Source organism: Sciurus carolinensis, unplaced genomic scaffold, assembly GCF_902686445.1.
Source record: "Sciurus carolinensis unplaced genomic scaffold, mSciCar1.2, whole genome shotgun sequence".
NCBI lineage: Eukaryota > Metazoa > Chordata > Mammalia > Rodentia > Sciuridae > Sciurus > Sciurus carolinensis.
Genome location: NW_025920177.1, coordinates 375,774 through 519,952, shown reverse-complemented (window position 1 = coordinate 519,952; position 144,179 = coordinate 375,774). Strand labels below are relative to the sequence as shown.

The window sequence follows — 144,179 nt, the reverse complement described above, 5'->3', positions numbered from 1 at the left end:
GTTCTTACTTAGAACTTTCAGAGTTCCTAGTAGAGAGCATATATAGGAATTGTATAGTCACTAATTTGTAAAAACTAATTAATTAAATACTTATCATGAGTGCAGTCTTATGCAAAGGATGTAGCATATATGATCACGTTTTAATCTTTACAGTAATCCTTAGAGGTGAGTGTTATTTTGCCCATTTTTAACTACATAAAGTGAGGTTTAGGAAAAATAACTCATTTTACATCACAGAATTATTGTGACACAACTAATGGCTGTAATTGGGAACCAGTGTGTTCACAGTTAATTGGTGTGCTCTGCTCTTAACAGAACCTTAAAGCTTCTCTCAGCACTGGGAGGTTAGTTTACACATCAATAACAGGGGCATGCAAAAGGATATGTTGCATATTTAACTTGATTGGAGAAGAAAATTTGATAATAATATTGCTAAGAGAGAAGAGGTAATTAAAATTTTTATCTGTTGATGGGGTGTTACTCAGTGATTGAGTACTTGTGTATCATGTTTTACTTATGTTCTACCTCTAGCACTACAAAACAAACAAGATTTGATCTCTGAAAAAGAAAAAATCATTCAACTTAATGAAAGGGTTTTGAATAATAGCATAGTTTTATGAGATTTTAGAAACTGAAAAAATATTATAGTCATCTATTCAGTCATTCAATGGGCATATATTTTGAGCACCTTTTGAACACTGTCACTGAAAGAAACATTGAAGTATGCAGAAGGATATGTTTAGGACCAAGGTTTGTTCAGTGAAAGTTATGCAGAAATCATATTAGGCAACACATGTATTCCAAGTGTAAGAATTGATGAAAATACCTCATTAAAGTTTTCATTGTGATTTTACACATTATTATGAAATTATATATTGCTAGTGAGGGATAACACATTAAATGTGGCATATAATGTCACTGAACTCATTGTGACTTGTGATGCAGTATCAACAAATGAATTGTTCCATCTCCTTGTGTATTTTCAGATTCTATGTCCTGACTGCTAAATTCACTTACTAATTCTAATAATTCATAGATCTATCTGAACTGAATTTTAAAGTAGGTACTCAAATTGTCTAAAATAGCAACAGTTTTCAGTCTTGCATTCAAATTTTCATATATTTTGTTCTTTATCATATGCCTCCACAGTGAATAAGGCATCCAGTACTGTGTTCAATAGAAGAGACAAGAGCAGACATTCTTGTCCCATCCTGATCTCAGAAGTAGAACTTTCTATAATTCACCTTTAACTAAAATGTTTACTGTAGGACATTGTATTTTGGTTCTCTCTTCTCTCTCTCTCTCTCTCTCTCTCTCTGTGTGTGTGTGTGTGTGTGTGTGTGTGTGTGTGTGTGTGGTTCTGGGATCAAACCCAAAGTCTCATGAATGGTAAGCAAGTTCTGTCACCAAGCTATATTCCTGGTAGAATATTTGAAGACAACACTTACAAAATCAAGAGAATTCTCCTCTACTCCCTGTTTGCTGAGTATTAACAATGAACCATTTTGTTATTCTATCAAATCATTCTTTTTATCTAATGCATTGATTGCATTTTTGTCTTCTATTTTGTCAATGTGATGATGACCAGCAATCAGTTTTACATACTAAATAAGCTGAACTTGCTTGTGATTTAGTGTCTTATTTATTTTTAAGGATTTAATTTGCTAATAATCAATTTAGAGTTATTGTGTCTATGTTATGACAGCTTCTAATGTAAATTTCCTAGGTACTTTTTCATATCAAGAGTATTATGATTTCATGGAAAGTGTAGGGAAGATTTTCCACTTTTTTCTTTTTTGTAATAGAGTGTCCAAGGTTGGTTTTGTTTTTATTTATTATTTAAATATTTTCAGTAATTCTCTTAAAGTGATCATCTGGCCCTGGAGACTTGTGTTTGTTTGATACGGTGGTAAGGTACAAATGAAATACTTCAGTAGTTATATGAGTACTCATTGGCAAAAAGTTGTGCAGAAAAACTTTTTATTCATTTTTATATTTTCACACCTGTATTTATATTTGCACCTGTTTTTATATTCTTATTAAATGCCAATAAATGTAACATACACTGTTTCTCTTTTCTTGATCTATAAAAATTATTAGTTTTCACAAAGCAAAAAAATTTAAATTGGTACATATTCTCTTTGATATTCATTTTGTATTCATTAATTTCTGCTCTTATTTTTAGAATTCTGACTTTGTAATTCAGTCTTTTTCTAGTCTCTTGAGATGGATGCTTAGATCTGAGATTTTCTCTTTCTTCTCTTTTAATTTGTACATAAAAAGCTATATAGTTTACGTGCAGCATTGTTCTTTTTGCTCAGGATTAGTTGGATTTTCTGGGTCTTTTGTTTTTCCTTATGAATTTTAGGATACTTTTTCATTTCTGTAAAACACATTCATAGGTATTTTGATGGGAAATGCATTGAATCTACTGATAACTTTTTGCAATATGGACATGCTAATAATATAAATTCTGCTTATCCATATATCTGGGAGTTCTTTCCATTTTATAGTGTATTCTTCAATTTCTTTCTTCAGTGTTCTGTAATTTTCATTATAATGGACATTCACCTCCTTGGTTAGGTTCATTGTTAGGCATCATTTTTTTAAGCAACTGTGCATAGAATTGATTTCCAGATTTCTTCCTCAGTCCATTAATCATTGGTACATAGAAACTTATTGTTTTTTGCATGTTGCTTTTGTATCTTGCTACTTGGTTGAATTTGTTTATCAATACTAGAAAGCTTCTGAGGGAAGCTTTAGGGTCTTCTAATATAGGATCATATCATCTGCAAATAGGGATAATTTGACTTTTTCCTTTCTTGTTTCCATTTCTTTTATTTTCTCTTCTCTTGCTTAATTGCTCTGGTCAAAATTTTAAGTACTGTATTGTATAGGAGTGATGAGACTGAACATCTTTGTTTTGATTCTGATTGTAGAATACATGTTTCCAGATTTTTCTCCATCAGTATAATGCCAGCTTGAGGTTTGTCATACATAGTTTTTATGATATTGAGGTAAGTTCCTTCTATCCCTAGATTCTTCAAAGTTTTTATCGTGAAGAGGTATCAACTTTTTTCAATTTTTTTTCTGTATTTATTGAGATGACCATGTGATGTTTGTTTTTATATTTATGTGGTATATTACAATTTTATTGATTTGAAGATTTTGAAATACTCATGCATCTCTGAGAAGAAATCAACTTGATAATGGCATGTGGTCTTTATAATGCAATTTTAATTCAATTTGCTAATATTTTATTAAGGATTTTTGCATCTATGGTTCATTGATGATATTTTTCTGTAGTTTTTTTTTCTTTGAACTAGTCATATTCAGTTTTGGTATTAGGGTGATACGGGCTTCATAGAATGAGATTGGAAACATTTCCTTTCTTTAAATTTAATGGAATAATTTTAGAAATATTTGTATTAGCTCTTTTGTAAAGATTAGGTAAAATTCAGCTGTGAAGCATCTAGTCTGCTTTTCTTTGTTGGGAAGCTTTATTATTGCTTCAATCTCATTTATTTTTGATGTGTTTATGTTTTTTTATATATTTTTAGTTTAGTTTTGGTAGGTAACATGTGCCTAGACATTTCAATTTATTGGAATATATTTTTTCAAAATTGTCCCCAGTGTTCCCCTGGATTTCAATTTCATCTGTTGTGATAGCCCTTCTGTCTCTCTCTACATATATTAATTTGGGCTTATCAATCTCATTAATATGTCCAAGAGTCATATCTTTTTTTACTGATCCTTTTATTCTTTTAATTTCTATTTCATTAACTTAAATTTCTATCTATATTTTTTCCTTCCTTCTACTAGTTTTAATATTGTTTTGTTCTTTTTTCTAAAACCATGTAATGCATCATTAGTCATTTTAGATCTTTTTTTATAATACAGACATTCATAACTATAAATTTTGCTTCTAGACTTTGTCATATCCAGAGATTATATTATGTTTTATTTCTAATTTTTGATTAATTCTGAGTTTTAAATTTCCCTCTAATTTCTTCAATGACTCCTCATCATTCAATAGTCTATTGTTCAATCTCCATGTGTTCCCATAATTTCTGTAGTTTTTCTTGTTTCTGATTTCTAATTTCATACCATCAATATCAAAAAAACATTTATGAGATTATTTTAATATTTTTGCATTTGCTTATCATTTTGTACTTGTTTTATGGCTTAATATGTGATCAATTTGGGGAAATATTTCATTAGTGACTGAATTGTTGAATAAAATATTCTATAGATGTGTGTTGAATTCAACTGATCTTTATGAATCTGATCATCCTTTCTCAATTCAATCTGATAATCCTTTCTAAATTTAATCTGATCTATATCTGACAAAATCTGATGTATCTTTGCAGATTTTCTATCTGGAAGTCCTGTGTGTTAGTGAGAATGGTATGTTGAAATCTCCTACTTTTGTCTTATTATATTGTTTCCCTCATTTCTTTTACCCTGTATCTATAACTTCCCATACTCCAACAGGTTGAGAATCTGATCTGGGACCTATTATTAGCCAAGAATAAACCTTCCTTTACTCCTCAATCAGAAGGGTAGAAGGAATTGATAGAGGAAAGCATCTCAGAAGGTCCCAAAAATTCTGAGGGAGAAAAAGGACTGAGTTTATTTTCAAAAATAGCAAACAGTTACATCCTTTACATGCTTGGGAAAGTATTTGTGGAATTTTCAATCTTAAATTTGTTCACTCATTTCCTATTGATTATGGTGGTGGTTGTCAAATTTTTAAAAAAGACTTCAAATCTTTTTACAAAGGAATTACTTCATGGGGGTATATTAGGTACAAAAAGAGAAATATTGATAACTTCTACTTGCAGTAGGAAGTAGGGGTAAGAATATGCCCAGTCTCCCCAAATTTATCCTCCTCCTTCTCTTATACTGGCCTTGAGGCCTTATTATCTTTTTACCAGCTGATCCCCATCTGTATCCTAACTACTCCCCTTTTGTCAAGTACTTTCATTTGTGGTATTATAGGGTCATAGTTTATGCAATGTAAATTTTACTCACATTCTACTATTATGACTTGTACATGATGCCTTCTGGTAATGTTGTTATACAGATCACTTAAGAAAATACATTGAGTTTACCTTTTTTGTTTCTTAAAACCTCTAACATACAATTATTATACAATAGATGCTTAAAAATGTATGAACAATGGATCAGCTATGCTTCCTATTATGTCCTCACGTAGGCCAAGAGCCATGCTGTCTTTTGATAATGCTTCATACTTTTCCTTGTGCTTACTGACTTTATAATACCTTCCAGGAGTGAATCTCACCTGGTCTCCTCTTATTATTGGAGACCAGGAACATCTGTAGTACAATATCAAAAACCTCAATGCCTGTCATATTTGTTTTCTATGGTTACAGTGACAAACTACCACAGACACAGTGACTGAAAACACAAATGTGTCATACTAATATTCTATAGGTTATAATTTCAACATATGTTTCACTGAATTAAAATAAAAATATCAGAAAGATTACATTCCTTCATAGGGGGTCCTAGGGTAAAATCTGCTCCTCTCCTTTCCAGCCTCTAAAAGTCAGCATCATTCCTTGGTTTGTAGCCCTTTTTCTCCATCTTGAAAGCCAGGAGTGGTGGATCAATTCTTCTTACATCTCATGACTCTGATCTCCTCTCTGACCTTCCTCTTCTACTAAGCAAGTCACTTGCAATTATTTTTGACCATACGGATAATCTAAGTTAATCATTCCAACCCAAATTTCTTAGTAATTTCTGTCATGTTGGTAACATACTCACAGATTACAGGGATTAGGATGTAATGGCTTTAGATTCATTTAGCTTCCTGTATTACTGGAACTAACAATTAGGATGATGTTGAGAATAATACATCCCAATTATATATGTACACTTTTCAAGTTTCTTTCTTTATTTCATTTCTTTATTTCATTTAACCCAAACAGTAATTAGCAAGGGTAGTTCTCACATCATTTTCCTTACTATAGTCTTACAAACTTTAATTTATTTATCTATTATCATATGGGTAGTTCTAATTACATATCTGAATCTTCACTAGAGAATAACTTGAAGATATAGACTAAAATTTTGTTAATTTCTGAATAAACCACAACTCACATTTTGTTCTGTTTAGTCAAATTACTGACTAAAGAAGTTATTATTCAAAGGGAGTTATGTGACTCATCTAAACCAGTGTTTAATATTATAGGAATTACAACCATAATTCAGATATTTAACCAAAGCTTAGTTTTTGAACCAAAATTATTTTCAACACACCTCAGTGCTGACAATGCACTAGTTCTTCATACTGTCTTCATAGAAATCATAAGTAAAAGATGTGTTGACACTGGAAAAAAATGTAGTATAGTGTAGTATAGAGGTTTTGTACCAGTGTTATTTTAATGTAAATTTTTCTGGTTGAAAAGTTTTCTAGAAAGAAATTATGATGCTTTATGTGAAAAATTATAGCAAAAATTTTAGTACAAAAATCATTTGTAGATTGTGTTAGAGTGTTTTCTGTTTTTGTCAGCACCAAATCCACTACTATTCATTTAGGCATGCATCTGATATAAGAACTAGAAATTATGAATATTGAGGATTAAGGTTTTTTTCTTCTCCTAAATAAGTTGATAATGTTGAAGAACAAATAAGTTAGTGTTAGGAAATTTGAGATCTTAAGAGAGTGTAAATTTAGCAAAACTGAGAATGTGACGGTCTCAATATTCTTAATTAAGTTGACAATGAAAAGCGGGAACTTTCATCATATTAGAGGAGGCAGCTTTACATGTAATCTTTGCAGGTACACATCCATGAATTCTAGCTAGAGAAAGCATAATTTGAGTTGGAAATCTGGAGATGGTCTAGATTAGCGTCTCAAGAACTTGGTTATTGGCAACTTGAATGTTGTTTGATGGACCCATTGGTAATCCCCTGTTCTGTATTAATTTTGATTTAAAAAAAAAAACAGTCACACAAAGCAGAGGTGTGTGCTTTTCCTGTAGACAAATAAGACTAGCCCTCATTATAGAAAAATTTCAGTCCCTAGAGTTATATTTAACTTTGTGTTTCTTATTAGGATGCTATGAAGACCTATTAGAGCCTGAGCTAATACAAATAGGGTGTAATCACCTTAAGCCCTATTGCTCACAGCAAGGACATATTTCTCCCTCTTAGCTTGTTGAGAAGGATAAATGTCTGTGGGATTCACATGAGTAGGAAAAAAAAACTACTCTATTTTACATAATGTATCACCAAGACAAAGTGAGCAGAATATCTACAATCTTCTAAACATGTGCTCTTTGCCTGACTTTTATTGACACTTTACCTTCAAGAGTATAATTTAAGTTCAACTTGCCACCAATTTTGTCAGTGCACAAGTGTTTATTCTCAAGGAAGTATGGAATAAAGTTTTCTGAGACTCCTAATCTCTTGAGGAATTATATCTATTATGCAAGAATATCTGTTTAAAAGGTTTAATGAAAGACCATAGGTAAATACAATACATAAAACACAATTTTATTTTCCTCCTTGGGAATGAGCCAAGATTGACACAAAGTAGTTCAGGGTTAATCTTCAGGACAGTTCTGAGAGACTAACAGAAGTCTCCTCCACAACAATATGTGGTAAGTATAAATCTTTAGTAGAATAAACATAATTGAAATGCCATATTCTTAATAGGTTTAGAACAGAACAAAATATTACAAGCTTCTTTCTGTTTTTCCACTAGTGCCTGGAGATGATACATAAAGATGTGCAGGCCTCTGAAGACCATTTTCAAGTGAAATTTAACATGGACAGATGAGTATCAAGCATAATTTAAGAGCAGGAATGCGATTTTTATGAACTTAATAATGTCATCATTTCTTTCAAACCAAGCTGCTCATTTTCTGCTGCATAGATTTCATTCTGACCTTAATAAGAAAATAGCAATTCCTGTGTGTGTGTTTTTCTTCTCTGAAGCTATAATATAAAATAGCATAAATCAAAGCTGTTTTGACAGATGAACAACACAATTTTGTAACAGGATGAAAATTAAAGAAAAGACTGAATAGCTGATAAAAGATGAGTTGAACTGGGAGGATTGATCTCAGAGCTGAAGGCAGCGTTAAAGATTGGATGCTCATTGGATTTTCAGCAAGCTTGATGACCCATTCTACATAAATGAAGTTTGTGATATGTAATGAAAGCTTTCTATCTTCACTGAAAGCAAATAAGCAGGTATTTTGTGGCAGGAATGTTAATGTTATCTCACATTTGTTTCTGAGCAAAAGCACATTAACAGAGCAGGTTTGAAAAGAATTTCACTTTTATAACATCACGTGCTAAAGGTATTAGAACAAGGTCACCTCTGTAAAATAATGAGGGAAAATTAGGTTACAAACGTGCGGTGCCTAAAATATATATTCAGTCTGCTCTGCAGGGTGAATGCAATATAGGGATCACCTCAAATTACTAAGTTTCATTTACTCCAAATGATACTCAGACCCCCAAGCCAAATTCGAAAAGTTAAATAATAAAGGCAAACAGGGTGAGGGAGGATTAGTGAGACTCATAATAGATAACTAACCAAAATTAATAGAGTCAAAATACCTGTATGTAAACACAATTTGCTTCATAATTTATAAATCAGCAAGTTTGGATTACTTTATACAAAAAAGTCTCAGAGGTCCATATTAACTGTTTGGGAGAAATATCATAGCAGAGAAAGGCAAATGAGAGAAAAAGGTAACACATTTCTTGTTTATATGACATTAAAATATGAGAAGGTCAAGTGATTTTTGGGAGTATTATCAAAAATGAGATGGGCTAGAACATAAAATGTCAAAATTCTTGAAATGTGGGTTAATGCAAGTGAGAATTGTTCTATTCCTTTTACAAGTATCTATGAGTAGACAGGATGGTTAGCATGTAGGCAGAAAGCCCACCATATCTGGGCTATCAGATCTTGGGAAGTGTATCATTTTCCATAACGGATCACTAGGTACTGATTACCTGGCTTTAAGGATTTGGGTAATCATTCCTACAGCCTTCCTTGCACCAGAAACAAACTCATGTAGCCTCTATTCTTGACCTAAATATCATTGGCCCACTTGCCTGACCCTCTGTCTCCTGGGTCATGGTTTCTGCCTCATTATTCATTCCTGCAACTAAATTAAAACTTGTTGTGATTCCCTTCATCCTACCCAAATACAACAAGACTAAATGGAGATTAAATTATGAGAAACCAATTTTGACCTCCATCTATAAAAATCCTTCAAAGCAATATAACAATTTAATTTCCTGATTAAGCAATTAATTAGAAAAGTATAAGAATTAGTAGAAAAGTAAAATAAAAAGGTGTTCAAAATAACAATAAATCTTTTGCTGAATTAGAAATTTGTTTTAGCAAGAATTCAATACCATTTAATAGGTATAAAAGCTACTTCTTAGAAATCCTTTGACCAATGCTATTGATAGGTTTATACTGGCTGTATCACAACCTGAAATTTAGTGTGCCTAGAACTTAGTAAATTATAAAAGCAGATTAGTCTAATAAATGATTAAGTCATCTCATCCAAACTTTTTATTTTAGAGCTGAAAAAGCTGAGTCTTAGAGAGAGAGAATAGCTTGCCCAAAATCACAAGGTAATTACTAACAAAAGTCATAAAACTTTAGAATCTAGGTATTCAGGTTCTTGTTTTGCTACAAATAAAACAAAATATTTATTTTACTGACTGGAATAGTTATTCTCAAATCTGGTGATTATTAGTATAACCAACACTTGGGCACTACTGAAGGAAATTAAATTCAGAATCTCTGGGGGTAATGTGATCACACATATGTTTTAAACTTCTTCTCAAGTGATGCAATGTAGCGCGATATGACTGAATTACATTGGACCATTAGAAAATTCCATTATAAAATATTGCAATTCCTTTATCCCAGGACTAGAGCACTGTTTTACCCAAGGTAATTTTAAGAAAAAAATTATTATGATCAATTTAATGATTAGCATAGAAATACCACATATATATTTTCAAAGCTCCTGACAAGTACTCAGTTAATACTGTAGGACATGTATCAAGGAAACAGCCAGTGTTAAGGTAACATGGATCTCATTTTTGAAGAAACTCAGAAAATAAATCAATGCTTGTCTAAAGGTTATAGAGTAATGTGGGAACTATTTGAGCTCTAGTGATTACAAAATCAGAATATCAAAAAATAATCCTGAGGGTGTATTTTAGGAACAATTTCCTCCAAAGATATATGGGAGATTGATGAGTGAGTTGAAATCATTTTTGATCAGAAATAACTTCAACCCAGAAAAAATATTAGGGCAGAGCAGAAATGGTGGTAGGGACATTGTCAGAGAGAATATGTTCTTTATTCACATTTTAAAGACTGTTTACCACTGAAAGAATAAGAACTATCTAGAAAATTAATACAACTAACAGGAAGCCTGGAAATCAACCAATCAATGTTGTGTGAGGAATAAAATTAGACTCCTAAAACCAAGGTAATCCTGGAACTCAGTACATACATATCACCCAAATATAGCAAATGCTTGAAAAACAAATAGTAGAATGAGAGACTACAATTCAATGCTATAATACATAGTCAATGCTAAGGAATTTGTGTGGCTAAATGAATGTTTAGAAAACAAGCCCATTCCCAAAACCAAAGGTTGAATGCTTTCTCTGAAATGCGGATGCTAATCCACCATCAGTGGGGGCAGGGAAGAATAGAAGTTCAGTGGATTAGACAAAAAGGAATAAAGGAAAGGGAGGGGGTAGGAAAAGGAAAGACAGTGAAATGAATTTGACATTACATTCCTATGTACTTATATGAATATACTACAGTGAATCTCATCATCACAACAAATTAATTTACAACAAATAAACTATTTACAATGAAAATGGTAAATGGCAGAAAGATCAATAGAAAGAAGGGAACAGGGGGTGGGATAAAGGGAGGGAGGAGGGGAAGGAGAGGAATGGGGTCCTAAATAGAATAAGATATATTTCATGCTGTATAGTTATATCAAAATGGATTCAACTGTCATGTACAACTAAAAAGAACCAATAAAATAAAAAATAAAACAAGAAAAAAGAAAATAAGTACTTTGGGGACTTCAGAGACAAGGAGAACAAAAGCTCCCAAATGATGGTCAAGGCAAAATCTAAATACCTGAATTTGTAGAAAATAAACAATATTACTTCTCCTAATTTAGTTATTTCTTCAGTGCTTGCTTCTTCAGTCTATTGTCTTGTTACTTCCCACTTCATGTAGCTTTTATCCTGGAGGTCAAGAGGAAGGAAGCATTAAGAATTGAAAGTGACCTTTCTGATCAAGCCTTCTGCAGATTCGCACAAAAGATGCATGTGGTGGTCTCTTTATTCACCCCAGAAGAAGACGTTTGTAGACATCATTCCTTGCCATCTTCTACTTAAAAACATCCACTGAAATGGGAATGAATTATTGTGAATAATTATAATTCTGATTGTATATTAAAAGGTATTTATTATTAAACAGCCTCGGAATTTAGTCTTCTAAAGAAACTTGTTAGAGAAGACAATGGTGAGTAGAATGGAATAAAGTGTGATAGTATCATTATGGATGCTGTAATGCATGGCTCCTTATTTTCTTATTCATTTATTTAGTCTACAAAAGTAGATTGAGAGGAGTTTTCAAGATGGCGGACTAGAGGGCGGCTGCATTTCATGTTGCTCCAGGACACAGGATTCAAAAGAGGAGATAGTGAGAGACTTGGGATCAACTCAAAGCCGCCAGGTGAGTCTCTCCAGTTGGGGAGGTGTCCCAGATGGGGTGGTAGCCCCGGAACGCAGGGAACTTTGTGAAGTAGAGTTGCTCAGCGAGACGCCCCTCCCTGCACTGGAGCGGTAAACACGGACAACTGGGATCATTGTAGAGGAGGCGACTCAGCACAGCGCTTGGATTTGGAGTAACCACTGGGGCTCCGGGCGGCTGCCTGAGGAGGAGTTGCATGGCCAGCTGTATGGACTCAGAACGACTGCTTCTGAACACCGGGGGGGTTGCCCAGAGGAACAGGAGGAGCACGGCGGGTCGCTTGGTTAGGAGTGACTTCATCAGAGCCACAGGCAGTTGCCAGAGGAGGAGCTGCGTGGCGAGCTGTTTGAACTCAGAACGACTGCTCCAGAACACCGGTGGCCTGCCTGGAGGAGGAGAGCGGTGGGTCACTTGGTCTAGGAGTGACTGCATCAGAGCTATAGGCGGTTGCCAGAGGAGGAGGCGAGTGGTGAATTGATTGGACTAAAAGCGACCACTCCTGAATACCGGTGGCCTGCCTGGAGGAGGAGCGAGGTGGGTCACTTGGTCTCGGAGCCACCACTCCTGAACACCCGGGGGGCTACCCCGAGGAGGAGGAGGAGGAACAGGGCGTGTCACTTGGACTTGGAGTGTCTGCCTAGGGCTACGGGCGGTTGGTGGGAGGAGGAGACGTGAACTGAGTTGCTTGGACTCCTAGTGACTGCGTCGGAAACCAGGCGGCTATCCAGAGGAGGAGGTGTGTGGCGGGTCTCTGGGTATCGGAGCTATTGTACGGGGCTCCAGGTGACGGCTCAGAGGAGGGGCTGCATAGCCAGGCGATTAGGTGCAGAGTAGGGTCCCAGGAGCTAGGTGGCTTCTTGCTGGAAGAGTCGCACAGAGACACGCCTAGGGGCGGAGCAAAGTTTCCAGGGCTGTGGGCAGATTCTCTGGGAGAGGCAGCCTAAGGAGACTCGCCTGCTAAGGGTGAGGCTCCCAGGCCCAGGATGTAGGTCCGGGCCCCTGGGAACGTTGCAGAGGAAGACAGCCCAGCCCAGGCGGTAGTTATAGATTGAGAGGAACCTCTATGAGGGGAACTGATCAGCAAGACGTCCCCACCAAGTGAGTCTTCCCTGCCGGGTGAGGTTTTCCCACAGGGACGGTAAAACCAGAGACACAGGCACAAACAGGACTTGCCTCAGCCCGCAGCCTAGTTCCCCATTGGATGACCACTGGTCAACAAGTGGAGGCACCTCTGCCCACTAGCAGGGAATATACGCCACCTGAGGGTCACCACCCCTAGACAGGCAGCTTCTTCCTGGAACTCCGCATTATCAACTTCCTCCAAGACTTCAGGCTACTGAAGGATAAGAGGGGATATACTAGCAATCTTCAGGGACATTATAAGTCGATAGAGGGAATCTGCAATATCTTAATGACCCACTGATTCCTGAACAATATGAGAAAACAAGGGAAGAAAATGCCCCAAACAAATCTAGATGTTACATCAATAAAATCCAACGACAGCATGGCAGAAGAAATGACAGAAAGGGAGTTCAGAATGTACATAATTAAAATGATTAGGGAAGCAAACGATGAGATGAAAGAGCAAATGCAGGCATTGAATGATGAGATGAAAGAGCAAATGCAGGCATTGAATGATAGAACCAATCGACAGTTAAAAGAGCAAATACAGGAAGCAAAAGATCATTTCAATAAAGAGTTAGAGATATTGAAAAAAAACCAAACAGAAATCCTTGAAATGAAGGAAACAATAAACCAAATTAAGAACTCCATAGAAAGCATAACCAATAGGAAAGAACACCTGGAAGACAGAACTTCAGATATTGAAGACAAAATATTTAACCTCAAAAGAAAAGTTGAACAAACAGAGAAGATGGTAAGAAATCATGAACAGAATCTCCAAGAACTATGGGATATCATGAAAAGGCCAAATCTGAGAATTATTGGGATTGAGGAAGCCTTAGAGAAACAAACCAAAGGAATGAACAATCTATTTGAAGAAATAACATCAGAAAATTTCCTAAATCTGAAGAATGAAATGGAAAATCAAGTCCAACAGGCTTATAGGACTCCAAATACACAAAATTACAACAGATCCTCACCAAGGCACATTATAATGAAAATACCTAACATACAAAATAAAGACAGAATTTTAAAGGCTGTGAGAGAAAAGAACCAAATTACATTCAGGGGGAAACCAATACGGATATCAGCAGATTTTTCAATCCAGACCCTAAAAGCTAGAAGGGCCTGGAACAACATTTTTCAAACTCTGAAAGAAAATGGATGCCAACCAAGAATCTTATACCCAGGGAAACTTACCTTCAAATTTGATGATGAAATAAAATCATTCCATGATAAACAAAAGCTAAAAGAATTGACAAAAAGAAAGCCAGCATTACAGAACATTCTCAGCAAAATATTTCTGGAGGAAGAGATAAAAAACAAAGAAGCATATCAGCAAAGGGAGGAATTACCCTAAAGGAACTGTCAAATAAAGGAGGAACCAAGATGTGTCAAAAAATAAATAAATAAAATTTTAAATATGAACCTTATGACCGGGAATACAAATCATATCTCAATAATAACCCTGAATGTTAATGGCCTGAATTCATCAATCAAAAGACATAGACTGGCAGATTGGATTAAAAAGAAAGATCCGACAATATGTTGCCTACCAGAGACTCACCTCATAGAAAGAGATACCCATAGACTAAAGGTGAAAGGATGGGGAAAAACATGCCATGCACATGGACTCAGCAAAAAAGCTGAAGTGTCCATCCTCATTTCAGATAATGTGAACTTCAAGCCAATGTTAGTCAGAAGGGATAAAGAAGGACATTTCATACTGCTTAAGTGAAGCATAAATCAGCAAGATATAGCAATCATAAACATCTATGTCCCAAACAGTGCTTCATCCATGTATGTCAAACAAATCCTTCTCAATTTTAGAAACCAAATAGACCATAACACAATAATACTGGGTGATTTTAACACGCCTCTCTCACCACTGGACAGATGGTCCAAACAAAAATTGAACAAAGAAACCATCGATCTCAATAACACAATCAATAATTTAGACTTAACAGACATTTATAGAATATACCATCCAACGAAGAGTGAATACACTTTCTTCTCAGCAGCACATGGATCCTTCTCTAAAACAGACCATATATTATGCCACAAAGCTAATGTCAGCAAATACAAGAAGATAGAGACACTACCTTGTATTCTATCAGATCATAATGGATTGAAGTTAGAAATAAATGAAAGAGTAAAAAACAGAAACTACTCCAACACCTGGAGATTAAACAATATGCTATTATATGATGAATGGATAACAGAATATATTAGGAAGGAAATTAAAAAATTCTTAGAGGTAAATGAGAACAAAGAAACATCATATCAAAATCTCTGGGACACTATGAAAGCTGTACTTAGAGGAAGATTTATTTCATGGAGCGCATTTAATAAAAGAAGTAAAACTCAACAAATAAACGACCTAACACTACAGCTCAAAGCCCTAGAAAAAGAACAGACCAACACCAAAAGTAGTAGAAGACAGGAAATAAACTCAGAGCTGAAATCAACGAAATTGAAACAAAAGAAACAATACAAAAAATTGAAAAAATAAATAGTTGGTTCTTCGAAAAAATAAACAAAATTGATAAACCTTTAGCCACACTAACAGAGAGAAGACGAGAGAAAACCCAAATCACTAAAATTCAGAATGAACAAGGAAATATCACAACAGACACGACCGAAATACAAAACATAATTAGAAGCTATTTTGAAAATCTATACTCCAACAAAATAGAAAATTTTGAAGACATCAACAGGTTTCTAGAGACATATAAATTGCCTAAACTGAACAAGGAGGACATACACAATTTAAATAGACCAGTTTCAAGTAATGAAATAGAAGAAGTCATCAATAGCTTACCAAGAAAGAAAAGTCCAGGACCAGATGGGTTCTCAGCTGAGTTCTACAAAACCTTTAAAGAAGAGCTCATTCCAATACTTCTCAAAGTATTCCAGAAAATAGAAGAGGAGGGAACCCTCCCAAACTCATTTTATGAAGCCAATATTACCCTGATACCTAAACCAGACAGAGACACATCGAGGAAAGAAAATTTCAGACCAATATCCTTAATGAACATCAATGAAAAAATTCTCAGCAAAATTTTAGCAAATCGCATACAAAAATATATTAAAAAGATAGTGCACCATGATCAAGTGGGTTTCATCCCAGGGATGCAAGGTTGGTTCAACATCAGGAAATCAATAAATGTCATTCACCATATCAATAGACTTAAAAGTCAAGAATCACATGATTATTTCAATAGATGCAGAAAAAGCATTTGATAAAATACAGCACCCCTTCATGCTCAAAACACTAGAAAAAATAGGGATAGTGGGAACGTTCCGTAACATTGTAAAGGCCATCTACACTACGCCCATGGCTAATATCATTCTAAATGGTGAAAAACTGAAAGCATTCCCTCTAAAAACTGCAACAAGGCAGGGATGCCCTCTTTCACCACTTCTGTTCAATATTGTCCTTGAAACTCTAGCCAGAGCAATTAGACAGACCAAAGAAATTAAAGGTATACGAATAGGAAAAGAAGAACTCAAACTATCCCTATTTGCTGATGATATGATTGTATACTTAGAGGAACCAGGAAATTCCACCAGAAAACTTTTAGATCTCATAAGTGAATTCAGTAAAGTAGCGGGATATAAGATCAATGCACATAAATCTAAGGCATTTTTATATATAAGCGATGAATCTTCAGAAAGAGAAATCAGGAAAACTACCCCATTCACAATAGCTTCGAAAAAAATAAAATACTTGGGAATCAATCTCACAAAAGAGGTGAAAGACCTCTACAATGAGAACTACAGAACACTAAAGAAAGAAATTCAAGAAAACCTTAGAAGATGGAAAGATCTCCCATGTTCTTGGATAGGAAGAATTAATATTGTCAAATTGGCCATACTACCAAAAGTGCTATACAGATTCAATGCAATTCCAATTAAAATCCCAATGATGTACCTTACAGAAATAGAGCAAGCAATTATGAAATTCATCTGGAAGAATAAAAAACCCAGAATAGCTAAAGCAATCCTTGGCAGAAAGAGTGAAGCAGGGGGTATCGCAATACCAGATCTTCAATGCTACTACAAAGCAATAGTAACAAAAACGGCATGGTATTGGTACCAAAATAGAAAGGTGGATCAATGGTACAGAATAGAGGACACGGACACAAACCCAAATAAATACAATTTTCTCATACTAGACAAAGGGGCCAAAAATATGCAATGGAGAAAAGATAGCCTCTTCAACAAATGGTGCTGGGAGAATTGGAAATCCATATGCAACAGAATGAAACGAAACCCATATCTCTCACCATGCACGAAACTAAACTCAAAATGGATTAAGGATCTCGGAATCGGACCAGAGACCTTGCATCTTATAGAAGAAAAAGTAGGTCCAGAGCTTCAACATGTCAGCTTAGGACCAGACTTCCTCAACAGGACTCCCATAGCACAAGAAATAAAAGCAAGAATTAATAACTGGGATAGATTCAAACTAAAAAGCTTTCTCTCAGCAAAGGAAACCATCAGCAGTGTGAAGAAAGAGCCTACAGAGTGGGAGAAAATCTTTGCCAATCATACTTCAGATAGAGCACTAATCTCCAGAATCTATAAAGAACTCAAAAAACTCTACACCAAGAATGCGAATAATCCAATTGACAAATGGGCTAAGGAAATGAATAGACACTTCACAGAAGAAGATCTACAAGCAATCAACAAACATATGGAAAAATGTTCAACATCTCTAGTAATAAGAGAAATGCAAATCAAAACCACCCTAAGATTCCATCTCACCCCAATTAGAATGGAGATTATCAAGAATACAAGCAACAACAGGTGTTGGCGAGGATGTGGGGAGAAAGGTACACTCTTACATTGCTGGTGGGGCTGCAAATTAGTGTAGCCACTCTGGAAAGCAGTGTGGAGATTCCTTAGAAAACTTGGAATGGAACCACAATTTGACCCAGCTATCCCACTCCTTGGCCTATACCCAAAGGACTTAAAATCAGCATATTACAGAGATACAGCCACATTAATGTTCATAGCTGCTCAGTTCACAATAGCCAGATTGTGGAACCAACCTAGATGTCCTTCAATTGATGAATGGATAAAGAAAATGTGGTATATATATACAATGGAATATTACTCAGTCATAAAGAATTATAAAATTATGGCATTTGCAGGCAAATGGATGAAACTGGAGAATATCATGCTAAGTGAGATAAGCCAATCTCAAAAAACCAATGGACGAATGATATCACTAATAATGGATGATGACACATAATGGGGGGTGGGAGGGGTTAGTGTTAGGGTTAGAGTTAAGGTTAGGGAGGGGGGCAAGAATGGAGGAAGGAAGGACTGTATAGAGGGAAAAGAGGGGTGGGAGGGGTCGGGGGAAGGGGAAAAAATAACAGAATGAATCAAACAACATTACTCTATGTAAATTTATGATTACACAAATGGTATGCCTTTATGCCATGTACAAACAGAGAAACAACATGTATCCCATTTGTTTACAATAATAATAATAAAAAAAAATAAAAAACTCAATGGAAAGCATGACCAAAAGACTAGACCACTTGGAAGACAGAACCTCAGACAATGAAGACAAAACATTTAATCTTGATAATAAGGTTGCCCAAACAGAGGAGATGGTAAGAAATCATGAACAGAATCTCCAAGAACTATGGGACATCATGAATAGACCAAATTTAAGAATTATTGGGATTGAGAAAGGCACAGAGATACAAACCAAAGGAATAAACAACCTATGCAATGGAATAATATCGAAAAATTTCCCAAACATAAAGAATGAAATGGAAAATCAAATTCAAGACGTGTACAGAACACCGAATGCACAAAATCGCAACAGATACACAGCAAGGCACATTATAATGAAAATGCCTAACATTCAAAATAAAGATAGGATTTTGAAGGCCGTGAGAGAAAAGCATCAGATTACATATAGGGGGAAATCAATACGGATAGCAGCAGACTTCTCAACCCAGACTCTAAAAGCTAGAATGGCCTGGAAAAACATATGTGAAGCTCTGAAAGAACATGGTTGCCAACCAAGAATCCTATACCCAGCAAATCTGTCCTTCAGATTTGAAGATGAAATAAAAACATTCCATAATAAACAAAAGTAAAAAGAATTTACAAGTAGAAAGCCTGTGCTACAGAATGTTCTCAAGAAAATATTCCATGAGGAGGAAATGAAAAACAACAAAGTAGGTCAGCAAAGGGAGGAACTACCTTAGAGAAAAACCACTCAAAGGAGAAACCAAGCCAACTTAAAAACCAAAAATAAGCCAAATGACTGGGAATACAAATCATATCTCAATAATAACCCTGAATGTTACTGGCCTAAACTCATCAATCAAAAGACATAGACTGGCAGAAGGATTAAAAAGAAAGACCCAACATTATGCTGCCTGCAAGAGACTCATCTCATAGAAAAAGACACCCACAGACTAAAGGTGAAAGGATGAAAAAAAACGTACCACACACATGAACTCAGCAAAATAGTGGGGGTTTCCATTCTTATGTCAGATAAAGTGGACTTCAAGCCAAAGTTATTCAGAAGGGATAAAAAAGGACATTTCATACTTTTTAAGGGAACCATAAATCAGGAAGACATAATGATAGCAATATTTATGCCCCAAACAATGGTGCATCCCTGTACATCAAACAAAACCTTCTCAATTTCAGGAATCACATAGACCACAACACAATAATTCTGGGTGACTTTAATGCACCGCTGTCACCACTAGATAGATCTTCCAAACAAAAACCAACCAAAGAAACCATAGAACTCAATAACACAATCAATAACCTAGACTTAATAGACATAATAGAATATTCCATCCATCAACGAGCGAATTCACTTTCTTCTCAGCAGGATGTGGAACCTTCTCAAAAATAAACCATATGTTATGCCACAAAGCAGCCCTTAGGAAATGCAAAAAAATAGAGATACTGCATTGTGTACTATCAGATCATAATAGACTGAGAGTAGAAATCATTGATAAAATAAAAAACAGAAATTACTCCAACACCTGGAGACTAAATGAATGAAACATGGATAACAGAAAACATCAGGGAGGAAATAAAAAAATTCTTAGAGGTCAATGAGAATGATGATACAACATATTAAAATCTCTGGGACTCTATGAAAGCAGTACTTAGCGGAAAATTAATTGCATGGAGTGCATTCAAAGAAAAGAATGAAAAGTCAGCAACTAAATGACCTAACATTACAGCTCAAAGTCCTACAAAAAGAAGAACAGAATAACAGCAAAAGTAGTAGAAGACAGGAAAAATTAAATCAGAGCTGAAATCAATGAAATTGAAACAAAAGAAACAATTCAAAAAATTTTCAAAACAAAAAGTTGATTCTTTGAAAAAGTAAACAAAATAGACAAACTCTTAGCCACACTAACAAAGAGGAGAGATAAAACTCAAATTACTAAAATTCGTGATGAAAAAGGAAAGATCATAATAAACACCACTGACATAACATAATGAGAAGCTACTTTGAAAATCTGTATTCCAACAAAATAGAAACTAATGAAGACATTGACAAATTTCTAGAGACATATGCTCCTCCCAAACTGAACCAGGAGGACACACACAATTTAAACCGCTCAATATCAAACAATGAAATAGAAGAAGCCATTAAAAACCTACCATCCAAGCAAAGCCTAGGACCAGATGGATTCTCAGCCAAGTTCTACCAGACCTTCAAAGAAGAACTCATTCCAATACTTCTCAAAGTATTCCAGGAAATAGAAAAGGAGGGTACCCTACCAAAATCATTCTATGAAGCTACTATCACCCTCATACCCAAACCAGGAAAAGACACATCAAGGAAAGAAAATTTTAGACCAATATCCTTGATGAATATAGATGCAAAATATTGGCAGAGCGTATCCAAAATCATATTAAGAAAATCGTGCAAAATGATCAAGTGGGGCTCATCCCTGGGATGCAAGGATGGTTTAACATCTGTAAATCAGTAAACGTAATCCATCAAGTCAATAGACTAAAGGATAAGAATCGTATAGTTATTTCAATTGACACAGAAAAAGTGTTCGACAAAATACAACACCCCTTCATACTCAAAACACTAGAAAAAATAGGGATAGTAGGAACATACCTTAACATTGTAAAGGCTATTTATGCTAAGCCCATGGCCAACATCATTCTTATTAGAGAAAAACTGAAACCATTCCCTTTAAAAATGGGAACAACAAGACAGGGATGTCCTGTTTCACCACTTCTATTCAAAACTGTCCTCGAAACTCTAGCCAGAACAATTAGACAGACTAAAGAAATTAAAGAGATATGAATAGGAAAAGAGGAACTTAAGCTGTCACTATTTGCTGATGACATGATTCTATATTTAGAGGATCCAGAAAACTTCTAGAACTCATCAATGAATTCAGCAAAATAGCAGGCTATAAAATGAACACACATAAATCTAAAGCATTTTTATATGAAAGCGATGAAACATCTGAAAGGGAAATGAGGAAAAAAACTCCATTTGCAATAGCCTCAAAAAAAATAAAATACTTGGGAATCAATCTAACCATAGAGGTAAAAGATCTCTACAATGAAAACTAGAAAACATTGAAGAAAGAAATTGAGGAAGACCTTAGATAATGGAAAGATCTCCCATGTTCTTGGATAGGCAGAATTAAAATTGTCAAAATGGTCATACTACCAAAAGTGCTATACAGATTCAATGAAATTCCAATTAAAATCCCAATGATGTACCTTACAGAAATAGAGCAAGTCATCATGAAATTCATCTGGAAGAATAAGAAACCCAGAAGAGCTAAAGCAATCCTTAGCAGGAATAGTGAAGCAGCGGGTATCGCAATACCAGAACTTCAACTATACTACAAAGCAATAGTAACAAAAATGGCATGGTACTGTCACCAAAATAAACAGGTAGATCAATGGTACAGAATAGCAGACATGGACACAAACCCAAATAAATACAATTTTCTTATACTAGACAAAGGGGCCAAAAATATGCAATGGAGAAAAGATAGCCTCTTCAACAAATTGTGCTGGGAAAACTGGAAATCCATATGCAGCAGAATGAAACTAAAACCCTATATCTCACCCTTTATAAAACTCAACTCAAAATGGACCATGGACCTCAGAATCAGATGAGAGACTCTGCATGTTATAGAAGAAAAAGTAGGCCCAAATCTTCAACATGTCAGCTTAGGATCAGACTTCCTTAACAGGACTCCCATAGCACAAGAAATAAAAGCAAGAATCAATAACTGAGATAGATTCAAACTAAAATGCTTTCTCTTAGCAAAGGAAACTATTAGCATTGTGAAAAGAGAACCTACAGAGTGGGAGAAAATCTTTGCCAATCATACTTCAAATAGAGCACTAATTTCCAGAATATAAAATTAACTCAAAAAACTCTACACCAAGAATACAAATAACCCAATCAACAACTGGGCTAAGGAAATGAACAGACACTTCACAGAAGAAGATCTACAAGCAATCAACAGATATATGAAACAATATTCCACATCTGTAGTAATAAGAGAAATGCAAATCAAAACTACACTAAGATTCCATCTCACCCCAAATAGAATGGCAATTATCAAGAATACAAGCAACAATAGGTGTTGGCGAGGATGTGGGGAAAAAGTAACACTCATACATTGCTGGTGGGGTTGCAAATTAGTGCACCCACTCTGGAAATCAGTGTGGAGATTCCTTAGAAAACTTGGAATGGACCCACCATTTGACCCAGCTATCCCACACCTTGGCCTATACCCGAAGGACTTAAAATCAGCATACTACAGAGATACAGCCACATCAATGTTCATAGCTGCTCAATTCACAATAGCTAGATTGTGGAACCAACCTAGATGCCCCTCAATTGATGAATGGATAAAGAAACTGTGGTATATATATACCATGGAATATTCCTCAGCCATAAAGAATAATGAAATTATGGCATTTGCAGGCAATTGGATGCAGTTGGAGAAAATCATGCTAAGTGAAATAAGTCAATCTCAAAAAACCAAAGGATGAATGATCTCACTGATAAGTGGATGATGACACATGTAGGGGGTGGGAAGGGGGCAGGAATGGAGGAAGGAGGGACTCTATAGAGGTACAAGAGGGGTGGGAGGGGTGGGAGGGGTGGGGGGGAGAAAAAATATAACAGAATGAATCAAAAACTATTATCCTAGGTAAATGTATGATTACATATGCCTCTACTTCATGGTATGCCTCTAGATATGGTATGCCTCTACTTCATATACAGAGAAACAAGATGTATCCCATTTTTTTACAATAAAAATGAATTTTAAAAATTATGGTATTTGCAGGCAAATGGATGAAATTGGAGAATATCATGCTAAGTGAGATAAGCCAGTCTGAAAAAACCAAAGGACGAATGATCTCGCTGATAAGTGGATGATGACACATAATGGGGGGTGGGAGGAAGGCAAGAATGGAGGAAGGAGGAACTGTATAGATGGAAAAGAGGGGTGGGAGGGGTGGGGGAAGGAAAAAATAACAGAATAAATCAAACACCTTTACCCAATGTAAATGTATGATTACATAAATGGTTTGCCGTTACTACATGTACAAACAGAAAAAAACAAATATCCAATTTGTTTACAATAAAAATAAATTAAAAAAAAAAGAGGTGAACCTTTTGAAGGTAATTCAGTCATGAGGGATCCAACCACATGAATGGGATTAGTGCCTCTACAAAGTATTTTAAGCAAACCTGTTCAGTTATTTTTTCCCATCTATGAGGCCAAAGGGTTCAACCTCTTTAGACAGATTGTGTCTTTACTATAGTCCACAACTGCTAGCATGTTGATATTGGTCCTTGATCTTTAACCCAGCCTCCAAAACTTTGAGAAATAAATTTGTTATTTATAAATTATCCAGTCTATGGTGTTTTGTTACAGCAGCAGGAAGGGACTAAGACAAGCACTATCTCTAAAAGGAGCTCTTTTCCCTCACAAACATTGCCATACTGTTTTATGGTATATGTTATTTTCCTTTCTAAAGATTGAGAGTTACTGTATTAGAAGCACATTTTATATGATGATCCTGGGGATTTTTTAGAAAATTTGATGTCCAAAATAAATACACTGGAAAGAATATAAGAATGTGACTTAATAGTTATTTTGTTCCTTGTTAGTGCTATGAAAATATTGTTTTTAACTAGAGCTCCAATAAGGTATGGTCTTTGGAGTTCATTTATATAAGACTGGTTAAGAATTGTGATCTCTATGGAGCAGAAAATACACACCTACCTGATTCTTCTTTTAGATGTGTTTGATTTTTAAGTTAGATTCTTGTATTACAATTAAGGCACTTTCTGTTTCCATTTGAGAAGAGTTCACATCCTATGCTATAGAATTCCAATATTTCTAAATCAATCCCAAATTTTTCACTGGCTTTATATACTACATAAGAATGAAAGTACATTTCTTGGTACATAGCCCTCCAGCCTCCTGAACACATTTTCTAATCAAATCCTCAGGTTCTCCTCAATGATGTGATTTATATCTGGATGGGGACAATCTATCCAAAGTTCAAGTCTGAGGTTACAGGTCTCTGTTTAAACCAAAGGGACAGAGGGCATGGAAGGAGTTGGGGAATGAACGAAGTGAGCCACAGGCATTTAGGGAAGTAGACAGAAGATGTTTCTGGTTAATTTGTATGTGCACAATGTAATCACAAGAGTCTTTTTTTAAATTTTTTTAGCTGTTGATGGACCTTTATTTTATTCATTTATTTATATGACGTGCTGAGAATCAAACCCAGTGCCTCACACATGTGTGAGACAAGTGCTCTACCACTGAGCCACAACTTCAGCCCCACAAGAGTCATATGAGAGAAAAAAGGAGGTAGGAAGAATCAAAATCAGAAAAGGAGATGCAATGACAGGAGCAGAAGTCATGTGCTATGCAATGTGAGCAGCTTCTAGAAGGTAAAAAACACCCAAGGAATTCTTCCCTAGAACCTCTAACCTTGCCAACACAGACTTCTGACCTCCAGAACCATAAAGTAATATATTTATACTATTTTGTTGTAATTTTCTATAGCAGCAATGGGAAACCAATACGCTTGTCTCTGACAATATCATCAATATCAGGCCTGGAGGTATATGCCTCCTATTTGTAGAGTCTAGTTGTTCTTGGTGCTTAAGATAAAGTCCTGGTTTGGAAAAACTGTTAATTGTCACAGAAAAGAAATGATTTTTTTTTCCTTATGGACACAAAGCTCCAGAACCAACCAATAGAAGCTGCAGTTTGTTCGATGACTGGTACTCAATACAGGTAAAGAAAACACAGAAATATATAAATATTTCACTAAAACTTTGAAACCTGAATTTCAACATTGTGTATCAATAGTAACTTCGATTGCATGTATTCTGTGTGTGCATGTATGAAAGTACTCTTTGACAAGCTTTTATTTTGGAGGAGGGTGTACCAAGGATTGAACCCAGGGATGCTCGACCACTGAGTCACACCCTCAGGCCTCTTTATTTTTTTTAATTTGAGACAGGGTTGTGCTAAGTTGCTTAGGGTTTCATTTTGTTGCTCAGGCTAGCCTTGACCTTGAGATTTCCCTACCTCATTCTCCTGAGTTGCTGGGATTACAGGCATGTGCCACCATGCCCAGTTTGACATGCTTTTTTAGGGGAAGTCTTAAAAAGGATACAAAGTTGAGACAGGACAGGCAATTTGGAATGGGAACTTTTATTTAAGGTTTGAGAGTAGATAAAAAATATAATAACTGTCCCAGAGTAAAGAAGCATCAGGTAGGCAGTAATGGAAAAAGATTTTCTTCTAAGATACAACTGGTAAGACTGGAGTGATGATACAGAAAGAAAAGACAGTAAGACACAGAATATTAGACACCATTAAGATCAAGTCACTACCTTGAGCCCCAATTTTCATATTTTGTTAGTATGGATTTGATATTTAGCCTAATACACAAAGAGCCTCCAAATTTTCCTAACATGCTTTTTCCAATGTAGAGTTCCTACAACTGAGCTATGAGTTATAATTCGGTAAGAAAACCTGAGGTTTCCAAAAACTGAAATATCCTTATTGTTCACACTTACTGTTCTTTCTTTCCATTATTTAAGTAGATGTATAACATTATCATTACCAATGTTATATAGTTTCTACCCTCTACCTGCCAGGTTAAGTGTTCATAAAGAAATCTCTACTTACAACTGTACAGTACAGCACTTTTGAAGGAATTCCATCTTCCTCTGTTGTCTCATTAGGTCCAGGTCCCTCTTTCCTCCTCTTCCTTGAATTGACTTTGGTCAAATTCTGTGCATCCATCTTCTTTGACTGGTCACAGAAAGTGGAAAAAAGTCTGTCACCAATATTTCATAGATGATAATAAACACAGCAAAACACTGCACACATTTCACCACGATGAGCCAAGAACATCTGGCAAAAACAAAGTCTCACAGAACAGACTCTAAGGGAAACACTGAATGCTCCTCTGCAAAGTAATTAATCTCCTGACCTCAGTAGTTGTACCTGCTACCAATGCAGCCTCTACACTTCTAATTTCATATCTTGACTGTATGCAAAAGATGAGCATAACTTGGCTGAAAAGACAGCTATCTAGGTTGCTTATCTGGCATCTAAATGCTTGGGACCAGAAGTAGTAGATTTCAGACTTTTAAGATTTAGAATATTTGCATAGGGTTAAACATTCCTAATGTAAAAATCTGAAATCCAAAATGCTTGGGAATCTGAAACTTTTAAGCAGATTAAGAATATTCAAGCTATATAGACTGAATACCCCTTTTATAATTTCTGGGTCAACTGGAGGCATGGCAGGTGCAAGGTGATGTCTAAATAAAATATAAAAAGAGATCGGGGGATCAGCAGAGTGCTTAAGTGTCCCTGGGGTTCAATCCCCAGTACCAAAAAGAAAAAAAAGATAAATTGGAGGAAATGATGTATCTATCAAACATCCAACAGGAGAAAGTTGGGGTATTAACTGTATTATCAGACATAATATATTTTCAATACAAGATTTTGAAGAAAATAATATATTGACTTTTTTTAAGTCTTACTTAAATGAACAGATAAATGTTTTATGAGGATTTCACATGCTGGTTCTAAAAGTTTTATGAAGTGTTTCTTAAGTTACGAATGTGCTAACGACAAGAGAGATTTATAAATAGAACTAAATAATTTATTTTTGCACACAAAATAAAAATCAAGCCATAAATTGTTAAAAGACATTCGCAATACATATGAAACACTAAATGTTTAATATCAAAAAGTGAAAAAAATAACTGAGAAACAGGAAGAAAACGATGCCCCAGCACAAAAAGTGTGTGGTATTTCTTTCACTTATTTCATTCCTAATAGGAAAGGAAAAATCAATTGCCAATAAATAAATGAAACAATGTTCAAACTCATTAACAATCAGAGAAATGAAAATTATGATTTTTGTGATATATATTATCCTTAGATTAGCAAAAAATGAGAAATCTGAAGATAACCTATATTGACAGGATACAAATTGGTGCTTATATTCTACTGAAAATGATGTAAATTGGTACGACCACTTTTGAAAATAATTTGCTGTATCGTACAGAGTTTAATACAGGATGAGTATTCTTTAACCAAAATGCTTAGAACCACAATGTTCCAGATTTCAAAAGTTTTCAGATTTTGGAATATTTGCACAGAATTTACTAATTAATAATTTCTGACTCAAAATCCAAATACTAAAAGCCTTCAAAGTTTGAAATCTTATGAATGTCATGTAGGCACTCAAAGTTTCAGATTTGGGAGCATTTTGAAAGATGGATGCTCAACCTGCACACAAAGTAACATTGCAATTCTAATGACAGGGAATATACCCTATCTCTTACAGCAAGGTTCATAACTACAACAACAACAACAACAATAATGACAGCAAACTAGAATTAACCCACATACCCACTAATAGAATACAGATATATAAAATGTGGATGAAATATTTTATATTAGTGAAAATGCAAAAACTATGGCTACGAATCTTAAAAAGAATCAAAAGCAAATTATTTCTTGTTTAGAAACATAAACATATGTAATATTACTATTTTTCAAAAGATGGAAAGAATTGATAATTGTAACATTCATGGCATTAGCCACCTCTAGGACAAAAGCAGAGAAATCAAATAAGGATTGAGCACAGGGTATATAATAGTACCAAGCAAATTCTAACTATTAAATCTGGTGATGGATTTATGGCTAACCGTTATATTATTTTGTTTTAAATTGGTATGTAGGTTATTATGCTTCTCATAGACCAAATAATACATAATAAAACACTTTAAATTATGTATATCAAATTCCTTCAGCAGTTATCTTTAGTAACTGGCAATTAGTAGTACTTGTTATTCCATAAATTACAGAGGCAGAATTAAATAACAGTGATAAGTATAATAATTTATTAATACAACTAATCATGACTGAAATTTCAAATAAAAGGAAAACAACCCAAATATCATTTTAACTTACTAAACAATTATATAAGCTAAGTTTAACTTCTAAAACTTACCTAATGTGTCACATTTCTCTCTAGCTCTACAAATGTCTTCCCTTAAAATAAAACATACATTTTAAAATATTTTCAGAAAATACTTTCACAACTAACCAAAACAAACATAAAACTATTACCACAGTTAACAACAAAAATACCCCAAAAAATTGAATGCACCATTTGTAAATATCAAAAAGCATGCTCTATAAAAACATATTGAAAAACAGTTGAAAGCTTTAACCAATTTCAACGAAAAACTTTCTGACTAGACAGTTCACATTTCTGCCTTTACACAGTATACATAACATTGCTGACCCTCTTCTAAAGAATTCAATCTTTTAAGTGCTTCAGGTATGCAAAATAATGATGCTCAAATGTTACCATGTTGCTTAAAATGTTTTTCTTATGCATTATTTAGTCCCTGACCATTCAATTTGAAAGTTCTCTTGTCTCATTATTGTGTTCTTTTCTCATGGCCATTTCTTTCTCCCCTTAAATCTGTAATCTCCAATCTCTGCAGCTTGATATCATATAGAGCACTGTGTGTAATTTAAGTCAATTCTGTTTTAGTTTAAAAGAAATAAAGTACACGGGCTACTTGTCAGCTATTTTACATTAGGTAAAGGTTTTCCCTTCAAGACTCTAGAAAAGTAGATATTTCCTTGAGGCTGACTCCAAGGTGAAGGGTTTCACTGGTAAACCAACCAACCAGCCAAATAACAAACCTAGGATCTGTATGGTTTGGTAGTATTAGTATTGCTGAGACAAAATTTGATTTAGCACTGCACATTCATGCTCATAAAATGGAACCAATTTTATAATAGCAGAACCTATTTTTATTATCTATAAATAGGATTAGGAACAACCCTAGTAAATGTAGTCTGGTAATTATGATATGCAGTGAACATCAAAATGAGGAACAGATGGATGGATTCACGAATAATGAACAGATAGAAAGATAGAAAGAAAGGGTACAGATAGTCCAAAAAGGGGACAATCAAATAAATTCAGACACTTTCCCCCCCAAGCAAATGAAACATCAATACAGGAACAAATAAAACCTACTCTGGTTCCACAATTGTTAACTTCCAGATAGTATTCCTAATTCTCTCATTTTCTCATTGATGTAAGAAGGCTTGTTTTGTTTAGACCAAATTATTATTCAGTAACCTGACATTGCTCATTTTCTAAGGAACTACCTAGTATTCTAGTCTGAAAGAAAAGATGAATGATTGCACTATATCCCCAGGGAACAATTACTGATAAAGATTTAAGGTAATGAGAAGTACCAGTCATCATGCAGGAAAGAGAGTAAAGAATTGCAGTTGGAAGACTTATTTCCCAGACTGTACCTGGTGATAAGGACAGCGGTATCATGGAGGAAAGGGTGAGAACATTCTGAGTTTGCTGCCATTAAAAAAAAAGGTGCATAATGTGGTAGCAGCATTAAAACTGATGACCGGTCCTTCCTGTACAAGATAGTAGTGATTCAATATGATGTCAAAACATTTATGTTCTCCCTCTCCTCTTCCTGAGTTTATTGGCACCCATACAATTTATCAAACAGGGTTTTCAAATGAAGGGTGGCATTATTTCTCCTTTGCAGTTTTGCTTAAATATATTTTAGCAACATCTAAAACATTGTGATCAAAATGGAATCTAACTAATTAGACAAAATAACTTTAAATATCAACATATTTAAAATCCTTCAACATTACAATTGTTAAATGAATTGTTTAATGATTTTGGTTACTTCCTTAGCTCAAACACTGGTGTTATCACATTTTATTTCCATTAATAACTATAGAAATAGTTAATATCACTCGTCTTCAAATTGTGTTTAAAGTAAACTTTTAGACATTTCCAATTTCTAATAAGTATTTTATGATCTACATATAACCCTAATAAAGACTACCACAAATAAAATTTTAGATCTATCCCTTACCTGTTCATTGTGAATTACGATTAATTTTACAATTACTATTTATAAGATTTCCAAAACTTGAGTCCTTGTAGATTGCTGCAACCTGCAAGTAAAAAAAATGTAGGATTAGACATCTAAAAAGAATATTTCTTCTCAAAACAAATAGAAACCAGTCTTAGAGCACCTATTCTCCAATTCAGCTGCACAGTAGAATCTCTTAGAGAATTTTACAGATTCTCATGCTCAGGCCACATTCTATATCAATTAAATTAGAATCTCTATGACTGTGAAATAGGCTTCAGCATCTTCTAAAGTCCCCAATATATTAATGATTCCATTGTGGAGCAAAGTTTGAGAATCAGTATGCTAAACCTTGCTACTGAGATTGGTCCATGTACTGGCAGCATCCATATCATCTAGACCTGCTAAGAAATGCAAACTCTCAGAACGCTTTTAAACAAATTCCTAAGTAATCTGAATGTGTATTAGAGTTTGGAAACTACTGTTAGGAATGATTCACTAAGAAATTCACTTTATTCTGGGTCATATCTACAGTTTACATGATCACGATATTCCATAAAATTTTAAATTTGGCATATCCTTTTTTGGTAGTTTTAATATTTTTTCCATAGTTGCATATTTTCAATTCCAATTATTTTTAACATTTAACACTACTGAAATACTAATCTACTGAGGTAGATTTATCTAGAATTACATATATAGCTGTAGAAGAGGTCATATATAAGTTCGAATTTAATCTTCAATTCTTAAAGACTGACAGATGCAGATCAAGCAAGCATTCTGGATGGGCTCAGTTTATGATTTATATTAAGATGTTTTCCAGTTCCCAAATTCATATTCATTTCTTATATTCCTCAAAGAAAGAGGCTACCACTAACCAACCTAAGTGTCCTTCAACAGATGAACACACACACACAATGAAATATTACTCCACCATAAAGAAGAATGAAATGAAATTTTATTGCCAATAAAAGTGGAAACTATCATGCTAAGTGAAATAATCCAATCCCCAAAAATCAAAGGCCAAATGTTCTCTCTGATATGTGAATTCTAACACACAATAAGCAGGGAGGGGAGAATAGAATTTCATTGTATCAGACAAAGGAGAATGAAAGAAAGGGAGGGTTGATAAGGAATAAAGAAGACAGTAAAATGAATGAGACATAACTTTCTAACCTTGATCACCTTCTCACGGGCTACTGCCCAAGCAATGACAGCTAACTGTTTCAGGGAATGCTACTTATTTCTCTCATTTATTTAATAAATAAATGTTCAGCATATACTTCTTGCAATGTTTGGAAGAGTTAAGAAAGAAGACATGGTCCCTGACTTTGTAGAACATGCAGTTTGCTAGAAGCAGGATCCTCACTCCATCAGCCAAAACTTCTACACAATTGCGGGCAGTACCTCTTGTGCCAAAGATGCCACTATCAGAACCAGGGCCAAACGCATCTCTGGAGCTGCTGAAACTTCAGGGTCAGCATGGGCATAAATACACATTCCAAACCTTTATTATTGTAATGGTGCAGCCACAAATACTTACAGGCTTGTAATCTTTACCTGCAGTAATGCCTTTGGCTCTAGTGAGAATGCATGAGAATGAAAGGCAGGGCTTTTAGTAATAACTCTAAAGTAATGATCTAAACTGAAGAATGTCTCAGGAAGTATGACAAGTTTGTGTTTCTGTGTGTACATACGCATACATATATGCCATCAGGATCTGCCACTCACAGAGAACCGGTGCTCTTCACTACCACTAGAACTTCAATCTGTGAACAATGGCACCGATACTGCTCCACAAAGAAATTAACATCAGATCAAAGACTCTTACTGCTATTGTGATCCTTATTTCAAGTTTGTTAAGATAGCTCTACTGGCAATAATCTATCCCTTCATCCCTGCAAAAATATTTATAACTTAAAATATCATATGTCCAAATTTCTGATTTAGGGAATGTAGCAGCAGTGAAAATAACACACTCTCCCCTCTGTACTTAAATAAGGTGAAGTTTTAAAATTCAGATTCAAAGATCAATGTGACAAGGCTATTCCCAGTCACCAGAGGGCAGAAACAATGCCTGTGATGCAGTAAAGAACAATTAAAGCATTTTCTATAAATGGTTTCACACATTTTCAAATGTTTTAAAAAGTGTGCAAGTAACAGAATAGTATTCCCAGTATACATCTATCTAAACTAAACTTCAGTGAAGTCTAATTTCTAGATACAATTTCTTTACATGCAGAGTTTGGAAAAAACTTTTTTTAATTATGTAAAAAATAAGTTAAGCATTTTAGGCAATATAAAAGTAAAGTGAAGTTACTTACAATTGACATTAGGGTTAGTACATAGTGCTGCAAATTCTGTCCATGATGATGAACCATTTTAGCATCAGCTGTAACTCTGACTTCCACATATCTTGGGTATGATAAAAAGTGTTTATTTCTGGAATGTAACTGACTTCTTTCATCTTCTAATGATTTTTTTTGAAGGGTATCTGAAAACTCTTTCCTTCCTTATACTAAGATCTTCATTAAAGTTGTTGCAGTTAAAAAAAAAGTTGTTGCAGTTATGAAAGCATAAAGCAGTTTTCTTTATTTGATTTTTCTGGGAGAAAAAAAGAATACAAAGCAGAGTCATTAAAAGTTGGATATGACTAAAGATACTGCACAAAATTCAATAGCCAAAATATTTAATACTTACACATCTGCCTCCAATATGAAAAACAAATTATTTAAAGCAGTGTTGAACCACATGATTATGAGCATTAACATAAACAGTAACAAAATGTTTACAAAATGCTCACATTTTTTATAGACTGTACTAATGAAACTGTATACATGTCTTATTTTTTAAATTTTAAGTATTCAAAAATATCTATTAATCACTGGTGGAAAATAAAAAGGGCCTTATATTTTAAAAAACTGAGACTACATTAAAAACTATAGAAATTAATACTTCTCAACATAAAATTGGTGAATACTGGATTATGAGGCAACCATTAAAGGAATGAATTAGGTATATGTGTTTTGATAATGGAAAGATGTCCATGACATATTTATAAATTAAAAATGTAAGTAGCATGTAAAGCTGGATTCCATTCTTATAAAAATATTTCTCAAAATATATAAGTAAATATTTTTAAAATTTATATAATGAACCAAAAGTCTGAAAGCACACGCCCCAAACTTTCAACATTGGGTAGGTAGAAGGGGCAGAAAAACTATTAAATAATTTCCTTAACATCTCAGTGCCCTTTAAATGATATTGTATTGTTATTACAATTTTAAGAAATAAAATGTTATTTATAAAAAGCATCAATTAATATTTTGTACACTAAATAATTATATTACTTTTCATTGGTATTTATACAAAAGCAGTATAATAAATTGCAAAGTGACCTTTGCAAATACCCTATATAAATGGTCATTACTCAAAGCATACTTAACATTTCTACTCAATTACATTACTTATTTGTGGGGGGAAGCTGGGGATTGTGCCTGGAGATACTTTACTACTGAGCTGCGTCCCCCAGTACCTTTTATTATATTTTATTTTGAGACAGAGTCTCACTAGTTGCTGAGGCTGGCCTTGAACTTACAATTCTCCTGCCTCCGCCTCCCAAGTTGCTCAATTACATCACTTCTATGTAATGTTTTCCTTTCTATTTCTGTTTCATTAAGTCAAATGTTCAAACAATGTCTCCTCCTTTATTAATAACCAGTGTATTATAACCCCAAACTAATTTAGATCAACCCAAAATACAAGATCATGCATATCATAGAACAATGATAATCTGTCTCCTCGAACATAAAATCCTTAAAAATTACCTCAGTGATTATACAGTACAGACTTATAATGCAAGGAGAATGTTAGAAAAAAGTAAGAATATAAACTACTAAAAATTGTTAGATGATAATATGAATATAAGTCCATATTCCTATTTGAATGTCCTACTGCCACTTAAGAGTCAACACATATGTAACTAAACTCATCACTTTCTACTACCATTACCAGTTCTCCTATATCTATTAATGTGAGTGAAGCCTCCCAATGCCCACAATTCACACTCAAACCTGTGCATCATTGTGGACTCTTTCTACCCTCCCCTCACTCTTAAGTTCTAGTTGCCATGTTTTGCCATTTCTCCTTCAAAATTTTCCTTGAATTGCTCCTCTTAAAATGATCTTTCCTTTAAACACATTCAGTTTTTTTCTCAGAATCAAGAATGTAAAATTTAACACAAAGGGCCTCCCAAATGGTTCAGGCGTTATTAATTTATAATTGCCCCTCCCACTCATATTTTATTTGTGTAAAAAAGTTCACTTTTATACGCATTCTTTTTTCTCTCATCCTTAATAAGATAAGATAAATTGATTCTCATTAGAAGATACCCATAAGATAAAGTCTGAGTCCTACTCCTCATCAATTCACCATTAAACATAGTCATTACCAGTCACCACCACCAAACTGGAAATTTCCTAATGACTGAGAACATATTGGGCAATCTGTTCTAAGTGCTCAATAAATGTTCGTGGGAAATTAAGTAAAAAAGGGTTGGGATAAAGAAAGAAAAAAGTAGGATTAAGTTAGAAACCAGAAAGAGAGGGAAGGAGATGCAAGAAATGAATAGACAGAACAAGACAACAAAAGAGTTTATCGGGCCAGAATTCAAGGTAGGGAAAATATTAATGTGATGTAGAATAGAAGCCGATCGAAGACAGATTAATTACCTTCGAGTTTCCTAATATCAAGTATGTTTATTGTGCTATCTATATATAGACTTAAATTGACCTGTATTTGACCAGATGGAGAAAAAAATTATTTTCCACTACTCCAATAGCACATAACCATTCATTTTTTAAAAAATTAAGTCATAAAATGGTTTTGAAAATGGTCGCCTTCCTCCTAACACCATTCGACCAAAACTGGCCAAAGAACCACAGGATAAAGAGCAACCGTGGAGCCTCCTCCAAACACGGGCTTTTCTTTAAATCGGGCACAGAAGTTGCCCTGTTTATGAACAGTGAGTCACACTGCCGCTCAACGTGTTTCCTCCTCCCTATGAATAAGGTAATCCCCTTCCATACCGAATAATTGCAGGGCTGTGGCTAACGCCCCCCGGGAAGCCAGGGGTTGCCTGGCCAATTGCGATGCTAAATTTTCCCCTTGAGTAACCACCAGACGCAGGGGCGTCGCTGGGAAGCAACCGGGAGCCCTGGCCCAGCGGAGCCCCCGAAATCCCTCTGAGTGCTGTGCGTGGCTGGCAGGCGCTCAGGGGACCAGGGCGGCGGGGCGCCACCCCAGGAGCAGGGGCCCTTGGAGGCCAGTCCTCGGGGTCGCCGCCCGCCCCGCCGGCGGCCTGACCTTGGTGCTGCTACTCGCGCCATTTCCTATGGGCAACAGGTGTCCGCCCTCCTCCCTGCCCAGCTCTCACCGGCACAGGCCGTCCACGAACACGCGCGGGTCCAGGTGGCAGGCGATGGTGGCTCTGGGCAGGTCCTGCAGGTCCACCTCCTATTTCTCGCAGCAGATGTAGCTCCAGTCGCCCCCGCCACAGAGAAGGGCGCAAAGGCCCGCAGCGTCACCTCAGGTCGCCCCCGCACCTTAGCCGCTTCCGCCGCAGCTCTGAGCCTGGCGGCCACGCCGTCCTCCATCCGCGCGCTCACGCCTGCGCCCTGTGCACCAGGGGGCTGCGCCCATTCCAGAGCCCGAGCCTAGCGCTCTCCCCTCCTCCTCGCCGGCGCCATGAGCCCGGGTTGACCACCTCGGAATTTCGAGGCTGTCCGCTGCCCGCGGTCACCATGGTTCCCAGACAAGCGGACTCCGAACACCCGCCCCGCACGCCCGCGTCCAGCGCAGGAGGGGCAGAAAGCCTGCGCGGCGCCCTCCCAGCCCCGAGGGTGGAGCTCCGGGGGGTTCTGCCTCTACTGCCTCTTTTGCCCATTTCCTAATTGGATAGTTTTGCTTCTACATACTGTTGAGTGTTGAGTGATCTTAATATATTCTAATATATTCTTGATCAAATGTGTTGTTTGTAAATGTTTTCTCGAAGTCTGTAGCTGTCTTTCTATTTTCTCATGGGCGTTTTGCAGAGCAAATGTGGTAAATTTGGATTTGGTACAATTTACCAGTTTTTTAAATTGAATTATATTTTGGTGTTAAGTCCAAGAATTATCTATTGCTAGATCCCAGAGATTTTCTCCTATATTTATTCTAAACACTTTATGATTTGTTGTTTATATATTTTAACTGTAATTATTTGGGGTTAATTTTTTATAGGCATGCAGTTTAGATCAAGCTTTTATATTTTTTGCCCATGAAGGTCCCATTGCGCTAACACCATTTGTTGTAAAGGCTTCCTTCCTCAATTTAGGGACCCCTTTGTCAAAAATCAAGTGGGTGTATTCATGTGTATCTGTTTCTGAGTTCTCTACTCTGTTCAATGGGTCTATGTATCTGTCCCCACTAGCCCCAAAATGTTTTGATTTCTATAGCTACAGAGTAAGTTTTAAAATCAGTTTAAACAATCCTTGATATCTATTCTTCATTTTCAAAATTGTCTAGACATTCTATTTCTTTTGTCTTTTCATTTAAATTTTAAAATAAGCTTGCCTATATGTAGAAACATCTTTACTAGGATTTGGATAGAAATTGCTTTAGAACTATAGATCAATTTTGTTAGAATTTACAGCTCTTCTGTGTTGAGGCTTTCGATCTGTGAATATGTTAGCTCTTCATTTTCTTGGCTTAATTTATTTCATCAACATTTTCTAATTATCAGCATGCATATTACGTATTTGATTTGCATTTGTGTTTTCTTGTTTTGCTGCAAATTGAACCTAGGGCCTTGAGCAAGCAAGGCCTAGACTCTGCTGCTGAGATTTACTCCCAACCCCTGTGTACATGTTTGTTAAGTTTATAACTAATTATTTAAATTTCTTTGAGGTAATTATAGATGGCATCAACAAAATTTTTGCACACTTATTTTTAGTATATAAAAATGCATTTTTATCCTGTGACCTTGTTCAACCCACCTATTAATTCCAGTGTTTTCATAGATCTTTTCCATGTTCTATGAGGTAGTTATTTGCAAATAGGGACTGTTTCATTTATAGCTTTATAATCAGCATGCTTTTTCTTTCTTCTATTTTTAGTTTTCACTTTTTTTTTTTTTGCCTAATTGCCTTAGCTAAAACTTCCCACACAATGTTGAATACAAGTGTCAAGAGTGGACATGCTTGTCCTGTTCCTGCTCTTAGGTGGAAAGCATACAAATTTCCACAATGAAATACCATGATTGTGATAGTAAAGCTAATGTTTGTTATTTTTTGTAGGTGCTCTTTATCAAGTTGAAGTCATTGTCTTCTGTTGTTTACTTCCTAAGAGTTTATGTGTGAGTTTTTGTGTGGATGTTCTGCATCAGTTGAAGGGATCATAGGAGTTTTCATATTTTAGCCTATAGATGAGTTAGACTCATTGATTTTGAAGTGTCAAACCACTCTTACATGCTTTAAATAAATTCCTCTCCTTTACGGTTTCTAATTTTTCTAGAGTGTTGGATTGAATTTGCTGATATTTTGTTGAAATTTTTTGCTTTTGTTTTTAGGTTTTTGCAGTGCTGGAACCAAACCCAGGGCCTCACACAAGCCAGGCAAGTGCTTTACTACTGAGCTATACCCCTAGAAAAATATTTGCTGAAGATTTTTGAGTCTAAGTTTTCTTTCTTTCTTCTCCACCCTGACCCCCTTTCTTTGTTTAGTTTGGGTTTCATGGTGATATCTCATGAATTGAGTTGGAAAGGGTTCCGTCCTATTTTCTGAAAGAGATTGTGCAAATCTAATATACATTCTTAAAATATTTGGTAAAATTTTCTAGTGAAGACAAGTAGGCTGGAGATTCTGCTTTCAGGAGACTTTTCATTACAAACTTCATTTGTTTCATGGTTATAGGCTTATCAAGGTATCTATTTTATGTTGCTGGATTTGTTATCTTAGTGATTTTTCAGTTGTCATATCTGTGAACTAAATTATCAAATTTGTCAAAGTTGTTCATAGTATTCCCTTATTGTCCTTCAAATTGGTATAGGAGGTGTAATATTTCCTGTCTTATTTCTGATATTAGTGATTTATTTGTTCTATTTTCTCTTACTTTATTTTACTATGACAAGAACTCTTAGCATGAGATCTTTCAACTCTCCATTTCTTCCTCTCCTCTTCCTACCTCTGGCAAACTTTTCTTCTATGAGTTTGAATATTTTGTTGCATCTGCACTTTTGATCTTTTCAGATGCCTCATATAGGGGAATTACATAGTATTTAAAGTTCTGTGCTGGGCTCACTTAGTGTAATGTCCTTGAAGTTCATACACCATGTCACAAGCTCATGGATGCCATTCATTGTTAGAAATGTCTTAATTTCTAAATGTTTGTAGAGTTCCCTCTTGTCTTTATTTCCAGTTTAATTTCATTATGATTAGAAAACACATTCTTTATGATTTTGAATTGGTTTACATCTGTTGAAGTTTGTTATTGTCTGAGGTTATGGTTTATCTCAGTAAATGTTCCGTGACAGATGATAAGAGCCTGTGTTCTGCTGTTGTTGGGAAGAAGATTCTATAAATGTTAACTAGATCCTCTTGGTGGATAGTATTGTTTAATCCTTTTATCTTTGCTAACTTTTTTTTCCTCTCTTTTTTTAAAATAATTCATTTATTTTGATTCATTGTAAACAAATGGGTTACAACTTTTTTCTCTGTTTGTACATGAAATAGAGTCATACCATTTGTGTTATCATACATGTACATAGGGTAATGGTATTTGTCTTATTCTGTTGTTTTCCTTCCCCCTGCTCCCTACCCCTGTTTTTCCTCTATACAATCCATCCTTCCTCCATTTTTGCCTCCTTTCCACCCCTGATTATGTATCCTCATTGGCTTAACAGAGAGATCATTCGTCCCTAGGTTTTTTGGGATTGGTTTATCTCACTTAGCATTATTTTCTCCCACTTCATCCATTTGCCTGCAAATGCCATAGTTTTATTATTATTTATGGCTGAGTAATATTCTATTGTGTATATATACCACAGTTTCTTTATCCATTTATCAATTGAAGGGCATCTAGGTTGGTTCCACAATCTGGCTATTGTGAATTGAGCAGCTATGAACATTGTTGTGGCTGCACCACTGTAGTATGCTGATTTCAAGTCCTTTGTGTATAGGCCGAGGAGTGGGATAGCTGGGTCAAATGGTGGTTCCATTCCAAGTTTTCTAAGGAATCTCCACACTGCTTTCCAGAGTGTCTGCACTAATTCGCAACCCCACCAGCAATGTATGAGTGTACCTTTTTCCCCACATTCTTGCCAACACTTATGGCTATCCCACTCCTTGGCCTATACCCAAAGCACTTAAAATCAGCTACTACAGTGATGCAACCACATCAATGTTCATAGCAGCTCAATTCATAATAGCTAGATTGTGGAACCAACCTAGATGCCCCTCAATTGATGAGTGAATTATTTTTTTCCTAGAGGGAAATGAAGATAAAGATATATGAAAAAAATTTGTAAAGATCCAGGTCACCTGCAGTCACATCCTATCAAAAATGCTTCCAAGAATGAGTAGATTTGGTGACTCACTCTGGGGGGCCATTCAGCAGGGTTTCAAGACCAGAATGACAGGGCCTGGGAGGCCAACTCCAGGGAGACTCCAAGTGTCAGTATAGAGCTGGAGTCCAAGGCTGAGTGACCTTTGTTCTGGCAGGTGGAGGTTCGCTTTTATTTATTTTGATGATCAAGGGAAATGAACATAACATAAAAAGAACCCTTTTATTTTATTTATTTTTTTGGGGGGTGCTGGGGATCGAACCCAGGGCCTTGTGCTTGCAAGGCAAGCACTCTACCAACTGAGCTATCTCCCCAGCCCCAAAAGAACCCTTTTAATGTGGATGATTCAGTAGTGCTGAACACACTCCAGGGTTGTGGGAACACCATTGACCTTGGAGTGTCTTTTGCATCAACCGAGAAGGAAACCTGCCCATGCAAGTAATTTTTCTGATTTCTCTCCCCTCTGGTCCCTGGGAATCAAGAATCTGCTGTGTCACCATGGATTGCCTGTGGAGGTGATTTCATGGAATTGCACAACCTGTAGTATCATGTGTCCAGGTTTTTCACTGGGTATAATGATTTTGAGGTTCACCCATGTTATAGTATGCATGGCTAATCTAACATTCAGGTTCAGGTACTTGTTGGAGAATCCATTTTCAATTCTTTTGGGTATGTGCCTTGGAGTTAAATTGCTGGCTGAATGGTGGTTGCCCATTTAACTTTTGGAGGTCCAACTTGTTTTCCTTGGTGACTGCCCCACTGTCCTTCCTGACCCCCATGTACCAAGCTTCCGGTTTTTCCATGTCCTCACCAACCCTGAGTGTTCTTTGTTTTCCTGGCTATGCCCGTCTCCTGAGGTGTGAAGTAGTGCCTTTCTGCCCCTGGACTAAAGGATGCTGAGCATCTTCTGTGCTGATTGACCAGTGTTTACCTTTTTGGGAGAAGGTCAATCATGACCCATTGTTAATGGAGTTGTACGTCTTTGGGCTGTTTCTGGTTCCAGGCTGCTCAGCCCCCATAGTTGTTTGTGAGTTTTGTGGTGAAGAAGCCACATGCTAAGAACTGTCCAGATCATTTTTGGACAAAACAGAGTCAGGAGATGAAAGGGGGATGTTCAAGTGAGTCTAGGGAAGGTCTTTTCTTGTTTTTCTTTAGGTGCCAGGGATTGAACCCAAAGGTGCTTTGCCACTGAGCCACATCCCCAGACCCCCCTTTTTTAATTTTGATACTCTGTGTCACTAAGTTTCAGAGGGCCTCACTTAGTTACTGACACTGGCTTTGAACTTGCAATCCTCCTGCCTCAGTCTCCTGCATCACTGGGATTACAGGCTGCACCACTGTGCCCTGCGTGTCTATGCAGTCACAAGGAAGTTCAGAAGACTTCCCTCTCTCAGCACACTGGAAAGACATGTGCTGTACTCCTTTGAGAAAACTCTTATTCTAGGATGCAAGCAGTCTCTGTGATGAGCACATTCCTTACCCTCAGCCCTTTTAATCACTTACAACACTATCTCTCATGTGGAAACGTGTGTTGGTCTTCCTGTGCTGTAATTACCCCTTTGATAAAACCATGTGTGAAGTTGTTCATGACCTGCTGGGTGTCATCTACCTGGTTAATTTACGTACCGTGTGCTACATTTTTGTTTCATTTTCATTTTAGACTTTGCTTCATCTCTTTTTACAGTCATATGACACAGCACCAGTCGGAGAGACAGTGAATGGGAACAGAAGCAGGATTCCAAATTCCTCTCCTTCTTTCACCTTCTCTGTCATCCCATGAGCCAGTCACACAAGGAGACCAAGAACTTTGACACCGGGGACACACCTCCACACCTCCATGCAGGCTGTGTGCTCATTCTGTCCTTGGCACCAGAAAGCCCCCCAGGGAACCTGGAGAAGGGCCCCTCCTAGCTGCCCTCAAGCCACCCACATGGGTTGGAGGGAGGCCCCCAGTTCCAACATTTTTGGGAGGACAATTCCAGGACTCTAGATTTCTGTGGAGAACCTTTGGGGGAAGTGGCAGTGTGTAGTGAAAGGGCCTTTGTCTAGGGAACCACCAGCTTGAAGTGAAGATTGAGGGTCTGCTGCTCTGTCTCTGGATCCTTCCTGGGCTCAGTTTTTGGACTTTAAAGGGGGATGACAGAAACCCCCACCCAAAGGGTTTCTGTACCATATTGATCACCACTGGGCAGTGGAGGAGAGAGCTAGATGTGCCTTTGCCCTAATTTCCATATGGGCCCACCAAGGCCAAGGGATATGACATTACTAACATGGCCAGGTTCACCAAACTAGCTGCTTCTGGGGGTATGGAGCTACAACTTGCAGCCTGCTTTGCTATTGCTCTTCTCTGTGTCCCCATCTCCCATGACACAAATGGTCATCATGCATGTCTCCTCATGCAAACAGTAGCTGTGGCAATTGGGGAAGGGGTCCTGGCACATAGAAAACCCGTGCTTACCCCCTCTCCTTTCTTGCCCAGGATGCATCCTGGGTAGGAACCTCCCCTGGAAACTGCAGTTCAGGAGGGCAAGATGGAATTCCATGAGGATCTGCCTGGCCTTGCCAATGGCTTTTTTTTGTTTTTGTTTTGTTTTGTTTCTTTTGTTTTGTTTTCTTTGGGGATCTGAAAAGCCCCTGAAGAATTTGGACTTGAGCAGCTTTCCCCTTCATTTCTAAATCCAATAAAAGATTGGGCAAAATCAAATCTGTATGTTTCTGATTCATTTACAGTTAACTCATCAAAATTTTCTTTTTATGAGGCATTTGATGTCCAGAGAGCTTACTGAGCAGATTTTATGAGACTTTTTAAAGACTTTTCTTTTAGAAACAGGTGGTTGCATTTTCCCAAGAATAAACAAATTTGAACCTCAAAAGTGCAGCGCTGGCCAAGGATCCTCATGCCAGAGGGCAATTTTCAAAGTCACCTCTTCCTTGCTCTTGACCTATTCTTCCATTTCTTCTCCCTCTCTTCCCATTCCTGGCCTCTCCCCTTCTGGGTCTCCTCACAGAACTTTTACCCTGTTCATTTTCAAACTGTGGCCCTACTTTCCACAGCTCCCTGATGGCATCCCCCTCAGCAGCGGTCCAAGTCTTCCATCCCTCGCTGCCCCTTTGCCCACCTGTGAAAGTAGCAGCTAGTTCCTCAGAGCTCTGAAATCAGCCCAGATACAGTCAGCCCTTACCTTGCAGGTTGCAAAGAACCTGCTTTATCCTGGTGATGATGTCACCTGGGCATGAGGAGAGCGTCTCTGATTCTTATATCCAATTCAAGGAAACTGAGACCTGGAGGGGCTGAATGAGCACCTGAGACCATCTAACTCATTCTACAGATTTTGTTTTGTTTTGCTTTCGCCCTTCTGAAGAGTGATAAAAGGTTATCTCCAAAGACTCTCAAAAGACTTGTTTTTTCTAATACATCAGGCCCAAAGAAAACTTTGAAATCAAAGTGAGGTTGAGCCGGGTGCGGTGGAACATGTCTATCATCCCAGCAGCATGGGAGGCTCTCTTGCACCAGACTGGGCCTGCTGAGAACAGGAGCTATGCCATGTTCACTCTCCCCTCAGCTTCCAGCATCTTTCTGCTACCTAGAGCAGAATTAGTGAGTACTATTTGAATGAGTGCTTCATGGTACTTAAGCTCACATCCTGTGCCAAAATGATGTGATGGTATTTCTCTTTTATAGATTATGACACTCATGTCCTGGAGGGTCAGGATCATTCAGCTGATCCCATGGAGGAATCTGGAAGATGGCTGCCTGTTTCCATTACATCCTTGCTAAAGGTGCTATGAACTGGAACATTTACCAGTCACAGAATGTGAGAACCTCCTCGTTGAGAAAAAGGACAGGAAAGCAGAAGTCTGTTGTCAGGAGCACTGACTTTGAAGGACCTGACTCTGGATCACACAGAGTGTCCTTAGATTCTCTAAGAACCTCAGTGTCTTCTCCACAGTGGGGTTGATCAGAGAACCTGCCTCATCCACTGGTCATGAAGGATTAAACAAATACATGCAAAGCCCAGTGGGTTGGTGGTAAGAATTCTGGAGAACTTGAGCTATTAGTGATGTGTGCTTGTGTGTGGTATTTCTCTTCACAGAAAAAGAACAACATTCTGCCTTTCTGAGGACTAACAGGAAAATTGCCATGGAGTGGTTGAAGATAAAGCCAGTTTCCCCTCCCCTCCACCACCGTGGAAAATTAACTATTTTGCTTAAAAGCACACAGACCCTTGAGGATAGTAAGATGTAAATTGTGGACAGAGAGCAGAGACTGGGAAAATGCCATCTTTTTAGACACAAATAGAGGGAAATATACGGATGGTATAATGCCATCAGAAATAGGGTTATTTGTAATGTCAAAGTAACAATGCCAACCACAGTTCCTGTCTCTCATCCTCTCCTCTTGGAATGCTCCATAACCAAGCACAAAAATCACAGGAAAATGTGAATAATACTTTCATTCATTAGGTGTTCATAATGATACTTTTTTTTTTGGTCTAAGGGGCAGAGCTTTTTCATTTAAAAGCATTTTGTAGAAAGGATGAGGCACTAGAGTATATATCTTGACAAACCACCCAATGGCTCTCACATGCCCCTCCCTCCCCATTATTCTAATGGGTATGGGAACCCACTGTTCCCACCAAGGAAGCAGCTTGGAGGAAGTTGTAACTTAATGGAGCAGAGAGTTTTGACTTGGTTGTTGTGCAGTTTGCCCTTTCATTCTCTGCAATTCAATGAGTGTGTGCATGTGAGTGCACACACACACACACACACACACACACACACACACATACACTTACTTGAACCCACATGCACATTTTTCAGACATCTGGTCAAAATCTCAGGGACAGCGATGAAGTCTGTGAATATCAAAATATCTGGTCAACGTCAACCCAACACACAACACTCACACATACACCATATCTTACCACAATCACCAAATGCCAGAGTATGTGATATCTGGGTTCCTGAGACATGGCATGTTGACCAGACAATCATTTCTAAGTTAGATATAGGGATTGTACTCCAAAACTCTGGAATAGAAGCATATGATTTATTTGCCTCTCTTTTTCAAAATTGAATATGCATATGCCTCCTGCCACAGAATCTGTTTTGCATTTTGTTCTAAAATGGAGCAGATGGTAATTTTTCTTCCTAATTTCAATATTTTCCTTATCCTGGGACAGGAACCTAACAAATTAACATGGCCTTTGAGGGGAATTGGTTTTTCATAAACATTTCAGTTCAATTGTTTAAAACCAGTGAAATTATTGTTTTTAGAGACAGATGAAGGAGAATATGTTGGAAATTATGTGTGTATTTTGAGGGTTGGGAGGAGTTTGAATTAAATTAACTTTTAAAACCAGAATATTTCAATTTGAAACAAAAAGATGAGACTTTTCCTCTCTTTCCTTTTTCTTTTAGTATCTAAACTCCTCATTATGAAAGGCATAAGGGCTGACTGTATAAAATGTAAAAACTTAGCAAAGCATAAAGAAAAATATATTGTCCATCATCTAAAGGTGCAGAGATGGCTGCTGTTAAATGTTGTGATTTATTTCATTCAGGTTGAGACAATGCTATAGATACAAGTTTGAAACATTTTTCATACACTGTCATTTCATGAGCATTTTCTCATATTATCAAATATTCATGACTCATAATTCAAAATTATTTTGATATATTTGATTATACCAAAATTATACCTAATCAATTTTAGCTGATGGATGTTTCACTTTAAAAAATCTTTATTATAAGCATCAGTGTGAGGAACAACTTTGTGTATGAATCATTATGGTGTTCAAAGATCAAAGAACTTCAGAGTGATTGAAGCATAAATAATAAAGCACAGGGACAGAGGGTTAGGCAAAGAAACAGATGTGTGCCCTACTATGAATTCTGTAGTTTATTCAAATAATGCCATTAGTAATGCTTATGATGAAGATGTTGATATGCATTGAACCTTTATACTCCACTAGATGTCTTTCCTAAGAGTTCTTATTTGTTAATATGATTAATCTTTGCAACAACCGTGCTCTGTAGGTACAGCTCAGAAACCAGAAGCAGGGAGAGGTGCACCTGCTAGCCAGAGTCACAAAGCTGGTAGGAACCCTAGCTACAGAGTGACATCATTCACCACTGTGGTCCTTGGATTACCTTATGGCAATGTAAGCCATCCAAAGGTTTTGACTGGGAGAGGCATGACACATGGATTTGCATATTTAAAATTCTCACTGCCATGAGAAGGGGTGGAGCCTACATGGATAGTAGCAGTAAGACCAAAGAGGAGGACAGAGGCAGTGACCACTGGTGGCATAGGGGACAGAGGAAAGAGAATGAATCTAAATAGTGCTTGGGAGGTTGGCTGGATGGGAAATGGATCTGGAGATAAAGGGGAAAGAAGACTTGAAGGCTGCCTTATAGGCTTGGACATCTGGGGATAGAGTGGAGTTATGGGGCTGAGCTGGAGGGACAGTTGGATGACCTTCCCACAGTCACTCAGCTACTAGGAGGAGGAGGTGGGATTTTGAGCACAAGAGCCAGGAGTCTATGGGTTTGGAGTCAGTCTGGAAGACAGTTCAAGCACAGCGAGGGGCAACCCATGTTGGTGACTCCCTCAAGGACACATGGCAATTCTTGGGGGAGGAGCTGGGGGCACGCAGGAGATGGGAGGCTAGGAAGCGACTGGTCCTACATTGCTTGAATCAGAAAACTTCTCAGTAGAGCCACTGACCACTCAGAGGCTCCCTAGAGTGACTGGTGAAGTGTTGGGGGTCTGTTCACATTGAGGAGGTTTTCCATGTGAATCCAGTGGATTCAATTTTCTTTCAGGGTGTACTTTGGGAAAAGGAGGTGATAAAGGGGCAGAAGATATGTGTTGGAGTATGTCCATTCTAGATTTGAATGTAAGTATTTCCATTTGTGTCTGGTGACCAGGGCTCCTATGGTTATCTAGAATGAAGTCATCTCTAAAGTTTCAAATGTCCCCCAAGTACAGGGACTGAGATACACACAATACATCAATGTGAGCTTCCTTTCTTTTCCCCACCACCCCTGCTTGGCATTCTCTGTTGAAGACCTGCACTCTGTTCTCACCATCTCCAGGATGGTATTTTGACAAGAAAGCTTTACATTTTGAGAGTGGCTGGATGGAGGTTAATTCCATGTCTGTACAGTAACAACCTAAGAAAACTTAGGGTCATTGCTTTCATTTGATCCATCAATTGATAAGAGATGAATGGTGTTTTTTTTTTTTTTGTGGTGCTGGGGATTGAACCCAGGGCCTTGTGCTTGCGAGGCAAGCACTCTACCAACTGAGCTACATCCCCAGCCCATGAAATGGTGTTTTGATAAACATTTTTCTGTATGTCTTTTGATGAGTGTATGTGTGCACTTCTGTTGGATATGTATGTAGTAGTGAAACTGCTTGATCATATGATGTATGTTGTTCAGGAGTTCTCTTAATTGACTGGGTTATGCATTCTAGCAACACATGAGCATTCTTGTTAATCAACATCATCAACACATAATATTCTCTATTTTTAATTTTAACTTTTCTAGTGGTAATATGGTGGTATCTCTGTATGGGATTTTAATTTTCATTTCTATGACCACTAATGAAGGTGAACTACTTTTCCCAGAGTATCTGTGCTGTTACACTACCTATCCAGCAGTCATCAATTGATGATCTAGAAAATGATCCTTCTTCTCGTATATCATCAGAAGGCTGATAGCAGCCTATTGCTACACCACAAAGTCTACTTCATTCATATCACTTCATCTCTTCTCAAGATCCATATCGTTTCATATCATCACAAGAAAAGTGAGCATAAGACAATAAGATACTTGATAATGAGAGAGACCACATTTATGTAATTTTCACAAGTTTATTGTTTTAATTGATCTAATTTATTATTAGTTATTATTCATCTATTACTGTGTCTAATATATGTATATTAAAATTCATCATGGTATATGTGTGTTGGAAAAAAATATAGTGGGTATATGCTTTGGTATTATCAATAGTTTCAGACATTCACTGGGGTCTTGATATGTGTTGCCCTTGGATAAGGTGGGGGGAGAACTGTACTGTCAATAAGGGTTTCTGGCATTAGAGGAAAGTGGCTAAAAGTAAATTGCCCATTTCTGAGTGCTGTATCATCTTATCTTTTGGTCATAGCTTAGGTCTTCCAAGAAGCAAACACTGTGATTAGGGAGAAAAGGAAGCAGGAGTGGAAGGGAGAAACTGAGTTATATAGTCTCAATGTTAACCTTGGCCAGCCCAACAGGGAGCTCTGGAGACACAGAGGCCCTTGAAAGTTGCATCAAATTAGGCTAAGATGGCCTTGATAATGCCACAATGATTAATCATTTCATTCCTTCTGCCCCAGGAAGAGCTGTGACCTGGGACAGGGCAACTTTGTGCAGCTGAGACAACCTATGAAGGTGCTGAGAGCTGAAGGCCATCTGCTCACCACTTTCCCATGGACAGGCATCCAGTCTTTCCTTGAAAAAGAATAAGTGTCTACTGAAGAAGATTTTAAATATTATTATAAAATTTCAAAAGATCTTTTTAACCTATAGTCTTCATTTCCCTTGTCAATGTATCTGGCTTAATCATAACCTGCCCAGATGTCAATTTTACCACAATTCTAAGGACAGTAGCAATGACTCTACACACCATTTCCCTTGGATAACTTCCCTTGTGGTTAGAATCACCCTGCTCAGTGGACTACCCAGCTGCCCCATGACCTCATGCATGCCCTACCCGATCATTGCACAAGCCTACCTGCAATGGGTTTTTTGTGTAAGGAACTGGGTTTCTGTGTGCTCTTGTGTCCAGAGGCATTGAATAGCAGCACATAATCTAATTTCATTCAAAAACCACAAAAGACTATGTCTACTGGGATGTGTTCTTCCAGGACTCCCAGTGTCATTGTTTCCAAAATTGAAATGCCCATTTATAAAATATTAGATGAAAATTGTATTCCCAATAGAAAAAATAAAGATTCAGATGTTTAAAAGATTTCTGGACAACAAGAAAAATAAATAAGTAAAGTTGTGTTTTGCATTTAAACTACAATTTGAGGTAGAAGGATAACTTACTACTTGCCATATGTACAACAGGAGTTGGGGGAGCAGGGACATTGAACCTTGAAGCTGAACTTGCAATACATACACTGGGTCAATTTATTACCCAGTCTAATTAGTAAGACTAATTAGAGTTGGGTGTGTGTATGTGTGTGTGTGTGAATTGACTGTAGGATGTTTTTAAGGACTACTTTTTAAAAGCACTTTTGGATTCATAGCAAACTCCAGGGAAAGGCACAGAGATTTCCCATCTCCTCCCTTTCCTCAAACATGTGTAGACTTCTCTATTATCAACATCTCCTACTAGAGTGGCGTATTTGTTAAAAGTGGGGAACCTGTACTGACACATTATAAAAACTCCATTTTCATTAGGAACAAATGTTGGTGTTGTACATTCTGTGGATTTGGGTAATGACATGTATCCACTGTCACAGCATCCCCCAGAATATTTTCAGTGCCCTGAAAGTTCTGTGTTCTGCTCATGTGTTCTCCCTCATCTTTTTACTCCCTGCTTAGTTTTGCCTTTTTCAGAATGTTATAGAATTAGAATCATATGGTATGTAGCCTTTTCAGATTAGCTTCCTTCCTTATTAATAAGCATTGAATGTTCCTCTCTGTCTTTTTATGGGTGGATACTGCATTTATTTCAGTGCTGAATAACATCCCATTATCTGGTGTATCACAGTTTAATTATCTATTCACCTACTGAAGCATATCTTGGTTGGCTCCAAGTTTTGATGATTATGAATAAGCTGCTATAAACATCCAAGTGCAGGGTTTGGCATGGAGATAGGTTTTCAGGTCCCTTGGGTAGACAACAGTGAGCATGATTGCTGGACCATATGGAAAAAGTATAGTTATTTTTTTCAAGAAACTATCATACTGTCTTTCAAAGTCTCCATGCTTTCCCATTTTATATTCTCACTGGCAACAGATGAGAATTCCTATTGCTCTACATCCTCACTAGCATATTGTGTAGCCAGTATTCTGGATTTTGGTCATTCTAGTACATGTGAGGTCACATTTCATTCTTTTAATTGGCATATGATGAGAAGTATCTTTTCATATTCTTATTTTCTATTTGTGTTTCTGTGTCTTCTTTGAGGCATCTGTTAAGACCATTAGATATATTTTTTCCAATGCTCACAATTGAACCTGGGACCTTACTTACACGAGGTAAGTGCCTTACCACTGAACTACACCCCCAGTTCTCTCTTTTAAATTGAGTTCCTTGACTATGGAACATATCTCTGTTTATTTAGTTCTTTGATTTATTTCATCAGAATTTTGTAGTTTTAGTCACATAAACATTGTACATATTTTGTTAAACATATACCTATTATACATTTTATTTTGGGGGCTGATAATGTAAAGGATATTATGTTTCTATTTTCAAATTCCTGTCATTAAGTACTATTATGAAAGAAAGTATTTGAGTTTTATATTAACCTTGTACTGGGCAACTTAGCCTCTCAGTAATTTAGGATTTTTAAAAATTATTTTCCACTTCTTACATTTGATCATGTCTTCTGTGAACAAGGATAATTTCATTTCTTCCTTTCAAACAGTCTACCTTTTATTTCCTTTTCTTCTCTTACCACACTAGCAAGGAGTTGTGGTACTATGTTGGAAAGAAGTAATGAGAGGTCAACTTTGCTTTGTTTTATCTTACTGGTAATGCTTCAAGTTTCTCATCAAGTACAATGTTACCTACAGTTTATTTTGTAGATATTCTCTATCAAATTGAAGAAGTTACCTTTTTTTCTTAATTTACTGAGAGTTTTTATCATGAATTGAATGGGTATTAGATTTTGTCATGTGCTTTCTTTGAATGTATTGATAAAATATGTGATTTTTCTTTTTTAGCTTGTAACATGATAGATTACATTAATTGACATTTCAATGTTGAACCAACTTGCATAAAGAGATAAATTTCACTTGGTCATGTTGCATAAGTTTTCTCTTTAAACATTGTTGAATCTGACTTGTTAATGTTTTGTTGGTGATTTTTGCATCTAGGTTCATAAGATAGATAGATCTATAGTTTTTTCATGCCCTGTTCTGATTTTAGTATTAGGGTAATGTTATCCTCACAGAATAATTTAGGGTGTTCCTTATTTTTGTATCTTCTGAAAGGGAGTAATCATTTCAAAGACTTTTTTTGAGAGTCATGAAGTAAGAGATGCAGAGCATTAACAGAGCCTGGTGTATAATAAATGTTCAATAAAAGTTAAATTTTGCCCTTCGTGTATCCAATGCTTGGTGAGAAGTGGAGCGTGGCAGGATGTTGGGGTGCCAGATGCCCTCCCAACATCATTCATCTTCCCCTTTCTTCATGTCAGAACCCTGACTTTTAACAATGTGCTTCTATCCTGGCAAAACACCTCATTCTGCCAGACTTAGAGCTAAGAGAAGCCACAGGATTCCACTCTTGTCAATACGGTTTAAATGGAAGTTGGAGGTGGTTTTCTAGATGCTTCCTTGGAGGGAAGGGGTCTCATTTCTGCTTTTTTCCTGCCTGCTGATCCATACACAGGAGGTGCCCTGAGATTGGCAGAGCAGGAAGTTGGGCAGTACCAGGGGCCCACATGCATGAGACTGAGGACAGCGTCAACCCTGGGAGGTGAGTGGCATTTCCAGCTTTATTTAACAACCGAACCAGTTTGTCCAGGACCCTCTCTTGAGCTAGCATAGGGTGGAACAGACTTGGAGAAATGCATTTTAGTTGATTTGCTGGGAAGAGGGCGGGGATTGTCAGCTGAGATTCACCGGAGACCTTCCACACAGGGCTGTGGAAGCACCCTGGGGATGCAGGAGGAATGGTGGCTTTCCACTTTGCACCCTGGCTGAGCCTGGCCATCTGTCGGTGAGGTTAAGAGCACTGTCGGTGGCTTGCTGACTGCCAGCCAAGAGTCCGCCACTATGTGGAATGGGTTTGTGACTTTCCTGCCCGGTCTGTATCTGTGCATTTACTGCAGTTCTCCTGCTGATTGTCAACTGACATTAGATGCTGAAGAATGCAGCCCTGTCTCTCCAATCTCTTGTGGCTTCTCATAAATTGTTGTGTGTTGTGGATAAAACACAGAATGATGGGAGGCTTTGCAGCCTGTATTTTTGGAACAACAGTTTGATGTTTGTGGGAACACATGTCCTTGTGCATTTCTAAATTCTCATAGATGGGAAGAGGGGCAGTAAGATCCTCCTCGGTGTCCTTCAGAGAAACTCCATCCTGGCTTCAGACGGCCATTGTTTAAAACTCTATTAAAACTTGGTCCATCCAGCCAAGTAAATCAGAATCATTCAGAGAGGAATAATTCAGTTGCTTGTGGTATGCTCCCTAAAAAAACAGAGTAGGCATCACCCCAGAGACACACATGACCTTCATCATTAGAGAGGAGCCCAGAGCTCAAGAGGTCTGTGATTAGGGCTTTCTTTATTATTGGTTTGAGGATGGAACCCAGGGCCTTGCACATGCCAGGCAAGCGCTCCACCACTGAACTACAGCCCTAGCCCTTTTATAAAATTTTATTTTGAAAATGGGTCTCACCAACTTGTCCAGCTAGTCTCCAATCTTTGATCTTCCTCCCTCGGCCTCCCAAGCTGCTGGGATTATGGGGTGTGCACCTCTTGACTTGGCTAGATATTTCTCTACCTTGGAGCAGAGACCAGAAACTGAATCCTTGACCTGCTGGCCAGCTATGACCTTCAGATGAAATTAAATAGATCCATCAGGGCCCTATACTTGCTGGACCAAAAGTGAACATAGAGACTATAAAACATATGAAGATGAGGTTATCAAAGGATTAGAATTATTGTTGATTATATTTATTAAGATTATTTTCAAGTAACCCTGACAGCTTTGATTTTAGTGTTAAGAATAGATAGATTCCATTGTCAACTTCCTGTAAGCATGAGGCTATGCACTGTATAGAAGTCATCTCAGATGTTCCAACAGTTCCAGGAGATGGAATTTGTTGTTAAAGGCATTTCACAGAAAAGAAAACTAAGGACCAGAGAGGTTGATCAATTGCTCAAGGACACACAGTAGAGTGTCAAACCAAAGACTGTCATACTGAGAGCCATGAACTCAACACATAAGCTGTGATTACAGCTTAAATACCTGCTACATAAGCAACTAGAGAGCTAATTAGTTCTACTAGCAACCATATTGTTTAATGCTACTCCACAGGCAAGGCATTAAGAAAGAATTTTTTTTGCAATGCTTTAAAGCACTGTGTCCTTGAACTTTGCTTCTCATCCTTAAATCAGGGTATGACTTCAACAGCACCTTGTGAGCGGCATTGAGAGAGATGGGAGTAGGAGCCCACATTCCAGCTCGTAGGATTTGAAATATTCTCTCTTCATCTGAGTTAGTTCCTTCAATGTATATTTGGTTTAAATTCAAAGGGGAAAAACGCATTTTCAAAATGGAAGTGAAGGCTGTTTCCATTCCATTTTCCATTCTATTTCAGGCCTCCTCAAATGAGGTTGGTGGTCCCCAGTAATTTGTGATTAATTCTGTTAATAAGAGCATGTCAAAATACATACACACACACAAACACACACACACACACACACACACACACACACACAACTGTCAAATTCTGTGAACTGAGATGCTCCCTGTTCCCATCCACAGACCCACAGGCACACATATGTATGGGGCCCAGAGAGGGTCTCCAGGCATGGCTGAGCTGCTCATGAGGGGTAGCTCTTGTGGATGGGAGTGATGCTGAGCCAGTCCTTCCTGGTTCTAGAGGAAGGATCATGGCTTTCCAAGTCTTGGGAAATATTAGCCAAGAATTATTTATCTGTTTTGGTTTTTGCACTCTTTCCAAGTTGAGGACATCTGTGAATGTTTTCTTCTTTGCAAATGTGAACCCTGTTTCATTTGCTTGTGTTGTTTTGTTCCATGTAGAAGAACCAGCACAGGGAATAAAGAAGAATGACAGAGGAATGAGACACTCCCCTGACAGGATAGATAATGAGAGAGAAGTTAAAAAGAAGAAGAGTGGTGTTGTGTCTATAATCCTGTGCTCTGTGTAACACGAAAAGCTGTGTGCACATTTTTGGGTGACTAGAAGTTAGTGTGACATGGCAGAGAGAACATAGACCAAGGTCCTCCTGAGCTCTGCTAAGTCTCTGGTCCTGGTCTTGCCAGCTGCATGCCTCTGAGATAGTTACTTCACTGTTCTGAGTCTCAGCAGCCCTCTGTGCAAATTGAAAAGAGAGGTAGTAAGAAGGAGCTGGAGGTTACATTTGTTGAGTGTTTTCCATGTGCCTTTGGTTCACTTAATTCTCCTGACCAATTTTGAGCTCATTAATATCCTCTGGTTTTACAGAAAACCAAAGATGAAATAATGTTCCCAGAGCCACAGAGTAAGTGGCAGAACCACGAAAGGACTCCCATGCTCTCTTGGCTCTGGAGAATGAACTCCCCGTGATGGAGCTAACATACCTGTCACTGTGAGAGTCACTCAGAAGATCCAAGAACAGAGCTGTTTTCTGCACTAAAAACCCCAGGCAGCTAAAGACTGACAGCTGGACCTCCGTCCAGCTATAAAAGCTCCCATACAGCAAAAGAAGGAATCACTAAAGTGGAGAATAAAGTGGAGAAAATATTGTCAAACCATATATCCAGTAAGAGGTTATTATTGAAAATACATAAGAAAATTCTGCACCTGAATAGCTTAATTAAAAGGTGGGCAAAGGACCTGGATGGATTTCTCCAAAGGAGTCATGAAAGTGCCCAGGAGGTTATGAAAAGGTGTGTAACATCAACGATCATCAGGGAAATGGAAACTGAACCAGAGTTAGGCATCACTTCTTACCTGGTAGGATGGTGCTTATCAAAGACAATGAAAGACAATGAGCATCAGCAAGGATTCTCAGGAGAAAGAACCCTGGTACACTCTTGTCAAAAGGGAGCAAATACAACTTCATTTCTTGGCATTTCAGCTTCTTTTCTTGGATCTACATGAGCTGGAGTGTGCATTCCATGAGATCAAGGTCATGTTTTTCTGCTCCCTGCTGACTCCTCCATGTCTAGCATATTTCATAGCATTCAGAAAGAGTGCAGTAAATATCAGCTGAATAAATGCTGACCCCAGGTGTCTCCTAAATATCTGATCATGAACGTAAGATTTTAGTTGTGATGATCACTGGTCAAGACAAGAAGAATTTGTAAAAATGAGCTGTGGGTAAAATAAAGGTGGCCACAGATTCTTTGCTCCTCTTCCTGTTAAGAAATGCAACCTAATTTTTTCCCCTAGGGATCTGATCTGATTTTAGTGTATGGGCTGGCCAATTGAATATGGCAGAAGGGATATTGCCAGGGTTCTGAGGCTAAGTGATAAGAGGCCTTTTGAGAGTTTCCTGGGTCTCTGGAACATTCTTTCCATGAGGCCTCAGTACTTGAGAAGACACTCAAGTACACTGGGGTCCCTGCTGGGGGAGACCATCTATAGGCAGCCAAGGGAACAATCCCAACTGAGCCAGCCTCCAGCAGGTCAACAAGGCATCAGAGAAGTGACTGAGATACTGTGAACACCCTGGGCCAGGAATGGAAAAGGTTTCTCTATAAAAATTCAGGATGTAATAGTTGAGGCTTCATAAACCAGACTGTCTGTCACAATGAATTAGCTTTGCTGTTCTAATTTATAAGCAACTGCAGACCACATGAAAACGAATCTACTTGACTATTTCGATTAAACTTTATTTACAAAAACAGGTTCGGGAGGAGCGCAGAAGCGGCCGGCCCCTGGCAGCAGCCGCGGGCACCTGGCTCTCAAGAAGCGCAGCAGCGGGCGCGGCGGTGGTGAGGGCGCTCTGCAGCGGCTGTGGCTGGCCATAGAGGGGTTCATGCGGGTCACCGCCAGGGGCGAGGCCTGGGACCACGAGGTGCGCGCCGCCGGGGGGTGCTCCAGGCCCGGTAGCAGGAAGAGCCACAAGGAGCTGCGGAGGGAGAAGCAGCACCTGAGGAAAGGGCGGCGCCTGCAGAGAACCGCAGGCCCCGCGGTCCTTCGGCAAGAGGGCAGCGCGCGGGAGTCCGCGCGGCCCCCGACCAAGGCCACGCCGCCCCCGGGCAAGGCTCCGGCTCGCCCGGGGAAGAGGAGCCCCGCCGCCGCCCAGAAGCGGGCGCTTCTTGCGGCCAACAAGGAGAAGGACCAGGAGATCCGGAAGCTGGAGCGGTGCCTTGGGCTGAACAAGCGCAGGAAGAAGGACGAGGGCAGCGCCGTGCAGCTGGACTTCGCGCGCGACGGGCTGGACTACATCCTGGGAGTGCTGGGGTCCCGGGGCAGTGGCGAGGAGGAGGACGACGCGAGCGCGCTGCTCCTGGAAAGTGACCTGGAGAACGACTTGGAGCCCCAAAGTGAGGAGGAGGATGTGGAGGACGCAGCACAGCAGGAGCAGGACCAGGACGTCGGACCTGGAAGCGGCTAAGAGCTGGAAGGCGGGGCGCGGGAGAGTGCGGGGAGAGAGTCCGTTTTGCAGAAGACAAAGAGTGAGAGCTCCTCGGAGGACAGCGACAGGACCCTGCAGGAGAGACTGTGAAAATGGTGAAAAGTCCATCCCACTTCGCCTTCGGCAAGGCCAGGAGATGGTGGACATGCACAAAAAGGAAGAGTTAGAAAGGTTGAAGAAACACGTCAAAGTCCTAATTAACACGTTGAGTGAGCCAAACATGGCATTTATAAGTGGGCAACTGGAGGAGCTGTACCTGGCCCACAGTAGGAAGGACATGAATGACACACTGACCACTGCCCTCATGGGTGCCTGTGTCACTGCCTCGGCCATGTTCAGCAGACTGATGATGGAGCACGTCCTCTTGGTCAGCATCCTTCACCACACTGTCGGAATCGAGGTTGGTGCTTGCTTTCTGGAGGCTGTGGTGACCCCAGACCAGGTGTCAGACATGGGTAGCTCAGGCAGGAATTTCATAATCCAGTGGTTCCAGGAAATGGAGTGGAACCCACAGGGACCACCAGAGAGAGGACAGGTGTTGGCAGGTAAAGGAGTCTCAGGTCTCCTGCTCTCTAGTCTGGGGCAGCCTCCTCAGGCTCCTTTACTGGAGTTCCCAGGCTCTTGTTTCTGGTCTGTTCTGAAACTGGGGTAGGTGCCAGAGATCCAACAGTGAGGAACACCCAAGCCCTGTCATTCTAGATCTTGAGTTCTGGTGTGAAAGAAAGACCTGAAAGTGGCAATTACAATATGACAGATGAAATGTTCCAAGAAGGGTGTGGGGAGAAGGCAGGAGACCAGAACAGGAGGGGTCATGGGGCTGGGTAGGGGAAAGCCAGGGAGGGAGTTCTAATGGATGGAGTATTGATGTTAGGACCTGAAGAAAAAAATAAGAGTTTACTAGGTAAAAGAGGTGAGGGAAGAGTGTCCAAGTACAGGGATAGCATCAGCCATAAAGAAAGACAGGATAAACAGAGAGACTGAAAGAATGAGGATTGAGGGAAGAGAGAAAGTGATGTCTGCTTTGAACAGAAATGAATGAGCTGTCTCCATTTTTGGTTACTGTTTTCAATTAAATTAGCCTTCTGCTTCCCTGTGGTTGGGTGAAAAAATCTGTCTCAATCCTCCCCAGACTCTTAAAACAAACAAGCCTCAATTGGGTAACTTGTAAACCACAGAAATTTGTTTTTCAGAGTACTAGACAGTGGGAAATCCAAGATCAAGTTACCAGGAGATTTGGTGTCTGATGAGAATCCTATTCTTGATGCAAAGGTGGTGATATTTTTGCTTTATCTTCACAGGGCAAATGATTTCCCTTGGGTCTCTTTCATAAAGGTCCTAATCCCATAAATGAGAATTCCTTTTTCATGATCAATCACTCTCCAAAGGCCTAATACCATCATCTTAGGAGTTAGGATTTCAACATATGAATTTCAACCATAGCAATATCATTGTTCAAATCAGGGTCCATATTTCACTGAGCATGTACTATGAGCTAATATCTCATACATATGATCTCATTGCCTTCTCACAAAAAAAGTTTTACTAACTGATAATATGAATGCTCAAGAGGTTACTTAAACTCATCAAGGTCATACATCAAGTGCATACATGTTAGGAGGTGGCAATATTTGAACCCAGAACTTCAAAACTTCGAATATCACTTATAGAACTCATTCCATCTTAGTAGAAATTGGTTTTGATAGAACTACCCACCAGGTCATAGATAAAGACTTCATCCTTCCATCTCTCTGTCCATCCATTCATACATTCAATCAATGTTTGCATATTCATTTGGGTTTTATGTTGGCACATACTTTTATATCTCTGTCTCTATCTCTGTCTCTGTCTCTGTCTCTGTCTCTACCTCTGTCTCTCCATTGCTTTGCTTTTTTTCTAGACTAGCCTCTGGAATATTTTCAGCCCCAAATTAAAGGACAGTATCTCATTCTTCCAAGAAAAGATGGCACCTCAGTCATGAAATGATTTAAGATTTTTCTCTGTAACATTAGAGAAGATCATAGTTCAAAGTTCACCCAGTTGTTTTAGTTGATGTTATCCATTTCAGTCCATTTGGAAGTCCCTGTGGGTTAGGACTTAGAATATCTTTATGTAATGTGATGCTTTAGGGTTTAAAACAAAGACCTGAAATTTTAGAAGTAAAAGTGAACTTTGAGATTATCTAATTTATCCTTCTGGTTTCACAATTACAAAATTAAGGTACCAAGAGAAGAGGTAACTTTCCCAAAGTCATATGGATGTTTGATAAAAAAAGTTTGTTCATACAGTACTTGAGATATTCTTTGCCATAATCTACTGATTCTTATCAGTTTTTCCTGTGCCTGCATATTAAAAATTTTAATTGTATTTAAGAAGGAAGAACAGTCTTTCTTATTTTTCCCTTTTGATAATAGCAATAATGAAAGTCTCCACATTTTCTTCCTAGGTATCCAGAATTTAGAGAAACTTGCATAATACCATGTAGCTCTTAAGACTCCATAATAAAGGGAGTTTAATAAGCTGCATTACACTTCTCATTTCATAACCAAGATCTGAGCTACAATAAAGAAACTTTAAAAGACACACATGCCCCTCCACCATCAAATACTCAAGTGTAATAAGAGGATGAAACTAAGTCCAAAAATCACGTCATAATAAAAACAAACTTTGAAGATTTGTTAAGAAAGATTTTACACCACTTTTCAGTATCATCATGAGCTAAGGTGGTCTGACATGTCTTCATGGCCATGGACTCTCCTGAGCCAGAGAATGAAGCTTCAGGTGTACCATGTCAGCATGGGTCTCATAAAATAAAGAAAGAGGATAAGGTGCAGAGGGATCCAAAGTTTACTTCATACAGGTTGTTTTCTCTAATCCCCAGAATAAAATTGGTACACCTGTCATTGAGCTCAAGTGTATTAAATATTGTGTGAGTGTATGATCTCTTCCAGTAGTTTATCAGTTTCCAGAGAAACTATGTTAGTCTGGTTTCTTCTTGTATGTCTAATGTCTATCACCATGCCTAACACTTAGTAGATATTTAGAAAATAATTATGGATTGCAATACCAAGTGACTCCTAGAATTACAAATGAATGGAAGGGTGTCACCATGGAAGATTCTAGAATTTTCTTTGTCACAATTTACATATTACTCTTTCACAGAATATTAGGTTTTCTAAAACTTTATCATGTTCCTCATAATTGATATTGTTTCCTTGATTTAAATAAAACCAGTCCTCCTATCCCTTCCTTCCCAGGAGTCTGTGGCATGGACAAGTGCCAAGGGCTACCCGCGAGGAAAAGAAAAGAGTAATGGGAAAAGTTGGGTTGATCACCAAAGAAAAGGTTCCCTGGCAAGTCGAGAGAGGACATGATTGGTCTTTGAATGCTTTTTGACTGGGAAAATGTACCGTGCCACTTTCACCTTGTCTGTTAGTTATTTTTCTTAATATTGTTGTCTGGGAAGAGAGAACTCTTGGGATGGCCCAAGCTGCATGGTTGTACCACCTGCGGTAGAAAACTTGGTCATCTGTAAATACCTCTTCTTTGCTAATTGGAACATCCCTGGATTATTTTAAGGACAAAATTAAACAAATCTATAAAGAGAAAGCAAATCTGAAATTTCCTTCTCTTTGAAATTCTTCCTTCTCCAAATCCAAATTCTCCCTATTTAACAGGAACAACTGGGTGAAAATTATTTTAGTAGGCCAAGTCTGGAAGACCAATGGAGAATTTTTCTCCTCATAGTGGAGGAAGATCACAGATTTGAGAATTCAGGATGCAACCACCATTTTTGCATTATTTGGGGTATCTTTTCTCCTTCTCAATAATCAAATTCATGGCAGTAATAAGTCCTCTATTGGATAAGTTGCTATCTTTGAAAATCACCCATAAAATATCTAGACATTTGTCATAAGTCTAATAATTCTAGAAACATCTTGCCAACAAGTGAAAAGCAAAACTAGGAAATAATGCCCCATGCTAAAAAATTTACAATTTTATTTAAGATATGTTAATTGAGTAATAATACAATAGAAGTAGAAACAATCAAAATAATAATGATAAAAATAGTGGCTCCCATTTCTTAAGAGTTAAGCATGTGTTGGTCATTACACAAAACACTTTATACTTATGATATCATGTGATTCTTCACATAAACCTCTAAAAAAGGCATTTTACTGGAGAGGAAGTTGTCTCTTGAAAAGGCAGCTTGTCTCACCCTAAATTATGTAGCAGTAACCGGTGGATAACAAAGTCAACTTCAGAACTGGGTTCTTAATCTGGAAGAAGAACTATCACAAATCTCTCTCTATTTTATCTGTCCCTCTGTCTGCCTGTTATTCTGTTTCAGCATTTCTCTATGTGTTTGAGTCTTTTTCTCCATATTCCTCTAGTTCATACACACACACACACACACACACACACACACACACACACACACTTCATAACCAGGTGACACATATGCATGCACCATGTAGACACATTATTATGGTTTAAATGTGAGGCATCCCCCAAAAGCTCCTGTGTGGAGACAGTGCAAGAAAGTTTGGAGATGAAGTGGTTGGATTATGAGAGCCTTAACCTAATCAGTTCATTCATCCAGATGAATGGATTAATGGGGTGATTACTGAGGCAGGTTGGATGTGACTGGAGGAGGTAGGTCACTGGGATGTGCCTCTGGGGTCTATATTTTGTCCCTGGTGGATGGAGTTCTCTCTCTCTGCTTCCTGGGGGCCATGCCCAAGTCACACTCCTCTTCAATGAGGTTCTGTCTCACTCTGGCCCAGAGCTATGGAGTCAGCTGTCTATAAGACTGAGGCTCTGAAACACTTCTACCTACACACACGCCCTACAGGAATACACATCACCCACACATTCTGTCTACCCACACACAGTCCACACACAGCTACAGGTACATAAACACACACTGCACAGATCCCATTACACTGTCTCTCCCTCTCTCTCTCTGCTCTGGCTGGAGGTCTGCCTGATGTACTTTATCCTTCCGTATTTATATCCCCACCTTTGCAGGCCAAACTTTAAAGTGCATGATCACTCAAATATCTAGAATTTCTATTTGGTGTTCTGTATTACAATCTCTTTGGTGTGATTTTTGAACCAAATCTTTTATAACTCCACACATTCAACTGGGTGGCTTTTGACATGGGTTTGCATTTTTGGAATGATTCTCTCAAATTTCAAAGCCACAGACATTTTTTTTTCTCTAACAACCAGAAGATCAGGGTGCTACCACCAGCTCTCTTGATGTTCAGTTCCCCCTGGGACTCCATTCTTCACTCTGTAGGATGGAAACATGCATCTTCATGTGGCTTCTCCCCTCTGCTAGGGGCTCCTCACCAGAACTCTAGCCCTCCATGCAACAGTTTGAAAATTATGATTCTAAAAATTCCCCCAAATTTCTTTAGCTCTGCGATGTTATGATCTTGTGTAAAATTAATAATAATGATCATGATAATAATAATAACACTAAATATGGAAAATATGATGCAAAAAGAAACAGTCATAGCACATAACTGAAAACCAAAGATAAATGATACCATAGATATTCATTTTTGTATTCATTGTGCTGAAATGCTGCCCAGCAGCAAGGATAATTAGGGGTTTTGTGATGTGGTTTTGGCCAGCCTTCAGTATTTTGTACATTTGTGTCCACAAACTCAACCATTAAAATATTCCAAAACCCATTCATCTGTTCCCATGTCTTTCTTAGACAGGAATTAATAGCCTGGCCAAAGAGAAACAGTCCCTATTACAAGATGCCACTGTATTTTGTATATAAAATATTGTTTATTGGAGTACAGTTGCCAGTGACCTCTGGAGATGCTTATTAATAAATGGCTTCATGCAATTGGGGAGATCAGAGGCTGAAATTAGTCCTCCTGGTTTCCTGGTGCACTGGATTATCTTATAGATTCAACTAATTGCTCTGGTGTCTAACCAACTGGAGGTGAAATAATTCTACCAAATCTCATAGAAATCAATGGATTTGTGTTTGGCAAGACTGTCAACATTGGTAAACTCAGGGGCGCTGAGGACAGGTCCCCAAGGAAGGCTTAGGGATGGGACCCACTACCTTACTCTCTGATTGCACCAAAAGTGGTCTTCTGTAACCAGCAGGGTTGGCTCCAATTTCAGTGATAAATGAAGTTTGGAAAAGAGATCTCAATTCACAAAAACATAATGGTGCTTCAGTTCATCAATCAGCAGGGCTCCAGGACATGTGCCCAGCATCACACCTCAAAGTGAAAAGAGATGATATAATGTGTATTGATCTCCCATGGCTTGTTGACAATCTTTTGACACAGAGGCAATAAAGGACATTGTGGAATGGAGCTTGCTCTAAGTGCGGAGGGTTAAACCTTGGGGGATTAAAAAAATCTGCAACAAAGACACTTCAATGAACTCTGAGCCTCATGTTCATATGTCCCCTGAAGCCCTTTGAGTGGCCAACTGGAGCTTAGAGAAGGTAGGGAACTTTGTCCCGGTCACCATCCCTGGTTCTCTGCTCTCACATCTTTCTTTATACTCTCATTACCTCAACTTCGCCAGCTTCCACACTGATGCAGAAGTTCATGGTTCTTCAAGGACTCAGTCCTCTAACCACACCTCGTCGCCTTCCCGAGGGGACCCTCGATCTGTGTCTCAGTGATGATCAGAGACCACACAGTTTACACAGGATTCCCTGCTTTCCCACAGGTACTCTCTGCACACTCTTAGTTTCTTCAAGGGACACTGCCATCTCCCTCCTCTCTGATGTCCTGGAGACCTCAATGGCAAAATTAAGTGGAGGATCAAAGAGACATAGGTTAAATATGCCTCCATCCCTTTTTGTGCATGGAGTGACTACTAGACAAGCTGTGCCTGTGGCTGCCTTGCAGGTGGAAGCTCAGCCATTAGAGAGAGGGAGTGTCATGGGAGTGTCACTTCCCCAATGGAAGAAGATGCACCCACGATATTAGAAGCTGCAGGGAGAGGATGAAGGGTGGCATTTACCACCAGTCAACAGGGAAATCTTCAGGCCCATCAGTCCAGGGTTATCACTGCAAACCTCAGGCTGGGGAGAGACTCTGGTCACACTTCTCTTCCCATCTCCTTTTCCTATTTCCTTGGCAGGTGGAATAGAAGATTTTTGTTGGAATTCTGTTCAATGCTTTCCCTAAGTATGACCCTACATGGTTATGAATGGAATCAACAGACATCACAGAAGGGGTCAGAGGGTTTCTGAAGTGAGGTAGACAGGTAGGAATCCCCACTGGACACATTGAGATTGCTAACAAATGCAGAAGCGCTGTGCATATGGGGGAGGTGGAGGAAAGAAAAAATTTTGGAACATTCTATAATGACAATATCACCCTTAGCAAACGTAAACCATGCAGTCACCTTCTCCCCTTCTAAGCTCCTGGAGTTTATCATTTGCTAAGTGCATGGGATAACCACTCATGATGCAGGGACAAAGGTCCCTCTTGAGCTTCCTCCCTCCTCATCCCTCACTCAAGGAATTTTGCAAATAAATAACCAGGTTAATCCCCCAGCCCAAGAGTTATGGGCTGAGGGGAGGCAGGAGTAAAATGTCAAAATGGAACTTGGGGAAAGAAAAAGGGCCATGGTGAAAAATGATGAGTGAGCTGGTGGATAGGCAGCCACAGTGTGGACAGGTACTCCTGAGGCAGAACAGAGTGACCGCACAGTGATGTTCCACTTGGAACACTCACAAAGGCTGGATGGGCACAGAGAGACAGTTTCGGAAAAGGGTGAAATAGATCATTGTTTAAGGAAAAAAAGCCCCATTGCAATTGCTGGTGAGGATGAAGAGGTAGCTGTAATAGATCTAAAAGAGCCCCTCCAGGCTAACAGAGGTTTGCTCCTAGGAGAAGAGGCTATTGCACAGGCTTCCCTGGGCCTGGAGATCTTCCACATCTCCTCTTATTGTGAACTTGGTGACTGATGTGCAGGTGGCACAGGATCAATCCTCTGCTCCATGGCTAGTGGGGTCTTCCCCCTTGATGTGGCAACTTGGGACTAGGATGATGGGTAAGCCAAAGAGGAAAGGCATAAATTCTTAGCTTCATCTTTGCTGGAATTCTATTTTCCATTGGTGGGGGTGGAGGGTGTCCAGGTAATTTGAGATAACAGAGAATATATTGTGGTCCTACTTATCTGACACAAACTCAATTATTGAGAGAGAGAGAGAGAGAGAGAGAGAGAGAGAGAGAGAGAGAGAGAGAGAGAGAGAGAATGAGAATAGCCTGCAATATGAGAACTCTCCACCACTCTATTCAATAAACATTGTATGCCTCATAGAAGGTGTAAAAGACAAGATATGCCTCTGTTCCTGTAACTTGTCTATTTCCCCATATATCTTCCCCAATGTGGCAATTCAATAGATTTCCAACGATCATTTCAATTTTTTAAATTTAAAAAAGTTTTATTTTAATTTGTTCTAACTAGTGTGTTCCCTCATTGACATTGGATTAATTTGCTTCATGTTGTGTGTGCATGAAGGTGTGCTGGGTACATGTTGCCAGTACATGTTTGAATATATGCATTGGGACTATGCATATATGCATGTATGGATATTGTGTATACTTGTGGAGTGTCTATGTGAATGAATTGCATCTTTGTGTAAGTGTACACCAAATGCTGTGTGCTATAAATCTATATATTACCTCTTTGTGTACCATGCACACTGTTGTTGGGTAGGTGTGTCTGTGCTCCAGGTGAAAGGATTTATTATGGAGAATTAGAGGAAAATCAGATAAGGTAAATTTCAGTGAAATTTTCAAATGTATTTTCTCCCTTCTGAGAACTCAGGTAAGACCTCATGGATGAACTTACTTTCTATCACTGGCTGGAATTGACAGGTGGTGTGTGTGTGTGTGTGTGTGTGTGTGTGTGTGTGTCTGAGTGTTTGTGTGTATATCCACATGTGTGCACCTGCATGGTTTTCTCGAATAGATTACAAATTGAGTGTTGTGACCCCCTTTGCAATAGAAGGACTTTATTCCCAGGCTCCCTGGAGATGATGCTAAAGAATGGCAGCTATCTGTTATCTTTGGGAACATCCAAGTCTAAGAAGGACAGTCCACTCTAATAAATGTAAGATTATGAGATCAGACTCTTCACTCTAACTCGTTGACATCTTTGAAGGACTGTCTCACTTCTATAATGACCTCTGGGCCATTCCTGGGACTACACTGAAGTTCAGCTTCCACCTCTGCCTCATCCTGATTTCTTCCCCTCCCTTACAAAAGTGTTAATATCGAGATATCTCCCTTTCAAAAAAAATCCTACATGCAAATCTCCATCTCAGAATCCAGAGAACCCCACCTTTATGACATGGTTGAAACCAAGTCTGAAATCACTAAATCCTATGTGGAGTGGATATTAAGGGCCACCTACTCAAACCCCATCCATTCCTTTATGCAAACATGTATGATCATGGATGTAAGTTCTGAGTTCAGTGGCACACACTTGCTTTAAAATCCTTAGTGGTTCTGTGAGAGTAGACAAGCTTTGACTTTTCCAAATCTCATCCACCATAAGATAATAATAGCATGCACCTTCCAAGGTTTTGTGGAAATTAAGCTAGAAAAAGCAGGCAGAGTCCTCAGTCTGGGACCCAACTCAGAGCAAACACTCAATAATCTATAGAAGATTTCACTGTGTTCCTCTGTGCTTAGCAGTGGTGGTACACAATTGTGAATGAGAAATTTATGGTTTCTTGGGATGTTTAACTACATTTAATTTAAGTTGATCACGAAACAAAGAATCTATCAATGTTCTCTTTGTTATAGGTTTGAAATTCCCTTAAATAAGGTTTGGGGCACCAAAATTCTGGAGGCTGAAGATAGAGAGACATCTCTGCTGACTAGCCATCTCTGTTTCTAATTATTTCCCCAGTTTTGAGTTTTAAGAACACCTGGTCAACCAGACTCCGTTTACTGTAGTGGAGAGAGGAAGAGAGGTGGCAAAAAGACTCAATAATTTAGTAATACCAAGATGCATCAGATGCATGGAGAGGAAGTGACTGGGGAATCAGCAAATCATTACATTACAAGGGAGGGTGGGAAACAAGGTTCCCGTGGGGTAGCCAACCTTCAACACGAGCCCCAAATATCCTGGCTTTTCTACTCCACTCCTGGGTGGAATTGAATTGACCTCTATAACCCGTGTATTATGGAAATGTCAGAGTGTGAGTTCCAAATCAAGCCATAAGAGATGAGGCAGTTTCTCCTCCTTCTCTCTCATGGATCCTTCTTTCCCACGGAAGCCAGAGTCATGTTGTGGGACACTCAAGCAGCCTGGGAAAAACACATCTGGTGAGGACATGAGGCCTCGGGTCAAGAGCCATGTGAGTGTGCCATAATGAAAGTCAGATCTCCAGCTCCAGGAGAATCTTCAGGTGTCTGCAGCACCTGCTGACATTCTCATTATGCACTCATGAGAGACCAGGAACCAGACTTGCACAGCCAAGCCCATGAAGTGTGAGATGGTAAATGTTGCTCCATTTGAGGGTAATGTGTTATGCAGCAATGGATCACACACAAACCTTCACTTCTGGTTTGGAAAAGATACAATAAATTTAATAATTGGCTTAAGCCCCAAAAATCTGTCACCAGTAAACTTTTTTTTTCTGGTGGGGGGAGGGTACACAGTGATTGAATTCAGGGGCATTTGACCACTGAGCCACATCCCCAGCCCTATTTTGTATTTGATTTAGAGACAGTCTCACTGAGTTGTTTAGTGCCTCACTTTTGCTGAGGCTGGCTTTGAATTCATCATCCTCCAGCTTCAGCCTCCTGAACTGCTGGGATTACAGGCATGTGCCACCACACCTGGCACCTGTAGACTATTTTTTACCCCCAAATCAGTGATTACATATGGTAAAATTTCTACCCTGACCTAGGTAGAGGGCTTAGGGGTCTAGGTAAATACTTACAGGCCTGTGAACACCCTGTTGCCCTGGAGGCCTGGAGGTGGGACCTTCAGCAGAAGCTGGTTGTGTTTCTGGAAGGTGGTGTCAAAGAAGAGTGAAATCGTCCAGCTCACCTGGTTGTGCAGAAATTCTCTACTTCCCAGCCAGGGCCAGAAGCAGGAAGGGGACCTCTTCCTCTCTCTTAGTCTCCCAGTGCTGTCTTTTTTAAGTCCCACAGTTCAGCAGAGTTGCAGGTCCTCAAAAGACATTGAAAGTAATCTTGTGGCAGATAATTAGACAGATTGGTTCTTGGGCTTTGGATACAGTGCTCCAGCCAAACCTCAAAAATCCCTGGTGAGGTATTTGCTGACTTTAATTTCTCAGGGTCTACTTCAGCAGGTGACCACCAGCAGAAAGTCAATAGGGACCTTCTGGGTCAAGACTTGAGGCTCTTTGGAGAAATCAAGTCCAGAGGCCCAAGGCACAGCTTGAGAGGTCACAGGGTCAGGACCCATCACTGTGACAGATGAATCTGAGCGTGTCTCTCTCTCTCTCTGGAAGTGGAACCAAGTCTCTTGAGACAGGTGAGGTGGCGGGGGGGGAGTGTCTGGGGCTCATAAAGAAAGGTGAGTCTGGTGTCTTCCCAGCACCTCTCAACTGGTCTCCATTAGGGGATCCCAATGACCCTCTCTTCTACCGCCCTCTGTCCCCACTGAAGGGGTGCTGTCTCCAGACCTCCCAAATGTTCCTCATTAGGTGGAAGAGTGAACTTTTGTCCTGCATGAAGAATTCTTTTTTCATCCAGCCCAGTCAAGCTAGAAAACCAGAAACTGATAAAAAAAACAATGCCACTCTATCCTGAAGGAATCCCCACCTCCTCCCTCTTCCTCCCCCTGACTGGACAAGGAAGGGTAACTTTTCTCCCAAGTCACATTCCTGGATGTCTAGCTCAGGGAAACATGTTGGACATAAGCCAGTGGTTCCCAAACTTGGTATCACCTGGACATCTTCCCAACACAGCTCTGCCTGGCCCCTGGGAGTCAACCCAAGTATGAGGATTCGTATGACCCCTCCATGAGATTCTAGCATGCAGCAGGTTTGGGGACTCTTCGCAGAGAGAGAGCCCCCATCAAATGGCCATGTCCACCTGCCCACCTTCACATGCTCTGAAGTCAGAGGTGGTACAAAGAACCCTTCATGCCTTGAAAGGCATACTGTCACCATGTGGAACACAAGGCCTGCAGGACAAGCGGGAGGGTTGTGCCTGTGTGTGCCAGATGAAGCCAGCTCTGTCTAGGAAAGTCATGTGACCAGCCAGTACAAAGGCAGAGGAACATTTTAATCTTAATTTTCTGCATCTTAAATTATACTTCAATATTTTAAAGCCCCTTGCACTTGTGTCCCTCTTTCTCTTCCCTGACCTGGATTACTGGTTCTCTTTGGGGGGGGGAATATATATATATATATATATATATATATATATATATATATACACACACACACACACACACACACACACACACACACATATATATATATATATATATATATATATATATAACTTCCAAGATAGAGCCTGTGACTGGGAGATTTGGTTGTCTGGAGACAGTCAGTCTGAGCCAGCTCCTGTCCCTGAAGCAAAGTTAAGGGGGTTATTTGTGCAAAAGCCACCAAGCCCTGATGTGTCTCAGCTCAGCTACTTATCTTATTGACTAAGAAGATGAGTTGTAACTTTGGGACAAAAAAACCTCTCTTCTCTCACCCAGCAAGTCTTGAACTATGTCCTCTCTCAATAACTAATAGTAAAATCTCACGTCTTTGTCACCCAAGCCTAAAAGGGCAGCATAACAGGTGCATATAGGTTATTTTCACAACTTTGTTTTTAAAAGTGGATGTCAGTATGGATGCCAGATTTTGCAAGGAAAAATACAAAACTCCCACTTAGATTTGAATTCCAGATGAACAAACAAAAATTTTTAGTGTAAGCATGACCATGACACCAAAGAACAATTTTTTAGTAAAAGTATATTCCATAAAATACTTGAAACCACACTGACACTAAAAATGTTTGGTTTCTTCTCTGATATTCAAATTTAACTGGTGTCCTTAATTTGATTCACAACTGGAAAGTAAGGGAAAAGTTAAGAACTATTTGTGTGTTGGTGTTAGTTAATTCAGATAGTTTGTTCTTTGCTCCGCTGATGATAGTTTCTGGTGGAAAAGGAGCTCCCGTGGGGACAGGAGGTAGCATTTCTGACTTTAGGATGCTGCTCTGAGAAGAATATTTAAGGCCACCACAATAATTTCAGAAAAGAATACCATGATTAATTGGCAATGTCTGCCATGGGTCCAGGACAGAGTGAAGCAGGCAGACTGCACATGTACAGGTCACAGCCATAATGACATGTCATAAGAGGGATGACTGGAGCATTGACCATGAGATCATTTTTAATGAGTGAGAAGAGGTAGATGAACAGTGTTTCCCAAGGAACATACAGAAGGAATGAAAATTTGACTGAGTTGGGAGAAATAAATGGCTCACCATATAAATGAAGAAAGACAAAATATATTCACTACAAAGAAAATATCCTTTCTCCTTCGTGGACTTCTGTTTCCTGATTTTTACCCCTAATGCAGCTCTCCTTATGCTCAACATTCCATTGGTGCTTGACACAGAAATTCTCCTGCATGGAGGACCAGGACCCAGCCCAGGCCATGGACACTGGGCCAAGAGGAAGTTGAGGGCCACACTTCAATGGGAATGCCCACATTGGATCACATTCTTGATGGCAGAAGGAAATAGGAAAACTCCCACTATGCTTCAGGAAGAATGGCCATGATGTGCTTGTAAGTACATGTCTTCAGGTTTAAACAAATTGCATCATGATTTTTGTTTTCTTTAGGGGATCCATGTGAAGAAAACCAAAGGCATGCTGGGGTATTTGTCCTGCAGACAATGCCTGCCTGTGTTTTGTGCCATTTCCAAATTTTCTGCCCAAGTCAACTGGCAAGCCCCTGGACCTCCCAACAAAACAGAGGTGCCAATTCCTAATATTTTATTTTCATACTGTTTGATGATAAAAATCGCCCCATCTGGAAAATGGCAGAGAACAAAAACAGGAAGCAGCCCCCTGATTAGATAGGGAGAGGGTGGCTTGCAGAGTCAAAAACAAAAAGACTAATATGACAAATGAGTGGACCATTGATGCTGCCATCTCCTTCCTGAACAGACCAAGAATAAATGGAAAGAAGAAATCAGACAAGTCATGACTGGGCTTCACGGCAGAGTGAGAGTGGCTTGTCCTGTGTTTTTTTTTTTTTTTATTAAATTTGTTATTAAATTATTTTTTATTAAATTCTTTGAAAATATGTGCATTCCTAATTTCTGCCTTTTTTAAAAACTCAGAATCTACAGGGAACAAAACTAGTATTTGTGAATTCCAGTAGCAGTTTTATTCAGAAAAAAATCATCATATAATGATAAAAACTCCATTGCTAACAAATTTCCTGAATACACAATCACAAAAATACTTTACTCTGTGAAAATGTAAAGTGGATCTTATGAGGAATGGAGAATGTTTATTTTTGATGTCTGTCCATTTCCTCGGGTATAGTAATAGTTCCAGCTCAGTAGTGTGACATCGGCAGGGGAGGTTGTCCTTTGAGTTGAACTGATTAGGCCCTTGGGTTCTAGTAAAAGTGTGTTACTATAAGAATGTGGCGTGATTCCCAAAATAAAATATTGGGTTTAGGGACCAGGAAAGATTTAGGTCAATTTTTATTGGGCACAGACCTTGGCAATATTTTAATAACGTGAGTATTATTATAAATGGAACTTAATTATCCTGATTACAACACTAGAGACATGTTCAGCACTTCTATCATTCTCTGGCCAGAAAATGTTCTCAAAAATACAGGAAATTCAGAATCTCTTCAAAGAAGAAAAACATGTTTAACTGTGATATAATTAGCAGTTTCTATGGCTTTTGTTTTTGATTTTTTTTTATTGTAAACAAATGGGATACATATTGTTTCTCTATTTGTACATGGTGGGGCTAGGGAGATAGCTCAGTTGGTAGAGTGCTTGCCTTATAAGTACAGGCCCTGGGTTCGATCCCCAGCACCCAAAAAAAAAAAAGTCGTATCTATTTGTACATAGAGTCAAGCCATACCATTTGTGTAATCATAAATTTACATAGGGTAATGTTGTTTGATACATTCTGTTATTTTTTTCCCTTCCCCCCCACCCCACCCACCCCTCTTTTCCGTCTATACAGTCCTTTCTTCCTCCATTCTTACCACGCTCCTTATCCCAAACCCTAAACCTAACTCTAACCCTAATGGTAACCCCTCCCACCCCCCATTATATGTCCTCATCCGCTTATCAGCGAGATCATTCGTCCTTTAGCTTTTTGAGATTGGCTTATCTCACTTAGCATGACATTCTCCAATTTCATCCATTTGCCTGCAAATGCCATAATTTTATCATTCTTCATGGCAGAGTAATATTCCATTGTATATACATGCCACAGTTTCTTTATCCATTCATCAACTGAAGGATATCTAGGTTGGTTCCACAATCTGGCAATGTGAATTGAGCAGCAATGAACATTGATGTGGCTGTGTCTCTGTAGTATGCTGATTTTATCTCCTTTGGATATAGGCCAAGGAGTGGGATAGCTGGGTCAAATGGTGGTTCCATTCTAAGCTTTCTGAGGAATCTCCATACTGCTTTCCAGAGTGGCTGCACTAATTTGCAACACCACCAGAAATGTATGAGTATACCTTTATACCCACATCCTCGCCAACACCTATTGTTGCTTGTGTTCTTGATAATCGCCATTCTAATTGGGTTGAGATGGAATCTTAGGGTAGTTTTGATTTGCATTTCTCTTATTACTAGAGATGTTGGACATTTTTTCATATATCTGTTGATTGCTTGTACATCTTCTTCTGTGAAGTGTCTGTTCATTTCCTTAGCCCATTTGTTGATTGGATTATTTGTATTTTTGGTGTAGAGTTTTTTGAGTTCTTTAGAGATTCTGGAAATTAGCACTCTATCTGAAGTATGGTTGGCAAAGATATTCTCCCACTCTGTAGGCTCTCTCTTCACATTGCTGATAGTTTCCTTTGCTGAGAGAAAGCTTTTTAGTTTGAAACTATCCCAGTTGCTGATTCTGGCTTTTATTTCTTGTGCTATTGGAGTTCTGATCCTAAGGAAGAAGGATCAGAAGTCTGATCCTAAGTCGACAATTTGAAGATTTGGATCTACTTTTTCTTGTATAAGATGAAGGGTCTCTGGTCTGATTCCAAGGTCCTTGATCCATTTTGAGATCAGTTTTGTGCAGGGTGAGACACAGGGGTTTAATTTCATTCTGTTGCATATGGTTTTCCAGTTTTCCCAGCACCATTTGTTGAAGAGGCTATCTTTTCTCCATTGCATATTTTTGGCCCCTTTGTCTAGTATGATAAAATTGTATTTATTTGGGTTTGTGTCCATGTCCTCTATTCTGTACCATTGATCTACCTATTTTGGTACCAATACCATGCCGTTTTTGTTACTATTGCTTTGTAATAATGTTGAAGATCTGTTGTTGTGATACCCCCTGCTTCGCTCTTTCTACTAAGGATTGGTATAGCTATTCTGGGTTTTTTATTCTTCCAGATGAATTTCATAATTGCTTGCTTTACTTCTGTAAGGTACATCGTTGGGATTTTAATTGGAATTGCATTGAATCTGTATAACACTTTAGGTAGTATGGCCATTTTGACAATATTAATTCTGCCTATCCAAGAACATGGGAGATCTTTGCATCTTCTAAGGTTTTCTTTAATTTCTTTCTTTAGTGTTCTGTGGTTCTCATTGTAGAGGTCTTTCACCTCTTTTGTGAGATTGATTCCCAAGTATTTTATTTTTTTTGATGCTATTGTGAATGGGGTAGATTTCTGAATTTCTCTTTCTGAAGATTCATCACTTATGTATAAAAATGCATTGGATTTATGAGCATTGATTTTGTAACCTGCTACTTTACTGAATTCACTTATGACTTCTAAAAGTTTTCTGGTAGAATTTCCAGGTTCCTCTAAATATATAATCATGTCATCAGCGAACAGGGATAGTTTGAGTTCTTCTTTTCCAATTCGTATCCCTTTAATTTCTTTGGTTTGTCTAATTGCTCTGGCTAGAGTATCAAGGACGATGTTGGATAGAAGTGGTGAAAGAGGGCATCCATGCCTTGTTCCAGTTTTTAGGGGGAACGCTTTCAGTTTTTCACCATCTAGAATGATATTGGCCATGGGCTTAGCGTAGATGACCTTTACAATGTTAAGGAATGTTCCCACTATCCCAATTTTTTCTAGTGTTTTGAGCATGAAGGGATGCTGTATTTTATCGAATGCTTTTTCTGCATCTATTGAAATAATCATGTAATTCTTAACTTTAAGTCTGTTGATGTGGTGAATGACATTTATTGATTTCCAGATGTTGAACCAACCTTGCATCCCTGGGATAAAACCCACTTGATCGTGGTGCACTATCTTTTTAATATATTTTTGTATGCAATTTGCTAAAATTTTGTTGAGAATTTTTTCGTTGATGTTCATTAAGGATATTGGTCTGAAATTTTCTTTCCTCGATGTGTCTCTGTCTGGTTTAGGTATATGGGTGATATTGGCTTCATAGAATGAGTTTGGGAGGGTTCCCTCCTCTTCTATTTCATGGAATACTTTGAGGAGTATTGGAATGAGCTCTTCTTTAAAGGTTTTGTAGATCTCAGCTGAGAACCCATCTGGTCCTGGACTTTTCTTTTTTGGTAGGCTTTTGATGACCTCTTCTATTTCATTGCTTGAAGTTGATTTATTTAAGTTGTGTATGTCCTCCTCGTTCAGTTTAGGTAATTCATATGTCTCTAGAAACTTGTTGATGTCTTCCAGGTTTTCTGATTTGTTGGAGTATAGATTTTCAAAATAGCTTCTAATTATGTTTTGTATTTCACTCGTGTCCGTAGTGATATTTCCTTCTTCATTCCAAATTTTAGTAATTTGAATTTTCTCCCTCTTTCTCTTTTTTAGTATGGCTAAGGGTTTATCAATTTTGTATATTTTTTCAAAGAACCAACTATTTATTTTGTTATTTTTTCTGATTGTTTCTTTTGTTTCAATTTCATTGATTTCAGCTCTGATTTTAACTATTTCCTGTCTTCTACTACTTTTAGTGTTGGTCTGCTCTTCTTTTTCTAGGGCTTTGAGCTGTAGTGTTAAGTCGTTTATTTGTTGATTTCTACTTCTTTTGTTGAATGTGCCCCATGAAATAAATCTTCCTCTAAGTACTGCTTTCATAGTGTCCCAGAGATTTTGATATGATGTGTCTTTGTTCTCATTTACTCCTAAGAATTTTTTTATTTCCCTCCTGATGTCTTCAGTTATCCATTCATCATATAGTAGTATATTATTTAATCTCCAGGTATTGGAGAAGTTTCTGTTTTTTATTCTGTCATTTATTTCTAATTTTAATCCATTATGATCTGATAGAGTACAAGGTAGTTTCTCTATCTTCTTGTATTTGCTAACAGTAGCTTTGTGGCATAAAATATGGTCTATTTTAGAGAAGGATCCATGTGCTGCTGAGAAGAAAGTGTATTAGTTCTTTGTTGGATGGTATATTCTATATATGTCGGTTAAGTCTAAATTGTTGATTGTGTTATTGAGATCTATGGTTTCTTTATTCAATTTGTGTTTGGAAGATCTATCCAGTGGTGAGAGAGGTGTGTTAAAATTGTCTAGTATAATTGTGTTGTGTTCTATTTGATTTCTGGAATTGAGAAGGATTTGTTTGACGTACATGGATGAGCCAATGTTCGGGGCATTGATATTTATGATTGTTATGTCTTGCTGATTTATGCTTCCCTTAAGCAGTATGTTATGTCCTTCTTTATCCCTTCTGACTAGTTTTGACTTGAAGTCCACATTATCTGAAATGAGGGTGGATACTCCAACTTTTTTGCTGTGTCCGTGTTCATGGTGTGTTTTTTCCATCCTTTCACCTTTAGTCTATGGGTATCTCTTTCTATGAGATGAGTGTCTTGCAGACAGCATATTGTTGGATTTTTTCTTTTTAAACCAATCTGCCAGTCTATGTCTTTTGATTGATGAGTTCAGGCCATTAACATTCAGGGTTATTATTGTGATATGATTTGTATTCCCAGTCATTTGACTCATTTTTGTTTTTTGACATGATTTGATTTATCCTTTATTTGACTATTCCTTTAGGCTAGTTCCTCCTGTTGCTGATTTGCATAGTCGTTTTTCATCTCTTCCTCATGGAATATTTTGCTGAGAATGTTCTGTAATGCCGGTTTTCTTTTTGTAAATTCTTTTAACTTTTGTTTATCATGGAAGGATCTTATTTCGTTGTCAAATCTGAAAGTAAGTTTTGCTGGGTATAAGATTCTTGGTTGGCATCCATTTTCTTTCAGGACTTGGTAATTGTTGTTCCAGGTCCTTCTAACTTTTAGTGTCTGGATTGAAAAATCTGCTGATATTCTTATTGGTTTCCCTCTGAATGTAATTTGATTCTTTTCTCTCGTGGCCTTTAAAATTCTGTCCTTATTTTGTATATTAGGTATTTTCATAATAATGTGCCTTGGTGTGGATCTGTTTAATTTTGTATATTTGGAGTCCTATAAGCCTCTTGTACTTGGTTTTCCATTTTATTCTTCAGATTTGTGAAATTTTCTGATATTATTTCCTTGAATAGATTGTTCATTCCTTTGGTTTGTTTCTCTAAGCCTTCCTCAATCCCAATAATTCTTAAATTTGGCTTTTTCATGATATCCCACAATTCTTGTAGATTCTGTTCATGATTTCTTACCATCTTCTCAGTTTGGCCAACTTTGTTTTCAAGATTAAATATTTTTTCTTCAATGTCTGAGTTTTTGTCTTCCAGGTGTTCTATCCTATTGGTTATGCATTCTATGGAGTTTTTAACTTGGTTTATTGTTTCCTTCATTTCAAGGATTTCTGTTTGTTTGTTTGTTTTTTTTCAGTATCTCTAACTCTTCATTGAAATGATCTATAGCTTCCCGTATTTGCTCTTTTAACTGTTGATTGGTGCGATCATTTAATGCCTGCATTTGCTCTTTCATCTCCTCCTTCAATGCCTGCATTTGCTCTTTCATCTCCTCATTTGCTTCCCTGATTGTTTTAATTATGTACATTCTGAACTCCCTTTCTGACATTTCTTCTGCTGTGCTGTCATTGGGTTTTATTGATATAGTATCTAGGTTTGTTTGGGACATTTTCTTCCCTTGTTTTCTCATATTGTTCAGATGTCAGTGGGACTCTGAGATATTGCAGATTTTCTCTATTGTCTTATAGTGTCCCAGTAGATTTCCAGTGTATCACCTCCCAGTCTTCAGTAGCCAGAAGTCTTGGAGAAACTTGATAATGCAGTGCTTCTGAAGAAAGCTGCCCCTAGCTCACTACTGGTTCCAGGGCTTCGAACTGGCTCTGTGTGGAAAGGCTCTCACTAGGAGGTCTGCTCTGAGAAGCTAGCCTTGAAAGGCGCCTCCCGCCGGAGGAAGCCAAGCTGCTTGGGGAAGTCCCTGGCTGCCCTGTCCTGGTCCCTATTGCTGCATGTGGGCCAGAACTCGCCGCTGGCTGGACTTGGAGCTCGTTCTGTGCAGAATGGCTTTCACTGGGTGGCCTGCTCCAAGAAGCTGGTCATGTGGGAGGAGCCCACCGCCGGAGTGAGCCAGGCTACCTGGGGAAGACTCTAGCTGCCCTGCCCTGCTCTGATAAGCCACTCCTATCTGGGCCTGCTGCCCAAGCCAAGCTTCACCTGGTGGGGGAGATTCACCCCGTGGCTCTACTTTAGTCCGAGTCTCTCAATGCCTCCCCTTCTTGAATCCTGGGTTCTGTAGCAACTGGAGATGCAGTAACCCTCTAGTCTGCCATCTTGGACCTGCAGCTGGAGGGGGCAGGGCCACCTGGAGAAGTCTCTGGCTGCCCTGCCCTGGTCCCAGAGGCTGCCTGTGGGTCGGAGCTCTCCACTGGCTCTGCTGGCTTCGGGACTTGTGGCTGGCTCTGTGTAGAAAGACTCTCACTAGGCGGTCTGCTCCAAGAAGCTAGCCTTGAAAGGCGCCTCCCACCAGAGGGAGCCGGGCTGCTTGGGGAAGTCCCTGGCTGCCCTGTCCTGGTCCCTGAAGCTGCCTGCAGGCCGGAGCTCGCCTCTGGCTCCAGGACATGGAGCTGGTTCTGTGCATAAAGGCTCTCATTGGGTGGCCTGCTCTGGGAAGCTGGCTGTGTGAGCTCTGGTGTTGTTTTACAGGGACTTTCCTTGAGCTTCCTCCTGGGTCTGGGCCCCTGGGTCTGCCTTCTTCCTCTGCCACTTCCTTTGAAGAGCCCACCTAGGTGATTTGTACCTTTCTTTGACTTGTGGAAAGATCCTTTGCAGTCTTTGATCCTGGAGTCTTAATCAAAATTGGGTCAATTTTGTTGACTTATTACTCTTTGGTCCCAGTTCTCTATTGACAGGTGTCAGGGGGATGTTGTTCTTCTGGGAAGGTTTGGCAAATGTCTAGAGGTGTTTTTGATTGTGAGGACTGATGGGTGGTGTCATTGGTATCTAGTGGGTAGAGGGCAGGGATGTGGCTAAAAATCTAATAATGCCCAGGAAAACTGCTAATCACAAAAAATTATTCAACCCCTATGTCAATGGTAGAATAGCTGAGAAACCCTTGTCCAGGGTAAGTTAAAAGATAGAAATAGGTACAGATATAGGTTTGGGTATATACCTGGACATAGACATAAACATATATTCAATTTATTCTGCATCGAAAGAGAAAAAAGGAAGGCTTCACTTCACTTCTGATAGCTAAGCCTTCCCAGAGCTCAATCACTGGAAAAGTGGCAGTCAGCCACTGCTGTTAGTCACCTTTCCATCACTGGACCAAAATACTTGAGATGAACAACTTGAAAGAGGAAAAGTTCTTTTGGCTCACAGAATGGAGTGACATAGTCCACCATAGCAGGAGCACCTGCTAGAGGAGCTCCACTCTCCTCATGGCAGTGGGAGCCCAAGATGCAGAAGAAGAGCATGTGGTCCCAACATCCTTTTCAAGGGGAAGGCCCAAGTCATCTGACTTTCTCCCTCTATGCCCCAGCTTCTCCAGAGTTCCACCACCTCCCAACAGTACCACAGGCTGGGACCATGCTTGGGCCTTGGAGGAACATTCAAGATTGAAGCTACAGCACTCCCTGATAAAGCAACCCAGCAAGCAACTCCAGGCTTGCTTTAATTTGGGGTCCAACTTTATCAACCCAACAAGGGCCTCATGGTGAGAACCTGTGTTCCAGTTCCACCTATCATGCCTACCTCCTGTGTAGCCTTTGGCAAATTTCTTATTCTGGGTCTCAGCTCCATGTCTGTGAAATTCATATAATAACTTGTACCATACAGAGTTGTGAGGACAACTGAATTAGATTACCTGGTACTGGCAACACATGAAACCTGGTCAAACAGGAGCCACTGAACCCATAGCATCTGCTAATAGTGGTATCATCATCAACATCTTGTTGCCATCATCTTTGGATTTTGAACATCAATTTCAGGCATTTCATCCTAACAGCCAAAGAGTTCTATGTGATTGCTAAGCATGATTTAAGGGCCCAGGATGCAGAAATGGAACTCTGTCTCTGTTTTAGCTGAGACACCAAGGAGATAAGGACCAGTAGGTAAGCTCATGGGAAGGCTTCTTAAAGTCTTGTCACCTGAGTGTGTGTGACTAAGAGGAGACATTGCTGCTGTGGCAGGAAACCTGCACTTCCAGAGGTGCAAGGGTTGCTGAAATATGAACATAGCCATGGAGCAGAGACAAGCCAAGTGGATCACATGGGATGAAGGTCAGCCTGGAGCTCTGAGCTGCTCTCTCAGGCAAAGCAATAAAACATTTAATATTCTCTTACTCTTCTGGAAATTCCATTCAGGTCATCCAATAAATCGAAAAAAAATCAGATAAGAAGATGTTGCAAATGACTTCTTTCAGTCCTCAGCCAGATCCCAGAAAGCCTCCCACTCCCACCATCCTGGCTACATTCACACAAATCAAAAAGCCTAGAACTCACATCATGGCAGGAATACCATGTACTTTCACAACACTTGGAAATCAAATGATCCATCGGGTGACAGTTGCTATGCAGATACAGGACAGTACTGGCTTTTACCACCTGTGCCTGCTCACCACTGTGGGGACAACATCTCCAACTGTCCCACAGACCTGGTGGTTTAAGGGGCTTGGAAGGTTTCGTTCTCCTGAGAACTCACTTATGGTACAAGTAAATGAGAAAGGTCTGGTGTGTTCTACAGATGGAGTTCTATGGCACTGAGGCTTCAGGAGGAGGAAGTACTTTGCCTTTGATTAGTCTTGGTGCTTGGTGGGGTTATTGGTAATTGACTATTAATATAAATTTATACATGCTCTAGCCAACTGGACTGGAGATATGTGTCTTCCAGATTTAACCTGAAATGTGGGTCACACCCCCCAACATCTGACCCTAGTAGACTGAGTGAAAAAGAGATCAAGCAGACAGCCTTTGTTCCCTGCCCAGAGCTCTCAGGAGTAGGCAGCAGGTCATGTGGTCCCAGCCCTGGGCTGGTCTAGGGGAGAACACCTGACCCATGGAAGACCATTTGTCTGCTGGACAGTCACCCGTGTGTCACATTCAGCACTTCACTGAGGCATAAATCTGTTCCAAGTGTTTTGAATTGGGAAACCAGGTGCCAATTGATGAGGATCATGGGAAGCAAAAGATCAGGATGGTGGGTAGCAAGGCCATGAACCCTGGCCACTGTGAGCAATGACAGGCCAGGGGAGAGGAGGGAAGACACAGACCCTGGAGGGATGCAGATGGAGAAGTAGAGGCCTCTTCCTCCCCAGTTCTCCATTGTGGTCTTCTAGGATTGTCCTTCTCCACCCTGTCCCTGGATTTCAATATTGACCCTGTCATTCTCTATAACTGAAACTAATCTTAGAGTGATATTTCTTTTAACTTGAGTTTCTGTGAGCACACACACATGCCTCCAGCCCCAGAAAGCCTTGATTACAGCAACTGCCCATGGAAGCATTACCCCTATTGGAAATCTCTAAACTTTCAGAGAAAGTTGTAGAAATGAGAACTGGTTGAGAGGTCCATGCTGGGCATTTTCAAGATGGCAGAACTGACAGGTTAACCAGATGAGTAGCATTTTTATAAAGAAAGAAGTCACCTCCTCCATTTGAAAAGATTCAAGAGGCAGAGTCAGATGAGTAATTGGGGTGTGGTGATGTCTTGAGGCTGTGACACAATCCTATGAGATGGCGGGGGTTTGTATTCAAGGGACACTGACCCATTCCATCTCCCAGAAGAAATTCTATGGAACTCTCAACTCTTTCTTTGTTCAATGTTAAATTCCTGAATGGCCACTACATAATGATTGGAAGTTGCAAGATGGTAGTCTAAGACAGTGTAGGGGAAGCTGTTACTTTTTCTGCCTAGCATGTGGTTCTAACCTATGTTCAAGAAACAGTATCTCCTCTTCCTCCAAAATTTATTCCTCACACATCCTACGAAGTTTTTATGGGTTGGAAATCAAAACTCACAGCCCCCTGTCCACTGATGTAGGTGTGCCATCCAAACTGGCATTTAGAGACTGTGATGGCACTAGCTGGGATGATTTACAAGGGCTTACACAAGACAGCTGGTCAAATGTCTTGCCTGGGAGTTTTTACAAAGAAACTAGAGGAAAGGGGGCTTTACATCCTGGAATCCATAAGCTGGGTTAAAAAGCCTGAGCTGCCCATAACAATGACCTTCTCCTTCCCAGTTCCCCAGGGAAGGACAAAGCATTTTGCTGCAGGAGGAAATGATGCCAACTTAGGAGAAGGAATGAAGCTAATGACAGAAAGAAAGGTGGAAAGTCAGAAAGAGAGGGAGAAAGAGCAACTCTCTCTTAGAGTCTCTGTACTTCTAAAACAGATCTGTCTCAGAAATTCACACTTAGATGAACCAAAATATTATTTGAGGGTATTTCTTTAATTTATTTTGGGTTCTGCCACTTAGAATCCAAACAATCATACGTAATAGAGGGTGAGGGTGGGTCTGAGAACATTTGTGTGAAAGAACCCAGTGACTAATTGTAAACTGCATTCTTACCAAGCAAACAAGAAAGGCCTCCAGGAGATAACAACCCCACCCCCACCAACCCTATCATGCACTGCTGCACCATGAAATACAAAGTGCAAGATCACACCGTCCACTGGTGTGGTGGCACATGCCTGTAATCCCAGGGACTCAGGAGACGGAGGCCGGAGGATTGCAAGTTCAAAGCCAACCTCAGCAACTCAGAGAGGCCCTAAACAACTCAGTAAGACCCTGTCTCTAAATACAATATATATATGTGGATTGGGTATGTGGCTCAGTGGTTAAGCATCCCTGGGTTCAATACCAGTACCAAAAAAAAAAAAAAAAAACAGAAAAGAAATCACACCTTCCCTGGGCCTTCCTAAAAAAAACTGCAAGAAACAATGATCCCTGGTCAAATAATTCACAAAATCATGAGATAATAAAAAAAATCCCTACACTGAAAATTACAAAATATTTACAACAGAAATTAAAAAGACACAAATGTATCCATGGTTCAGAAGAATCAATCTTGTTAAAATGTCCATATTATCCAAAATGTCTAAAAAACTATCAAGAAGATTAAAAGTTATCCTGAGGAATAGAAGATAATATCTGTAAATCTTATGTCTAATAAGGGACTAACTTACAAAATATTTGAGTAACTCATCTAACTTACTAACATGAATAAAAAATGGTAAATAAATAATAAGTCACACAATTTTAAAATGTGCAAGGCCAGGGTTGTATCTCAGTGATAGGGCACTTGTCTAGCACATGCAAGGCCCTGGACTTGGTCCCTGGTATCATCAAAACAAAACAAAACAAAACAAAGCAACTCCCCCCCCCCACACACAGAAATGGGCAAAAAATGGCTTCAATAGACATTTTTCCAGAGAAGACAGAAATGACCAACATGTATGTGCAAAGAAGCTCAGCACTACTAACTATCAGGAAATGCAAGCAAACCACAATGCAATATGACCTCACATTGCTATTAAAAATGCAAAAGATAAGGGTGAGCAAGGACGGAGGAAAGACCGTCCATGTGCATCGTGGACAGCAGGCAAGGCAGCATAGCCACTGTGGTGCCTCCTCAGAAAGTCAAGACCAAGTCACCACCTCACACAGCAACTGCACACAGGGACACACATCCTGAGGAATTGAAGTCAGAACCTCAGAGAAACATCTGCACTTCCACGTGATCACAGCATTATGCATGAGAGCCAAGGTTGGAGAACAGCCCACGTCTGTGGATGGTTGACTGGATAGAGAAAATGTGGTTTTAAAAAGTACATATTGCTGGGCTCAGTGGTGCAAGCCTGTCATCCCAGCTACTTGGAAAGCTGAGGCAGGAGGCTCAAAAGTTCAAGACTAGCCTGGCCAAAATAATGAGACTCTGTCTCAAAAATAATTTTTAAAAGTTGATGGGAATGTTGATCTGTGGTAGAGTTCTTGCCTAGTTCTCTGAAGCTCTGAGTTCAATCTGTAAGACTGAAAAAAAAAGATAAATATTTATGATGTGTGGTGATATTTTGATGTACACATTGTGGAATGGCTAAATCAAGTCAATTAACATATGAATTACTTCATTTATGTCTACTTTTAAAATAAGAAAAGTTATTTTTAAATGAAAGAAAGAAAATGTGGTATATACACACAACAGAGTTTTATCAAGTCTTTAAAACAGAAGGGAATTCTACCATCTGCAATGGCGTGGATGTACCTGAAGGGTATTATGCAAAGAGACACTTCATGGACTCACTTGTATGTGGAATCTGAAGTCCTTGATCACAGAAGCAGAGTATAAAGTAGTGATTGCCAGGATTGTGAGGAGAGGGAAATGGGGAAGCTCATGGTTACAAAGTTTCCATTCTGTGAGATAATAAACTCTGGAGATCTGCTGTACAGTGCAGAGCCTCTGATTGACAATACTACATTATACACTGAAAATCTGCTAAGAGGGTTGATCTCAGGTGTTCTTAATAATAATTAACAATAATAATAATAATAATAATAATATAAAGAGGACTGGAGAAACTTTGGAATGTGAAGCGTGTTTATGACCTTGATGAGCGTGATGGCTTCATGGGGGTATATTTTCCCATATTCATCAAGATTCATACATTAATTCCATACAACTTTTTATGTCAATCATACCTCAATAAAGTGGTGTTGAAACAAATCCAAATTTAGCTTTTTGGTATTACCAAACTTCTAGGGCCTTTAATTTGCTAATGATGCAATTAGACTCTCCCAATGAAAATTATGATTTCCTAACTGAAAATAAAAGTGAAAAATGCCTCAGGCAGATTAATCAAGGGCGTGTTTCCAGACCAGTAAGGTTTCCTAATCACCAACTGCTGAGAACAAATTCCAGCACCTTGGACTGACAATAGTGAGAAAGAAGACAGAAACTAAGGATGGGGATGTTAAGGGACATTAGGATGGGGTGACATTCTTCTGGCCCTTTCTATTTCATTACTTACGGATCAAAAATTCAGCCATCTCTCTGTGTCTACCATTGCCAGGCACTGAATGTTGCATCAGCAACATAGATAAACAAGACACAATCCTTGTGTCCTGGAAATTCTGTAGTAGAGATGAAAAAATAAAGATATCTCAACACATGGTAGAGACTGTTCAGAGGGGAAGGAAAATCTCCTTGGAAAAGAGGTTGCCTGGGAGGTCAGGAAAAGGGAGGAGGGCATTTCCAATTTACATGAAAAATAGCCATGCCCACCCCCAAAGCTCTTCTAGTTTCAGGATTGAGAAGTCATGCCTTTCTCATGACCCTCTCCTGAACCTTCTGTTGGCCTTCCAACAGTCACATGGTTAGAGTTTGCTACCAGAGCAGGAATCCATGGAAATAATTGACATAGGTGAAGATAAGGAGAGACCATGTAGATCATGGGTCCAGATCTGATTCCTACCTGGTCCACTCAATTACACAGGAACTCCTTCCTGGAGAAGTAGGTGCAGTGACTGTAAAGAAGTTCAACTTCTGCACAAATGTCACTAGGTAACTGCATTTGCCATGCTTGGGTGATACATAAGGAAACCATCAGCAGTGGGATTGTTGGGCATGCAGAGACAGAGACGGCTCTTCCTGGCAGGTTGGTGTCCCCTGGCTCAGGCCAGGATGGGGGATAGAATGTGCACTGACAGCTATCAGGAGGCTCTGTGATTAATGATGTAATCACAACTTAAGTCCCTGCTGGGTCTCAGCCTCCCTCTTCTGCAAAATGAAGGAATGAGATTCAAACTTCAAGATAGATGAAGAGGACAGAAGAATTACTTCAACATCTCAAGATCTAAATCAACAGACAGGGCTCTGAATCCTAGGTCTCAGTTTTCTTCTCTTTATAATGGCACTCAGAATTGTACCTACCCTTCATTTATGCTTTGAGGCATCTGTTGTAGACCAGCACATAGTAGGTGCTCAATAGGTACCAATTACTTGCATGACCATTATCATTAAGATTCTGCAGTCAGACATTTATTCAGTAAGTTTATTTAAGTGTCTTTTGCATTTTGAGCACTAAAATGCTTTCTAGAAGGAATTATATTTCTATCTATAGGTGTATAGCAAACCATCCCCAAAATTAGTAGCTTAAAAAAAGTGAATGTTTATTATCTCATAGTTTTTTTTTCTATCTCATAGTTTTTGTAGGATAAGACTTAGATGCATGAGGCCATATGTTCCATCCTCAGTACTGCAAATAATAATAATAATAATAATCACATTAATAATAATAACTGCCACAATGCTACCAACCACTAACATTACCACCTCCACCACCAGGAGCTAACACTTGTGGAGCACTTGACTGGAACCTGGGTGTGGCCCAACTGGGCCTTCTGCTTCAAGATCTTCCATGGGAAGCCTGCCAGGGCTGCAGTGTTATCTGAAATTTAAACTGGGAATGATTCAGTTTGAAAGTGAATTGGCAGAACCAGAATTAGAATTCAGAGCTGTAGGCCAGGTGTCCATCAACAAATGAATGGATAAAGAAAATGTGCTACATAGACACAGTGGAATTTTGTCCAGCCATAAAGAACAACGAAACACAGGAATATGAATTGAGAACATTCTACTAAGTGACACAAGCCAAACTCAGAAGGTCAAGGGTTTTTTCTCATAAATGGATGCTAGAGAGGAAACAGACAAAGAAAGAAAGGTGGAGATCTCATGAAAACCAAAGAGAATTGAGTGGAGGAAGGGGGCTGGGGGAGAGAGGAGGAGGAAAAGGGGAATGATGTTGCCTGGAGTGTACTGGTATATTGGACATATCCACAATTCTGTAACAAATCCCACCAGAGAATGATGTTGGCTAAAGTGTATTGTTATATTGTACGCATTCACAAGTATGTAACAAATCCCATCATTATATACTAATTAAAAATAAAAAATAATAACAAAAATTCAGAGTTGTGGGAAGTCACGAGCTCTTACTTAAGCGGACATAGTTTGTTTCCCCCCCGCACACACACCCAGGCCCAGCCTCTCCAGGTGATATAACTCATTTTGAATTCTTACCTAAGATAGAAAACACTTTTAAAAAAAACCCAAACTAAGGCAAACAGCAAGAAAGTTGGGAAGAGATTGACCACCTATGTCCCAAACACAATGACAGTTTCCATCATATATAAAAATTTCTTGGAAATAAGAAATCCAACCACTCAATAGAAAAAATGATCCAAAAGACATAATCAGAATTCATAAAGAAAATCCTTATGTTCCTTCAGTGTCATTCATCAAAAAGGATGAGCACATCAAAATGAGAGGAGATACAGTTGTTAAACCTACCTTGAACTTTTTAAATTGGGGGAAAACCCACAATCTCACAAGGCACTCTTTGGCAAGGCTGTAGAAAGACAAGAATGCCAATGGACATCTGAGTCAGCCCTGTGACATCTCTTTGTTAGGATTCTGTCTCTGCAGGGCTGAGGTTCTGTGATCTTGGATAAGTAATTCATCTTCTCCTAAGCCTCAGTTTCTTCATCTGCAGAACCCATGTGTTTAGGATTAGGATCATATGGAAGAAAACCTGGAAAATGTTTCACACACCCCTGGAATACAGTAAGTGCTCAGTGAAGGCCAGCTCATGGTGGTGGGACTCTCAGTGGCTGGAGAATGGCTGCAGTCCCCTGCAGTTCTGGCAGTTCAACCCAGACCTCCTGCATATTCAAACACTACCACTGAGCCACATCCCTAGGCCTTTCTTTATGTTTATTCTGAGACAGAGCCTCACTAACTTGCAGAGACTGACCTTGGATTTGTGTTCTTTCTGCCTCAGTCTCTCTAAGAGCTGGGATCACAGGTGTCACCAGGCTGGGCTATTAATCTTATCATGAGATAAATATTAACATGAGATAAAGATTAATGGATAATCTTTAAGATTTTGGTCACTTTGGATCTAAAATGTCGGGAGCATTATATACTGAACAGGAAAACCTCCATTTAGAACAAGATCTCCATAGTTTCCAAACCCTACATTCCTGTACTGAGGATATTAAACCTGGATGGTATTGTTTAGAATACGCAAGAGCTGACTCTTCTGGTCTTTTGACCCTGTGGTCAGAACAATTTTGATATTTTTCTTCTTAGCATTTCACGACTAACCTGAGCAACATTTCCCTTTCCCACTACCTCTTCTAAGTCTTGCTCACAGTGAAAACATACGTGAACTATGCTTTGCAAAATACAAAGGATTTTGCTTCTGTTCTTCTATATAAGACCCAAAATGAGTCACTGATACAGAAATGAACTATTAACCCTATTCATAGATATAGTGAAGTTCAGAGAGGTGAAGTGACTAGCTCAAGGCTGCACAGCTAGTAAACACTCTTAAAGCACAATACGACTACTGATCCTACACTTTTATTCTGCTCTCATAGACTGAACCCATCATCCAAACCTCATTGTAGGATTTTTGGTGTTTGCCCTGAAGACTTGTTAATAGAGGCAAATCTTTATTCATTCTTGCATTTGGGTTAGGTGGTGAGTCATGGATGAAAACAGCATGCCACAGTATCAGAGTTCCAAGCATGGTGGCTTCTGGCCCAGCCTATTCATTAACATTTCCCTTTTGAATCTTGACATGGTGGGGAGCACCCTGCTTCACATCAGATATATGTATTTCCAACCCCAGTCTGAGCCCTTTGAACTTGGTTAAACTTGAAATATCTCTACGGTTTATTTTCTTTTGCAGCAAAATAATATCTACCTGGTAGGGATATTGAGAAAATAAAATAAGGTATATACACTGCTGGCTCATGGAGGAAGTACAAATATTAGTTGACTTTCACTTTAGGAACACATTAACCATCACGTCTGTAGGAAGTACTATTACTTATTCATTCAGACCTATTCTCTTCTTCTATAGCAAGAGAAATATGGTCAAACCCATGCTTCCTAGTCAGACAGTGCACCTACCCACTCACCTGGCAGCTACTTGATACTTGTGACTTTGTTCCTGCTAGTAGCAGATAAGCAGAAATAATGTGTCTCTTCCAAGCCCGACTAGAAAATAACCCATGAGTGTTTTCCTTTTCCTGCTTGTTGCAGCTTGAAACCCAGTTCTGACCATTGGATGAGCTCATTGCCCTAGTAACAGCCAATAAACAATCTTCAAGGAACCTAGAACTCCAAAATGACAACATGGAAAAAAACAGGCCACTCAAGTCCTGGGATCAGTACCAGAAAGAGGAATAAGTGTCTTTGTTCCCTTAGTCACTATCCTCTTGGGCCTATTGTGACATTACCTTGGCTTTTCCATACAACTAATGCAAAATTTTATGTATTCCTTGAAAAAGTAGTTTCATTTTGATAGAACAGATATTATCCCCACATGGCAGATGAGCCAACTCAAGCCAAGGGCAGTCCAAGGACACCCAACATGCGGATGCTCTCCTGTTCACCCAGAGCCCTAGTCTTTGAGTTCAAAAACTTTGTGATTTCTTATTTCTGAGACTTTGAGCAGAACTGTTCAAATTTAGGTGTTGGTGGAGGTTTGACAGGGTTGGATGTTACATTTCAAATATAGAACAATGATCCTAGATTTTAAATTGTGCTGCACTATCACAAGTGGTTTTTATAATGATTGCCACTACACATGTTTCCACTATGAGATTGCAAGGAGTGATAGGAGCTCTAAATGTGACATGGAGTTTTGGAATCCAGGGCAGAAATGTTTGGCATTGGGGGTAATTCACACCCATAATGTAATTAAAAAGGGGGCAATTTGCATTCAGATTGGCACCTTACATTATTTTTTTCTGATTATAAAAAAATTTTTTTAAAAAAGAAGCTCTAGTGAGCACAGGAGGTTTCTGGGTGCTCTGACAATTAGTATTTTAGACAAATGACATTGGGAAAGAGTATTTCTAATCCTTTTCTGGAGACCTAGAACTTTGCCAAGAAAATAATAAGCTTCTGTCAGATATTTTAATATGAAGCATGCTGTGATAAATAACCATTTGCACCCCCACACTATTTTTGCTGAAAAGTATTTATAAAATTTCTGATTCTCACCTACTGATAGAATCTGCCTATAAATAAAATATTTGAAGGTCATAAACCTAAGGACTTGAAACTGAAAGAATCCAAGTGTTATATTAACAAGGAAGTTATGAGTTAGGGTTATCAAAAATGATTCATAGATTACACAGAACACCTGCGTGTGGTGAAATGAACACTAACTTGGGATGAAGCCTTTTTCACTACCTAAAATTCCTCAACCACTTATTTTAGCTCTGTTCTTTAGTTTCCTGCCCATCCCCCCAAAAGTATATCATCTCACTTGACTGAAAGGAATGAGTAAAATGTTTAAGAAAAGTGTCCAGCATACAATAGGAGCTCAATAAATACTTGCTACATTGTTTAAGCCTAAATATGGAGAAAGGGAAAAATCTAATAGTAGAATATTGAGCATATTCTAAGGCAACTCTATAAAAGGATACTAGGATCATCCCCACCACATAACAGAAGAAGACACTGATGAAGGGAAGCAATTGGTGACCTTGTCACCTGGGAAACTGTAAAAGTGACAATGGGACTTAGAGTCTGTGGGTAAGTACCCAGCCTACTGTCGGGTCCCTTGAGAGGCTTCCTCTCCCGTGGGATACTGGTGGAACTTCTGCTTCATTCTTTGCCAGATACATCACTGGTGGCACTAAAATTAAAAAAAAAAATTATCTTTATTCAAGGATAAATATGGACTCACAAGAGTTACAAGTTCTCTTTATTCCAGGGCTCCTTTACTTCCATGAAGAAGAGGAATTGAAATTAAAAAGAAAACAAAATTGGAGTCATCTGCCCTGTGTGATCCAGCAGAAATGCCATCTGCCACCTGGTCACTTTCTCTTTCTTGCTAAGCCTATGTGTAAAGAACCTTCTGGACAGAAAGGGAAGGAGTGTCCTACTACGATAATCCATATACTCTAACATAAGAAAAAATGAAATTTGTTTTCTTATCATCAAAGCAATTGCCTCAAATTCTGATTGAACAGGCCCGTAATCATCTTCATTCTAAGATGTTTACTGCTGACCTGGTGAGCTGAAGCATATCAATTTGCTAATTTTTTTACCCTGGGCAAATTCGTGCCTGACAAGTTTTAAACTTCATGAAAGAGTTGGGTTCATAGCTCGAGAGGTACCTACCAGTTCCCCAGGCAGCTGCTTGGTCTCTACCACCCCTCCAGCCTAAGATGAAGTCCCCTCCCTTGTCAGCCTTGGCTCTCTGTTTTCTTTTTGTGTTGCCTGCTTGTCCCCCTCTTCCCTGTTGGGGCAATTCACTCCCTTAGTATTCTAATCACTTGCAACTCTTGAAGCACAATGAACTTGCCCTATGCCTCCCTTCTTCCTTCTCTGCAAGACTCACCTGAGATGTCACTACCCCAGACAGCAGTCCCAGAGGTTCCTCCACCCTTATCACCCATTGGACCAGTGTCCAGGCCTTGTGCTCCTAGGACACACTTTGTCTCTCTTTAGCCCATGCTAGAGAAGTTCCCCGTGGGAACTATGCCTTTACTGCCTGAATCCTGCCTTGGACTGTCTTCATCCAGGCCAGGAGCTGTCTTCCACAGGGCTCCTTACCGTCCAGCACAGTGCCTGACACTGAAGAGCCTGCTGGATGAAAGTCTTAGGAGAAAAAAATGCAGAACTTCATCCATACAACAAATTCTCACAGGCACTCACAATCAGAAGAACAATGTGGGAAATACAAATACATATACATACAGTATGACTTGGTGTCTGCCATTTTGAATTTTATAGGTAGTCAGTGTGCTGAGACAGTAGTTAAATGAACAGCAGTCATGATACCTAACTGGACCACAAGCAATAAGCTCCAGGGACTGAGAAATGGAATTGATACCTGGGAAAAAAATAGGAAGGATTCAGATGAATCAAGGTTTCCTAAGACCAGATTGTGGGAGTGCAAACAAGATTGGCAAATCAGAAGAGAAGCCCTCCTCTGATGTGATGTGGTGTAATGTGATGTGGGATTTTCAACAAACACGTAAAGGCTTGAAAGTGTCACAGAATGCCTTGCGCATGAGGGCCCTTGAGCACCTTGTCCACTCTTAAAAGTCAAGGGTTCATCAAATTTCCAGGAGACAATGAGCATGGCAGAGGAGGGGCCACGTGCATGGTCAGGAGGACAAGAAACCCTAACAAGTGATGTGGAATGAGTCACAGTGGCTGAGGAAGCAATTTCATCATTAGGTGTCCAGGCCCTAATAATTTCATGTAATCCAAACCCAGGGGCTGATTGCCACCGTGACTAATGCAGGATACATGTCTCTTCTTTTCAAGGTCAACTTTGGCTCAAAAAAAAAAATGAGAACCAGTTCTCTTCCTTGACCCCATCTGATAATGCAGAAACCAAAGCTGACTTATACAGATGGAAATCAAAGTGAGCCGAACACTTTATCCCATAAATAACAAAAATGAATTAAGGCCAACTTGTCTCTAGGCAACCCATAAAAACACAGTCACATAACCCTGATTTTAGTATATAAAAGAGATGACCAATAGATTCACTTAAAATTATTCATGACTGTCTCGTCACTGTTTCAATACATCTTAAAAGCTGCTTCTTCGCCAACCATCCCATTTTAAACCTTGACTAATGAAGATTGTGGGCCAAGCTATTTCTATGGCCAACAGTCAAATGCTTATTATTAGGTCTCTCAAAGTAGGTTCAGATAGTTTGACATCTACAGAAAAAAAAATCATGCATGATTAAAATATTTCCTTTAGATTTAAATGTACATAAATATGTATATATATATTAGTAAATAAATTATATAGCACATTAACATGTAGCACACACTAAAACCTTGTAAAAACTAAGCCAATAGTACATGTGACTAACAATAATAAATACCAGATAAAACAATAGGTGCATTATCAGGTATATTATCCACAAAGCATGGACTAAAATGAATGAATTAGATACTCTTCAAAACTACAGAGAACATTAATTTAGGATAAAATATAACAAAGACAAGTAACTCCAAGTTTTTGTTTTTAATGTCTTTAATAAAGTCACATTTCAAAAAACAATTTTCATCTGAGAAGATATCAAAATGTTTATTTTTATAAAAATTGAAAAAAGACACAAAAGAATACATAGTGTACTTTGAGTTTTCTTAAATGTTCTAACAGTTAAATAATGAGCTTTAAAAAGATATTTTTTTTTAGTTGGACAGCTTGGCCTTCTGATGACCACTGTGAGAATCTCCCTTTAAGTTCAAATCCCTCAAGTCCCATCTTCATTCCCCCATCTCTCAGCTGTGTGTGTACTTAATCTCTCTGTGCCTCTGTGCTCAACTGCTTTTTCTACAAGATGGGGATAGTAATAGTGTCATCTCAAAGAGTTGTGATGATCAGATGAGATAATCCAGCCAAGTCTTGGCATAGTGCCCAACGTAAAATAAGCTCTTAATAAACTCAGTTATTAATTTAATTATGTTGTTAATATCACCATTATCTGCCTCCTCTTAATTTTATATGCAGATTGAAACTGCAGACTGATACCCTACTAAGAGTTTTTTGTTGTTATTATTGTTGTTTATTTTTTTTTGTTAACATTAGCCCTAGAGTCAGAAAGTCTGAACTGTGGTTCCAATCCACCCCTTACCAGATGTGTGTTCCTGGACAAATTCTCTAATCAATTTTAATCAAATATAAAATGAAAGTAATAATTTTCCCTCTACCCTCTGTACCCTCTGTGCTCGGGACAGACAAGAATAGCATTGTTTTGTTTTGTTTTACTTCTTGGATGTAAATCACTGTTCACATGTAAAAACCTTATGGTGGTAATGATGATGGTGGTTTTGGGGTTCAGGGTACCAGTGACGCTAAAGGAATTGGGTCTGCCTGGGTCACACTACAAGTTACCACGTCCCATGGCCACACACCCATGAGTAACATACCAGCCTGCAGCTTCATAATGATATCCATCTTGAAAGACCAGGAAAGAGGCAGACAGAAAAAAAGACAATTTAATATCAGACCAAACTTAATAATAATAATTATTATTATTAATTTCTGTAATTTTATTATTATTCATCTAAAGGGCCTTTAAAAATCTTCCCTTAAAAATTAAAAAAAAAAACAAGCTAAATACCTGGCTAGAACCCAGGTCTCATGGAATACAGTATGTTCTTTCTCCTAAAAATAGCAAATTACATACTTTGATGCATTTATTTTACAAAACAGGGCATGGAATTATATAAACAGAAAGATCCCATCTAGATTTACATGCAGAGAAAAACAAATAAAGAAAGTACCTAAATTATTATCTCCCTGCATTTTGTTAATTTCTACCTTAAATATACACATATATTAATCTTAATAAAAAAAAGTGAATCAAGTATTCTAAAATATCTGATGTGCTTGGCAATCTCAGGGACAAAAGTTGGTGATGATGGTGAGCCCGAGGATCATGAAAATATTGCTTTTCAGAATTGCTGAGATTGTGAACCTAAGAACCCAGCCTGGGACAGTGAGACTCATTCATTAGGTGAGACTTTTTGACTTTATGTCCCTGGGTTTAGCACTCTTAAGAAATTTTGGGGAATAGATCATTGATCTTCTAAAGTTTTTCAAAGCTCATTTTAATTACATGTTTCTAAACAAATAATCTTGCCTCTTGCTATGGCTCAGGCACTGGTAAGCTTGGAATAAAAAATGCTGTATCTAAGACATGGCTGCCTGGTGCAAAGTTATGTGCAACACAGAGTTTTAAAAATTCAAGTGCGGAACATTGAGATCTGGTACTAGAGGAAAAGCTAAGGTGATTAAAAACACGCTGAAAATTAACGCTGCAGTACTCTTTAAAATGCATCGACCAAAGTTTATTTTCAAAATCACCTTTAGCAAGGCTCTATTACTTTTTAAAGGTTCAAAGTCTTCCTGTTCTGGCTTTCACAGAACTGATTCCCCATGGCAGAGTGAAGCAAGACTCTGTTAATGCCAAGAACTAAAACTTTCTACATAAAACATGAAATTTCCAGGTACAGAATTCCAAAACTGACTAAGTTCTTGTTTGGAACACATTAAGATTGAATGCTTTAAGTTTTCTTAAAACTTCAATCAACTTCATAAAATCAGTAGCTGATGGAAAGGTAAGACAACATTCAATGTATGAAATACTTGGCAAGAAAAACAAACCCCATGTAGGTGGCTTAATGTCACAAAAGGGACGCTGGTCCAGATGGGTTTATTTTAATTAAAAACAATAGGGACATAAATACATTCTCCAATTTTCCTGACAAGAAACAGCCTTTCTCCCCTGAGGATATTTTTATTGTACTTTAAATATCTGAAACAAACCAGCAAGGTTAAATTGGCTGTTCAAGTTTGACATCCCATGGCTCAAGTAGAAAAATATGACAGTTTCCTATCCCCTGTGTTTCAGTTCCAACAGACTCAGTTCCTAGCCTTCTACATCAACAATCCCTTAAATAATCAGCAAAGGACAATTTATGAATAATTATTCATCATGAATTCAGGAATCAGATCCCAGGTCAAAGGTTCAGGTGCAAGACATCACGGCAGGCTGGGCAGAAGTACAGATCATCTCATCTTGGGCAGATTCACCCTCCCATTTGACAGCAGAGCATGCCTTTTGGAGTCTCTTACTTGCTGCTGGGTCCCCATATCCCATTTTTCTCCATTTTGGGGCAATCAAAAGATATTTTTTAAAAGAAGAAATATAAGGAAATAGAAAAAGAAGGAAGAAAAGTGCCTAACTCCTTGTTTTATCTTTGTTTTGACCCAATAAATAAACCTCTTATGCAAAAAGTATTTCCCATTATCATCAAGCAGACCCTCAAAGACTCACAATATTAACTTTAAGTTAACATTTGCACTTTACCTACTGAAGAAGCATATAGATTGTAACATGCTTTGTATTCTTCTATATAGTGATTTGAAACAGACTGTAGCTTATAAAAGAGACAATTTCACTAAAACTCTTACATCTAAATCATGTGTAACTTCCCCATTTAGAATAAATTACAAAGTATTATAGTAAACTCAATTCTGTCAATTCAGCATGGTGAAGTTGGATACAGCATTTCCATGCTTATTTTCTCTCCTGTTAATATTTTAAGAAGAGTCCATAGACTTAGTGTCACTGGATTTTTATAAAAAATTAAAAGTGCAAAAACATTTCTGTCAAAAATATTGAAGTGGTGAATGTACTTCAAAAACAGAAGACAAAATGGGAAGAACGTCTGTTAGAGCTTTTGGTAAAGAAGTTTTTACACTAAATCGTCAATGGGAATAACCTTCAAATCACCTTCAGGAGAAAGGTTAAAATGAAAGAGTCTAATAAAAAATGAAACATTTTGCCAAACATAGCATAAGAGCTTTCATTTTTTTAAGTAGGAACAATTTCTCCTTAATAAATTGACTCTTACAATCCCCTGCATTATCCTGCACTGCCCAGACTGAACATTACTTCAGGTGACATTGAAGTTACAATTTCAAGCTTAGAGGCACTAGATTTAGCCTAAGTAATCGGCTGTGATTTTGTTTGTACCTATCTTGCTTTCCTCCCTCTGTAACCAGTTGAATGCTTAACAATTTTGTTGAGCTAGTTTAGATACAAGGCAAAACAGGCTAATTGTGAAATTAGACATGTGTTTCCTTGTAAATGTCACTTTGCAGATTCATCTCATTGTCAAAGCCCTAAAGAAACCAGCTGAAGCCTGCCCGACAACCATGTGCTCTGTTGTAGAGATCGCTTTCAGAGAATGTACATTAGGAAACTGCCAAGCTTTTAGATATTTTAATAAAAGCAATACATAACTAAACAATACATAACTAAAGCAATACATAACTAAAGCATAATATCTGCAAAATTAGCATATAGCCTTCACTAGATAGCATCCTGCTGAATCCAACCCTAGATCCTGTACTTTACAGAGGCAAGGAGTTTTCTGTCTTTTCCTTTTTTTGTCCATAGGAAATCAGTAAAACTTGTATTTATAACACTCACAAGTCCCCGACTCTGTCACCTGACTCTCTTACCAACTTGAGGCTCAGGCTCTCCTTGCCTGAGAGATAACCATCATTCAGCAAATGGAAGCAGCCTTCCCCCCTCACAGCCTGCCACAATGCTGAGGTGCCACATTAACAAAGTAGAAGCAACTCCCTAAATTCATTCCTTCTTTTAAAAATCTCACTTCCATTTTAATGCAAATGGTTGAAGAGAGTGTATAAAAATTAAAAAATAAAGTCGCTAGAAACCCAAGTCTTTTCTGATTACTTAATGACTGATACCACCCCATCATTTAATAAAATGGGAACTAGATGAAATATGCTGTGAAAAGAAGCTTCCTTAAGTTTGGAATCTCTACTTTATAAGCAGTTGTCTCTTCTCACCTATAACAAGCATTTCAAACTTGGTCACTTGTGCCTGTGGTTCCCACACTGTCATTAATCTGGTATTCTGCCCTTCACTTTGCCTTGCTTTGTTCTGAACATTTTACCCTGAATTACACTCAAAGCATTATCCAAAATAAAGGTACATTTTAACAAAAGTGCACCAAAAAGGAGAAAGTGTGGGTAGAGTCCTTGATTAAATAAACATGTTTTATGATATGGAAAATCTCTTCCAAGCCATTCACTAAAATCTAAGTGAAGGAATAGATTACATTTTAAATGGATGGGAAAAATAATACCGGGGTGTATTTGAGGTTGAGATGAGTCTTTAAATTAACTTAAAATTATTCAGATGCCCTTTCAATCATTGCAGTTACACATAAGAAGCATTGAATTGAAAGATGAAAAGGCAATTATTTGTGTTCAAACTTACCATAAACTATATATTCCCTTCATTTTAATCTCAGCAGATTTCAAACTCCCCTTTCCAAGGTGTGTGAGCACATATACATATACACACACATTTGTGAACTTCAAATTTCACGACATGTATATCCTGATTTCCTGCATCATTATATGTTAAAAAATTCAAAGTGGGCTCTTCAGGTATATATTTCTGTTAACTAATATTAATGAATTTTGGCTGTTTTCAAAATCTTCAATTTGTTCATTGTGCCAACCCTGCATTGCAGAGAAGTCTTAGCATGGGATTCCAGCTTGGATCTTGCAAAGAGAGTCACTACGCACAGGTTTTAATTGTATTTACCCAGAAGAGAGGAGTGGAGCTCCCTTTCACCTGGTAATCTGACAAATGAGTATTTATATATATATATATATATAGATATATATATATAGAGAGAGAGAGAGAGAGAAAGAGAGAGAGAGAGAAAGAGAGAGTAATAATGTTATACATGTAACACTATGTAACATATTTGTGTTTGTGTGTGTGTGTGTGTGTGTGTGTTTGTACATATAGAGGCTGAGGACTCTCACTCACCACTTTAACCCTGCGAGGTGGAGCACAGCCAGCCAGGAAAATCGCGAAGTGCTCCAGGAGCGTCATTCTTGGCTGCACACGGATGCCGTCGAACTACAGAGCGCATGCGCGAAAACCACAAGGGCTTTCCATTTAGTGTGTGCGGGACCTGTGACGCGCCTGCCTCCAGAAAGCGCGGAGTGCTGTATCTTCCCCGCCAAACGCCTCCGGACCCGACCTGGACTGGCCTCCTGGAGCGCCTCCTCCCACACCTGAGGCAGCTGCCCTGAGTGCGCACTTTAGCCTCTGTGGCTTTCCTAGCTCCACCGCTATGCCAGCTCGACCACGCCCCCTCGCTTCCCCTGCTGGATAACCCTGTTGGCTTTCGATGTTCCCTGCCAGGGAGAAGACCCAAGCCAAGACAACGCGTGGGAGGTAGGCAGCCAAGGCGACAGCAGGTCAATTAGGCAGTCAGATTTGGGTTACAAACAGGCAACTCTTGCATTACAGCAGTGCTACCAGTACTGGGGACGGAGGCGGTGGGGGGGGCAGTGACTGTGGGCGTGGGGCGCATGGGCAGGTATGAAGGCTAGGCAGAAGGGGAGGAGGAGCAGGCCAGCAGCAGCCAGGAACCCTAGCACCAGGCAGAGGAGGAGTTCTTGGGGTGGGACGGGCATCCTACCATTTGGAGTGTCTCTTGTTGCCTTTTGGAAAAGTGTACAAAATAAAGTAGACAAAATAGAAGGGTTAAAAAGTAAGTGGAGAAGGAAGTGTTTGTGTGTGTGTGTGTGTGTGTGTGTGTGTGTGTGGCGTGAAGGCGTGGCCAGAGAGAGCCAGGGCATGAAGGAGAACCAGGGTTGTTGGGGAGGTGGCCCTTCCCAGGGTGAGCAGTGCCATTTGGCCTGTGCCTCAGCCATCGCTCAGAGGCTGAACATGACGCGTGGCACAGTGGCTCGGGGGTGGAGCTCTCTTGGAGCCAGGGTTGCACACCAAGGGACAAATCCATGCCCTCCTTTACCCGGTGCTCTTCCTTAGTTCCCACAGGTAGCAGTGCTTCTGGGAAGACTAGGTGAAGAATTGAAGCATAGCTACAGGCAGGGACTTGAGGTCCTACAGACAACAGCTACCTGAAGTCAGCCAAGAGGCGGGAGACAGAGACATGGTGGACCAGACAACTCCAGTGTTCTGGGGAGGTGGAGAGTACTGCCCTGGAAGGCTACCCGGAGCTCAACTGCCAGGTAAGGACTGCACTGCCACCCAGTGCTCAGCAAAGCCAGTGGCAATAGTGGATGCAGGGATGTCATGGTTTCTTGTTGTATCTCCCTGCTGAAGAGGAAAATGTTTTCTGTGCTAGTAGGAAATATTTTTGTTAGAGAGGCTAAAGGAGGGAATTGTGGCTGGAACCAAAGGGGTTGTTGTGTGAACTTGGGTGTGGGGTGGGGCTTAAAACTGCAGAAGGTGATCGGGAGCAGAGGGAGTTGCAGCTCCCGGAATGTGGTTGGGAAATTCCTGTGTGCCATGCAAGTGCCTGTAATGGGATGGGAATAAGGGGAGAGATGGCCAGGAGAGAGCCGAGGTCACCCCACCCAACTTACTTTCAGTTTTAATTCTCTCCCTCTGATGAGGTATCCAAGGCATGAAACATGAGATCTGCCTGAGCTGATAGACTGTGGGCGTGTGCATGCGTGTGTACACCTGTCCCTGAGTGCGCCCATCCACACTTGTATATGAGTGCCCGGTGGGGCCCTGGTGTGATTTCATAGGATGTTTATGACAGCATCCGACCCAGCCTCCTATAGGAACCCCTTGCTTGAATGACACATTAGGTATCCAAGAAAAGAATGTTGGTCTTGGAATAAAGCAGGTGAAAATACTTAGGTGGTGTGTTGTATGCATATCCAGTCCATCAGTACAGTCTTGGCAGTGGTTGCTGAATTGTCATGGATCTCCTTTGTGGAACCCCCTTCTGGCACAGGCTCCTTAGAGCAGGGCTGATTTCTGCTTGTTTCTACAGGTAGAGGCTTAGAGGGTGAAAGCTGGGGCAGTAGGTTCTGCTTATCTTCCTGGCTAGGTGTGTGTTGTATTTGATCTTGATGTGCCTGAGCCATGCATTTGTGCAACTCTTCTTATTACATGCAGGTTGGAAGTGAATTCAATGCAGGGGTTTGGGTATTTCTCAGTTTTCTGCTTCTGGTACATATGTATATATAGTAACATGTTACATATTTAATACTATGTAGCATATTTAATACTATGTAGCATGTGTGTGTGTGTGTGTGTGTGTGTGTGTGTGTGTGTATGTATATATATATAAATACAGTGACACTCTGTGGCACACAGCCTTGAGGTCCCCGAATGGCAATGACCACTGGTGGAAAATGGCACATCACCAGGCAGGGAGGTGTCTCAAGGGCCGCTTTACTGAAGCTGCCAGCATGAGCGAGCGGTCCACTGGAGGCGAAGCCAGAGAAGAGGGCGTGGACTCTGGCCCACCACCACAGCCCTGTGCTGTGGTGGAGCACGGCCAGACAAGAAAACCGTGAAGACGACCAGGAGCACCACTCTTGATTCCACACGGTTGCCGTCGCTCTCCAGAGCGCATGCGCGTAAACCATAAGGGCTGTCCCTTCAGTGTGTGCAGGACCCGTGAGGCGCCTGCCTTCAGGAAGCATGGAGTCCCCCTATTCCCCGCTGCACACCACCCAGACGGGACCTGGCCTGGCCTCCTGGAGCGCCTCCTCCGGCACCTGAGGCAGCGGCCTGGAGCATGCATCATTTTCCAGGCTCCAGGGCTGTGCCCGCTCGCCCACGCCCCCTTTCTTCTTGCTGGATCACCCTGTTGGCCCTCGATGCCCCATGCCAGGCAGAAAACCCAAGCCAAGAAAACGCGTGGTAGGTAGGCAGCAAGGCAAGAGCAGGGCATATGTGCATGCTCAGAAACCAGTCAGATTTGGGTTTCCAAAAGGCAGATCCTGCATTACAGGCGTGCTAGGCATGCTGGGGTGGGGGCGGGGCGCGTTGGCTGGTAGGAAGACTTGGAGAAAGGGGAGGAGGAGTGGGCCAGCAGTAGGCAGGACCAAGAGCACCAGGCAGAGGAGTTGTTCTTGGGGCTGGACAGGCCCTCCTACCACTTGGAGGGTCTTTTGTTGCCTTTAGGGAAATAGAGTACAAAGTGAAGGGGTGGGAAATTAGAAGGGTTACAGATAGGTGGAGAGTGAATGTGTGTGTGTGTTTGTGTGTTTGTGTGTAGGGAAGGTGTGACCAGAAAGGGCCAGGGCATGAAGGGGAACCAGGGTTGTCGGGCAGGCGGCCCTTCCCAGCAGGAGTGCTGACTTTTGGGCCTGTGCCACAGCCACTGCCCAGGAGCAGAGTACGACACTGGGCACAGAGGCCTGCCAGAGGATCTCTCTTGGAGCCAGGGGTGCACACCACCCCTGGGACACCCAGGGGACAATTCTATGCCATCCTATATCCAGTGCTCCTCCTTAGTTCCCACAGGCAGCAACGCTTCTGGGAACACTGGGTGATGAATGAAAGCACAGCCCCAGGCAGGGACTTGAGATCTTACAGATAACAGCTAGCTGACGTCAGCCAAGAGGCAGGAGACAAAGATGGTGGACGGGATGGCCCCAGCATTTTGGGGAAGTGGAGGGTACTGCCATGGGAAGGCCGCCTGGAGCTCAACTGGCAGGTAAGGACTGCACTGCCACACAGTGATCAGCAAAGCCAGTGGCACTAGTGGATGGATGGCTTGGTGCCTTTGTTTATGTGCTTGCTACAGAGGAAAATGTTGTCTGTGCTAGTAGGACATATTTGTGTTCGAGAAGTTAAAAGGAGGGAATTGTGGCTGGAACCAAAGGGGTTGTTCTGTGTACCTGTGTTTGGGGTGGGGCTGAAATCTGCAGAAGGCAATGAGGTGCAGAGGAAGTTGCAGCTACTAGACTGTGGTTGGGAAATCCCTGTGGGCCCTGCTAGTGCTTGTAATGGCATATGAATAAGGAGTGAGATGGCCAGGACAGAGCAGAGGTCACCCCACCCAACCTTACTTTGTTTGATTTCTGTCCCTCTGATGAGGGATCCTAGGCATTAAACATGAGGTCTGCCTGGGCTGATAGACTGTGTATGTGTGTACCTGTACCTGTGTGAGCCCATCCACGCTTGCATGCGAGTGCCTGGTGGGGCCATCATTTGATATCATAGGGTGTTTATGACAGCATCTGATGTAATGTCCTCTAGGGGCCCCTTGCTTGAATTATACAAAGTATCCAAGAAATAAATGTTTGTCTTGGAATGAAGCAGGTGAAAGTACTTAGGTGGTGTGTTGCTTACACATCCATCAGTCAATCCTAGCACAACAGGGCTTGCTGAATTGTAATGGGTCTCCTTTCTGGAACCCTGTTCTGGCACAACCTCCTTAGAGCACGGGGGTCTTGTGCTTGGTTTTAAAGTTAGAGTTTTCGACGGAGAAAACTGCAGCAGTATTTCTGCTTATCTTCCTGGCTAATTGTGCGTTGTATTTGATCTTGATCTGCCTGCCCATGCATTTGTGCAACTCTTCTTTCATGCACTTTGGAAGGGAAGAGGATTCAGAATGCAGGGGTTCCTGTATTTCTTTCAGGTTTCTGTTTCTCATATGTATATATATATATATATATACACACACACACATATATATACATAAATATGTTACATATGTAATATTATGAAACATATCTGTGCGTGTGTGTGTGTGTGCACACGCATATATAAATACGGTGACACTCTGTTGGGTGGCGCACAACCTCAAGGTCCCCAGTGGAAATGCCCTTTGGTGGGCTGGGAGGCGTCTTATGGACCGCCTTTAGTGAAGTCGCCAGCATCAGTGAGCCATCCCCGCGAGGTTAAGCCAGAGAAGAGGCTGTGAACTGTCGCCCACCACTGCACCTTTGCAAGTGGTGGATCGCGTTGCAAGAAGGAAAACCGCGAAATCATCTCGGAGGGCCTCTCTTGGCTCCACCCGGCCGCCATATCTCACCAGAGCACATGAGCGTAAACTGAGGGGCGTCTTGAGCGTGAGGCTCCTTTTGCAGGAAGCATCTAGTCTCCCGTCTTCCTTGCTGCCCGCCATCCAGAAGCCACCCAGAAGCCACCCGCCCTGGAGTGCAACCTCCCGCACCTGAGGCATAGACCAGAGGGCTGGTCCTTATCCTCTGGCAGCTTTCCTGGCTCCAGATTCAAGCCAGGTCGCCACGCCCCCCCATTTGCACCTCCTGCTGGATTCCCCCTGTTGTCTTTCCATGCCTCCTACCAGGCAGAAGACCCAAGCCAAGAAAACACGTGGGAGGTAGGCAGGCTAGGCACCAGCAGGGCAACTGGGTATGCTCAGAAGCCTGTCAGGTTTGGGTTTCCAACAGGCAGCTCCTGCATTACAGGCGTGCTAGGACTGCTGGGGTGGGGGCGGGGCGTATTGACTGGTAGGAAGACTAGGAGAAAGGGGAGGAGGAGTGGGCCAGCAGTAGGCAGGACCAAGAGCACCAGGCAGAGGAGTTGTTCTTGGGGCTGGACAGGCCCTCCTACCACTTGGAGGGTCTTTTGTTGCCTTTAGGGAAAGAGAGTACAAAGTGAAGGGGTGGGAAATTAGAAGGGTTACAGATAGGTGGAGAGTGAGTGTGTGTGTGTGTTTGTGTGTTTGTGTGTAGGGAAGGTGTGACCAGAAAGGGCCAGGGCATGAAGGGGAACCAGGGTTGTGGGGCAGGCGGCCCTTCCCAGCAGGAGTGCTGACTTTTGGGCCTGTGCCACAGCCACTGCCCGTATGCAGAGTATGACACTGGGCACAGAGGCCTGCCGGAGGATCTCTCTTGGAGCCAGGGGTGCACACCACCCCTGGGACACCCAGGGGACAATTCTATGCCATCCTATATCCAGTGCTCCTCGTTAGTTTCCACAGGTATCAGTGCTTCTGGGAACACTGGGTGATGAATGGAAGCACGGCCCCAGGCAGGGACTTGAGATCTTACAGACAACAGCTAGCTGACGTCAGCCAAGAGGCAGGAGACAAAAGATGGTGGACCGGATGGCCCCAGCGTTTTCGGGAGGTGTAGGGTACTGCCATGGGAAGGCCGCCTGGAGCTCAACTGGCAGGTAAGGACTGCACTGCCACACAGTGCTCAGCAAAGCCAGTGGCAGTAATGGATGGATGGCTTGGTGCCTTTGTTTATGTGCTTGCTACAGAGGAAAATGTTGTCTGTGCTAGTAGGACATATTTGTGTTCGAGAAGTTAAAAGGAGGGAATTGTGGCTGGAACCAAAGGGGTTGTTCTGTGTACTTGTGTTTGGGGTGGGGCTGAAATCTGCAGAAGGCAATGAGGTGCAGAGGAAGTTGCAGCTACTAGACTGTGGTTGGGAAATCCCTGTGGGCCCTGCTAGTGCCTGTAATGGGATGTTCATAAGGAGAGAGATGGCCAGGAGAGAGCGGAGGTCACCCCACCGAACCTTACATTGTTTGATTTCTGTCCCTCTGATGAGGGATCCTAGGCATTAAACATGAGGTCTGCCTGGGCTGATAGACTGTGTATGTGTGTACCTGTACCTGTGTGAGCCCATCCACGCTTGCATGCGAGTGCCTGGTGGGGCCATCATTTGATATCATAGGGTGTTTATGACAGCATCTGATGTAATGTCCTCTAGGGGCCCCTTGCTTGAATTATACAAAGTATCCAAGAAATAAATGTTTGTCTTGGAATGAAGCAGGTGAAAGTACTTAGGTGGTGTGTTGCTTACACATTCATCAGTCAGTCCTAGCTCAGCAGTGCTTGCTGAATTGTAATGGGTCTCCTTTCTGGAACCCTTTTCTGGCACAACCTCCTTAGAATACGGGGGTCTTGTGCTTGGTTTTAAAGTTAGAGTCTTTGACGGAGAAAACTGCAGCAGTATATCTGCTTATGTTCGTGGCTAGTTGTGTGTTGTATTTGATCTTGATCTGCCTGCCCATGCATTTGTGCAACTCTTCTTTCATGCAGTTTGGAAGTGAAGAGAATGCTATGTTTTTGGTATTGCATCCATATGGACAGATATTGAGTATGCAATCCTTTGTTTATGTTCAAGTGTCCTATGAACCTGTTGAAAAATCGTTTGGGTATGTGCCCCCATCCCATGCAGTTGTCTTGTTTGTAGTGTGAATGGACATATCCCATTGGTAGAAACATATATTCATCAGAGAAATTGTGTTGTTAAGTCTATGGTTTATTTCTCTGCTTGCTTATCACTGATCTTTCATTTCTGAGTTCTGTCAAGATAACCTACTCCATGTTCCATTTTAGCCTTTCTTCATGGTCAGTATTTGAATTAAGTGTAATCATGGTTCATAATTCTGTAATACAAATAGTTATAGATTGTGAGATCATTATATTTTATGAACCATCCTCAGTAATTGATGTCTTTCATCCATTCCCCATGTATTTTCTTCAAAGAGAGGTTGTTCATGAGGATGTACTTTTCAGAAGGGGGAATGTGGGACCTAGAAGAGATACATACATATAGACAGAATTGTGGTGGCCCCATATAAATGAATACTTTCTGTTTCAAATACTATGGGATAGTTGCATTGTTGGGTGTACCCATTTGTAATGGAAGCCAATATTGCAAGATGCATGGAATGTGCTTTTCCCTCCAGCGTTTATTCCAACACATGTAGTTCCCATCCCATTCTTCTGAAACTAAATATCTTTTCCTTCGTTTTATTTATATGATTTGCCCCAGTTAGCTGAATGTATATCTAGTGATAGTTCTTTTTTATAATTAGTGTTTGTGGATCTATAAGGCATATTATTATTGAAGGAATTTTTTTATGCAGATACAACTTTATCTTACTCATTGGAAAATAATCATGTTGTACGTCTGAGTTAGATGGTTTATGTAGGCTGGATACTGTGAGCTTCAGTATAACACAAGAATAGGTAAATAGTGATGATGAAATTCTGTTTTTTTTTTAGTATTGTTGGATAATAATTCAAATGGGCTTGACATTGTAAGAGATTTTGTGATGGAAATATATTTAAATAATTTTTGTCATGGAAAATTAAGGCAAAGGATTTCTGGGGAATAGGAATTTGTGGAATTGGTATCATTTAGAGAAAGTAGAATTGTTGTAATAAGAATAGTTTTATATTAAGTCCACATTAAAATTTATTTAGAAAATGTTTTAAAGATTAGAAAAATATATGAATATGCATTATCGTCTTTCTTCCTGGGGCAAGGAAATACCAAAATATTAGTTTATTCCTTAAGATTATTTATGAGTACCTTAAGAATTCTTTAGATTGTTACTTTCCTATTTCTTCCTTATTAATAATAATGATTATTGTATTACAGAAATCTTTTTATTTAAAGCTAGAGTGAGCAAATATATGAACTTCTTTTAATCTTAATTTAGCTTTTAATTGCAGTCAACCTGATGACATTGAACATGGTAAAACAATGTGAAATTATCAGAACTAGTATTTTATATCCATCCTCATAAACACAAAATTAAAGAAGATGATTAAAATAAAAGTAAATTTCCTTATGTGTTTCTACATTAATATTTATTTTCCACTTTTTACCTGAATACCTTGTCATTCCTTGAGTCAGCATAGTTTTCCTCCCAAATAATACTGTTAATTTTGGTGAATTTACTAGCTCATTCCTAAATGGCCTAGACATATTTAGTGTAACTTTTGAGAGGTTGTCTTGTTTGTAGTTCAGGAAGTTTATGTGGAAAGCCTATGGAGTAATGCCACTTCAAATGAGAGATGAATGAACTGTATATCATTTGGAAGATGGGGACTTTGCTTGGTCTGCAGAGATGTGTCTATCCCTTAGTTACAGAGTATGGTTTTATATCATCACATAGATTATCCTCCAAATGTTGTTTTAAAGGATGCATGAGTAATTGGAAATGTTTTCTTTTATATAGTGTGTTTGTGAATTTAAATTAGACTTTCCTTACAGGAGGAGATTTAATAAGGCATATATGGCTCCAATAAAAATGTAACTGAATTCTTCTCTCAGGTTTATTTTAAATATTAATCAGTATAGTAAAGTAGCCTGATAAAGGTTGAATTCGAAATATGCTGTTTTCCTAGATATGGTATCTGTGAAGTGCTCCACAGAACTTATCATCTATAAAGTTCTTGTGTTCTGGTAGAAGGCCTGTCATAGTTTTTAGCTTTATGGAACTTCAGAGTAGAATTTCACCCTCACCACCATCTTCTTACCAATTGTTCTTCCTCCTCTGATGCCAACACCAGTACAAACACTGAGAAAACCAGTGGTGGAAAAAAGGAGTTAGACAAACAGAAGCTTACAGATAACAGTGTGAGCTCTGAACCCTGCCTTCCCCCCTTGCTCTGCATGAGCTCCAGGCCCTAGCCAGCCTGATTTGGGTTTGCCTGAGTAACCCTAGTAAATTCTAGTAATTTCTTGGTCCTCTTTTTGTATTTGCCATTTCATAGGACTAGACTTATCTCATGTTTTCAATTCACAATTTTAGTATTGGACTTAAAGTTTTGCCTGGAAAAACTTTTAGCAGTGATCTTGATAGTCAGCCTTGCTCTTGCCAAGAACTTTCCAGGATCAAAACTCCATTCTTTTATTTCCATGTCTGCTTCAACCCCACTGTGTACAAATGTCAGGACCTAAGGCCCAGCCACACTCCTGACTGTGTATTGTTTCAGTCTGGAGTCTTGTGCTGCCAAGTTCCACTTGACAAGTTCCACTTGTCTGTCCTTGTTGGCAGGATCAAATTTCCATCCTCCATACCCCTCCCAGGCCACTGTAATTTCAGTTGCTGACTACCCACTAGTGAATTAATCCTTCTGGCCCAGCCCCAATCTATTTCCTGTGCCCACTGTTCACTTGAAATCTGGCACAGAACTGAGCCATGACATTTTACCTTCACTCACCAATAGGCCACAGGAGGTTGTGCTAGCATAGGCATTCTGACCCAGAATGCCTGTCCTCCAACTACTGCTGTTTTGGTAAAATTCAGATGAGTTGAACCAAAGTTAAATATATTCAACCTGTTTCACGGAGAGTCTACAGAAAGAGTGGCTCCTCGGTCTTTACTTATAGGACCCTGTATTTCTGTTGGTGAGATGTCCGAATGCTCTGCTGCTGAGTTTCATTTATTTCACACAGAGCTATGGACCTGGAAACCATTTACTTTTCACTCATCATTATGGAGTACATCCCTCCCACTGGAATTACCCATGGAATCTGGAATAGAGATTCCTATGTCCTTTCCATCTCACAGGAACCCACCACCCTTTGCAGCCTTCCCAAGTGGAGCCACTACTCTGCTTTTCCTGAAGTAAGTCACTTTCAGTCACTTGATCCATTTGATCTAGAAACTGATGACCCATTTGAGTGGGCAGGTAAGAGCCACATCTCCCTCTGAATGGTGGTGGTGTCTCCTCTCTTTAAAATTAAATGTGACCTCATGGTAATATTTATGTTGATTTCCTCCAAAATTGAGTTTATGGGAGAATATGATAAGTACACTTGAATAAATGCTTCTTAGAGCCGAATGTGTCAATCCATTCATCTGATCCCTCTGCACTTATCACTTGGATGTATACCTTTGTCATAATGGTTTCTTGCCATTGCATCCATGTGCCAGGAACTTTGGATGCATAGGAAAGGGGAGTCCAGGGCTCTGCCTTCCATGGACATGCAATCAGCATGAGGCGAGAGCAGCTCAATACATCTCAGATTTAGAAGGGAAAGATAGATATCACATTAACACCCTAGGGCTTAAAACAAAAGTTATTTATGATTCTGGAACCAGAGGTCTGAGATCAAGGTGGTGCCAGTGGCACCATATTTCTTCCTAGAATCATGCAGAGGAGGTGGGGAGGAGAGAAAATCCCTCCTGACTTTGGCCAGGTTTTGGTGGCTGTCTGCATTCCTTTATTTTTGAGATAGTGTCTTGTCTATTGCCCATGCAGACCTGTCACTTGGAATCCTCTTGCCTCAGCCTCCCAGGTAGCATTCCTTGTCTGTGACCATCTCCTTCTCTCTGACTTTGTGGTCATACTGCCTCCTCTTTGTGTGTCCTCTTTGAGACATGTGGTAGTGTCAAGATTCCACCCAGAAAATCCAGGACAGGCTTTGTCTCTAAGGACTCACTTGACCACATGTGTTGCCATGTGTGGCAGCCATGGGCTCTTGTCTTTGGGAGGTGGGCATATCCTTTGTCAGACCTCCATTTAGACACTTGCAGATGTCATTAATAAACAAGATCTACTTTGCTAGTTTATCAGTGTCCTTCAAAATGTGTGGTTTGTGTGTTTTTAGGAGTTAATACAGGGCAGCTCATTCCATTTTCAGAAAGTAGTTAAGAGCACATCTTCTCTATACTGAGCCAAAATTTAATTTTTACTCACCGTACTCCTTTGGTTTCCTCATAATTCTCAGAATCAGGATGAGAAAACTTCTCAACTTTCTTACACAAACACACACACACACACACACACACACACACACACAACCTTTACATTTTGATAGCATAAAGGTGATTCAGACAACAGGCTTGTGGAATTGCACCTCAGTGTTTTAAAAGAAAGGTTCTCCTTTAATTTCCTGTCAATGCATTATCTAAAAGCCTTAACATTTTAACATTTTTAATGAACATGACCTAAGCCAAAGTAAGGAGCAGAGGAAGGTATATGGAGATACTATTGACTAAAAATCAATGCCTTGTTCATCTGATGTGTTTTATTTACTCTTTTTTAAAAATATTACTTCTTGTGTGTCAGGAGCAAAACGATTTCTATTGTTAATACTTTACATTCTCTATATTCAAGATCCTTTTATGTTCAAAAAAAGATAACTATTTTGTTTGCATATGAGGTTAGTTGAAATACAAATGCCCTGTACCTTCTTAAAAAAAAGCGATTCAGCGTGATTGTATGTGCACTTTCAGATTTTCATGTTCATTCTTAACATTTTTGGTTACATTCAGGGAAGAGTATTCCACCTCCTTAATTCCACTGTTCTCCAACACTGAACCCTTGACATCTGGCTTCCATATGTTGCTCACAGGAACTACTCTTGGAAGTGACTTGTAACCTGAATCTCAGAATCAGTAGCCCATTCTTGGCTGCCCCTGTAATCTCCTGGGAATCATTCTCAACTCCCTTCATTTCCGGAACATCCTGCCTCTGGAGTCTCCTTTCTCCTGTCTTTCTCCTCCCCAGCTTCCCACTCCCATCTCCTATCTGGGTGGTGCTGGCCAATATATCTTGCTTGGTTCACCCTCCCCTGCACTCTGACTCTCCTTTTATAATTTTATCCATTTTCCTGGGTTTACACACCCTTGAAGTGTGAGTCACATTCATTTCCTACTTGGTTTCAGAAGGAACATTGCCCTCTGTTCACTGGATAGAGCAGCTTCCCTTGCCCTTTCCTCATCCTGCTTCTCTCCAGGGGTTCCCTTTTCTATGAACAGCATGACCATTCAACATTTCTGAGTAAATTTGATTTACTTCCTTCCTTGACCCCCCACATTTATCCAGTCACCAAATTCTAATACTTAACCAAAAAATATCTCACCCTCTTGGCTACTTTCCTTTCCTGCTATCAATACCTTAATTCAGTACCTTCTCTAACTTTAATGTTGTATTCAAATACGTAAGTACCTTAGTAAGATGCAGACTGTGAGTCATGAGGTCTGGGTGGAGTCTGGGAATCTGCATTTCTAATGAGCTTCCAGGGAATGTTCAGATCACATTAAGAAGAAAGGTCTCAACTTGTACCTTTTTTACCTTTCTCTTTATCTTGGAGTTTCCCAGATGATCTCTTTGACTAGACTCTTGTCTAACTCATTGAAGTCAAAATCTGATCATTTTTGCCCTATTCTCAAAAGCCTTCTTTGACATCCCCTTTCCACTATGCCTTGATTAATACAGCTAAATGCCTTGCATTGGTTTCAATGTGTTCCCTGACTTGATTTACATTTTAAGTTCAGGCTAAATCTCAAGGGTGCCCTTCATTTAATTCTCAGTACTTGCTGTACCTTCTATCCTGTTATGGTGCTATTGGGGATGCCCTTTCTTTCACATCTTCAGGGATCCACATTTTAGTTTTTCAAGGACTGCTTGAAATGACATTTCTCTCTAAGGTTTCATCTTCCAGGATTATCAGAATCTCAGTCTTATTAGTGGTCACATTCATACTTGTTTTGTGTGTGTGTACATGCATAAATTATTTCAGCTTTCAGGCTATTCATTTCTTTTTTAAAATATTTTTTCATTGTAGATGGACGCAATATCTGATTTGTTTTTTGTGATGCTGAGGATTGAGCCTAGGGCTTCACATGTGCTAGGTATGTGCTCTAACACTGAATCACAACCCCAGCTTGTTGTGAATTTCTTAAAGATACCATATTGCCTTTGCTGTTGATTGCTCTTAAGTCAAAGTATAGGTATTCTCTTAAATGATCGATTTGTACATTGATATATAAAATATATAAATATGGCCTTTTTCCTGCTTGTCACATTATAAAATAATGTATCTTCTCTAAAGTTCAAATATTATGTAAGTGTATATTTTCAAAAGTTTAAGTCCAACACTCAGTGCCCCAACTGTGGTTAGCTATCTGATGCATAATCTTCATATATTTTCCTATACTGCTATAGATTGGATCTCGAATATCACCAAAAGACCTGTGTGCTAAAGGCTTGACAACCCAGCGTGGTGCTAATAGGAAGTGGTGGAACTTTAGGAGGTGGAGCTTGGAGGGAGATGTTTAGGTCATTTGGGTAGGTAGTTACCTTAAAAAGGATTATAGGAACCAGGTCTCTTCATTTCTCTCTTTGCTCCCTGGTCTTGAGGTGATGGTTTTGCTCTAACTTGTGCTTCTACTGTGATGTTCTGCCTCACTACAGACCCAAAACAACAGAGGAAAAAATCAATCATGGACTGAAATATCCTAAATTGTGAGCCAAAACAAACCTTTTCACTTCATAAAGTTGATTTAATCTCAGGTGTTTGTGATAGTGACAGAAAGCTAACACATGTACATCATATTTACTGTTTACAATAATAGAGTTATGAATCTTACTTTTAAATATAAATCTATGTTCCTATATTTAAATATACAGTTTATTCCAAATCTGTGACTGATTTAACTGCATAAAAATCCAATTCAGTGAAAACAGGCTAGCAATACAGAAATATTTGCTTTGAATTTCTTATCAGTTAAGCATATCAATATTTAGCAGTTTCTCTGCTCTTGGCATTGCATCAGACCTTGTGGATTTATAACAGTAAGACAAAGATACTGCCTAGAAGATCCAAGCTAGTCTTAGATGATTTCAGGGTAACGCTGAGTGATGGATTAATGGAGAGAGATTGATCATTCATCTTTTGTGCCGGATTAAAAATGTTTGATGATACCCATTTTCAGATTGCTGGATTTTATGTTGAAATATGAACATTCACTATCGTTTAATCTGTAAAGAACAAGTAGCATTTTGGATTCTGAATGTATTCATATTCTTCTGTTTATCTAAGACATGTATATGTACATTACTTTTTGTTTCATAAGTGAACATAAACAGAATAAAAAGAATGGCTTTACAAATATATTTAACAAAATACGTTTACAAAACTACAATTTAGGAAGGAATATGAAAAATAAGGATAAAATATCATGTGAGCTGTGGGTTAGACTTATGAGTGAGTACAATCTAAGGCATTGGTTGAAAATAAAATCTTGGTACAACTCCAGATCAGTATGTATGCAACCATTTTGGAAGGATAACCCCTAGTAATGATGAATTTTTATTGTTGCTTTAAAAAAAAATCAAAACTGGGCACAGAAACCTGCACCTGTCATTTCAGCTACTTGTGTGCTGAGTCAAGGGGATCTCTTGAGCCCACAAGTTCAAGACCAGCCTAGGAAACAAAGTGTGAACTCATCTAAAAAATCAGTTTTCTGATAAACTTATGGAGGATCATTTTCTGGTTAGAGTTGATGCAGGAGTATGTTTGACTATTAAGAGTTCTCAGCAATGTGGACTGTTTCTGATGGAGAAGAACATGAATTTGAGACAATAAGAAACTACATCTTTGAAACAGTATGAAACTGCTACAGTCTACATTTGTGAAATTACATAAAGAATATTTCTGCATCATATTTTAAACTCTGAAAACTTTGTTCATTGGTTTATTTACTAATCTTCCTTGTGATATGTGTTTCATTTATTGTTCAGTACCAGGAAAAATTGAACCTCTTCTGGAATAATGAAAGCAATTATCTGGTAATTAAATTAAAACAGCTTTGTATTTTTGCACTGTTTCCTGGGAAAGTCAGACCTAAAACAATAGTCAGAGCAGCCAGTTTTTCTGTATGCTACTTCCCATTTTTTCTATAGTCTATTTTGTTTTTTAATTTTTTAACATTTTGGTTTTAAAATAAACATTCTTAGATTCTCTTATGGGAATCTAATGGGAGGATATAATTTAGAAATATATAGCCTACAGTGATGTCTGTGGATATAGACCCAAATATGGAGATAAGAAAGAAAGCAGTAAGTGAATACTTTTAAAACAACCAAAGGGAGACTAAGTAATGTGTTGGGACTAAGACCTGAAGACCCCAGTAACTAATGAAAAGGAAATAATTTCTATGTTAAGATATATCTTAGAGACCTTGCAGAACATTGCTGGATTTGGACTTCAGAGGGACATTTGAGGTTATCTAGTTCGAGCCTTTTTTGATATTTGAGTAGAGTGAGACTCCAACATGTTGAATGCCGCATGCAAAACTCCAAAATTGCTAAGCCTGGATCTCTTGACTGCATGTATGTGTTTCTACATCTGTTCATGCTGGATCACTTCCAGAGGATCAGCTGCTTGGTTTCTTTCCACTGTGTTCCTTCCATGTTAATCTCAGCTGACTTTATGGCATCAAGAATGAATAGGCAAACATTTCTCATTTCTTACTCTTCTCAAGTGCTAGACATCACTTTACAGTCCTCAGACATTACTACAAATACTGATCATCAGACAACTTAATGTACTGTTTGTACACTGGAGTCATCCTCTTCCTCCAAACCAGGGCTGTCCTACACCCCGCCCTCCAGTATTGTTTTTTTGTTTGCATTGCAGTCCTGCTATGAACTCATATTTGTCTCCTCTTACGTCTTTATTTCCTTTACACCCTCACACTCAACATGCAGTTTCTAAATCCTATTGGATTTTTCTGAACTGCCTCTTGTTAATGTCTTTCCTCTGGTCCTATTACTCCCTTCTATTCCCAGGTCTTTCTCATCTCCCCTTTGCTGACCAGGTAGTTCCGGAACCTTTCACCTGTTTCCCTGCTTCCAATCTCTTGTGGTTTTTACCTATTCTATAGTGACACCAGAGTATTTACTATTTCCCCTCTACATAATTTTCAATGTCATCTCCCTTCCCCCTCTGCAAGGACCATATAGCCACTTCAGCCATCTTGAGATTCCTTGGATGCACCTCTTGGCTTCTGCAAAGGCCTCCACACTTCCTGATGTTCGCTGTCCCCTCTTGGCCATAGTGATACTGCATACATCAGGATGTCAAAATTCCCAAGAAATCACATCTCACGCCCCATTCTTCATATTCTCATATCTGTTGTCAGGCTTTCTGTACATGTCATACTAGAATAAATTATTTGGCTACTGAGCTATTCCTTTTGGTTTCATTCTACACTGCATCTTGTAGAAGCTCACTGGATTGAATGACACCTAGATCCTTGTGAGGGCAGAGATTTTTATGTTTTAGTCACAGATATATTTCAGGGGTTTTATATAGCATGTGGCACACAGTAGACTCAGACAGTATTTGTGGCTGAATGAGCCTCTGTTACTCTTCCCTTGGGGACAAAAAGAAATCTGAGGTTTAAGACGTGTTCCTAGAATCTTAATATTGGAAAATTGGTTTATTATTAGCAAACAGGAATCACTGTTCAGTGATTGTTATACAGAACCAACAGAATTCTGCCCATTGAAGCAAATTCTCACCTGACTGGAGTGTTGCCTGCACAGATATCCTGGCTCCTCTGTGATCCTCATATTTTGAGACACATGGTCCTTTATGACAGCATCCCCCAAGTAATGACTCCACTCACCAGCTAATTCTATTGACCAGTATTTTTAGGTTGATCATCAGCTGCTACATTCAGCTCTCCTAAGTGTTTTTTTAAAAATTTTTTTGTAGTTGTAGATGGGCAGAATGCCTTTATTTTCTTTGTTTTTTCTTAATGAGGTGCTAAGGATCAAATCCAGTTCCTCACACATGGTAGGCAAGGGCTCTGTCATTGAATTACAGCTCCAGCCCTTCTAAGTGTTCTTAGTAACCACAGAAATGTTTCATGCAGAGGGATTTGGGTGATCTTTCTGAAACCATGACCTAGGATCATATGTATCAGAAGGTTCTAGGATAGTTGCTAAAATACAAACTTGGGGACTGAAATCAGACCAGCTGAATGAGAATGGGGTAGGGCTTGTGAATCTGCTTTCTAAATAAATAACTTGCATGGTACTCATGTTTGCTAAATTTTAAGGTGTACAAGTTGAAGAGAAAAAGATTTTCTATTTTCTTATTATGAGTACAGTAAATACAGTAATAGCCTGTATTGGCAAGGGGTATTATCATATTGTAAGCTGTCCTCTCTGGTAAAATCAGTCAGTTTCAATTTAGGATGCTTCATAGGCTTTGCAAAGGCTGGGGTGCTCTTTTCCACAAGAATTTAAACACAGCTATTGGCAGATTTTAGTTATAGAATTAGGATGGCACTGCTTGTATCAAATGTGTACCCAACTATATCTACATATATTATTTAACTATGGTTAAACTATGGTACAAAGTGTTAAAACCAGAAACTGTTACCTCAAGTAAAGCAGTTCTTAACATTTTTGTTTGTTTCTTGGTGCTGTCGTAACAAACCATATTTTTGTATGTCCATGGTGCTATATTTAGGGATTATATTTCTGAGCAACTGCACTGCATATATGATTGATAGGACTATCTGGGTGTCCAAAATCATTAACTTTATCCCATGCGTTCAGTGAGCAGAGGGTTCTGAAAGGTTCAAAATGAGCTACTTCATATGGAAAAAACCCCTTACTTCCACATGAGTGACAGGTTGGCATGGTTCTATTCCATGGACTCTGTTTTAAGTACCATGTTCTTGGTTCTCTCTGGTGTTTGTTTTTCATTTTGGCATTGTGTTCAGTTTCTTTCACATGGAGGACAATATGAAGTTCCTTTTAAAAGCCACACTTATTTCTGAAACCAACAGAAACTCCCAATGTAGTTTTATCACCTTTTGTATTTATCTGAAGAAGTTAAATTAGGCTTTGCAAATGAAGATATATATTTATGCCCTCGTGGCTCTGGGGACTGTGCTACCTTATCAGATGCCTGTGAAACCAATGTTTCATTCTCCTGTGATAACAGAAGAAACAAAGAACCTAGGTACTCTGAACATGACCCCTTCACTTAATCTACCATTAGCTCCAAGAGTCCAAAGAAAATGAAGTATGAACCTAAGCTCTATTAGACAAGGCGCATATATTGACCAAGATGTCATCCCCACTGCAGAACTGAGTGTTGGCCCCAATTTGACTCATGAGCAGCCCCATTCCTCTCCTAAACATAGAAAGCAAACTTACCCTGTCTTTTGGAATACTAAGGGTGCCATATCATGTGTTTTCCAACCTAGATCAAGCTGTGAAGTCCTAGTGCCACTGACTTAGATTTCTGGAACATACATGCTAACTGAAGACTGCCATTAGTTTCCTAAGCAGCTTAGACAAAATTATTGTAAGGCAGCTGGGATCAGGAGGGGTATAAAATTTTGTGGCAAAGTGCTGACCTTAGATGTGTGTTTATAATCTACAAATATATTAACTTGTAAAGTAGAATCATCTGAGCCAAGTTGTTCTTTGGATTCAGGGGCTGGAGAAGCCAAATCCTTTTGGAGGGATACCAGAAATTTCTTTCTTTAAGAGATTTCACTTGAGAGATATTTTAAATGACCAGTTAGATTTAAATAGAGGGAGAGAGACACAGGGTAGATGATTCAGGCAGCCCTTCCTTATAAGTGAAAACTCCTTGCTGGTTTTTGTCTGTGTCAAGAATACAACTCCTCAGGGCCTCCGCACTTGCTCTCATAATTATTTGGAACACTTTTTCCTCCAAACCTACATATCTTGCTTTTTAACTTAAATCTTTAGAGCTTTCCTAAAATGTCACCTAATTGGGCCACATTTTATAAACACTTTATGTGAGTTCTTTTTTTTAATGTGAATTCTTCACAGTAGCCTCACATAATGCCTATTTTTCTTGTTTATTTTGTTAATAACCACTGTAGTATGAGTTGTGAGACTGGGACTTAATCTTTTGTTTTCAATTGCCAAATTTCCAGTTCTAGAACACTGTCCAGCATGGAAGAGGCCTTCAAAAAGCACTCACTGAACAAATGAATAAAGAATGAATGAGTGAATGTTCAGGGTCACTTTATATTTCTTATTGCAGAAAGGAAAACTGACAAATCCACCTCCACAGTGTTTTTTTTTTTTTTTTTTTCAGAGAACCCCTCAGGACCTTTCTGTTTTTGAAAGTGGGAAACAGGTGTGCATCTATACCAAAATTATCACTAATTCCATTATACAGAATGGATTTAAGATTGTAGCTATGAAGAGTAATGAAATAGCATAATCAATCTGATATACTTTAGTATGCCTGACTTTGTTTCCAATGATGCTATTTTTCCATTAGAAGTAAATACAAGAGAACCAAACTCATACCTTCTGAGGGAGCTGACATGGCTCCTTAGCTGGCAGGAATCTGGTCTTTCAAACCAAATTCATTGCTGCTCAACTTTTAAAACCTGTGTTTTCATAAATGCTTATTTACCTAATTATGAACATATGTATTGAAAGGAAGGGACTGGGGTTGTGGCTCAGTGGTAGATTGCTTGCCTAGCATATGTGAGGCACTGGGTTTGATTCTCTGCACCACATACAAATGAATAAATGAAGATCTATCAACAACTAAAAAAAATTTTAAAAAGGAAAGGAAAAAAAGATGAAGCAGGGTTTTTCTGAATTTAAAATTCTATGTCACAAATCAGGAAATCTACCTCCTGCCTTTGCCTGCCCAGTCCCTGAGACACAGCTGAGAGCTGCTATGCACTCAGCTCCTTCATCAGCCTGTGCATGCACACTGTCCTTGGTGACTCTCCTGGGCTTCCAGGCCTTCAGCCTGGACCACACTGCCTCACTGGCTCTTCTTCCTCTGAAGAGGAAGAATGCTTCCTGGACTAAGCAGTTGCTGGTTTCCTGGATCTTTAGCTTGCAGATTGCAGTGGTGGAACCCTCCAGCCCTTATCCTGTAAGCCAATCCATATATCCCCTCAGAATTATCTATTATCTTATACATTCTCTTGATTCTGTCCTCTGGAGAACTTTAGTAGAGTTGGCATATAGGATTTGTGGTACTTCAGTTATTCTGAGATGCTTTATAGTAAAAAAATATACTTTTATCAGATTTCTCATATTAAAATTTCAAGCTTTGAAATAGTTCTAAACACACTTGGAAATAATGCATTTTATTTTTGTATTCATCAAATAATTATAGAATAGCAGCCAATGCCAGGATGCCACTCCTTCCTGGAGAAAGAGTGCTGGAAAAGAAGCAGGACTTTGCCCTCAGGGAGATTGAGAGTTGGATTTACAGGATCAACTAATTTTTCTTACTGTTGAGAATTAGCTATAAAAATAATAATGTAATCAGTAAATATTGTTTGAAGGATGTTGATGTGGACAGAGTCACCATCTCCATTTCTGCAGAACTTCTGAAGTTGTTTGGGTAGAAGGTATTCACTGGAGCCATTGTTTCTTTGGAGTCCAGGGACCAAGGAATCCCAAACACACAATTTTAAACACTCTGAGAATTGTTTTCCTGAAACATAGACTGAACTGTTTTCTACAAGGCATGACACCTTGATTAGGCATGAATTTTTCCCATCCCACATGACTATGGGAAAACCTTTGGGCTCTGAATCAAAATAGAAAACTGTATTTATACAGATGTGGCTCCAAATTCAGTATATAGAAAGTAGGAAGATATTTTTCTGGAATGATATAAAAGTGTGAGGTTAAATCAGATTTATAATGGTCATGAGCTGCACTTCCTGATATTTGGATTTGGTATGGAGGAATTTGCTGAACAGAAACTGTGTTTTGTTGAAATAAAATGTGATCTAGATGCTAGAGCAGTTTGAATTGAGGATATCTAGTGTTCTTTCCTATCATTTCAAAGGAACATTTTGGTGTATAGTGTTGAGATGTCTGATATTAATTTTAAAACTGGTTTTTGAAGACAAAATGCTCTATGCTTCTAGAATTGTGAGGTCCTACATTTTTATCTATTGATATTCCTCTGTTCTCTAACCATAGTTTTCCTTTTGCATTTTCTTTGAATTCAGTGTTTCTCAAATGGATTTTTTTTTCATTATTGACCCACAGGAAGGCTTTTTGACTTTATTCTCCTAATATCTGCATTTTATGAAACTTTAATACCATGCATATATTTTATATGTTTTTATATACTGGGGGCACTTGGTCAGAAACCATTGTATTTTCTAAGGTGCTTTTTGCCCTCCATGAAGCCACTTTAGCCTCTACATGTGATACCATCCCCAGAGGAAGAGTGCCTCTATCTTGTCTTGGGGCAGAAGTTGTTCTGGTGCTGGAGTGTGCTGGCCACCTGTGGGGACAGCAGTCTTCCCTGGCCTCTCAGCCTCCACACAATCCCCAGTCCCCATAGGCTTTCCTCCTGTGGAAAGTTCTGGACCCTGCCTAAGAAGCAGTGTTCTTTCTCCACCTATTTCCTCTCTCACTGTCCTCTGTGGAGATACTAATGCTTCTAGACCTGGCTGCTGACTTGACTCACCTGCTCTTCCGAAAGGATTCCCATGAAAACAGCTACCATGTTGCCCCTTAACACTTGATTTTCGAACAAATGATTGGTATATTTTTTCTGAGGCAAAAATAGAAAATTATGAGCACAATTGCGTTTATCTTGAGCTTCTTACTGCTTTGTTCATCTTCAATGCTGTGAATGTCCTTCAACTTATTCAGCTCCAACTGGGCAATCTGTCTGTTTCTCCACTGAGGTACAGTCCTGATGAAGCACTGCCCAGATACATCCCCTCTGTTTTGTTTTTAAATATGATTTCCACAGTGTTTACATTCCTATATCACCCGTGAGTTTTTAAGCTTGTATAATGCCTGTGTTTTGGCCCATACAATGGTTAGGCTTCTAGAAGGAAAGAAGGGGAAAGGAAGTAAACTGTGTCACCTCTGCCTTGGGTTAGGCACAGTGCTGGGTGGCCTTAGTTTTAAAACCTCAGAAATGATTGTTGAGGCTGCTCTGTGTCAGGCTTGCTCTTGGAACTATGGGTGGGGTGGCCTGGACATGAGGGTGCTACATGTTTACTCTATCATGTTCTGTCTTCCTTAACAGGTAACTTATCTAGAAGGCAAACTTGAGTCACTTAGACACAATTTCTAACTGGTAGACTACCTCAAAAGAAACAAGAGAAAAATTGTTTAAAAGTAATGAATGTCTGCCATTAAGAAAGTCACGTAATTCCCCAAGGTTATAAGAGTAGCAGTCCTCAGCACACACCTGCCCTCCCCAATTTCTACTCCTGAAAGTTCTGAGATGCATCATTTCCAACTGTTCAGACTGGTTTATTTTTTCTGTTATTTATTTCCATCTTTCTAAATAGCAGACTTAGACTGCTAATGTTTTGCTTTTTGGCTTTTAAAATTTATTTTCTACTATGGAAGACTTTATCTCTTATAAATCTCTTTCCTTATACTTCTAAGAGAATGACTTTTGTTATATCAGTATAGGATATGAGCATGCTTCAATGATATTATTAATGCCAATCCAGAAGTCTTCCAGCCTCCTGCTCTAATCAACCCTGGTTACTCTCCAGGACTGCAGTGGGGCAGTCATTGGGTTTTCTTCCATCTACTTCTTTACCCCTGCCACTGTGTATTTTCTTCCCAGTCCCCCATTTCACTCTCAATGGAGGAGGAGGAGAATCCTTGTACCTGTTTTGCTGGTTGTCATTGATGAGCAGGGGGTTCAAGCACATCAGACCTAGCACATAGCTAGCACCCCTAAAGTTTGCTGTGGTACCTACTGTTTTATCACTATGTATATTGTTATCTTACCTGCCTTACAAGGATGTATTTTGGGATAATAAGAGAATAGTAGATTGCTGTGGAATGAGTCAAGAGCTTGTGCGGTGATTATGAAGTGCAGGTGTTAGAATTACTACTGATGGTCATCCAGACTGCATGGTTCCCAACTTATAGTTGCCTGCTGAATGCACCAGTAAGTACATTGGTTTAATGACTTACTGAATCAATGAAATGCAAAATGGAGATGAGACTAGCAGAATTTCACTTTTTCCCATAAATTTTACATGTAGCTCTAAATCACTTCAACCTACACACATAGAAGTTTAAGAATTATTTAATGTGCTACTCTTGATTTTTATATTTTCTTTCTTTCTTTTTTTTTTTTTTTTGGTTGATGTGGGACAGAGGTTTCAAAGGAATGGTATACTAGAAAATAAGCAACCCCTGGTTCCTGGGGTGGGAGGAGGGAACCCCAGGCCCTGGTCAGTGTGTGCTTGTTTCCCTTGGGAGAATATGCCCATTATTGCCAATATCAAGCTCCTAAAGTAACACCACCAGTTTAGGAGGTAGAGAATTTGGCACATCTGGCCATCCTGAACTGGAGTGAGCTGGCTTCAGTGCTTCAAGCTTTTAGAAAAGACACATTTATCATAGCTCCCTATGGTAAATAGGGCTCCCTATGATAAATAGAACTAAATTCTCGGAGATTTCTGGAAGAACACAGTTACTGCATGGAACGGAGTGTTTTAACAATCAACACTAAAAATAAGTCATTTCCCAAGGAAATAAAGTACTAATAAATAAATCCAGGGGCCTCATCCGTATCTGTTGATCCTCAGACATAATCTTTTATTTTGTGAAGTTTCCTACCATAGTGTTTGTTAATTTATTTTACTCAGTTGAATAATCATTGAGCAAATGCCCATATGTTACTGATTTCTGTCCTAGAGTGAGGAGGCAAACATGAAGAGGAAGCTCTTTCCTCATGACTACTGTAAAGTGAATTAACTTAATGCTCAAGATTCCTTTCTACACAGGGGAAGAATAGGTGAAGACTGCTCATTTGTAACCTGGAGAGAAGGATAGTTGTTTTTTTTTTTTTTTTTTTTTTTCAGTGTAAATGAGACCTTACTGTTTGGCCACTGTTGTCCACACCTTCCTACATAGAACCCCTGAGAAGACAGCCCATTTTCTCTGAAGGGAAAATGTTAATCATAATCTAGATTTGTTTTGTATTGGTGTTTTTTCATAGTGTTCTACAATTTGTGTGTGTCAATTCCCTCAAGGTTATTTTGAATACAACTAAGGGATACCTTTCAGGAGTGGCTGTGTTAAAATGGAGAACACACTTGTTTGGGTTATTTAGCTCATTAGAGAAAAGGCTCAAGATCAAGTGAAATTAGATTATTCTTTGAATGGTTTCGGGGGACAATTGTTGAGAGATTTATCTTTTGAAACTAATAGGATTCCATCAGTCCTTTGCTGAAATATTTCAGTCACTTCTCTAGTAATCTTAAAATACAGACCAGGATCTTTCCCTTCAAAAAGTTCTACAATATCTCTTTCTTATATCTTAAGAAGCCTCTCCTAACCCCAAAGCTATAAAGGTATTTTCTTACTTTCTCTTATTATTGGTATACTGAGATCTGTTTGAAATTTATTTATGTGAATAATATGAGGCAAGGATTTATTTTTAGTTTACCCATCAGATAGTGTATTAGTCATCTTTATGTTACTAGGACAAAATTAAATTTAAAAAGAAGAAAGGTTTATTTTGTCTCACAATTTCAGATGTTGTACTTTGTGGTTGGTTAAGCCCCTTGCTTTTGGGCCTGTGGTGAGTTAATACATCATGACAAAGTAAGATGCTCATCTCAAGATGGCCAGGCAACAAACAAAATTGAAAAAGGAGGTTAAGGTACCAATATCTTCTTGGAAGGCATGCCCCAGTAGCCTGAGTTCCTTCTAGTAGGCTCCACCTCCTGAAATTTCTAGTATCCCCCAATAGCACCACAGGTGGGGACAAAGCCTTTACTACATGAGCTGTTAGGGAACATTCAAGAGCCAAACTATAGCAGATACCTCTAGAGTTTCCCAATGCATTAAATGAATAGTCTCTCTTCTCCCACTTGTTAGAAATACCTTTTAAAAAAGCACATACTCATTTATACATGGAGTTCATTTATTGCTGCCTATTTGTCTACTTGTCTATTCTTGTGCCAATACTCTTCTCTTAATTCTTATATTTTTATAGCAGGGCAAGAGTTCCCTCATCATTCTTCATTTTCAAAACTTCAGTATATTTAAAAACCAGTAGATTACATTTTAAATTATCTTTGCCAAAAGTTGAAAGTTAGTTTTTCCTGATGTAGGAGTCAATGTCAAGTGTTGGCTATGTGCTATGTATCAGGCAGACAAACTGTACTTAGAAGATATTTTTAGAATGTCTTTCCTTACTTTAGACACACCAAAAATATGTAATTATAGTAACTGTATCACATTTACATATTGAGAAGTTAAGCTAACTCATTATCATCAGGTACTACTTACTAACTGCCAAGGTTATCTTGTCCCCTTATATTTCTTATTCTTGTGCTTTCTTCCCCCGAAAATTCTTATACATCCATCCTTCAAAAATGAGATAGAGGTTTCAAAAATCTGTTTGCCATATCACATAATACATGTGGCTGCACATATCCACCAAATTTTTAATTAATGATAAATATATGTGATTTACGTTATGACATGTTATATGCAAAGGGTATGCACATTTCTCTTTAAATCCCTCCCCACTTATATTGTTATTCTATTTCCCTTATCACATCCATGGGGGGGGAGAATCCTAATTAGAGCTTCTTTATATAGGTGCTTGGTTTAACAAGGAAGATGTGTTCCCATCTTACAGTGAAATGGGCTTTTTGAAAGTGGAGGCAGTTAAGCTGGATGGGTTTTCAAAAAAAAAAAAAGTAATGGAAAACCAAACAAAATACCTTAGCAGCATGGATGTGAACAATAATACCATAATTTGTCATAACTGATTATATAAAACCTGTGTGCATTTGTGGGTGGGTGCATGCACATGTGCATAGTCATGTATTAGAGTAAGAATAAAATACATACAAAAATAAATAATATCCCTACTTTTACAGAGTTTATTTGAGTGGGGAAAATAGCCATTAGAACATATTTCACAAATCATTTCTTCATAAAAATTTAAAGGAAGAATATAGGGAACTGTGAGAATGTATAATATTTGACTTAGAGCATGTGGTACAGATGGTTATTCTGAGAAAGAAAAATCAGGTATAGAGGAGGAGTAGGAAGTAACTAGATGAGAGGAAGGTACAGGAAAACATTTTGTTGTAGATGGAATGTGACAAATTCAAGGGATGGAAGGAGTCCAACATGATTAGGGAGCAGTAAGCAGTGGAGCAACCAGGAGAGGCTCTTTGGGGACAGTGAAAACTATATGAAGAAAAAATATGGAAACTCTGAAATGATTTAAAAATTGATGGCTGTAACATTTCTGAATCATCAAGTTTCTTGCAGAGAATGAATTTGAAATTATCATTTCTTGAATCTCAGCTAGGAAATTGAATATGTTAAAGTATCAACATCTATTTTACTTACTGAATTTCATTCTGTAAAATAAAAATCTATAAAAATCTCTAGAGTAAATTATTTTGCTATCATTAGACTTTTTATTTTTTCTAATATACAGTGGCATATAAAAGAAATATTTTTATCATGGATTCTCTAATGTGTATGCATCTGGGTAGTGATAGGGTATAGATAGTGCACTTGGGTTCAATCGCTGATACCAAATAAATAAATAAATAAATACAAAAAGAAAAAAAAGTCAAGAGGCAGGCCTGGGTGAGACTCTCTGGAAATGTCTTAAACACACACACACACACACACACACCCCACAAGTTAAAAAATAAGTTTATTCAGGCTGCAATAAAAAACATACCATAGACTGTTTGACTTCTGAACAAGAGCATTTCTCACTGTTCTGGAGGCTACAAGCCTGAACTCAGGTGCTGGCATAGTTGCACATTCTGGAGAAAGGCCTCTTTGGTGTAGACTGTACCTCCAAATACATCACAGTGGGATTTAGGATTTCATCACATGTGGGGTGATGTGAAAAGACCAATAGATATTCCATCTGTGTTGCACTTAATTGACTTTATAATTCAAATCTAAGTATCTTTGCTGCACAGCTTAAATTTTCTCATTAAATTTTATTCCAGGTAATTTTCTTGGCTACTTATTATTTTTTATTTACTCTTAGATAGATATACTTCTGCATAACCAAATAATTTTTGATATGGAGAAAATGGAAGAAAATAAGAGAAATAAAACTGATGCCCCCATTGAGTACTAAATACACACTATTTTCTCAAGGACATCAGTTACACATCATATATTATTTCATGTATCTTTAAGAAACAAAAATAAACATTATCAATTAAAATATGTGCTATCTGTGGTATGATTGATTTTAATTTTTGATTTGTTATAATGTTAACATGTTACTAGAAAAAATGAAATCATTTGATTTTTACAAAACAGCACTTAGAATACATTGTTAGTCCTATTTCAAAGAAAAGCAAAATAAGTACATAAACTCTAAGTAACAATCACAACAGCACAAAACTAAGACATACAGAAGTCATATTTCAAAATCTAATTTGTCTGACTCTTGGATCATCTTTCTTTTATAGATTTCTGCTTATTTAGTGTTTTAGATGTTCTTTTGATGTTCATTTCTGAAAAGGCCTCTTATGGCCCTTACTGAATAGCTTGGTGAGCCATAGTCTATTAAGAAATCATGTGCAACTATGATGTGATTAATATAAGGGAACCCAGCAATGGAGCTCAGCATTTCCTTAGTTTACTATTATTAAGAAAAAATACTTGACCTACTACACAATCTCCATATTTTGGAAAATATTAAGTGCATGATATTTATTCCATGTATGTCTTTATATTTAATAATTTCATAATCCTTTGGCCATTTGAACAAATTGTTGAAGCAATTATAGGAATAAATAATCATAACTATTTAACCAGTTACCCACATAATCCAGTATAACTCTGGCTGTCAATGAAATGGTTATGAGTTAGTATTTTTTTAAATACATAAATAAGAGAATATTACATCTTTTTAATTAATTTTACATTAAGTTCTTATAAATGGGTATACTGATATATACCTAAATATGTAGAAATATTAATATTTGCAGATATTTATTGAGTGCTTATTGTGAATCACAACATAATCTAAGTGTCCTTATTTTACTTATTTCTCATAACAAACATATGTAAGGAAAATTGACATTATTATGCCCATTTTTAAAACTGGAAAATTTAGGATTTATATCAGTTTAATCATTGATGCTTTTAACTTACCAATGATATTTCTTCTCAAGGAAGAACAAAGGAGCAGGAATGCTAGAGACCAGCATTCAAGGTCAGGTTACAGAGTTAGTTTGGGTCTATCTTTAAATCATCAATGGAATAGTATTTACCATATGTAGATAGACCATGCATAATTTGGTCTAGTTGAAGGCTAAAGTTTGTCCTAACTCTCAAAACCAGGCACATCTGCCCCTATTGGTATGTTGGTATTCAATAGACATTGTCATTTTTTTATTTTCTCAATTTCCATCTCCATTGTGACATGCTTGTTGTTTACTTATGTTCCAAAACTGAGGAAGCCATGGCAAAGAGTATTATTGTACCTAAATATATGTTTCTTTCTATTTCCAGCCTCCCTAGCAAATAATTAGGCCATATGACTGACTGTCATGCAAGAGAGGCTTAGGTAAAGTATCACATCATTTCCAGGCGTGGCTCAGGAAACACCTTGAAAGACTTGTGAATTTGTTTGTTCCCTTAGTCATCCTGTTGGAGGCATTCTTTGAGTCTGCCATGGAGACCAGGACAGTGAAAGAGCAAAATGAAAGAGCCATAGATTGCCCAGTTGCTTATGTGAGAGTGACCCAGTAAACCATGACTTGTTATGTGGAAAATATCGGTTTAATCAAGAAAAATGTCTCTCTTGTGTAAACCAGTGTTTTCCAGTGGCAGCAAATTTTATGTACCCTAATTCCACAGCAGGATGTTGTCTTTAATTCTCAGAAAACTAATTTTATTTGTTAATTTTAACTTACTTTAGGTAAGAAAGAGAATATGAAAATAGACTCCATATCTTCCAGTTGTCTTGCAAGAGTTTTAGGCCTGAGCCTGGTTATGAATCTGTACAGACTTGAAGCCACTCCATTATTAATGGAAGAATAAAAATCATTAAGATAGGTTCAAACTGATGATAGAACATTAATATTTATTTCAGACCCCATATACAGACACAGAATTTTGTGAGTATGTCTGTAATGCAAAAGGAGGGGAAACACATCAACAGATTCAGAGAAACCTTTCTTCCTTCCTGGACTCAGGTGCCCTTGGGACCCATTTTCTGAATGTGAAAATTACTCAATTTCAGAGGGGATTTTGGTTTTATAGGGTACAATGATGTAATCATTGGTAGCTGTATATGTGCAGTTTTAAGTGTCAGGGGCTAGTTGTTCAGGTTAAAACCAGACACTGAGGGATGAGTACTCAAATGTTACCCATTGTCATTCAGGACTAATTTGCCTTGGGGGAAGGTCAAGGTTTAGGGCCCAGTATTGAGTTTCTGCCCCTTTCTCCCAGGGCCCATTGTTATCAGGAAAGAATGCTCTGGGAGAGGTTTAATGTTTGACCAATTTTCTCCTCCCTCTTTCCAAGCCACACCATCCCTCCATTTTTCTTGGGGAGCTGTCTTATAGGAATATTATTTTCCATAACCCTTCAAAACAAACACACCAAAAAATTAGAATTTAAGAAATGTTTATCTCTTGGTAGTGGTATATAAGTGTATATGCAAAGGTATTTATTTTTCCTTCATTTGGACTCTAGTTTTTCTTGATCATTAATAGATGATGTAGACACTGTGAAGAGAATATGTCATATCTAGGAGGATAAAAGGAGATCATATTCTCAGGAAATCATTTTAATTAATTATTTCTGCAATCAAGTATTCTACAAAGTTTGAGATATTTTATCCTCATTTAGCTTAAGTTTTAATTTCCTGAGCTGAAATAATAGATAAAATAAGAGGAAGAAAAACATATGCAGTTCATTATGATAAGTCATCAAAAAGTCTTTAAAACCAGGACAATTATATTTTAAATTTATTATTTAAATTTAAATTATATTTTAAATTTATTATTTAAAATATAATTGTCCTGGTTTTAAAGACTTTTATATTTTAAAAGTCTTTTATATTTTAAAGACAATTATATTTTAAATAATTTGCTAAAGTTCGTAATGTTGATTCCCAAATATATAAAATATCATGAATTGGCTTTACAGATATATACCTTTCAAATATTTGTTTCAAATGGGAATTATGACAAGGAAGTTACCATTTGCTATTTAAATTTTTCAGCAATATTGAAGCCAGAATTGGGGACAGGCAGTTAGTGTAGAAATAGGGAATCGGGTGAGATCAAGGAAATGGAGGCCATAAAACCATCTGCCTCTGGAAGTTGGAGACTGCCCCTGAAAGAACGGAATATCAAGGATCTCCGGAGCCCATTAATTGCCAAATTTACCTGCCCTTTATCAAGGACTGCAAACAAGGGGCTGCTAATTGGTGCCCCCTGGGCCCTTATCTGCCTGAATCACCCTGGCCCTCCCCCTGCCCATAGCTTCTCACTTAATGCAAAACCAGGCCTAGTCATATAGGCAGGAAGAAAAGAGATAAGGGGGAAAGAATGGGAGAATAAAACCCATAAAAAGGACAAGATTTGCTCATCCCTTGGATTCCGCCTTTGGGTCCCCTTCTTCCACCCGGAGAAGTCTGCTTTTACTTTTCTTTAATAAAGCTGCATTTTCCACTCTACATTTGCCTCGGCGTGCTTCTCCAGCATTATACTTCAACACCTGAGGAAGCAGGACTCGTCACCGGTAAAGAGCGGTATCAGTATGACAATCTCAATAAGTAAAGATATTATCTAAATTTTTTATCTCAAATTTTATTAATAATTTCTTTATCTTTTATCATTTCACTAATTTCCTGATTTGTGCACTAGAATGTATAGAGACAGAAGGAAGGAAGGAAACAAGGAGGAAAGAAGGGAGAAAGAAGAGTAAAAGGGGAGGAGTGGGCAGGTGGGTGAAGAGAGAAGGAAAAGGAAAGAAGGGAAGAAGGGAGAGAGGGAAAATCTAATATTTCTGTGATTTTTGCACAGAATAGATAAGGAAATGTTTTCTATTCAGAAAAGTCAAATGCAATTAAAGAGGAAAATCTACAGATTCAGTAGAGTGGTTAAGTGTGAAAATATGCAAAACCTCAGAAAAAAATTCAGAATGATAGGAAGTTGAGCACAGAGATGGAGTCTGATCCATATTAGTTCCACCAAAGACTCATGAAGGGAGCACTGTTCCCATGCTCTACAGATTCTCAAGTGTCCCAATGCACAAGCACAATTAAAAGCTGTTTATTATTGGTGTTGTTTTTTATTGCTGTTTTTGTTACTATGATGATAATGATGTACTGCTCTTTACCACCGAGCTTCATTTCCAGCCCATTTTATTTTATTTATTTTGCGACAGGGTCTTACTACCTTTCCTAGAGCCTTGCTAAGTATATAATGGTGTTTGCAAACTTGTGATCCTCCTATCTTAGCCTCTAAGCTGTAATCTCAGTGACCCCAACCTATGTTTATATCATATCTATTAATATCCATCTGACTGAAGTATACTGTTTTGCTGAATACAACATAACTGGCCATGGAGCTATACTTCCACAGAGAAAAAGAAGGCAGTATTTTCTGTTATCCTATATTCTTTTAATTTGAAAAATGCATGATCATGATTTTTATCACAATTAAAAAAAAACATATCTAGTATTAAGACTTGAATATTTATTAATCCCTAGTATTTTATAATGAGTATCTCATAAATTTCATATTAGTTCTTCCAAGTATGTGTGATAAAATTGGCTATATTTTCTATAACTTATTTAGTAAGTACTAGATAAATTAGAATCTGTATCAGTTTTCTAGGCCTGCCATAACAGAATACTACAGACTGACTGTCTTAAAAGAGTTTATTTTCTACTTAAGTAGAATAGGTTTTTATAATACAAGCTCAAATTGTTGCCATTAAACATATTTTGTTGCACCTTAACATAACAGCAAACAGAACTGATAGGGAATTACAGGCAGATCTGCTATTCTGGGGCCAATTTACTTGGCTTTAAAGCCAATAAAAAAACTGATAAAAATTGAGTGAAAATGTCATTTCTCTGGAGCTGTCTCCGTATCTCACTAGTGGCCTACTCAGGGGTCATTACTGGACACCAGTGGAATAATGGAAACTACAGGAATACCGAAGTAGCTTTCAGAAAAACTGGGTACTTGGAGACCTTTTTATAACAATTGAGTTCACCGTAGCTGAATCTAAATGAACCAAAACTCTTTCAGATCATTAGAAAGCATTCTGGGAAGTTTTGAAATACAGTAATCACTTATTAATTCCCCTCAGTTTCCACCCTGAACACCAAATGTATAGGATCATGTGAATAAAGTACAAAATTTCCAGAGAACTTGCAAAGTATATCATGACATAGACCAAGATGCACAAACATAAAAACTAAAGTGAGTTTCTCACACAGAATAGCAAGTCAGTGTTAACCAATTGCAAAGCATGCCCAAATTCAAAGCTGATGTTAAAAGCAGCCAGATCAAGTTGGTTATCCTAGAGAACTTGACTTTTACATTGTAGAACTTTGTTTATTTTCATGGTTGAAGAGCATGCACCAAAATCTGAACTCATGGTTCAGCCTGAATATTAAGGTACCATGTAGTTGCCTATGTTGAATAACTTATATTTTATTATTCAATGAAGTAAATGATACAAATGGGTATAACAAAAATGTAATAGAGAAAATACAATTGAATTATAAACTTTGCTTGTTAGAAGAATATTAAGAAATTAGGGATTCATGAACAAAGAACAAATGGACCACATAGAAATGAATAACATGATGCTAAACATAAGATCCAGGTGTATTTTTAATTGTATATTTTAACTGTAAGTGGTCATTTAAAGACAGATATTTTCAGAATGTATAAACAAACAGGACCTTACTATCTTCAATTTATAGGGAACTAGCATTAAATATAAGAATATAGAGAGATTGAGAACATGTGAATGGAAAAGCTCTTCCATGCATGTACTAAACATTAAGAGACTGGTTTTCCTTAAACCGTCCTACAGTTACAATGCATTTCTAATCAAAATCCCAGATATGTGAGTGATGATAATGTGAGGTGATTCTCTCTTGATCTTCATGGCAGTCACCAAGTGAACATACAGTCACATGCCACATTAAGGATGAGAGAACACATGTAAAACTGTGGTCCCCCAAGATTTTATTGCCTGGTAATACTGTTGCATTCTTGATTTTTATAAGGGCACTCTATTTTGTGTACACAATGGAGAAACCATCTAACAACACCTTCTCTCATTAAGCAACATATGGCTGTAGATACCTAAACTTTATCAGATTGTACACTTAAAATGTGTACAAATTACTACATACATTATGCTTCACATTTTAAAAACTACACAGAGTATCTGCTAGACACAAAACACTATCTCAGAAAAGATGTAGTATACAAACTCAAGCACCATCTCATTCCTGCTTTCAAAAAATGAAAATATCTGACTTGTCTAAAGTTTGTATAACAAAAATATGGGGTTTATTGTTAGAAAACGCGGGCAACATTTTTCTGCTTAAGGGAAAACAAATAGCAAACTTTTATTTAAGATAATTATTTCTTAGCACTCCACCTTAACAGAATTGTCTTTTATGTAGTGATTGAGTTAATTCAACTTATTTTAAAAGATGAGAATCAAGCATAGAATAATTGAGATTCATTTATTTTTGTGCCTTTTACTTATCCACTCATTTTATTTTTAAATTTTAATTAATTTATTTTTCCTGATATGGCGATAAAACTCAGGGGTTCTATACCACTCAACTTCATCCCCAGCTCTTTTTATTTTCAGATCCAGTCTTGTGAAATTACGGAGACTGGCCTTGAACTTGGAAAACTTCTGCCTCATCTTTGGAATTGCTGAGATTACAGGCATGCACCATTGCAACCACCTTAACTACTCATTTTAAAGTACTGATTTGACTTTGCTAAATGGGTGCCGAATAGTGCTCTAAGGAGACTAAGATATCAGTAAGTATGTCGCCCTTGTTGGGCTACATCAGTAAGGATGTAGCTCTTGTTGGGCTAGTTGGAGGACTTGAATGACTATAGAACTTTAAAAGAAAGCATTATCAACTTATGTAGTGTTAGAGGAAGTTATGGGTACAGAGGCATCAGCTGGTGATGTGGAAGACTTAGTCTAATGCTTATAAAGTGTTCATCTGACCTTAAGAATATGTGAGATTTTTATCCTTGCAAAAATTTCAAAATAGAACAATAATAATACCATTCACATTTGATTCCACCTTACTCCTAAGCAAGGGGCTATGTACTTTCAATTTTTTTAGCCAGTATCTTACCAGGAAATTTATATTCTTGCCCTTTTATGAATGGGTAAATTGGATGTGATAAAGCAAAATGCAAATGTAGATGGCAGTTCCCCTCTTTCAGATGACAATTTTTAAAGAACATTAACAGAGGAAGTCATTCTTGCAATATTGGAAGATACATGTAACCTATAAGATAATTTTGAACTAAAGGTGTTGTAAATTCTTCATGTACGGATGGGTGAACTTTGGTTTTGTAGTCTGTAGCTTATACAGTTAGATGAGTTTTCTTTGGAAGAAAATAACATGCATTTAGGAATACTAAAATAAGCACAAGCCTTTAGATGTGTCTTGTTACAAGTGAGAGGTAAGCTTTTACTCTTCCCAGTTATTCAATTTCTGCCTATCAGCCTATTGGTTAGAAATTACTTCAATAGGAATAGTTAATGACATCTTCTCCATCAGGGTGCGAGCATGGAGATAACTGTAGCCTTTGCCCTTAGATTTCCAGGAGACATCAGAAAGCCAAGTCAGCAAAGTTGTACATGACTTTAGAAAGCAGGGTTGGAGACAAAGTGATCCAAATGGTGGGAAAAGTGAGAGTAAATAAGCATGTTTCCCTTTTCTTTTGAGTTTAATTTGCCCATTTCTTCTAACAATACTATGTTGGTTGGATATGGTGCAGCTGAATCTCTGTGTGTCTCTCTCTTGGTGCTCTGGTTTCATCCAGACTATGTCTGTCTTTCCATGCTCTGAATTTTGCAAACCCAACAATGGCCAAGGCTTTCCCAACTACATGGTAAAAGATTCGTCACTACCCAGAAGGGGGTTTCTTTCTATAACTGTTTCCAAATGTTTTCTTTTGGAATGCTTTATGTCACCAAGTGAACTGTTCTCTCTCCTGTCCATTACACAGTAGAACTGAGTCCACTAATTCTTCTCCCTTGACCATCAGTAAACCATCAATTACCATAGCATTCTTTCTCTAAAATTTTCACAAACTTGGAAACAGTTGTGGGTTAAAACTGAGAAAAATCAAGGGAGATATTAAGATTGAGATAAAATTTAAAGCAGAAAAATGACTAAAGTGCCAGTAGAGACAATATAATTTCTAGAAACCATTTATGTATTCGTGTTATATTAATCTCTGATGTCAATAACTCAGTTTGCAGGGAGAAAATAAGGTAAAATAGGCAGAGATGCCTTTTTACATGTGACAGAAATGAAGAGCCAGTGGAAGTTGGATTCATTCTGTTTTCCATCACCCTTAAAATGAAAAAGTGGCAATTTCTGCTGAGAAATAAAGGTGACCCAGTGATGGGAACAGCTGTTCTCAAGTAATAATGAAATACACCAACAAAACTTGTATTTATTATGAATCAAGTTGATTCACTTATAATTGTTTTATAATACATAAATTCAATTTTTAAAAGCATGATATCATTCACTGTGGCTTATCTATAGTATAATTTTAGCTTGAGGTTTTCCCTGCTGTTCTATCAGATTTTTGGTTTCCATGCTTGATAGGACATGTGCCCAGGAACACAAAACAGTTATGCCAAGTGCCAAAGTAAGAAATACATAATTTAGAAGTTAAATATACATGTAAAATAATTACATAATAAATTAAAATTCATGCATGTACACATTTATATAATTCTTGATCATCTGTTGAATTATTAAAGCCTATTGATAAGACTGAACTACATATAATTAAATACGTTGACTAATACACCCAGAACTGGTAACCATGTACATTGTGCTGAAATGGCCTGTAGTCTTTTCTAGAATGCATTTTGACTTATACTCTTCTATTACTATTTCCGGTTTCATCTAGAGACTTTTCATTTGGTTTTGCATTCTGGAGTTTTTTTTTTTTACTTGTCTTCCTTTTCCTTTTTCCTAAATACATTGTGGGGTTCTGTGTTACCTCCCTCCTTCAATTTATCGTGTGCATTTCCATCTTAGCCATCATTTCCTTTCTACCCTCCCTCCTTCCTTCTTCTCCAGAACTGCAAGTTATGTAAATTAACCATCCCCTCCCACAACACTTCATAACTACTCATTACCATTTGTTAGCACCATGTGTGTGGGGCAGCATAGATTTTATTTTTCCAGTAAATGCATTCTTGGAGATTATTTGACAAAATCCCACAATTAAACATTGGTTCTTTTCTAATGCTAGGAACTTATTCTGAACAAGTGACTTTACTCTCCTGAAATTTTGACGGAAAATCTCTCTCAAATTCATGACTCCATCCTCCAAGGTGCAGCTACAATACTTTGAAATCTTTTGCAATTACCATCTTGTTTTTCTACTCTTTGCCAGGGCAGAACCCTTTTAAAACAAATTTTTATATGAACTCCAAGGCCTTCTGAGTTTCTGCCCTTCTTATGTATCCACATTTGACCTATTTCCATCCCCATCCAAGCTCCTGCTACTCCCCATCACACTGTACCAGTTTGCTTGCTCTGGGAATTCTCACCTACTCTCCCCTGGCCTAGGATTTTCTTCCTTCTCCCACACATCTAGCTAACATCTAGAGGACTCAGATTAAGGGGGCTCCAGATTAGGTTGGAACCCTTTACACTTGATTTTGAAAACAAAGTCAGAAAACGTATAATTAAATTCTAACACTGCCAGATGACCGTGCCATTACCATCTCTCCAGCATACTAACTCCATTGTTGTTAAGACAGTCTTTTTGGTTCTTTTTAGTTATTCTTGACAGTAGAATCCATTTTGACATAATTATACAAATATAAATATTAATAGCATCACAATTCACAACAGTTCAGCTTTGGCTATTTTTAGTCTTTACAGTTCCCCACAATACATTTTCCTATAAAATTGACAATATGTTATCACTTTACACTAAAAGTTCTTTGGGATTTTTTAAAAAAAATTTATGGTTGTAGATGGACAGCAAGTAATAATGAAATACACCAACAAAACTTGTATTTATTATGAATCAAGTTGGGTTTAATTTGCTCATTTCTTCTAAAAGTACTAATTATTTTATTTTATTCATTTATTTATATGTGGTGTTGAGAATCAAACCCAGTGCCTCACACATGCTAGGCAAGTGTTCTACCACTGAACCACAACCCCAGCCCCTCCATTGGGATTTTGATTGGAATAATAATTAATCTGTAGATCAATTTGTGGAGAACTGACATCTTAACAGTATTGAGTCTTGCAATCCATGATTTTAGTGTATACCATCATTATCTTTAATATTCTTTACTTTTTCAAAATGGCACTGTTTTCTTCTAGACATAAATGATTTTAGCTCAGCTTGGGTTGATTAGAACTTGGTTCCTTCCATTTTAGAGGATTGCATTATATCTAGACTGCTGTTACGTCCAGAATTTAATCCTATAGGACTCCAAATAGATGCTCTAGATGGTTATGACTAGAGCATAGATTTGACCAGTCATGAACTTCAATTATTTCTCCACAAAACAGATTGCTGACATGCCTGCCTTGCTACCTCCTCTCCTGCAGAGTTATTCAGTCCCATGGCCCTGGAAAGTTCTCCAAGGCAAGGTAGCATATCAGGCCAAGCTTATCCAAACATGCCTTTCCCTTCCTTTAGAGTTTGGTCCCTTAATATCAGCTTGCACTTGGAGCAGTCCACACTTTTAATTTTCAAGCAATTTATTTTTTAATTATTTTTTTTGTGGTGTTGGGGATTGAACCCAGGGCCTTGTTCATGCAATGCAAGCACTCTACCAACTGAGCTATATCTCCAGCCCTATTATTTTAAATAATTCTCCCTAGAGAATTTGATTTGATAGAGTTATAAAAGTTAATAATTTGAAATTTATATTTCAAGGCTGTGTGTTCAACAGATCCAAAAATGTTCTAAATTGTTACTTTTGTTTAGAAAAGGCTGAAACATGGCTGTGACAATGTCTGCCAATGACAGTGGTGATGTTTTACCTGATTCTTTCCTTTTGTTTGCTCTCCTGTTCCTGTATGTGTGATTTTAGGATGAAACATAACATACATAAAAGAAAATCTCTACTAATATCAAAATTAAATAAGGTAGACACACACACACACACACACATATGTATATATGTATTTATCTCTTAAAATAAAATCCTAAAAGTATTCTAAAACCCATCAGTAGTAAGGAATATTTTATCCAGCTTTCTTCTTCACTATAATGAACTTGTGATTTTCCTTAAGTTCTTCTTAGTCTGTGGTGACTGCTAGAGTTCCTGTAACAAGATCTGTGTCCAAAACAAAACACAAAGAACAAAAATAAGGAAGGAATGATAGGAGGAATAAGAAGAAAGTAAAAGGGCTGCTCTCTAGCCTGGAATGGTCCATGATAAGGTCAAAATATACAACCAGTAACTGCCCCTTACATATCATTGACAGTTCCATTTGCAACAGAAACTGTGAAGAGTGGTCTGTTGCTTGGTATGTAATTAGAGTCTGTAAATAAGGAAAACAGGACAAATGAATGTCAGATAAAAAATGACTAACCTTCTCTTCTCCAATTTCCCTTTGCTGTTAGGATTAATGGGTAATGTACTGTGAAGCATTCTGTACTTCTAGTTACAACATATTCTTGGAAACAATTTTACCTACTCTTTTGTGTTTCTATTGCACCTGCATCCCTGTCTCATCAGACTGTGTATATGGTAGATTAACCTGTCTCACATCACTGTACACACATTTCATTGTTTTACCACAGCTCCTCAGAAGTACTTGGGGTCCTTTGAGGGTTAGATGAGGCCAATCAGATCCACCTGGATTCATTTAGTGTGTGGTCCCGTTGGCTTCCTTTGGAAGAAAAATTGTGTGGCTCAAAATAAACCAGAAGCCTCTGGTTTAGTCCAAGCTCTGTGCTCACTGTTGAAAAGTCGAGGACCAGAGAGGAGAGGGACCTTGCCCAGGACCACACAGCTGGCCGGAGGCCACCCGAGGCAGGGCGTCTGCTGTACTAGCGCTGCTGGGGAACAGGGATGAGGCTCCGCCTCCTCTCCCTTCTCCTCCAGGGGAAGGAGAAGTTCCTGGGTATCCTGAACAAGTACATGGAGATCCACAGCACCGTGTACTATGAGAGCCAGAGGTTGCCCGAGGTCTCTGCCTTTGTGAAGAACCACGGCCTCTTGCTGCAGCCTGTGTTCCAGCAGCTGCTGTGCAAGGCCAAAATGAGGACCTCAACACATTGTCCAAAGTGAGTCCTCCAGCACACTTTCCTTGCCTGCCTGGTCACAGGCACCCACTGAGGGGGCCACACAACATGCCTGCCAGGGCAGCCGCCACCATGCGTGGCCCCTTCCACACGTGGACATGCCCCAATGTGCTGTGCTGCCTGAGCCCTGTGTCCAGTCCTCCAGGGGACTGGCCAGCATGGGATGTCCAGCAGGCAGGGGAGAGCCTACAGGGTCAGGGGTGTGAGCAGTGCAATGGCCTGGTTAGGGGACCAGGAGCCAGGCAGACCTTTTGGAGCCTCTGAGTGGGTGGTAGGTTGGCTGAGAGGCCCTGGCTACTGTCCCATGGGGCCATTCATCCTGGATGGCTGCTTCTGCAAGTCACACAAGGAAGGATATCTCTCTGCAGTGGACAACCTGAACAACCTCACCCAGCAGACCTGGATTCAGTACCATTTATGAAGCATCTTCCAGGAGCCATCCCTGCATGCACAGCTGGCACGGTTAGGTGCTGAATTAGTGTTTTTAGGATGAGTGAGTGGAGGTCCTTTGAGGTTGACTGTGGATGCGGGTCTGCAGCCTGTTGGACTTGGGATCCTTGCTCTGTCCTTGCCCCTCCAGAATCGTAGACAGTAAGACCAGGCATCCACTGTACCCCACACTGCCCTGCACTGAGGGACGCGAGCTGGTCACCCCTAAACCACCCCTGCCTGGCTGCAGGGCTCCTGGCCTCCCTGACCTTGTGCCCCCACGGCCCCCTCAGTTCTTCACAGGCTTTGGCTTCCCCGACGAGGGCCCGGCACCCCTGGAGGCCATCGCCCATGGCTGTGTCTTCCTGCAGTCCTGCTTCAGCCTGCCTCGCAGCTCCCTCAACCACGAGTTCTTCCCAGGCAAGCCCACCTCCAGGGAGGTGAGTGGGCAACCCAGCTGGCCCGGGAGGGTTCAGGGCAGGGGCTCTGAGGTTCCTGGGGAGGGAGGTGGAGGAGTCAGGCAACAGGATGAAAGAGACAAAGGGGGGCACAGGGAGAGCCACCCCCTGCTGTCTCCAGCCAGGTGTTCTCCCAGCACCCCTACGCAGAGAACTCCATTGGCAAGCCCCACGTGTGGACTGTGGACTACAACACGGAGGAGTCCAAAGCTGCCATCAAGGCCATCATGGAGACCCAGGTGAGATGACCACCGCTCGCTCTGTGGGGCCTCAATATAATTAGAAAAAGGTACCCAGACTTGGCCTGGGCTGGCAGAGGAGTCCACCTCCCTCCTGGTCAAACATATCCCTGCGTCCAGCCATGTGGACTGGAGAGTGGAGCAGGGGTTTTAGGGAGAGAACCTTGGTGCAGTGAACAACCTGTACAACCTTACAAGGTAGTCATGGTTTCAGAGTAACTTACTGAGCACAATGGAGGGCCAGGCCCTGTGAGCACTCCTGACACATACTGGATGCCAAGTCAATGTCTTCCAGATGAAAGCATGGAGGTTCTTCAGACCCTGCTTTAGGTGTGGGTCTGTGACCTTTGAGCAGCCTGTCTCAAGTGATGACGTGAATACAGCATTTCCGGGGATCTTGCTGACAAGGTCAGCTTTCCATTCCTGATGGAAACACCCAGGTCCTTCCTCCCTGGTCTGGAGATGAATGTTTCTAGAGGAAGTGCCCAGCAGCAAGTCACCAGGTCCTGATGTGCACCTGTTTTCAGCTCTAACAGGTGAAGCTGGAGTCTGGCAAGGAGGCGCACTCTGCCACTCTGTCCCGTGGGGAGATTTGCTCACTTCTTGGGAATCAGCTGAGGCTTAAACTTAAGTCACAGACTGAGTCTGGGCTCCTCTGGGGTGACCCTGAGGTGGGGTCTCAGCACAGGTGGCTCCTCTGGGAGGTGGTTCCAGGAAGGGGGCAGGTGTGCCTGAAGCTCCTCACCGTGGGGCCTCTGAGTGGGGCTTCCATCACATCCCAGAAAGGCAGGAACCTGGGGTGGTTCTCCTCTAGCTCCCACCCACCCATGGCTGTAGGCTGTCCACTCCCCTGGCTTCTGGCTTGTCCCTTGCTCACGCTGAGCGGATCGGAGACAGCCCTGAGGTGGAGTGTCTGGCCGTAGGAGCGAGGCCACAGGGGCACTGCCCACATCTGCCGCAGGGGCTCCTCTCTGTGTTCAACAATGGCCCTTGCAGAGTTTAAGGCAGACAGGAACGTGGCCTTGGGACCATGGCCCAGTTGCTGACTGGACAACTGATTATTACAGGTTGATAGGTTTAAATGGGCCCGAGCATCAGACCAGGGCAGCAGCCTCGAGAAGGGGACTCAGTACTAAGGACAGACCCGGGGCGGGGGCTTGGTGTGGGTTTACTTTGATTCACTTCGTGCTGGAAACAACCCCATTGTGCCTTCTTCCCTGTCCTGCTGGCCTCCTCTTGCACAGGGATAGGGACAGGGTGAGAACTCTTCCCCATCCCCTTGAAGTCTGGCCTAACCTCCAAGGCCCATCAAGCAAAATGAGCCTGTGGGTGGTGTGTCCCCTCCCCAGATGGAAGGCTGGGCACAGGGGAGGGGCTGTGCCTGGGAATGAATGTGCCCAGACCATCCTGTGTTCTTCTGCAGGGACACACGGGAACTGGGGAGGTGCCTGCTCTCGGGAGGCTGAGGGGGCTTCCTTTCCCTTGTTCTTCCCTTTGATTTTTTTTTTACTGGAACATCTGTTCAATTTTGTTATTGAGTTAATTAAAAAACAGCAATAACCAGGCTGAGGATGTAGCTTAGTTGTAAACACTTGCCTAGCATTCAGGAGGCCCTGGGTGCAATCCCCAGCACCACAAAAAAAGAGTGGGAGAGAGAGAGAGTGAGCAGTGACAAAGGATCCAGGAACTAAGGCATCGACATCTGCTGCAGGCCCCCAGGGACCTTGGCCTGCCTGTCTGCTGGCAGCCTCCTCCGTCAGGCCCCACCACCCGCTTGCTTTCCTGACCGTCCACCCCTGGTAGCCCTGAGGGTCTCACACACTCCTGTGCCCATGGGCCACCAGCGAGGGGCTTGTGTGTAGACCCAGCCACCCTGGGGCTCCTGCCTCACAGGACCAGGTGTGGCCTGGGAGTTGGCATTTTTAATAAGCGCCTGGTGACACTCAGCATCTGCTCTAGAAAATCCATCTCGAAGCAGTTGGGTGTGAGTGGACCACGGCTTCTGCAGGTCCTGTGGCCTCCAGGGGAGGGGAGGGGAGGCCAGTGGGGCCCAGGAGGTGCAGAGCCCCAGGTGCAAGCCCCCACCCCACTCATGGCAGGGCAGGTTCTGTGCCCCTGGGCTGCCACAGATGGGCCTGCACCGCATCTCAGTTGAGTCCAGATAGAGGCCGTGGAGTGAGAGGATGGCAGTGCTGCCATCGCCCCCCCCACCCCTCTCAAGGTCACCCTCCATGTGGCACCGCAGACCCAGCACCTGTCACCCATGGAGGCTGATGCCATGCCTGCAGTTAGACCTAATGGGAGTGTTTGCAAGCAGGCCACTGCCCCGAGAGAGATTTGTGGCAGGCAGGCAGCTGGAGGGCTCCCTGTATGCAGGGCCTTTGACTCACCCTGTGACAAGCGCTTCAGACACAGAGGGGAATAACTCGGGCACCGCTGTCGCTGCTGGAGTGGGGAGCGACGTTTGGAGAGCAAAGGCTCTTCTCTGGGGCTTTTTCCTTATATTCTGGGTTTGTCCCTGCAAGGGGCCCCACAGCCTGCTGGGCAGTGCTCAGAGGCTGTCTGGACTCTACCCTGTGTGTCAGGGCAGCAGCTAGCCACAGGACCTTGTAGGGGGTGGGGGAGGAGCACAGGGTGGGACAGGCCTGCAGAGCATCTGGGACAGAGGGATACTGGGGTTTCCTGGGACTCTGGAACAGCCTGGGGACTGAGAATACACACAGCACCTGGTGTCCAGTCTGGGACAAGTTCAGGCTGGTGACTTTTGTCCCTAGAGTCAGAGGCAGCAGGGACCAGCTTCAAGGGGAGCAGTGGGGGCTGTCTCCCTGGGACTCTCAAGTGTTGGGAGTGTCCCCCTGACCAGAGGGCCCAGGATGGGCCTCCAGCCCTAAGAGGCGGGCTCTGTGGGGGCCCCACACAGCTCCGCTGGACATCCTGAGGTCACTGTGTGTGAGGAAGAAGTTGTGCGGGCTTGGGCTTGGTTTCACCACCAGGGCTAAGGTTCTCATTTTTGGGGCAGCAGCAGGAAGATGGCGTCACTGGGAACTGAGTTGAACTGGGCCAGGCAGGATGCCCACATTGTGTGTGGTTTGGGGAAGCCAATGGCCACAACCACCCTCCTGTGAGTCACGCTAGGTCGGCCCCAACTCCAGCCACTGCCACCTGCTACCCGTGGGCTCCTCCAAGGTGGCTCTGTGCTGGGCCTGTTAGTGAAACCCAGGAAGGGGTTGGGGAGGGGACATCTTGTCCCTTGGTTACCTTTGCCTATTATACCCCAGCCACTCTGCCCATGTGCCCCGGTGCAGGCTGCTGCGTGACCCTGAGACCATTAAGTCGCATGTGGCCTCCCGTGTAGTGGGCATGTGTGGCCTGGGCAGGTGCTTTCCAGATGCCACCCAGTTGCATCCCACTGGGAGCATGCTGTGTCCCTCCGTGTGAATGTCCACGTCTTGGGAAGGGTACAGTTGAGCCTTACCATCCCACAACCATTTCCTGAGCACCTACTGCATGCCAGGCACTGTACCAGGCACTGTACCAGACTCTGGGGGACAAGCTGCAGTCCCTGCCCTTGAAGGGCCATGGGCTCCTGAGAGAGATGGAGCATGGACACGAAGCCATGGTAGGGGCACTTGTCCCAGGGGGAGGAAGTCTGGGGTGCTGAGGACTCCGAGGAACCTGGTCCTGTACCAGGAGGGCATGGGTGCAGGATGTTCTGGAGTGGGTGAGGTCCCAGAGAAGCTGGGCTGGGCAAGGGGGCCTCAGAGCCCAGAAGGGGTGGAGTACTGGGATCTGGGCAGGAGGAAGCTTGTGTGACTGGGGTGGAGGACAGGGCAGGGGCACAGAGGCCAGGACTCATGGAGGGTCCAGGGCTGAGCCTGAGTCCCCAGGGCCCCTGGAGAGTGTAGGGAACTCAGCTGAGAGGGCCAGGTGGATGGGGTGGTTGGCACATCCCACCCCATGCCCAGCAGGGGGGTCCTGTAACCAGGCCTCCCCACCATGCCCTCCCTCAGATGGAGCCCTACCTGCCCTACGAGAACACCTGTGGGGGCAGCTGGAGCGGACCCACGCCTACATTCAGCACCAGGTAGGTGGCCCTCTATCCTCGGCCATGCGACCCGGGGTCCCACCCCAAGCCCATCAGGCCAGAGCCTGCGCTGTGCAGGCAGCAGACACCTCTGGCTGTGAGCCCCACAGGTCCCCTGACTGCCAAGCCTCCTTTCCTTCCCTGCCAAGTAATTGGAGGCACCTGAGTGTCCATGGGGTGGGGCTACTTTGAGGAATAAATGAAATGTGCATGTAAGGCTGCCTGGTATTCAGCAAGTGCCCAACAGTGGCTCCCCACTGAAGCTGCAAGGCTGGGTCCTCAGGTACCGCCCAGGGCTGCCCGCACCCCACTCCACCTCCCTGACGCCCCTTTCCCCCTGCAGGACTTCTGTGCAGCTCCCAGTCCAGCCCCCCCCAGGGACCAGTGCTTTGCAGAGCCCCTTCATCCTGGTGCCCAAAACCACCCACCTGGAGTGGGCCCAGAAAGCCAGCATGGTCCCTGGGGCCTGGCCCCCACCACACTCGCTGTGGGCCTGGCTGGCTGCCACCAGGAAGGCCTGTATAGACACCTGCCTGCACCATGGGCTGGTTTGTGAGCCCTCCTTCTTCCCCTTCCTCAACAGCCAGGAGGCCTTTCTCCAGTAAGTGCACCCACCTCCCTCCTGAGAGTTTCCAACTGGTGAGGAAGTATCCAGAAGGAACCTTCCAGGTGGGCGTCTGCATCATGAGTCTATGCTCTTTACAGGACCCAACTGCTACCAGGGACACTGCCTCCTGGTCCCACCCAGCTCTCTCTGTCCCTCGGGAGCCCTACCCCAACCTGGCAGGGCTGCTCCACATCCCTCCATGCAGGACCCTGGTCCCTCTTCTCCAAGCTCCCAGACAGAGGCGGATAAAGAGCTGTAACCACCTCTTCCTGAGTCTGGGGCAGGGGTTGCTGGGGAGAGGGGTGGGCAGTGCCAGACTGGGGACAGCCCTGCCCCACCTATCCCAGGGGGTGACTGACAATGGTGGCACCCAATGCAGGCTGCAGCTACCTTGTGACGTCACCAAGAGGGAGATGCACCACCTGTATCCAGCACTGGCCCAGCCCGGCCAGGAGTGCTACCTCCAGAAGCAGAAGGAGTCCCTGCTCTCCAGCTGTGCTGGCTCTAGCACCAAGTACCAGCGGCTCTGCCCCTGTCGTGACTTCCTCAAGGGCCAGGTGGCCCTGTGTCAGGGCTGCCTGTGAGGCAGTGGGGGCCCCCGCCCTGTGCCTCCCCATAAAGAACCAGTAGACCAGAGCTCGAGATGCACACGTGCGTGGCTCTCCAGCCAGAGGTTTCTTCTGAGGCCTAGGAGCTGGCAGAGGAGCACCAAGCACTGTCCAGGGGAGGGCAGCACAGGCAAGCTGTGGGCACTCACCCTGGGGCACCTCTTTCTCACCCTGGGACTC

General features: G+C 39.8%; 1 protein-coding gene, 2 non-coding genes and 1 pseudogene across 3 annotated transcripts; 2 read left to right on the top strand and 2 right to left on the bottom strand.

Annotated features, from left to right (window-relative positions):
• Positions 1 to 36,217: 36,217 nt before the first annotated feature.
• On the top strand, positions 36,218 to 97,826 carry LOC124974790 (nucleolar MIF4G domain-containing protein 1-like). The gene is given in 6 exon segments (XM_047537805.1): positions 36,218 to 36,316; positions 54,444 to 54,480; positions 55,832 to 56,648; positions 56,650 to 57,213; positions 57,756 to 57,834; positions 97,575 to 97,826. Coding segments are annotated over 6 exon segments (1,848 nt in total).
• Trnaa-ugc (transfer RNA alanine (anticodon UGC)) lies at positions 40,255 to 40,328 on the bottom strand. The gene has a single exon. It is a non-coding gene; the product is annotated as a tRNA-Ala (tRNA).
• On the bottom strand, positions 47,267 to 47,340 carry Trnaa-cgc (transfer RNA alanine (anticodon CGC)). Its single transcript has one exon. It is a non-coding gene; the product is annotated as a tRNA-Ala (tRNA).
• Positions 97,827 to 137,341: 39,515 nt separating the features above from the next.
• LOC124974789 (alpha-1,6-mannosylglycoprotein 6-beta-N-acetylglucosaminyltransferase B-like) lies at positions 137,342 to 143,975 on the top strand (annotated as a pseudogene).
• Positions 143,976 to 144,179: the final 204 nt, after the last annotated feature.